The following is a 144,179-nucleotide window of genomic DNA, read 5'->3' as shown; positions in this document are numbered from 1 at the left end:
GCAGCTAGTAAATTTTACTTACAGTTTTTCTCAGTCGCTTTAGTACAATTCTCAGATCAGTATGAAATTCCCAAAACTATTTGTTCAATCCTCACATCATGATGTGACTTGTGCACATCAAATAAGCAGTTTCTCACTTCTTTGAACAAGTTGCAATTGCTTTGGTACATCCATGCAAATGATTATGTACAATTCTCTGCTCTTTGCTACATTATCAATTGTTTATGCCATGTTGATCAAAATGTATTATATAGTTCACTGTGCAATAGTCTTACTTCTCAAAACACCTAGTCATTAGTTCATCGTATAAGTCATTAACTGCAAAATGGTTGACCAAGTTGTCATAATGTGCCAAAGATATTTCGCTGCATTGCAAGAGAGGATATTCGGTGTGATGTGGATGAGAATTTGTGGCCTAACATACAGGAACGACAAGAGGTGTAGGAGGACCACACCAATTCCTACTGCACTGCCTGTACTGTTGGACAGAATATTGTCCTATCTTTTTTTTTCCCTTTGTGTTACTGTTTGCAGTGGGTTTTTTCTATGTTGGTATGACATGGTCTGTCAACAAATTACAATATGAACAATAAAAGTGTAAATGTGAATCTTGTCCAGTCTCTTGCAATCAAACAAAAAAGGTGTAACTTACATTTTACAGTAATTGTCATCAAAACTTTAGCCATAGTTTACATCAGAACCTCCCTCTAAAGTACACAGTTATATTGACAACATGACTAAGTAATTTGACTGTCTTGTTCGTAGACAATGACACAAGGACTTGACATTCTGATGGCACTGACATGTTCAATGACATAAAGACTTAGATTTGAGAGATGAACTTAAGATTTTGAGCAAGTTAAAGGCTTTTGCAAGAAATCCATAGTGTTTTGCCGTTTGTACAAATTGTTTTGAGAAATGCACACATTTATTTGCAAACTTCAATTCTGATCTAAGAATTGTACTAAAGCGACTTAGAAAAACTGTAACAAGATGTCTTGATTTAGGAAAACAAAAATCTAACCCTTAGTAAATAGGTTAAATCTTGAAATTAGGCAAAAACACTTATTTTGAGCTGTAATTTAAGACAAAAAAAACTAAAAACTAGGATATAGGAGCTTCATTCAGATTTCTTGTATACTAAAATTCAGAAAATAAACCTTGGAAGAAGCTGTTGTAAGAGTTTTTTTTCTCATTTCAATACTAAAAAGAATGAACACAAATTCACTTGTCAATTCTTTTAGTAAACTTACAAATTGAGATTTATGTTACAAATTTACCGAAAGGCACTTGGAATGCAACTGTTTCTTCAACAACAAAAGTAGAATATTCATCAAAACAACAGACATACACATCAAACTACAAGAGCACTTTTTTCCAAACAATTCTTTACTTTAATGCTCTTTTATGTGGTGGTGGTGTCCCGCTCGTGAATTGTATCCTGAAGGAATCCGTGTGGTCAGTGCTTTTTTTTTGTGGAAGAACGGAGCTGGAAGAAGCCAGGGTTATGAGAAGGCTAACACAGGCTAACAACATTAGCCTTGTTTGATGAACACAAAATCCAAGCGGGAAATGCCGCAACCTGCAATGCGGGAATAACATCAGCCTTTATTTAGTCAGGACATGACTAGAAACACAAATCCACGTGATTGTTTGAACAGTTTCTAGGACTGAGCGGCATTCCTGCTTTGAAAAGCTCACACACCGCCCCAAAGCCGCTGTGTGAGCTGGAAGTCCGAGCTCTGCTCAGACACACGGTTCTCCAGAGTCCGGCAGCCGCTAACCCAGAGTGGCGGGACGGGTCGCAGTCCGAAATCTCCACACATAACAAAACAACATAACGCACATGTAACAAAGCATCCTCCCCTCCCCTCAAACACAAAGTTATAAATCCGGCTGCTCTGCTCAGAGACACAGTTCGCTCGGTCCACGGGCACCCGAGCCCGGACCGCGCAGGGTCCAGACGTCACGGGGCACAAAGCGCTCCTCCCCCGCACCCGCCTCGTGAGGGGCGTAAGAGAGGGGAGAGGCGAAGAGCCCGCGGGGCGAGGGCTGAGTGGCGCTTCGCACTGGTCGTCTACAGAGAAGCCGGTCGGTCCTGTTTGAGCTCCAAAGCTTTCTCTGGAGATAAAACACCGTCCATGCATGACGTTAAACCAGAGCAGTAGTGACACACGATCGTAATGAACCGTTTACATGAACAATGATCGGATCAACATTCGACATTACCCACTTATCTCGATCGGAAATAAATTTTGATTCGAACGAGGCTGATCGGGGCAGAGTATTCCGAACGGCGTGTTTACATGATACATTTTTCTTACGGTCAGGCGTTCTTTCCGATTACTTTTGTCCATGTTAAAGCAACTAGTGATCATGTGATTTTGACTCTTAAGCCCAGCAGACACTAAGGTTCTTCATTGGGATGTGTTTCTGATCTCACAAATTTAACTGAAAGTCACATCTCCATGTGACAACTTTATTTGAAAATCAACAGGAGTTCCTGTAGGAACCTATTTCTTTTTGCCTTTTTCCTCCCTGCTCTGTCCCATCAATCTGAAATGACATGACTCAGCATCATGCCTGACTTTTGTGCTGCAACTGAGAATTACTTCTCAACTGACTGACATGGTGGATCAAGTTTACTTAATAAGGAGAGATATTAAGGGTGTGGGAATGGATTTTTTTTGTGATACAGAAAAATGTGGATGAAATAAGTCCATATTTTTTGGCGGTTAGGCTCTGGGCCGATAATGTCTTGCATGCAGGGGGATAAACTTATACCATGGACAAACAAGCCCCAGAACCTAAAGCAGGGGTGGGCAAACTAAAGTCATGTCCAAAGCATCGCTCCTAGTGGAGAACCGGGTGGAGGAGACCTAGCAAAACCACCTAGGATGCAGAGAGAGGTAACCATCCATGAATGTACATGCAAATATGTGATTGTGAATGAATGAGAAGACAGGCAGGCTAGTTAGTATTTGGTTCACCTTCACCTTTAATGGTGACTGGGATAGCCCTTAACAACCCCATAAACTTGAAAGGGCAAATTCTGAGGATGAATGGATGGATGGATGGATGGATGGATGGATGGATGGATGGATGGATGGATGGATGGATGGATGGAATGATGATGGATGGATGGATGGATGGATGGGCATACAAAGAAAAAACCTTCAGCAACCACCTATGTTGCTACCTTAAGTTTCCTCGGGTTTTATGAGGAAATCGTGCTATTTTATAAGCATAAACTTCTTCACTGTTGAAGAAACAACAACAACAAAACTTTGATTTTTCTTTCTATCTTCCTATGTTCTTTGAGTTTTGGTTCCTTTTTTGTTTGCAATTACTTTGTAAAAATCACAACATTTTAATCAGGCTGCACAACAACCACAATTGTTGTCATATACAGGTGTTAATAGCAGGGTTTTTAACTCAAGTTTCTTGTTTAATTCCAACATTTTGGTCATTACCTGAAGTCACGTCACTGTTCATATCCGCATCTTCCAGGACAGTTTGGTTAAAAATGTCAATTTTCAAATGATGTTCTCTTCAGTTGACAAGAATGACTCAATTTTACCATGGTCTGTGCAGGATCTCTGTCAGACGTAGGAGCTCTGTCTCCCCCTCTGGTCAGCGGCAGGGACTGTCTCCAGAGTTCTAACCACACTACAGCTCCCAGCCCCCCCAGCACACACTTCCTAGATGCTGCACACCTGACTCTCATTCATTCATCAACCACAGTCTACTGAAGCACTGCACTGAGTTAAGCTCAGTGTGAAGTATTGTTTGTGCCACTCTGCCTTCCTTAATGAGCATTATAGTTGGAGCTGAGTTTCTGTCTCCTGACCGTGTTTCTGGCTCTGTTTGCCTGTCGCCTGCACCGGCTCTCTTCTGGATCCTGACTGCCCTGACTCTTCTCTGATGATCTTATGCCTGTTATTGTCCCCTGCTTGCCTGACCCTGATTTAGCTTTGTGGACTTTTAGTTGTGCTAATAAACCTGCTGCATTTGGATGCAGCCATCTGCATTCATGTGACAACCTCCGTTAAACACCCCCATCTGGGGTTAAAGACAGAGCAGGTGAATGACGTCCACAGCAGCCATACAAGTCACTTTAAATAAAGACTTCTATCAGATTGATGATTGATCAATAGAATTATTTAAGAGTCTGATCTGACAAACATATAAATGTTTGTGTTAAAATTATTATTTTCTTCCACTTATTTATCCAACAACAACAAAAATAGATGTTTCTTGCAGGGGAAGTCTATTATCTGGTCTTGGCTGACAGCAAAGAAGGTACCAGCTCATTCAGCAGAATTTTACATTGTGTCTGTAATTTATTCAGAGAAAATCAAGCCAATGCCAAGTAGCATTCCATGTAATGAGCTGGGTCAGCTTCCAACCTTTGATGGATGATTCAGAAAAAGATTTATCACAAAGGATGCACACAAACTGCTACTGATCAGTCTGCTGCATTTGTGTGAGAACATTTCTTCAGTCTTTCAGGTTTCAAAAAAATAGCCAATGTTATTTTTGATCATATGATACTTTTACAGGTGTAAACGTGCAGTTAAAGAGTCAAGTGTTTTTGATAACAAGGTTTAATTCATTTGTAGTATGAATATTTAGTTAAAATAAAGTAAAGATACTTTTACCAACCTTACAATTAAAAGCCAGAAAACAAACTAAGACCTTGATCCTTCACCAGATCCAATTATGTTCTATTGGCAGCACTATCTTCTTCAACCACAACATTTCACTCTCATTATCATTTACCCTGGTTAGGACTTAGATTACTGGCTCACATTTAAAGCTCTTATCCCACACCTCAGTTTCTGTTTTTACAAACATTTTCAGACCTAAAGACCCACTCCAAATGAAAATTGTGTTTTTGGTGTTTTTAACTTGATGTAGGACAAATATAAAGGGAGTTAAGATTAAAACTGCATTTCTATTCAAATCATTGTGAATCAGGAGCAGACGAAAAAGGCCTTTTGAAAAAGCTTGTAGCTTATACGAAGAAACTACAAACAGAGGGCCATAAACTCCCTGCTCTGCCCCATCCTGATGCATCCAGTTATAGAAGACTAGATCCATGTACATCTTCGTTTTCCTCATCTAAACTGACATCTGACTAAAAGTGTACGACTGGATGGTGCAAATATTGCTCGCCATCCAATGTTAGGCTGCCATTTTGAGGGCCTGTAAGCTAGCGGGAGTGTCTGTAGACAAAAGGATGACTGGGAATTGGGACCGAGCTTAATTTGCGGCAATTCAGACAATTCAGAGGCGAATTTCTGACACTGCTCTGCAGAATCTATGTCCTAAAACAAACAACACTGTATTTGTTTGGTGTTTTGGCTAAAAATGGCATAACCATAATCAAAAGACCACTGTGAATGTTTTCCAATAGATCAAAAGATGACCGGGATGGGATTTTAAGCCTACCCTAAGCTGAAAAGCTGGTCCTCTTTTTTTGTCTCCTCCAGACTGGGGTACTGCTATGCCCTCTACATAAACATTCCAGACAACAACCTCCAGAGATGACATAAATTTTATGCAATGCTTTAGCACCTACATGAGGAGCAGCAGCCATGGTTCCATCATGTTACTGACTTTTTGTTTCTGCTGCCCAAATGAATACAAGGTTTTCTTCCCCAGTAACTATAGTATTTATGGAAAAAGGTTCCACATACTTCAAAAAACTCCTCATCTGAGAAACCACTCTGTGATCACATCACTCTATAGCTACCCATATTTACCCCACAACTAAACTCCCAAGGGTGATGACACCTTTCATTCAATAGCTTTTTGTTTTTGGCACCAGATTACACGAGAAAACCACAGCCCACCACAAAGTTCAAATACTTTTTAATTATTACTCTAAATTGACCAGATGTTTTTACTTCTCTTATTTATATAAAGATGCTGTACATTTGATGGTAATTTTTTTTTTTTTTTGCCTTATATATACTTTGATCTGCAGCACTTTAGGATGAATTTAAAAGAAAATTACAATGAAAGTAAAATCTAACATTGTTTTCATAAACAGCTTTCATCTCAATAGTGTTGATGTGCAAGAACATGTTTATAGAAGATCATACACAAAAACCACCACACAATCTCTGGTCAAAAACAAAGATACAAGAATTAAAGTCATCACAGAGAGAGTCATTCACAGCAACTGGAAGCTGCACACGCTTGTTTAGAGCAAATCCAAACACAAACATGATAAACAAAAGAGAGAAGCAGCAACATCCAATTGCACCAACCATCTACACCCTTAAGGCATGAGCCACTATGAGTAAAAGACAAACTACATCTTCCAGCTGCAGATATCCTGCTGAAAAGCTGAGGGCGACACAGACAGCTGGACATGAGCTTAGGTGGAGACATGACAAAGAGCTTTCCTCGGAGAGAGACAAACACATAAAAACTCTAAGACACAAACAGAACCACACAGATAGACAGACACACACACAAAGAACCACACACATAATATTAGATAGAACCACACAATATTACACACTCAGACACACACAAATTTTTACACACAAACTTGCATATAAACACACAGACAAACGCATATACATGCAAAAACACACACAGAAGCACACAAAGACAGACACAGATTGAAACATACACAGACACACATGCACACATACACAGACACACATATACAAAGACGCACATACACTAGCATAGCTACACAAACAGACATGCAGAAACACACATTCATAAACAATCACACATATATTCACAACACACACACACAAATACACAAACAAACTTACCCAGGCACACATATTTTTGTACACACCCACTCACTCAGATACAAAAACAAATACACTCACACACATATACACAAGACAAGAAGACAAAGATGAGATGAGATGAGATGAGATGCGATAAGATAAGATAAGATGAGATGAGATGAGATAAGATAAGATAAGATAAGATAAGATAAGATAAGATAAGATAAGATAAGATAAGATAAGATAAGATAAGATAAGATAAGATAAGATAAGATAAGATAAGATAAGATAAGATAAGATAAACTTTATTTGTCCATTTTTAAAAATGTCCAATGCTTCTTTGGTATTCAGTAGGATGCGATTTTTAAACCCTGCAAAGTTAGATATCCATAACCATCAAAGTAAAACAGAGTGAGTTAGAAAAAAGCGTTATCTTCCATTGAGATGACAATAGATGCTGAGCATTATTATATTTCTGCCAACTCCAGAAAATGGTGTGCAAGTCTGACAGAGTTTTTGTTTTCAACATGCATGTGTGCATGCACACTCCTTCAAAGTGCAACAGCGTAAGCCCTGCATTAAGCCACTTGAAAAACACTGAACCCACTCATGGCTAAAAGCAGCTGGGTCTCCATCCATCCTACCACCAAATTTACAGATATACCTTTGGAGTAAAGTCCCCTGTGTCCCCCTCACAACCTCATCTGTGTAAAAAACACCCTCTTCTATCCTTCTCTCTAGTTCCCCCTTAAAGGTTGCAGGTAAGTGGGGTAATCTCCTGCCCCATCGTCCCCTTTCCCTGGATGGATGAAACTTTAGCCCCCACCCTCCATCGTAACATTTAGACCCCCACTCAGTCCTCCACCAACAAGGCCCACCTACCCCCCCCCCCCCCCACCCTCCTATCTAATCTCAGTCCATTAGCTGCCCCATTAAAATTCTTTTGTCCAATTTGGGAGGAATGCTCCCCTCATGGAAAAACAGAATGAAGCCACAATAGACCCTTTTGAAAACTGCGCTCGACTTTTATTACTGAAAGTCACTGAGGAGTGCCATCCGCCTCCCAGCAGCACTGCCTCCTTCTGTCAGCTCAATATCTGCTGTGTGTGACTGTGTCTATACAGGTTAACACATGCAAGTTCCTGTAGAATGAGTCTGTACATTAATTCACAAGGGATAGAATTATATTTTTTACATAGCACATGGTAATTTGTGAGCATAAAATGCATAACTTTCATATATGTAACTTTATAAAAAATTGAATGCTCTGTTGTTTATATTGAAAAAAAAACAGATCTACACTATTCTTTACATTTTCAGTGCTCTAACTTTTCTTCATCTTTTAATAAAAGCTGTTCTGTAAAATTTAATTTTTTTCTGGTTATGGGTCTTTATTATTAAAAAATATAAAAAGAATTTTCAATAGAACTAAAAAGTGTTTGACTGTATTCCCTACAGCAGTTTAAAAAAAATGATATCTAACAAGATAGATAGATAGATAGATAGATAGATAGATAGATAGATAGATAGATAGATAGATAGATAGATAGATAGATAGATAGATAGATAGATAGATAGATAGATAGATAGATAGATAGATAGATAGATAGATAGATAGATAGATAGATAGATAGATAGATAGATAGATGGATGGATGGATGGATGGATGGATGGATGGATGGATGGATGGATGGATGGATGGATGGATGGATGGATGGATGGATGGATGGATGGATGGATGGATGGATGGATGGATGGATGGATGGATGGATGGATGGATGGATGGATGGATAGATAGATAGATAGATAGATAGATAGATAGATAGATAGATAGATAGATAGATAGATAGATAGATAGATAGATAGATAGATAGATAGATAGATAGATAGATAGATAGATAGATAGATAGATAGATAGATAGATAGATAGATAGATAGATAGATAGATAGATTTTTTAGGAGAATTCTATATTCGAAATGCTGTATATTCAAATTAGCAGCTTGAATCACATCTGGGCGACATCAGAAACAATATGAAATGGAAAAAGACAGACATGAGTTTTGATTAGCCAGATCACATCATAGCCCTGCTTAGATGCTCTGAAATCAAATCATTTGCCGTCAAAAAACAAAAATGCAGTGATCTCTTCGTCAAAGAAGACAAAGTGACAACTTCTAGTTATTGTCTTCTTAATAAAAAGAAAAATGCTGTAATTCTGGTGTGACAAGATAGAATGAAAGAACATCAAATTTACATGGTACATCCTTGTTTCCAGAACCTCTTTATTAACAATAAACAGGGAATAGAAATGTAGTTTGTGACAATAAATTCCACAGAGAAGAATATTCTACAAGTTTGCTTTTCAAAATCGGCATCCAAAAGTTTATTAAGCAGAAATCCAATCAGATCAATCCACTAAAGTCTAATAGAAGTAACTGCCTGAGTTAATCTACCTTATTTCATGCTTGGCTGTGCCATCAAACACTGATTCAAACTGAAGTCTTTTGCAGCTTCCATGGGTTATCTTCCAGTAGGTCTTGTTAAAAAGTATTTGGCCATCCTTGTAACCATGTGACATCAACAAAGGTCTTGTCATCTTGACTTTGCAGTGCAGTCATCCAGATTAGAAATTGTAGGACCAAAATTAACCCAGGAGTACATGGGAACTCCTGGGTAGTGGATGATTGCAAGAAGTGCACATACTAGACGCTTTACTGATTTGTCCCTTTCCAGTGAACTCCTGCATATATCCACATATCGGTGGAATGCTGGGACACAGGCTGCAGATGACAGGCAGCTATGACAGGTCAAGACATGGTGAAAACAGATAGGACTATCCGTGTGGCAGATGTGAGTGTATGTGTCTGTTATTGACTGAATAGCTTTAACAAAAATCGCAGGAAAGAAAGTTAACGGTGCTACTTTCAGCACCAGGGGAATATTGTGTCTAAATGTGCTTGTATACACGAGAGCTGCTTGATTGTGTCTGTGTGTGTGTCTGGATCCATGTTATTGTAAGTAGCTCGAGGGGTTAGGCTACCATTACACCTTCCACTCAGTAATTACTAAAATGAGGCCAGCACATAGCAGGAGCTTTCCATCAGAGTGTGTGCAAGTGAGTGTGTGTTTGGGTGTGTTTCTGTGTGACCATGGTGTGTTTTAAGTTGCTAATGCTCTGTGCTTAGAGCTTAGGCGGTTGTCCATTAACAACACTTACAAACAGATAAGAGCAAGTACATATTAAGTGGAGTATGAAATAGCTTAGGTGTCATTGTGCATCTGTGTGCATGCATGTGGGCATAATGCATTGGTTTCAATAACCCCTTTGTGAACAAGAGTGGGTGGGAAAGGTGAAAACACTGGAGGAAGTCTTGACATTTAAATGTGTATAAGGCTTCTATGTACTTAAGTCTTGATGTAATCCAGAGCAGGAAGCAACACAGAGAGTTACAGTAGGTGTTAAGGCTCCACTGCTTCTATGAAATAGGACTGTTGAATGTTTCTCTCCCTGCTTGATAGTTGAAGCCACTATTGGTTTTCAGAGTCTGGCCGTCAGAGCATTTCCAATCTCTAAAATAACCAACTCAAACACAGACTCAAGGTTGCTCTACTGAGCTGCCATCCATCCATGGATCTATTTTATTCTGCTTGTACGAAGGCAAGTCATGAAGGGCACCATTCTAAGCAAAGATGACATGCATTCCTCTCCCCTGGCACTTGCTCCAGGTCCTCTGAGAGAATCCCAAGGAGTTCCCGGGCCAGCCAAGAGTTGGCATTGTCTTACCTGGTGATGTATACAGTACCTGGAACACTTCTTCAGGGAGGAATCCAGGAGCTGCCTCAGCTTGTTTCTCTCACTGTGGAGAAGCAGCGGCTATATTCCAAGCTCCTCAACCCATTCTAAGGAAACATGTAGCCACTTCCTGCAAAAGAAAACAAATGTTGGCCATTTGTATCAAAGACCATGCTCTTTCTGTCATGACCCAGCAAAGATCTATCGATAAATTGAGAGGTGTGCTTTCTGACTGAGCTTCCTTCTCACTTCAAAGGCACAGTACGACAGTTAGATGCTGCACCAATACATCTGTGGATCTCTTGCTCCAATCTTCCCTCACTTCTGAACATACCCCAATATATTTAACCCTCTAACACAGTGTTTTTCAACCAGTGTGCCGCGGCACACTAGTGTGCCGTGGGATATGGTCAAGTGTGCCGTGGAAAATTGCCCTCATTAACTGATCTAAAAACATTAACCATCTCCAGGAAATCAGCTCTTTGTTCATCCAAACAGGTCCTGATAAAACACTGAGTAGTTAGGAATATAAACGATCATAAAATACTTTTTTCGTTGTGTTTATTTGATTCTATTAAAGACATTTTGATAAGAATGACGGTAACGCGAAATAGCTGCAGCTATAACTGTGTAAGGAAAAGTCCCGCAGCTTTTACTGTCTCCACGACTCCACCAATCACTCTTGAAGGCTTAATCACATGTCATCAGTCTGACCAATCAGAAGTGGTTAAAGTCTCCACTTCCTTGTTCCAATTTAGCTCATAACTCAGTCAGTTCCGACAAAAACACCAGCTAAAGCTCGTCTTTAGCGGTGTAACTTTCCACAGAATCCGGTATCAGACCGTGGAACAAGTGAACAAAACCATGAAGCTCAGAGACGCGAGTCTTTCTGCCGTTTTCTCGCAGTTTTCACACTACATCTCCCATGATGCATTGGCTTAAAGGGACAGCGTCTTGAAAACACAACGAACATACAGTTTGTATGTTACTTAACTTTTATTACATCTTTTAGAAAAACATCTGCAACTTCCTGCTTTTTCTGCCACAATTATCACAAAAATGCACGTCAGATTGCCGGGGGGGGGGGGGGGGGGCTGTAGATCAAAACAGACTATGAGTTTCTGCTTTTTTTTTTTTTTTTTTGGGATGCTGGTGTGCCGCGGGATTTTTGTCAAGGTTAAAGTGTGCCGTGGCTCAAAAAAGGTTGAAAAACACTGCTCTAACACCTGAGATGTCATATTAGTTGACTCCTTAATAACACAGGCACTTTGACATATCGTAACTCCCTGACGTTTTACATGATCAACGTGTATCAGCTGATCTGACGTGGAGAAAAGTGTTATTGTTCTGAAAGTGTTGCATATCAGTGCAAAGCTGCAACTAAATAGACTGTGTAAGTGGATGAAGAGTTACGGTAGTCGAAAGAATGTAAAAAGTGTTAAGGGGTTTAACTCCTCCAATCTAAGGCAGGAGCTTTTCACCCACCCAGAGGGTCCAGGACAATGGCATCAGACTTGGGTGTCCTAATTCTTATCCCAGCCTGTTCACAATCAGCTGTTAACCACAATGGAAGCTGAGTCTCCTCAATGAAGCCAGCAGGACAACATCATCTGTATAAAGCAGAGGTGAAATCCTGGATGCTGCAAGAGCTTCTTGCATAAAAATGAACAGAACTGGTGATAGAGGGCAGCCCTGCTGACGTCCAATGTGCACCGGGAACAGGTACGACTTGCTGCCTGCTGTGCAAAACAATCTCCTGCCCCAGTTATACATGGACTGGTTAACCCTCAGTACGGCTCCCTGTGCCCCATAAACACAGAGCACCCTCCACAGATCAGCATGAGGGATGCAGACCAACACGTTTCCCAAATCCATAGCAGAGATATATCCCATGAGCAAACTTAAGTGTCGAGCTGGTCCACTGTTCCAAAACTAGGACTGAATCACACTGTTGTGGCTGAATCTGAGGATCAACTATCAGTCAAACGTTTATCTCCAGTCCTCTGGAATAAATCATTGTTTTGCTCACAGTCACTGTCAATATTCAGTGTTCCCATTGTTGCAGAAACTTCAGATTTAACAAAAAATCTTAAACTTGTGAAGTAGATCAACTTCCAACTGATTTTGTTACATAAACTGCCTCCTCCTGGGCTCCTAATTATTCGTTTAAATCACTCTTCCCTTACTACTGCTGCATCCCTCTACCTCCTCCTTCATCCACATCTTGGATTCACAAGATATATTAGTTTATTTCTCACACTGGGAGCTGAAACCCAGTTGTCCCTTCAAAGAGCGAGATACGTCAACACCACTTCACTGCCAGTCCCACCACAAGCAGACTGGGCCATTGGGCTACAACCTGTCAACATGATGTCAGAAGTTTATCACCCTCTCCTCCTTTTCCCAGACCACCCCCTCTTCGTTTGCAGATAACATATTTGTGTTGTTGAACAGAGGAGACTCCAAATTTACAAACTCATCTCTGACATTATTGCCTTGACTGCAGCCATTTGGTGACTGGATCTTGTGGACATTTAATTTAATCAAATTTGTAGATTACCTGAAATGTTTCAGTGCCCTCATTAAGTTTAAACAAGTCTTCAAGGAATGTCAATTTTTCTAATGTTTAATATAATGTAACATGTCAGCCCTTATATTTTCTCAAATAGTTCTATCAGTTGAGTCAATACACTTTTTGCATTTTTTTTCTTGCTTCATGTTTTTAGCGTATGTAGTTCCTGCATGGTTTATTTTAATATGAATGCAGTTCTCAGAAAGTCTGACCAGCCCTCAACAGTTCTACATTCATCCTGTATCATACTTTCTCTTTCTAAAATTAAAATAGCCTATCTGAAATCCTAAATTGGATAAACATGCCAATGCCTGACTTAGTTTAAGTTTTTAAATCAAACTGCCAAAGTCTTGCTTTGAGTCAGACCACCAGTAGCTGTCAGAAGGGTGTTTATTGGAGAATGAATGGAGCCCTAGAAGAGTCACAGGATTCAATTAGGACTAACAGCTTGATAACGAGCTGCAAACTCCGAATTGGAAAAAGTGTGAAAGTAGAAAGGGGGGGTCATAGTGTTTCTTGGGACACTAAAAGAACAGACTACTGATGGGGTGAAGGTCACCTGCTGTGAGCCTCTTCCTGCCTGGGAAATCCTATGGTCAACCAGAGACAATACTACGGTTGGAATCAACACTCATATCTTCTTTCTCTTTTGGCTTTTCCCATCAGGGGTCGCCACAGCGAAACAACCTCTCTTTCGAGGATGAGTTGCATGGTTAACTTGGCAATGTTTTACGCCAGATGCCCTTCCTAACGCAACCCTCTCAATGTAGCCGGTTGATTTTCAAGATGTTAAAGAGAAATGCATCTCATCTATTTTGAATAGATTTAAGAACTTCAGAAAATACATCAGCCTGGATTAGGAAGAAGACAAGCCATTGACCTGCTCTCTAGATAAAGTTGCACTTTATCTAGATATCATCTAATCAAAATATCTAGTGTAAACAAAAGCCTTTGATGACACTTTTTTCTTACACCTTTGTCTTTCATTGCCCCACTCTTTACCCCTGTCTGTCAGTTTGCAGCTGAGTTTGAAAATTGCTCTCATGTTAGTGTTGATACAGCCAACTAAATGGGAGATGGCAGGAGGAGGTCCATCACGTACAAACACTAAAATACACAAACAGGCGTGTGGTTGCCTGGAAATCTCTGTCCCTTGTCATCCTCATTTGACTGTCTGGCCTCAAGTAAAAGCCTATGCAAATGCTAAAGATATGCATGAAACATGAGCTCTCTTTGTTTGGTTTGTGCCTGAACATGACACATAGCTTTAAATATGCAGAAACCTACTGCACTAAAAAAAAAGACAAAACCATAGGGCTGCTGCTGCTTTACCTAAAATGTCATATTTAAAGTCAAATTGAAGCAACTTCAGAAGTTTATTCAGAAAATAATTTCAAGTTTTCATTCATTTTTTTTTTAGTTTTACAAAACTGAAAGATACTCGTGAGATTCTAATGCAGCTAAAAGGCATCAGGTCACAAACCTAACCAAGAAATACACAATCAACACAACTATGTTACTTCTCTGTAATATCTCTCAGACAATTTCTTTCCTCAGAGAAAATGTTAATAATTAAAGCTGAGCAGATCTTCTGGAATGGAAAGAACTAGCTAGTTATAATCAATGAAGATCCTGACAGGGACAAAGAGATTAAAGGTAGAAAGAGATTTATTTCCAGAAGCAACAATTGCAGACATTCCGGTCAGTTACAAGTACCATGGTATACCACAGGTGTAGGTGCCAAAATGAATACAACTGATTTCTTGTTTACACTGGTGTGGTGTAAACAGTAGATAGCAGTGATTATAAATGGTAAATGGTGTATCCTTGTATAGTGCTTTTATACCTTCCTTGAAGGCCCAAAGCGCTTTACAGTCACAGTCCCATTCGCCCATTCACGCACTGCTGGCAGCTCCACTCCCGAACACTGGCACCAACCTTCCACTAGAAGCAAGGTAGGGTTTGTTGTCTTGCCCAAGGACACTCTGACACATGGACGGGCAAGGCAGGAATTGAACCTGCAATTTTTCAATCAGAGTTCGACCGCCCTACCACTGCACTATGGCAGCCCGATTATAAGTGGAATTCACCCGTCTTGTAGTCGGCGCTATATCAGGCAAATAAATGGCTACCTATACAGGCAACAAGGAAAGCAGTGACGGCAAGTACCTACAACAAGTAAGATAAGTAAGAAAAATAACTGAAAACATATACAAAGGTAAATTTTAATCCAAGTATTTTCTTTTTTTAATCTAAAACGATGAGACAGAGTTGGCCTGCACAGGCAGACTTCCTCAGTCTTGAGCTGCCTTACCCCAACAATCCTGCCCACTTTGAGACTGGATTCCTTGGTAATTAAATTCTAACCCTAGCCAAGGCATTTCCAGCAATCAGCGGTGTGCATTGACACCAAATAATAGAATGACACTCATTGTGTTTGTAGAATTTCTCAGTTAACTGGTGTTAGTAATAGGACCTCACTCCTTTGTTTCTGACAGTTTGAAAATTTGGGGGTAAAATTCAAAGAAGAAACTTTATCCATGAATCACAAGTGTCAATGCAGTTTAATTTATCCCAAACTTTTAATCATAATTGATAGATATCTCAGTTCATTTTGTTCTCAGTGAAAATAGTTTCTAAAATGCGTATTTTCATGGATTTACATTACTCCCCCTTTTTTCAGGCTGTTTCAGCTGAAAAGGACATAAACATAGTTGTCACCTTTATAAAAACAGTCCATCACTTGTTTAAGTAACACTTTTCCTGCTTGCATGCAGGCAGGATGTACTGAGAATTTGCATTATTTCATTTATGATGGGGCAGTGACAAAGGGTGACTCTTCATTTTTCTGTCTTTTGTTTTATTTTAGTATGTTCCTTGAATATACTGTTGTACAGCAATAAAAACATGAAGGAATCAGGAGTCTCACTGTTCAAACTTTAAAAGCAGCTGCCAAAACAGTCTCACCTCTACCATCAGTTTGGTAGTTTCTTACAGATTATTTTTGGTCAACATAAATGCTGAAAAATGTGCCAAAATTTTGAAAACAATCTAATATGCAGAAACCATTTACTTTGAAAAAATAATACTTTTTAATTTGAACAGGCCAGAATTTCTGTCATTTGGGTGCAAGGATGTTTTATGGTTTTTCACTAAGACCTGCTACACAAATCTTTTTAACAAATAAACCCTCCAAAATGAAGTGAAGCAAGGATTATTTTCTCTGTGTAGCAACGAGAATGTTTAATTTCCTCATATTTATATGGTGTGTGTTTACGTTCTCAGCCAGGCACTAGAGGCATTTCCAAGGCATGGCTTTCTGGCACATCGGGCTACATATGAGCCATGAACCATGGCCTCAGGCAGCGGATTTTCAAATCAGCCTTTGTTATTGCAAGAGGCCAGGAAGGAGAGCAGATGCTTCGCTCATTCAATCATGCATGTCACGCGCTGCACCGCTCTGCGGCTACAGGGCTCAGCCGCACTATTGCCACAACTTCAGGACATGCTCGCTCTTCCGCCGTCTGTGTTGATCTTTCCTCAATGTGTGTGTGTGTCCAGAAAAGATACCTCAGTGCTAATTTAAGCCAGGTGGTGTCATGGATGTGACAACAAACTGCCGGCAGCCTCACACCTCACAGTGACCCCACAATGAGGAGGAAGTGCATGTGTTTATCCTGTTGGTATGCCGAGAAAACCAGAGCTTTGGTCCATTTTCATTTGACTGAGTGTCTCAAAACGAGAAACTTAAAGCAGCAAAGCAATGTAGTGAGCTGTTGTCAGTGTTGACCCTCTTTCAGTGGATAGGATATTTAAGTGGAAATCTGTGATTCCCATTTCCACAGAAGCCCACCCATAACTCTGCACACTGGGGGAGATGTTGCTTGGGTGTCAGGGGATTGTTTACCTACCATGATGGATAGGAGCGGGGTCATTGGCGAGCCAAGTGTTTCATCCAACGCCACCTTTGACTTGTAGAACACAAAGTACAATAAACACAGTAACACTCAGACTGTAGCGTCTCCTCAGGGTTTCCACTAACTGAAAACAAGCTCAGTTTATTTCATCTCACTGCCATAATTCTTCTTTTCTGACTTTATAAGCACATAATAAAATCATATGGAGGTTAAACAGGACAAGCCAAACAGTGGAACAGGACTACATGGAAGCTGGCACACAAAAGAATGTGAGACAGGATTTTGTTTGTTTTTTTACATTCACAATGTATATACTAAAGAAGGCAGTTAGCAACTAAATTTGATGGAAACAACAGCAATGGCTTTTGGGTGGAAAAAAATTAATTAATTACAATTCAATTTTATTCAGTTTTATTTATTTAGCGCATTAAGTATAATAGGTAATTGCTAAACTAAACTAAACAGACTTATCTAAACTGGGCATCCCTGCTCTTAGACCCTCCTCCTCAGGGCTAAGGGTCTGATTTTTATGTGATTTCATCTAAAACACAATGTTATTCATTCATGTCATTCAACAATGAGTACTGTACCAGTTGTTGGGCCATAATTGGATTTGCCTCTAAAAACCTTGAAATATTTTGTTAATTTAAATTTAGTTTTTGTGTTTGTTCCTCATCCCTATGATCACTATCAATCCTTTGTTAATATTGATTGCAAGAAATGACCTAACAGACCTGCAACCTGAGGCTCTGGAGCCACATGTGGCTCTTTTCTTCCTCCATTGTGGCCCTTTGGCGTTGTAGAAAATGTTAATGATTTGAATAAATAGCAGGTTTGTAAGTTGTTTTGTCATTTAGCTTTAGAGGCATTGTGAGCTTTACCACTCCACCGAAATGCTCACGTCAGATGACTAAACAAAATGATGATAAAAGCTTGATTTGAAATTTGATTTGAAATGGTTGATTTCAAGCAATCAAAGCAAGAATAATGCACAAAACAAAACAATCAGCAGTTATACATTCGTCCAGTGGCGTATCAAACTTAGGATAATTAGACATTAAATCAAAGATTGCTCAAAAGGGAGTGCAAGTCATGCGCTTATATAATTCCACCCCTGTTCTACCGTATCACTTTCAGTACAAGGTTTATCATTATTCGGTTCATAACTTTTAGCAGACAGAATTAAGAATCTTTGGGTATCAATAAGTCACACGACAAAGATGAATTATTTAAGGAGGAGTTGCATGGGTAACTTGGCAATGTTTTACGCCGGATGCCCTTCCTGACGAGATGAATTACTTAATCATTATGTAAAAATAGACATTACTATTTTAGAAATCAACGTAGCACATGCTGATCAGTTATCTAAAATATGTGCAAATGATTTCATTAGAAAAATCCTGACTATGATTAAAAATAACACTATATCAGAAAAATAGACATAACACTGTTTCAGCAATCTTAATAGCATATGGACATCAAGTATCAAAAATATGTGCAGATTATTATTTTATTAGAACAGTCTTGAATATAATTAGATATAACACTATTTCTAAAATCATCGTAGCATATGCAGATCAAGTATCAAAAGTTACAAATATGTGCAGATTAATTTTCATTAGAAAAATCATGGCAAGTGAAGTGAAATAATTAGAGATCAATCTTCAATAACTGATCAAGCTATTTTATTATTACAATTATAAGGTAATACTGTAAAATAGAATGTTTGGTTTATTATCAGAGTGTTTTATTATTAAAATAAGTTAAACTCTTTTTTTAATTTAATGTTGTGTTGTATGTGTTGCTGTTCAGAGGCAAAGTTTTTAAAGTGTAACTGCAAATCTAATGCAGCGAGATCTTAATTGACACAGGATGTATTTTATTTTGAAAGAACCTTGTATGTGCTGCTTTCAAAAGTAATATAAAAAATAAAGCAATGTTATTATTAAATTGTTGTAAACATTTAAAAGCTGAACTTTATGAATAAATGGTTTGATGGCCACAAAAGCATAAATAGTTTTGTTTTTTTCCAAAATGTTTTATTTGATTTGATCTAAATATCAAAGTGGAACAGCTCTAGTAGGGTTTTAGTCTGAAAGAAATTGGACCAAATGGTCCTCTTTGAGTCTCTAAACAGCCTGCCAAAAGGATTTTTTATGATTAACTTTAGCTCACGTCTGTGAAAACAGCAAACTCCCTGTCTAATATGTTTGTGTCCGTTTTCATTATACCGTATATTTGCGATGACTACAGCCACATCTTTTCCACGTATGTGATTTTAGCATGGTTTTTTATCCTCAATTTGCTACAACATGATGATGATGCTGAAGGTGTCCAGAAGAAAACCTACAGGAGTATGATCCAGACTTTCAACATGCACAAACGATAAATATGTAAATATTAGCTGATTACTCTAAATGGCCGATTATGTCCTACAGTTTTACACCTGAAGTGAATCATGGTGTAATACAGATAAAAAATAAAGCTGTTTGGCAACCTGGACAAACGATTGTTTGGGTCCCTTTACCCAGTCCCATTTACCCAGTCCCTGATCAGCATGCTGCTGAGGATTAACTCACATGCTGTCAGACTAATTTAGCCCAGGCCTTTTCTGCTCACCTTCTCAGCTGGATTCTGGGGGGGCTGAAGCTCAGAGGTGAAAGGCTCCCTGAGCATCTGGACTTTGAGACAATGGAGTAATTAAAAAAGATGAGAAGAAAGACTGACCTTTGACCCGATCATCTGCAGACGCCCACATTTACCATCACCTCACAGAAGAGCAGCCTTCAGTGAATTACATTTTTGAAGACATGAAATAAAACTCGCCATGTTGTTTCCTTTCTTTGAAGTTACAAAGCTGTTGAATGTCAGGGCTATTTACTAGTAGCTATAAGGACTTGTTTTTTAGCAATAAAAATAAATCGTATGAGTGTCCTCAGGCTCAGAAGCATTAAATGAAGAGTTTGTGGCTAATTAGTTAGATATCTCCATGGATACTGTATAATGCATTAAACCTTTAACCACTTCATTGACCACTAAAGTGCTCAAGAGGAGCTTCAGCCTGCAGAGTTTTTTCTAGCATAAAAAGAAGGTCATTCCAAACAACGCTGCTGAGTTTTTGCTTTAGGAATCTGCAGTATGAGCACATCTTCAGGGTAATGTTCTGTGAGCAACAACACTGTTGTGTTCAGGCCTTAAAGGGAAACATGAAGGGAAAACAATTCATAACTTTCTGCAGCTGCCTGCCTGCTTATCTTTTAGGAAGTAGTGAATGAATGAAATGGAGATTGAATATTGCATAAGTCAACGGCCCTTATCCTGTTTCATTTCCAGCCGAAGAAAAAAAAAAGGTTTCGCTGGCTTATCACCGTCAAATGTGGGGGTTCCTCTACCCCGCCGTCAGCAATGGTTTCCAAGTAAAACTTGTGAAGGTCATTTCAGTACAGTTCCTCAGTTCCTCTGGCATGGGGGGCAGTGAAAGCAAAGAAAGTTCAAAAAATGGTTCTTCCTGCTGATATTCTCATAGTACAAATACTCATTGCTGTTTTGACTAGCAGAAATATCACGTGGGTAGAAAATGTTTTCACATTTGTTGCATTTATATAATAAAAAAAGAATATGGCTGTTTTGGGGGTCATTGGGTGTTTATCACCAACTCTTATTCATGACAGCAAACTAATATGACTTGGGTCTCCTTGTTCTGTGTGGATTTGTTTTCTCTAAAGCACAAATAGCAGCCTCACACTAGCATTGTTTAGTCATTGAATATTGTGGGACTGTTCAGAGAAAAGAACACCATTTTATTAAAAAAAAAAAAAAAGCCACAATGTTTGTTACTTTTTTGCGATAAATGTTTGAGAATCTGTAAAGTTTACAAAAGAATGTTGTTTAAAAAGTAGCCAAAGCTTTGCCAATCCATCGTAGAATGAGGAAAATCTGCGAGTGTAGGCAGGAGGCAGAGAAAGTTCAAATGGAAACTGTGGTGCAGCAGCCAGAACAGCTGAGAAGACTAAAATGAAATGTTAAAAATCCATATTTTGGGGTGTTACTGAGTTGAAGAGTTAATTGCACAATTTTTACCAGCTGCAGTGTGACTCTAGCAGGTTGCAGCACTGTGGCCACAACCAACAGTTTGTGTTTGCATTTCCTCTGACTAGAAGCCACTGATAACAGGAGCAGCTGCTAATCAATAACCTCAATGCAATCTCACGTAAATACTTTTGAGATATTTTTATCAACCATGTAAGTGCAAAAACACATAAAAATGGCAGACACGGAGAAACAAAGGTTATCTCTAGATAATCCTTATCAGAAGGAATCCATCACTTTATGTGCGGTGGAACCATCAACCCCCATCTGCTAATAAGAGCCCAACAGAAATGACAGCCTCTTTGTGTCTCTGAACGGCCTCCCAAACAAATACCACCAACTCCCCATCAAATCCCTTCATGCAACTAATAATGTAATTGTGTCGTATGACATGTATGAAATCAGCAACAATGCAGCGCTTCCTCCGCCTATTCACAAAGTAAAAAACTGACTTGCTGATGGAGGAAGCAGACAGACAGATGGGAGTGAATGGACAGAAAAGGAGGACGGTGGAGATCTGGGTGGAAAATAGGTAGGATGGATGGAAGATGGAAGGGAAGGGTACTAATGCCTCTTTGGTCCAGCACATTAATATTAATATGTTTACTAAAAGAAAATGTCAAAAAAATAGTCCCAAATATGATGAAAATGGACATTTAGGCCTGCAAATACATGTGAAAGGATGCCAGTTTTTATATGCAGCTGTGTATCTGTGGGGCTTTTTATTTTTGAACCAATTATCATTATAGATTGCTAAACAAATAAACAGATATCCGGTTTGAACTTTTTACCATTTTGCTTGATGAGGGTGGAGTTAGGCTTCTGTAAAAATCTTCGGACCCTGATCCTGTTAAAGCTCTGACAAAAAAACGTAAACTGAAATTCTAGTTTGTGCTTTTAATTGATCCATTCTATTACTTTAGACCCTAATCTTGCTCATTACTGCAGAAATTGAACTGTCAAACAATTTCTCAGCTCTTTGCCCTCTCCATATTGTTAGACTGACAACTCAGTCTTAGTGAAAGTTCTTCTCAACTTATGAAAGTGATCTTGCACACCTGCAATCTTCTGCAAGGTAATATCATGTTTCTCACATATTTGTTTCAAATATTATCACATTCAGGGCTAGTCTGGCTGTAATTATGTGTTTCTTGACAAAGTCTATTCAGGATATTGACAAAACCATCACGTCCATATCAGTATCAGGAAAAATGTTTGTCGTGTTCAGGAAATTTTAGAAAAATGGAGCCTGACAGAAAAAAAGATGACTTTGTTTTTATTTAAAAGTTGTCCCATGGTGTTGTCCCTGCAGGTCCTACTGCTGTTTTTGCACTGCTGAGTCCATGTGTCTTGTGCTGTAGAAGGGGTGGGTGAGTCAACAAGGAGGGTCCAATGAGGAGCGCATAGGATTTCCACCTTTCTCTTATTTGTGAAAGTCAAAGTGTAACCAGAACAAACTGCAGCTTTGCTTAATCATAAAAAAAATTAAAACCAAATGCAATTGCATTTAGAACAAGACCTGTGAGATTTAGAACAGATCTCAAAAATAATTCTTATCATCACATATATATTTTAATAGTTTTCTCAAGGAGTGGGAGGCTTTTTTGTATAAAATCGTGTAAAAATGTTTTTTGTGTCTTCACAGACAATCATTTTACACACAGGAAGTTTTGAGGACAGAAAAGACCCCAAGCAAGCAGCTGGTTACCAAACCTAGCATCTCTGGAAAGACTCAAGGTCAAAACTCAGGCTCTCACGTCCTTGTCACACTGAGTTGCAGGTTGGAGCTCTGAAGACAGTGAAACAGTGCTGTGCCGCCGTTAATGATGGTCCAACCCCTTCCCAGGGTCAGAGTCATTTACCAAACCTGTCTTGTTCCTCTGAAACAAAGCATGCCCTCCAACCTTGAATGGCACCAAACCCAGTCTTGTAGTGACAGATCCCATTCATCTTACAAAGCTGAAGCTTAGGCTGCACAGAACAGTCAGGGTCCTCTCTGGAAGTCACCTGACATGTTCAGGGGACACAAATCAAACACTAATCCCTCAATTTTCTTTGTTTGTTATTCCAGAAGCATAAAGGACTGGGCTTGTGTGATTTAGAATGGAAGATTGTTTTGTTGCAGGTTTTTGATTTTGCACAGCTCTAAATGTAGATCATATAATCACATGACCTCCCTTTTTATCAGGAAAGTTTGTGTAATGTGTCACTTGTAGATTATTTTTCATTTGTTGTGTTACAGAGTCAGAGATAAGCGCATTTGCATCCAGAACAGGATATACTGAACCCCGATAGGGACAATGACAGGAAGATGGAGGGAAGCGGTTATCGTAACTGGCAAGAGTCTGCAAACTCTGTTTCATTAATCACTTTGATAATAGCACTGCCCACACAATGTTTGAGCGGCTAAAATAAAACTTGTCAGCATTATCACAGTTTTATTTTTCTAATAATCTGCAACCATTCCTTCATACTGAGTAACAGTCATTCAACAAATTCTAATCAAAACCAACATATACATATACTCAATACTCTATCATACATTTTTGCATTTTTCAAAAAGTGCAGCTATCCTTAACCCTTTTACACCAGAAATGTCGCTGGCAACACACCTTAGTGACAACTGCCCTACTGGTGACTGTCTGTGGGTGCCAAATCGTCAAATCTGTATGGGGCCCGCAGGTGGTCCACAGGAAATTTGAAGATTGTAGACAACCCAATGAGCCCATAAGGCAAAAACGTCCATGCAAATTATTTTCTACGGGGATGCTGCAGGCAACAGGTGATAGTGAACACTTATACAACACGTAAGAGTACGGGTGAAGTAAGTGGAACGAGCGTGTTGTACAGGTTTTTCATTTTTTCAATACCCCCAAATCCAGCGGACTGAGCTAGGAGCTTGTTAGTGCTGTTCTCGTAATAAGTGCGCGCTCCTTGTATGCAGTTTGACTGTTGAAAATGAAGAAAATAAACAATCTAGTTTGTGTGGACATCCTCCAGGCTTCCTACAGGCACTCACTTGTTACATGCACGGAGAGTGCATGAAGCATTCACATCTGGTCAGTAAGGAGCCAGTATTTCCACTTTACTAACGATTAGAGTGTAATGTAAGGGCACCGTACAACAGCATCACCGTACATCAAACTTACCATTCTCTCATCACACCATTCGTTTAACCCTTGTGCTATTCTAGGCACTTTAACGTTGGGAGTTGGGTCATCTAGACCCACTAGACAGTGCGCTGAACCTTTTTTCTTCAATGATTTGTGAACCTCACTGGTGTCCATGGATTACATGAAATCTTTCCACCTTTATCCACCTTTGTCATGGTAGGGAGAACACGTCAATGTAAGGGTGGGGTCATCTAAGATAGCACAAGGGTTAAGCAGAAACTGCAACAGTCCTTAATTGACTGCTGTACTTGTTGATCCTTGCTTCTCTTACGAGACATGGACAACCCAAAAACCCTGCAGGACCCATACGTTTATGCAAATAACGTAAATCAGCTGATTCTGATGCATAGAAAAGCAATAGAATCAATACTCTTGTTCTCAGCATCAACTAAAATAAGGTCTTTTAAAACCTTAAACTGTTTTCAATTCTGGTGAATAGGTACTACATTTTTTTCACACCTAGAGACAAATGCATACTTGTAAATTCACACTTTTATGTAAGCATGCGCACGCATGCACCAACACAAACACACACCCACACTAATACACAAACACACGGAACACACAGACATACAAACACACACTAAGATGGAATCCCGCACACATTTGATTTGATTAATTTTTATTTCATGCACTAATTGTTGTCAATACAATAAAATAAATCACACAGATTTGTCAAGCTCATGACTGAATTGATGAAATGCAAAGGTAAACAAACAAACAAACAAACAAAAACAAGGCCACGCTTCAGTCAGTATCATCCCACCCCGACTGACTTAATTCATTTTATGGTTTTGCATAGTTTTTGTAATACGGTTCTGATCAGATAGATTCTTTTCAAGTTACTAAATCAAGTGCTTCACAGACAAACATTCAAATGCACACACATGCACCCCATTTAACACATTAATACACAAACACATACACTGTATCTCCAGTTTGCGTCACTCTCCTCCCATGAGGACCATACCTGTGTATACAGTATGTCAGAGTAAATTGCTGCCATATGGTAAATCTCATAGAGAGGTTGGAGCTGTCAATTCAAAAGCTGCCTTGTGTGGGTGGGTGGGGTAGACAGGCCACTTCTGGATGACAAACTATTGAAAACTGGTTGATGAAACCACATGCATGGAGACAGATGAGTCACTGTAACTTTCTCCTGAACGTGTAGGGGAACAAATCCTTTTCTGTGATCTTTAAGGAGACATCCCCCCCCTCCCCCAATGTTTGTTTACACTGAAATAAGTAAAGATTTTTCTGGATCCTCTCTTCAAGTGTTTGACAAAGCAGCATGAGTGCATCTGGGCAGTGAAAGCTCCAAGTGGGCTAGCCTGAGGACATCAGAGGAACAAAAGAGGCCAAATTTTTCTTATTGATGTCTTCGGCATCTTACTCCCACCGCTACCCTTCAACCCCCCCCCCCACACACACACACACACACACACACCCCGAACTGCGTCCCCCAGCCATTTTAACATCAGAAAAGACCCGGCGTCCTCAGCGCGTACTTTCTTGACAAGTCCCTCTCACAGTCACTCACCAAATGCTTAATCACGTTTTGGGATGTCAGTCCTCTCCACCCATTTACTAATCCTCTCTGAGCCCCACAGCTTTTGTGTTCAGACTTTAAGGGTTTTCCTGAGAGACAGAGGTCTGGCTGTCACGGTGACCCCCGACAAGGAGCGGTTTTAGCAGACTCCCAATTATTGCTACACCTTTTGGTGAAGCATAGAACTGCCTTTATTTAGGCCAGAGCCCAGCAGTGAGCATGTGAGTGCTGTGCATAAATATTCACGTATCAGAGCAAAGCTCTAAAATACAGAGCATGAGTAGTGCAACTGGAGCTGTGAGCAGCTCCTAACGCCACGTAAAAGCTAATCAGCCTTAATTGGTTTGGTCTGATTATTATTTATTATTGCTTCCTCCAAAGCCTTTCTTCATCGAGCCTCTGCATACTCACTCAGGAAGCAGATCCTAATTACTAATGGATGATGATTAAACACTGTGGGTCAGCCGGGGTGTGTGGGTGAATGTTTAAGGATGTGAGGGAATGTTCCAAGTTTGATCGTTTTTCTTTATTTCTACTGTTTTTTGTTTTATACATAACAATCAAAAAAAAATTACATTTGAAGATTTTCAGACCGCGTCAAAGAAAATGAAACTGAATAAATGTGTTTTACTTATTTCATTGAAACAAAGAAATAAAGAGGAATTCTGATAACTTTTTGAGAAAGACAACAGCTGCAAACAGCAACACTTAGGTTCAAAATGTCAAACCAACAAAAGAAAAACCTTAAGGAAACTGTTTCCATGTTTTGTATGTTGTCAAACATTTTTAAATGTATTCAATAATATTCATTCTGGCTTCACAGTGGTGTAGTGTTTAACGCTCTCGCCTTACAGTGAGAAGGTCCTTGATTCCCAGCTGGGTTCTTTCTTATTAGAGTTTGCATGTTCTCCTCAATCATATTTGGGCTTTTTCTCATAGTCTAAATACATGCTTCATTGATTAAATGGGATCTCTAAAATTGCCCCTAGGTGTAAAATTGTGTATTTGTGCAACTGTGTAGTCTTGCAACAGACAGGTGACTTGGCCAAACCTCACCTTCACTGTGAGTAATAGTAACGAAAGGGAAAGGGATTCAATGGGTTCTGAAGATGGATGGACGGACGGACGGACGGACGGACGGACGGGCGGGCGGGCGGGCGGACGGACAGACGGAGGGACGGCTGGATGGATGGATGGATGGATGGATGGATGGATGGATGGATGGATGGATGGATGGATGGATGGATGACTGGGTGGACGGACGAACGGAGGGACGGCTGGATGGATGGATGGATGGATGGATGGATGGATGGATGGATGGATGGATGGATGGATGGATGACTGGATGGATGGATGGATGGATGGATGGATGGATGGATGGATGGATGGATGGATGGATGGATGGATGGATGACTGGATGGATGGATGGATGGATGACTGGACGGATGACTGGACGGATGGATGGATGGATGGATGGATGGATGGATGGATGGATGGATGGATGGATGGATGGATGGATGGATGGATGGATGGATGACTGGACGGATGGATGGATGGATGGATGGATGGATGGATGGATGGATGGATGGATGACTGGATGGATGGATGGATGACTGGACGGATGGATGGATGGATGGATGGATGGATGGATGGATGGATGGATGGATGGATGGATGACTGGACGGATGGATGGATGGATGGATGGATGGATGGATGGATGGATGGATGGATGGATGGATGGATGACTGGATGGATGGATGGATGACTGGACGGATGGATGGATGGATGGATGGATGGATGGATGGATGGATGGATGGATGACTGGACGGATGGATGGATGGATGGATGGATGGATGGATGGATGGATGGATGGATGGATGGATGGATGGATGGATGGATGGATGAATGGATGGATGGATGGATGGATGGATGGATGGATGGATGGACGGACGGATGGATGGAAAACCTGTTCTTCGGGAGTGTTAATACTGGTGTCATACCAACAGAGCAACTGTTCTGACCTACTACTTTATGTAAAACAAAATAAAAGTGTTTTAGACATAAACAATTCCAAAAAAAAAGCTGGAAAAAAGGATTCTGCAAATGATAAAGCATTTTTTGGATGTTGCTGTTTAGACTGATGAAAATGTGTCACACTTTAAAAAAAAAAAAAATTAAAAAAGGCCAAAGGGAAGGCATTTTCTGTAATAAAATCTTTATTATAAAGAACAAAATGAAGCTTGTGCAAACTGTGTAAAAAACATCACATACAACAGAGAAACTTCCTTATAGAGGAGAGCTGTACAGCACAGTTGGTCTACCCTAAAGCAGTAATCACAAGGTTTTTAGAAAAGAAAAAAACAAAAGTTTAATTTCTTCAAAAGTTAAAAGTATTTTCTTTTCACTCCTTGTGGATTATTCTTGTTATTCAATGTCAGGCTTCATATTCAACCTACCAGCAGGTGTGGTTTGAAAATGTTGACGTGAAAAAACACTAGTTTAAATTAACTATATTTGTCTAAAACAAAGCAACATTTTCTCCCTTGTCTACATCAAAATCCCTGCTAACCATCCACGTTTCTGAGGCTCCCTGGCTTGATCATGCTTTGTCCAGGCTTTGTCCAGGCTTTGTCCAGGCGTGGTTCAGGAACACCCTGCTGCTTGGAATTGGAACCCCCCACCACCACCACCAAATGCATTCACTCTTCACACTGATAAGGAGGATCCGTGCAGTTGGATGGACAAAGCTGCAGGGCTCAGAAGCTGTAGGAGGACGGGGAACTTTGATTGAAGACGTGCGTGGGTGTCTCTTCCCGCATGCCCCCCACCACCCACCCACCCCCACAGCTATAGAAGCCACAGGAGGCACCCACCAGTATACAAAGAACAAAAGCTAACACATGTGCTGCTGATTCACCCTGCAGATTCCCTTCAAACCATTGGAGCATTAAACAGCTCTTCGGTTTGCTTTTGTGTGTCTTCTTTGTCTCGCTCATGAAGTTTCAGTGGTCCAGCTCATGTTCCTAGAGGATTCTGTTCTGGTTGCAGTTCTTCGGCGAAGATGCAGCGAAACACCTTAGATAGACGTCCAGATGCCCTGGAGAACGGAACCCTATGATAATGCACATCTTTATTCAGCTGCTGATGTGTGTTTGTGTGAAGTCATTTCACTGAAACAGTAAAGAGTGATCAGTTGTTTTTTCCTCACAGACCAAACTGAAAATCCATCATCCATTTGCAGATTCTTTCTCTTCATCTTTTGTGTCCTAACTCCAGAGCACAAAGCCATAAGTGTAAAGTAAATCAGGTTTTTCTTCAGTCTCATTTGTTGCCTTTGTTTCTTTACCAATAAACACTACATTACAACCACCTTGATCCTTTGCCCTTGAATCAACATAATTTATCAAGGCAGCCTGATGTTTGCACCTCTAATTCAAACAGGAAAGTCCTACCAGTTGAAAAATAGCATTCCTCAAAGGGAAAAAAGTGTGTGTGTTGTGTGTGTGTGTGTGCGTGTGTGTGCGCGTGTGCGCTCATATGCACAACACTGCAAAAGGAGGTAGCCTAAAAATGGGATAAGAATCTCTAGAAAGCGTCAAATTATCTGTCCATTGAGGGAATAATTTAAAAACGTATAACAGTTTATCAAAATCTAGAAACAAGGAGTTCCACACATGCATTCAAAGTTTACTGTTAGATGAAATTACTTCATATTAAATGTTTTACAGCCCAATAATAAGCCATTTTAAGCTAGTTCTAAGCAATTCGTTTGTCTTCTTTAATTTTTTATGAACCTAATTGTTGCTCATTTTAATTACAGTGGGGGGAAAAAGGTGTAATAAGTAGAAACTACTCATTTTGGAACAAAATGGGAACAAAATGAGAATCTTATTACAAGTTGGACCATCTTAACAAATCCTTATAAAATCTAAACACTTATTATTAGAACAGAAATCTACATTTTCGTTTCCAAAATAGTGATAAGGAATGGCAGTCAAATATGTATTGAACTTTAAAGTAGCATCCTTAAAATTAAACCAAAAATCACAGTGCTATTACCTTAAGCCAGGGGTCGGGAACCTTTTTGGCCAAGAGAGCCATAAATGCCACATATTTTGAAATGTAATTTCGAAAGAGCCATACAATAATGTAGTGTCCCTTCCCCACACTGAGGCACGGAGACTTAACCTCTTTTAAAGTTCTTTATTCTGGTTACTGCAGACCGCAACAAACGCCGTTCAATTAATTCAGCAACTCCTGAATCTCTCCCGCTGACACGAGAGCGCTTCTCCCAACTTTATATTCACCTGCTCCCGCTCCAGCCCCTCCCATTTCCCTTATTCGGCCCATAGCTGAACCCCATTGGTCCAAACTACCTAACAACAGGCTGAGCGACAGAACTGAGAGCCAATCAGATCTCTGCTTGACGCGTTCAATGAACTCCAGAACTTTTAACGCGGCCCAACAGCCATCCAACTCAGTCCGCGACAATTTGTTTAAAACTAAATATACAAATGAATGTGTGCATTTGATTTAATTTCAACATTTTTAAAGTACAATAAGTCTGTGGATTCTTTTTAATAACATTGTTATTCTGTTGCTAATAAATGATGAGTATTTCTCGTGGTAGTTTTGCTGATGGTCTAGTCTGGTTGATACGTGGTGAGTTTCTGCTTCATGCAGGCGTTGAGACTTTAAACGTGATCATAGGTCTGAATGTTCTGTAGATGTGACAAAGACTGCTCACATGTAGACGGGGAGACAAACACACACTCACACGCTGCAGTGAGTGACGGGCAGCGGGTTTTACGTTTTTACAATCCCTGCGCGATTCACCTGCTGCCTGTCCCCACAACACCTCAGCCCCACCCTCTGCTTTCTCCCTCACACATCCCGTCCCCGCATCTGCGCGCTCTTTCTCAGAGACGGGAGCGCGTAGTTTTAGGCACGTCAATTCACAGGTTTCCAGCTGGTACAAACTCTGTGAAATAATAGATAATAGTAACTGATAGCGCTGGCGCAGATTTCTCTCTCTAAGCACTGCTACTACTGCGCGCCTCTGGCATCGCATCGCGCCCGAGAAGGACTGGTCTAATGAAAAAAAAAATATCTATAATTAAAGATTTGTCTGCGAGCCACATGTGATCATTAAAAGAGCCATATATGGCTCGCGAGCCATAGGTTCCCGACCCCTGCCTTAAGCATTTGTTTTTTTTTAAGTCTTAGTTTACGGAACAAAAGGATTTTGACTTACTTTAATAATAATGTCATTATTTCTAGATCTGAGCTCTTAGACAAAAAATCTGGGCGGTGATGATTTTGATAAAAAGCTTGAAAGAGTGTAGTGCAAAGAGAAAGTAAATCGCCTTCAAACCTGGTAAAATGTTTTAAATGTCTAAAAACAAGGTTTGAAATCTTTAGAAGTATCAAGTTGTTTGTCGTGTGTGGATGTATACAGTTTCTTCCAGGGTGACCTGTAACCAATCAGAAGCAGTCAGGGTGGGTGTCACAGCTGGGCACACATTATAAGGACTCTAAAACATCTTTCTGAACAGAACTCCAGCATTTTTACTCACACACATACACACACACACACACACATAAGCACATGAACACACATCCAAGTGCAGCGACTCCAACTGATAAAGACTCTGCAGGTCAGAGTGAAGATAGCCTCGCTGGCTCAGTGAAACAGCTGTGAGTGAACATGGGAAGTAACCCAGCTGTACATCTAAACATTTACACTTTGACTGCACAGGCCAGATTGATCACTGTTTTTCTACAAGCATTCTGTGCTTCTTATCAGAGACAGGTAATTAGACCATGAAAGGTCAAATGTGAAAGGTGACATTGAAAAGCAACCTAAAATAAATCAACATAATGGTTCTGAAATGCAATGAGCTGCACTTATAGTCAATCAATTAAGCAGCACCAACAAAGATATAAAGTTGCACCCCACCATCTACTACAGTGGGACAGTTTTTGCCCCACTGACATCCTGAAGAAATGGATGGATAGAGGGAAGAAACAAAGGGTGGGTAGATATGTAGATACAGGTGGGCAGAGGTATGGATGGACGGACGGACGGATGGATGGATGGATGAATTGAGCAGATTTGTTTAAACTGTGATGGAATCCCCTCAACTTCCTCTTCAGGACGTTTTTGAAGAAAGTAGAGATTTCACCCACTAATCTGATTTACGAACTTTTCTCCTTGACTTGGGGATTACTTTGGTCTGATTTGTGTAAGTAAACTCTCACATCCATCAGTAGTTTAGAACATTGCTCCATTAAAATCCAACCTGACAGCCTGAAGGTGTCTCATGGTGTTTTATGCCTGCTGGTTTGGCTGGAGAAGGTGAGAAGGAAGCCTAGCTCTGGTTAGGTATATTTTTCCCACAGCTTTATGGGCCCTACAACGGACCAGCAACCTGTCCAGGGTGTACCCCACCTCCCCCCAAAAAGAGCTGAGATAGGCTCCAGCAAACCTATGGCCATAAAAGGGATACAGCAAGTTTAGATGATTGGTGGATAGACAGCTTTATCATCTCTCTCTGCCTTGGGGTTTCAAAGAGGAAATGTCAGACAAAGCTGCCAAGTGAAACATGATTTCCTGATTTCTTACCTGACACTGAGCCTGGACTAATGTTGGAGAGAGGAACCAACTGGTTTGACTGCATGTTTGGTCTCTGCATTAAGGATGTCTTCACTAGTGGAGCTAAAACAACATAAAGGCTTTCTGTAAATGACTGCAAAATAATGAAAACCTTTCCTAAATATATCATGTGTCAAAGTTTGAGCTTTGGAAATATCAAAGCCACAAGTATTCACCTTCAAAAAGCTGGAGCAGAAGTTGAAGAAAAAGCACAAAAATCGGATCCTGCCTTATGCTACTGCTGATTTCAGTGCTTTGCTCCCAGCCCTCCCCTGCCAAGCTGCACCTGTGGTCCTGCTGCGTCCGTACTGATGAACTGACTGATAAGTAAATCTTTCTGCATCTTACCCCCCCCCCCCTCCATCGTGGTCTCTTATTCCAGCAAAGTCAGTCACTGAGCCTTCAGGGCACTAAAATCCCTGACTCCGTCACCCTTTCACCTCTGGGTCCCTTGGGACCTGCACATTCAGCTGGACAGCCTGAGTCAGAGGCAAAGATGGCATTCAACTGACTCTCTTTGCTTTGGCCATCAATGATTAGGGAGGCCTCCTTATTCTCAGGGAAAGTCATCATTTGAGCCCAGAGCCAAGTCTTATTCCGCTTGGATTGACTGATGAATAACAGATCAATGGAAACAGTTTGATCAATCCTGGCTGAAGCAGCAGCAGCAGCAGGTCACATTTATTTCACAATTCTCCCTGATATCATAATAAATCAAACTTTTTACCATCTGGATGATTTTTTACCTCCATTCTTGGAGAAACTCCATATCAGCTGCTGTAAAGGGAAGTCTGTAGATGACGGTTTGAGCTGCAGTTTTGACAAATAAATAATTATCACAGTAAGGAGGACTGGGGGACTGTAAAATTTATGGGGGCTGGTAAAAAGGTGTGAAATATCACTGTGGCCACACGTCAGCAGCCTGTTCATTTGGTTAAGTGAGCAGTTGACGGTAAGTTAGAGGGGGGTGAGTTTTGCCCGTTTACCCATCTTTTGCATATTTCTCTGATTAAGTTGTCCCATCCTGCCACACAGAGCTCACAAACTCCAAGAGCATTAATACTCTTCCTGTACTACAGGAAAAGGCCTGATAGAATTTGTATTGCTTCTGTGAGTTCATATTTAGGTCTTGATGCAGTGAGACAGCTTGGTTGGGGATGTTGCTATCTTCACATCCTCTCCTCTGCAGGCAGACTCCATGCACTAGCATGTAAATGCAATTTTCCAAATAACTGAGGTAACCTTTAACACTGACATAATCATGTTCCGCCTGTCGCATTTGTACAATTTGCTGCCGGTAATTGCATATTTAAATTCTGCATACGTCCAAATTCATAAACCTCAGATCCAGAGATGTTTAATGCAAGCTCATGTTTCAGGAGGAATAAAGAGATACAGCGATCTGAAGAATTTTTCTCTCGGAAGGATAAACACACCAATCCTCTCTCCTGTGGGTTTCTTCCAAAGAGAATAACTTCAATCTTTTATTCATGCTGTCTAATGTATCCTTTTAATCTGGTTGGGAACCCAGGGGGGTACTAATCCAAGAGTGCCAGCCGCCTGGTGTGCGCTGTACACCAGTCTGAGTACATGAGCCTTCATTGTGGTCCCAATCAATCACACACTCATTACACCAGCACTAAAAAGGCCAAGGCATGCCAGCAATCATGCCCAGGGCCCCAGCTGGCAGCTGTCATAGATATGGTTTCTACCCGGAGAACTGGAATGTGGGCTTGAAAACCACTTTGCCAACAAGGCTATCGCCTGTGTGTCAGTATGTCTGAGCCTGCCAATGCTGTATTGTCAGACTGAAGCGCTGCAGCGGGATGATGCTGAACAGAGCTTTCCGGCTGGAAGAGCCCTTTGGGAAAACCAGAGGTGGCTCCAGACATTCGTTACTCATTCTCCTGTTCCAGCAGTGCTCATGCATGAAAGGGAGAAATGTACAATGGAATAACAAGCAACGTTTGGTGGATACTGAGTTTTTAACACCAAGGTGATGACTTTTTTATATCCACAAGTTTGAATTTACATGAACATGACTACGAGGCTCCTTGTAGAGTCCAAAGGATTTCGGGGGGTTAAAAACAGGAAAAATCTGTACAACACGCCTGTGTCTCACCTACTTCACCCTTAACCATGTGGACACCCCAGAGGTTTTTTTCTCCTTTTTTCTGGAATTCATTTTTTTAGGAGTTTTTTCTTTCCGCGAAGGAGGGTCTAAGGGCAGGGATGCCCAGTTTATTTTAGTCTGTTTAGTCAAGTCACTTTAGAATTTTCCTACTGACCTTTATGTATTCATGATCCTTGTGATTTTACGTTTACTTCACAATTACCAGTACAAAGCCCATTGAGACGACTGTTTTTGTTATTTTGGGCTATATAAATAAGATTTAATTTAATTTAATTGTATCACTTACCTTTGCGTGTCATTTAAGTGTTCACTGCAACCTATTGCTTGCAGCATGCACATAGAAAAAAATATGCCTGATCGTTCTATTTAGGTTCGCTGAGTGTTGCATGACCTGTAAGGCCAGTTGGGACTAAGGCTTAAAGCTTAAACATGAAATGATGAGTACCATGTTCATCCAGGACCAGTGTTGCTTGGAGATCCTATTGATGAGGATGATGGATCATGGAGGGGATGCTGACACTCAACAGGTTCAATTCCACTCAGATGGGTCGTGTCTGAATGAGTCAAACCATGATCCTTATCAGAAAGTTTCAATTTTTTCTGCTTCTGATTCGAGACAAAGTAATTTTTAAGTTTTCCAAGAGAGGATTGTTCCAGTGAAGCTGAATGAGTCTTTATGTTCTACTAAACACTGTGTGTGCAACATGTTTTTTTTACATAAATATAGTTGACACAAAGGTGGAAAATGTAATAAATCAGAAAAAAATGTTCATTTAAATTAGGATTTGCGTCTTGGTGGCTTTTATTGCTGTGGGCTAAGTGGCAAATTGTGATGATAGTGGTTTAAAGAAACCAGGAAAGAATCCAACAGAGCATTTAGGAGGTTAAGATCAATGCACAACACCAAGCAGGACTGACAAAATTTCACTTTAAAACCATAACAGCTTGAATCAATACATGAAATCCATTAAGACGATTACTTTTAATGCTTTTCGTGATTAGACAGTTGAACTTCTTCCCCTTCAAGCTTCCAATCATAGAAAATGAGTTCATTTTGAATCAAACTTGCAGCTTATTGCTCACTTGGTTCTCTTCTCTGGTGGCTTGTCACCACCTGGAGGCTCTCACGGTCATCTCAGCCACAGATGAGACCTTCGCACAAAAGGGACAAGAGGATTCCTGTAACTCTGTGTTTTAACTCTTACTTTTTCTGTTGCTGAAGATCATGAGGGTGGAGTAATGATGTCATTCTTTCTTTAAATATTGCATCAAAGCAATGAAATCAGGAATCTCTTTCTCATCATTTTTTTTCTGACGAAAGTTGGGTCATTGAAGTACAGCTCTTTCTCTACTGCTCCTCATCCTCTGTTTCAGAAGCTCCTTCCGTTTTTCTCTTGGCTCTGGCGCTGAGGGTAACAAATGGCAGTCAGCCCCTTTTCCCAGTGTTTGTGTTTCTGTGGCGAGCTACCTCATCCGGTAAAAATGGGAAGGTGATGCATCTGGAGGGATGAAACATTTATCGGCAGGCGATTTTTCATTACAGCAACAGGAGGGTTTCCATCAATATTTCAGCAGGTCTGCCTGCCAACAGTGAGTTAGTGTGAGAAGCGGCGCTACAATTCCTGCACATTTCCATAGAACTGTTTTACAAACACAATTCCTAGTGTTTTACATAATGATAACAGCTGTATATTATATGTTAAGATTTTGCTGACTGCATGACTTTAGTCTATATCTTAAATCAAACTGACTATGACAAGCGTGCATTTTAGAATTTCATTAGCCTGGTGGTTTGCTTCTCAAATATGTCCGTTTTGCTTGTGGACGTCAGCCGTTAGCTCCTCGCCTCGCAGCTTCTTCAGCCGTCACACTTCTTCTGAGTTGGCAGCGCTGGTTTTAGTCTTTCACATCAAATATTTATGGAGAGTGGGAGAAGAGAGGCAGGTTGTCTTCGTGCTTTTCTCTCCACCAACCATCTGACTTCCATCCCTTCATCTCCAGATGCCCCTTTAATCTCCTGCTCCTCTCCTCCTCATGTCACCTTCTTTTGTGGTCTTCAGCTGGATGTGACCCTCCGTCCTTTTACTGTTGCTAAAGCTTAATGTTTCCTCAAGTTTTAAACTGGGGAACGTCTTATTACTAAATCCTATCATTTACTTTCAGCCAGCTCTGAAAAGTTGGTGTGAATAAATGTTAAACTTTGTTAAAAGTGAAGATGGATCAAAACCATTTCACGTTAAAGCTTCTTGTGAACACACAGGAAACTCAAGGAAGATCTTTAGGACATACAGCAAGAAAATAAAAGTCTAAATGAGTCAAAGACAAACTTGACTTTAACTACTATATTATTAATACATTTCACTTAATGTATGATCTTAAACTTAATATGTAAGGTCTTGAACTGAACCATGATTATAAACGCATCTAAAAGCAGAACATTTGTGTGAGGTGAGTGGAAACATGAAACTTAACATAAACAATGTTTTTGTGGAAAATCTGCAGAAAAACATAAAAATACAGCAGGTTTTCCCACAGCAGATCTGAGTTATTTGAGATCAAACAGTGTAACCAGACTCAGACCTTTATTTAAGTCACCCCTGAGGATGAAGATGAGGCATGCAGATCTTCTCAAAAACAGCAGAGCTTTAACATGAACACCACGAAGTGTGGCGAGGTTCATCCTGTGACTGAGGAGAAATGAATGGCAGACCTTCAGGAAAGTCTTCTTTTGCCACTTCCTCACTTGACTCTGCTGAAATATTCTACAGAATCAGTGCTGTGCGTTTCCCTCCCACCTGTTGTGTTACCTGCATGTTGAGCGAGGCCCATACGTGGCACACATATGCTCCCCCAGCTTTAGAGAACATGCTAACATATGGACCCGGGGAGCTGAGGCACAGTGCCGTGGAGCAGCAGAGGCTGAAGAAGTGACAGAAAATGACGAGGTGTGAGGGGGAAACACACTGAAAGGGGGGGGGGGGGGGAGTAAGTACATACAGAGGTGATGAGGGGGGCATATGAATATTTGAACTTGTTTGGGGGGCCAGTCTCAGAAGATCTTCTGACAAGTGCTGCTGTAAAAACATTGACTTTCGAAATGATGTGATGTCAGGAAAAAGGTAAAGAAGGAAAAGAGAAAACAGGATTCTCCTGCCTCCTCATCCTCCCGTCACATAAAGTGGGTCAGCATCACAGCGACGCGCTGGAGGGAAGACTGAGCAGCAGAGAGGAGGATGCAGCAGAGGAGAGAAAAAAGGAGCAACTGTTTCAAAGAAACACGTCACATCTGGAAGAGCAAAGGAGGAATTATGGAGAAGCGGAGTGATCTCGCTGCTCATTTTGATTCTCCAGAGTTCTTTTTATAAAGTGTTTGAAATGATGAAGAGGCTGTGATGAGGCACTGAGGAAGAGTAAGAGAGAAGGAGCCATACGAAACCAGCCACAGAAGTTCTGTTTTTATTTGATGACTTAATATTCATTTGGGCTTAATTCATCTAGAAAATTTAGGATGCTAATGTGTCTGTTGAAAATGTTTGACGGAATCGGCAGAAGGCGAATCCACAGATAAGTCAGACAAACATCTGAATGTTTGTGTCAGTTTGCTCCGTATTGATTTTCCATATCAAACACTGATGTGGATTTTAGCAGAGCCGGCTTCTGCCCCTGGAAGATGTTCTGCTGCCTTCCTCTCTGTTTGCCACCAACCCCCTCACCCGTTCCCTGTTCTGATCGTGTTTGCTGAAACAAATCAGGTCCATGTCAGACTGTGTGTGTGTGTGTGTGTTGGTGGGGGGGGCTCATGCCTTCCCAATTCACCTCAGTGTGAAAGAGTCTGGACTTTTCCTTCTTTCCACTTTACCTGCTGCTTTGTAGTTTGTGGTTCTTGCTTTGACGTCCTCGCCAGCGTCTCCAGAGCTCCTCCTCAACATCAAACGGCTGGCAGAGGCTTTAGCAGCCAGCTGGGGCAGATGGCTGCCCTCAGACGGGCCATTCTAATGAGGAGCAGATAGGGCATTAGGAGTCTGGGCAGGGCAGCAGCACCCAGGGGACTTCAGATGAACACCCAGCTCTACCTGACAGCAAGAGGAGCGGAGGTGTGAATCATGCATGCAGCAAGGAAAGACAGGAGAGTAGGAAAACCATTTTTCAGGTCTTTCCATCCTGGACTTCTCGCAGGTCCAGACATTCACATTCAAGCTTCAGCTGAAAAAAGCATCAAACTGCCCCATTTTCATGTTGCAGTGCTGGGAAAAAAGAGGATTCTCTCACTCTTGGGGGCGAGGGGTGTGTGGAACGGGGGTTAATGGGTTCACAAACCCAAAACATCCACAGACTTACACTGCCATCTAGTGGATCATCAAGAAAGAGCATGTCTGTTCTGTGAACATGTGTACAGTGAAAGCAGGGAAACATCACTGATATAAACTTTTAGTACATGACCAGCAAAAAATAAATAAATAAATAAATAAACAGCACAAAAATATAGTAAAAATAGTCTTTTAACACAAATTTGAATAAAAATGGAATTCAGATGAATTAGCTAATTTAATTACCCAAATCTGATTTAAATTATCACAGCTGTCCCTTTATTATTGCAGGTGGATGGCTCAGTTGACTGCATCACAGGCACATGGGAAAACGACTCATTTCCCATGAGATTGATCCAGTGTGGGTCCTTAGGAAAGACACTTCACGCTACTGCCTACCTATGGGTAGTCTGGGTCTCCCCGACACAGCCCAGATAAAATACAGGGTTGTGTCAGGAAGGGCATCTGGTGTAAAAACCTCTGCCAAATCCCCTGTGGGAATAACTAACAAACGTGGGAAAACACGGTTCTTTGAGAGGCTACAAGCATAAATGTATTCACAGTAAATGGTTTTTATAAACTTCAAAACCTTCATTTTTCCTTTACTTTATTCTGTAAAATGCTCACTGATCTGCAGCTGTCCCAAAACTCAGTGATGATAGTCTGGACTGCCTGTCTGGATCTAATCACCAAACACTTGATCCTTCATAACCAAGGATTCTTGGAGGTTCTTTGTGTCCTTTAAAGTCAAACTTTGTAAGGGATCTTGATCCACTTTTTATCTCTGGTCAGAATCACTCAGGGCACTAGGTGGCGCTATTATACTTAGCAAATCTACCTTCACCCTTAGCCACACACAAGTGGTTGTTTCCAACTCTAGTCTCAAGAGTGTTCACAGAGTGAGTGAAATACCTCTATAAATCAACAGTTTCCTCATTTTTGTCTTTGTTCCCTGTTGGATTGAATAATAACTACATATTTAATGTAGTTATTATTTACATGAGCTTGATGTCTATATGTTTTTTTTAATCGCATAAACTATTGAAAAGAGATGTTACATAGCAGTTAATAGTTGACTGTAAAATCTTTACTCAGTTACTGAATTTCAGTTTATGGTTCTGCCTGAAGCGTCTTTTCCAAAACCCAGACGAGTCTCTGGTTTGTTTTCTGCACTTCACAGAGTTCATCGAAGAACAATGACGTTGATAGATAACAGAAAAGGGGAAAAAACATGCTAAATGCTGCTGGATATGTCAAAACAATGTTACGAGCTGCTGAAGAGAGTCCTAATGGAGCTGAAAGTAGTCCATTTATTTAAAGATGGTCCGTTCAAGTCAAATATTTCCTGTTTACTCATCAGTTGAAATCTTTTTCTGCTCAGAATTCCCTGAAGGACAACAGTCAGACTGGACTTTACCATTTCACTGCCGTGTCAGAAACAGACAGGATCTTAAAATACTGATTTCAGAACGTGGTGTTTTACACAAATCTGAGTCAAGTGTTGCTTAAATATTTAAAACAAACCAAAAAATTATTGAAGTTTTAATTTTGTATTAATGTTCATTAAATCCCAGAACAGCAGTCAGTCTGGATCAATCTAAAGATGGAGAAAGGAAAATGTTGAAGAGAGATAGAAAGGGAGAAAATGTGATTCAAAAATGTTTTGTAGTTTTGGAGTTGTTGTTTTTTTAATTAACAGTAATTGTAATCATTTAAATTATATATTTTTTTCTTTCTGACTTTTCCTTTATGTTTCTCTTGAAATTACATCCTTTTAAGATCCTTTTATTCTGTTGATTTCCATTCTTTGTCATCCACTTCATGAACTTACAGGCTGAGTGTCTGTGCAGCACAGCTCACAGTATCAATGTCTGTGTATCACATTGATATGTCTTTTATGTCCTGTCATACTCGCTGTAACAGATGTTCTGGGACCATAGTTACAAATTTCGTTTCATCTCTGTGGTGAAATGACAACAAAAGATCCCTGAATCCTTAAACTTCTGTCTTTAAAGAAACTTTAGAAAAGTAGACTTTACATTTTATTAGGAAGGATTTGACTGATTTATTTGTGTCGACACAAATAGATGTGAAAGAGTCTCATTGTCATCTAATGCTGTCTGTAACTAAAGACAAGACGTCTAAATGAAGTAAGCCGATGGTGAAAAAAAGTTTATTTAGTCGATCCTGAGTGTTGCAGAAGTGGTTTTTACACAAACTTAAGTTCAGTTTTTATGCAAAATATACCCAGATAATGCAATTATAATGAAACACATCTGATATGAAATACAGTAACTAGTCCTTCTAAACGAATGAGAAAGTTTGTTTTTACTGATGGAAGAGTTCAGCAACATTTATGAATAAACAACAATTTAACATTTTTCATTTATTTATTTTTTAAGTTTCAGTTGGTGGCAAACCACTAAAGTTCTCCGATTCCATGAGCAACGCACTTTCCACTCAATTCAAGTCATTTTTGGCCCAAAGTTGTGTTTGTTCTGGCTTCACTATGAGCTGAAATCAGTCCCCGTCTGTCCGTTGGGTCGGCCGTACAGAGGAGATGGTCTGGAAGGAACCAGGAAGTTCACGCTCATTTCTGAGGCCTCACTGGAGCTACAGGCCTCATTTGGCCCTTTTTACAGCTCAACGTTTCAGTCTGTTAGTCCTCAGTTGGGGGATTTTATCTGGCATTTATTATGAGCAACCAACCTCTATAATGTTACATGCATGGCAGGTAAATCATAGAAAAGGTACGGTTAGAGTAACTTAAAAGTCACATTAGGTTTAATAAACCTATTAAACCTTTGAAAAAGAATTAATCCGCCATTATTTGCTGCTGTTTAGTAAAAGTTCCTGTAGAATAATGTCCAAAAAGTTTATTCATGGATGGCATCGCTTTTATTTTTAAACAACAGTTTCTAAAAACCAAAACAAATGAAGGGTTCACATTTTTTCCAGGTTTTTTAGATCCTTATCATCCGTCGGAGCTGACGTTAAAACATTTCACTTCTTCCCCTGTTTTGAATTTCATCAAGTGGAAAAAGTCACATTTGTTTGAGACAAAGCTTTTATCAAGAGTCATTACAGGTCAACCCGCACTGTCCACAGAAAGAATGCTAAGGGAGGCTTTTATTTTGAAGGAAATCATTGTTTTACCTATGACGGCAAATGTAAGAGTTGTTTTCCATTTGAGATCAAAATATTTTCTGTAAATTCTTAGGCTTTTTCCCCCATTTCACACTGATGGAAACATTTTATTTATCAAGATGTTGATTTGTTGATTTTGAAAATTAAAAAATATTAAGAATTTAACATGTTTTTGTTTGGACTGATTTAATCAATTATGTTTTTGATACAGTCGATTTTTTTATTTGTCACTTTTGAGGCTGAACTTTGCTGTAAATCTTCTCCTGCAACCCTTCTCATGTTTTCACTGAGTCAAATGTGGAAAAAGAAGTTCGAATTTGCCAATTTTCCCTTAGTGGATATAGGAGCTGGTTGTTTTCCTCCTGTCTGTGGATGTGTGTGGAGCCAAGGGCCCATCTGGCTCCTGTGAGGGCCGCAGCTTCACGGTGCCTCAGCCTGATTCATGAGCGATGGACAGCTTCAGCTGCTATCCCGTTTCTGCAGCAGAAAAACACGGCATACCTCCCAACTCTCCGCTCTCCCACAGCCTGCTAAGCTTTGCAGAGACACAATATTTCACTGTGAAGGTATAGACCTCGGTGAAACATTTCCATCTGTCTCTGTCCATCTGTGCTGCTTGTCCTTTCTCCGTGTTGATCTTTGTGTTCTTTCTTTAGGGGAAATATTCACTTTAATCCTCTGCGTCGTCATTAAATGATGTGTGCACGGACTCCACAGGCTGCTTGTTTTCGTCTTTCTCCTTTATTTAACTGCCACCCGTTTTCCACGGCTCCGTTTGCTTTCCTTGTCTTTTCTGCTTTCACACTCGTCAGTTCATCAACCGCAGAGCTGCCGGTTTGTCCCGAGACTGCAGGCCAAACCGCACGGCCTGACTCTGAAAAAATGTGCAGTGTGGACCTGCATGCAGCAGTCTCAGGTATGAGCTTGCAGGAGCTCCACCTGTCAATCAAAAACCCATTACACACAGCCGAGTGAAAGCATGAATTATGAAATGATATTGATGGTTGCTTTTCCTCCTTTCAAGGAACTACGGTCACCTTTGACCTTCAGCATGGTCTGCAGAAAGCAGCATTACCTCAGCCCCCCATGTAAATGCACACACAGCAAATGTGTCCAGTTTTTGTAATTGAAACTGTTGCACCCAGTTTGAATAATTTATTATTTAACAAGTAGGGGAACAAATAATAAAATAAGAGTTTAGAGGTTTTAAATGTAAAAGTGGCAATAAGCAAATGAACCTGTTTAGTTTAGGAATTTCAGAGTTCACGTAATGTTTGTGATCCTGTAGCTGCTTTTCTGCCTCGTAAAATCTCATCAGGTTAAATTAAATAAACTGTACTTTTATTAAGAAGCTATGTAATTGAATCAGTCATCAACGTCATGTCATTTGAATGACTGGCTGAAGCCACAAGATCGGCTTTGTTACTAACGAACCGACCTGGTGCCAAACTAATTGTTCCTGGGTTCGCTCCACTAATGCCCATAATGCATTGCCTGTGAGGTGGAGTTGTACAGAAAGCTATTTTGGCGTTGAGCAAATTTACATAATTGGGGCCGTGCGTCACGTTGGAGTTGTCTAATACAATTACAGTGATCCGAGTGTAGCAGCTCCACTTCAAATGAACCGAACCTATGAACGCCACGCTGGATTTTTCTGAAGACACAGAGGTTTGGCGTCAGGCCAAAAACATGCCATCAACTTCCTGTTTCCTGGTATTTAAAAGAGAAATGCTTTAATGTGATGAGAATAGTGGTTTGGAACACTATTCTGCTTAACTGTGTAAACTAGAACAGTCAAAACATATGGAAAATGTTCTAAAGTTAAACTTTAATCTGAAACTGATACATTTTAGGTTTTGAAAAAGCTTATGAATGAGCTTCTCTGATTCCGTCCTTTTGACCACATCGGCTAATACTCAACTTAATGCACAGGTGAGGCGACACCAAGTAAGATGGACCAAATCACACACCGAGTGCATTTTTATAAACGGATCAGAACCGGATTACAAAAACTATGTAAAACTCTAAAATGAATTAACTCCATAGGGGTGGGATTACATAAACTAGCTTCTTTCCACTCCTTTTCAAGCAATAAATCAAGCTCTACTTGACTTTCGGTAATGATCACTGTAGTTAATTAAGCAAATGTGACTCAAGTGCTTTTTTTTGTTTTATTTTCTGTTTTTTTTATCAATGCGTTTCATCATTTCTGTAATGAGTTTGATAAATCTGTGTACATTGTTTATTACTTTGACTACAATGCTTGAAAAAAAATCAATAAATCAAATCAAGTCAAATAAAAACTATGTACTTAGAACTGCGGCAACAGTCTGGATTAGGAGGAGCAACAAGAATCTTCTTCAGCTTCTTTTATCAAAGCCACTAATCTCAAAACACAACAGCTTCTGTCATTTCAAACACTGTTGGTTCGTTTTCATAGATAGTGGTCAATGCAGATCCACGTGGGAACTCTCACTCTCAAAATCTCTCTAAAAACTCTCCAAGTACAAACATTTTCTCTTGCACCAGCAGAAAAAAAAGAAGAAGAAAAAGGAAGGCGGAGTTGCAGACATGCACTGGAGAAAATGGGGATTCCCGAAAAAATGAATGGAAGCCAGTTCCCTCACATGACTTTATGAAACATTCAATTATATGGCGGGAGGTACCTACAATGATGCTGCTGTGTGAGAGAGACATGCATTACAAAAGAAAAGGAAGAATTAATTCTGGGTGAAGCCATGAATCTATGGGTTAAAACTTTTTTTTAATTTTTCCGATCAGCTGGTCTGTTTTACCAAAGACAAGTTCACAAAGTACATTTGATTTTTTTTAACTACTGTTTTTGCTTGCTTGTTTTGTTACCTTAGATTGCAGTGAGATGCTTATAGGACAAGGGGTCTGTAACCTTCAACATTTAAGGAGTCATTTGGCCTAACTTCTCACTCACTACCCACTAGGAGCTGCAAGGTCTCATTCCCCCTTTAAGAAAAATGAAACACTGTTTTGCATGTAATAAAGGTGAATAAGATAATGTTTCCAGCATGAATAAAAAATAAACATAAAGAGATTTTTTTTTTCTTTGAAACTTTTGAAAGAGATTCATATGACATCCTTTCAAAATGAAAAGACACTGTATAACATGGAGTTTGCCTTCGAATCTGGTGCGCCTTAATTCTGGTTGCGCTTACTGACCTCAAATTGATTTTCCGTCGTACATGGCACTGAAAATCTGTCAAAATGTTCAACTTTGGCAAACTACAAGGTCGCTCTGCTTGATAGCTTGTTGGAACATTATGGGTACTGTAGATAGAAGACTGGTGGACTGACCCTTACTGCACTTCAACTGTTTGAAAAAGTTTGAATAATAAAGTAGCAGCAAGAACTGAATTTTTTGACTGCAAGTTTTGTCTTCTTGTTCAAGTGTTCAGTTTGTGCTGTTCTCCTTAAGTCTTGGCATTTTAAAAAAAAGGGGACGTTTTCTTAACCCTTGTGCTATCTTGTGGGCTCCAGATGACCCCACTCCCAACGTTAACGTGCCTTGGATAACACAAGAGTAAAAGATACCTCCTTGTAAAGAGGTCATGACTCGAATGGGGGTTTTCTCATTTACCCGCTTGTCCCATGTTTGACTGCAGCATGCAGTATCGCAGAATTGAACTTATTATATATATTGTAGATATATAGATATAGAAGTCTCAAAACGGATTGAGATCCACAGCAAGTTCTGTTCTTTAACTCAAAAGAGTGTCCATCAGGAAAGCCTCCTGGAGCAGCTCTGTTTGTGTTCACATGCAGGCGTTTCAGAAGATCACTTTTCCACCAGTGTCTGATCCGACTGCATCGCTGCTCTGCAGCAACACAAATGTCTTCTTTCTGTGAGGAGAAGCATGTGCAGGAATCCTCACAGCTTCTATACACTCTGACATACACACAAACACACTCAAACCCCTGCTGTGCAGTCCCCTGTTCTCCTTCACCACTTTGCTCACATCATGTGAGTCCATAAAACATGAAATGATGTGAGTCACACAAACTCATTCAGGTCAATTTTTATCAGCTGCTGCTTCAATAATGAATTTGTTTCACCCTTTGAATTTATAATCAGCTTAAATTTCATGATAAGTGATTTTAAATACTAATATTGAAAGTGAAATGAAAAACATCACAAAACAGCAAAGAAAAATAACCTACGTCTTTCTGACATGGATTTTCCATTTTAAACGTTTTCCTCTCACTGATTGTGCTGGTGTTCAGTGCATTTCAGTTCTTCTGTAATGACGGGGATAATGCTGGTACTCTGTGAGAATATTTGTCTCATTTCAGTTTAACTTTGTTTCATTCATAATTTAAAAGAAAAAGGACAGAAAAGTGATCTGACCCTACATTAAAAACAAGAATAAATCTTCTAACATCTGTCTTCTTTCCAACACAAAAACCTGGAGCTCTGTCATCTGAACAGTTCAGTCTGAATTAACAGCATCAACTCACAGTTACAGTAACACAATCTTTACAAGTGAATTCATTACAAGAATAGTCACTTAGATCATTAGTTTCATCACAAGTTTGTGTTTTTGATTTGATTGATGTTTTTAAATACAGTTATTGTTTTGGATTCTTTAATCTAATTTTCAACACTTTTCCAAAAAAACCTCTTCTTTCACTGGAAACTCTGTTCCATCATATTTGTTATAATGTCTTTAAAATGCCTTTCAGACTACACTAACTCAGTCTTTCTTGAACTTTTGCTCAATATTTATTTCTGAAATATTGTTGTTTGATTTATAGATTATTTCTAGTGGATAAAAAATGAGATTTTAAATCCCCTAAACCTAATAAATAATGAGTTTAAATGATTTCTGTTTTCATAATTCTCAGAAATGTTTCTCTAAATATTGTAAGTTTTATGTTGACACTTAATTGACTCCACGGTAAAAAAATAAAAAATAAAACAATTATCAAGTTGTTTTTATCGTCAAAAATGCTCAGTTGTTTATAAAATATTTAACTTTTTGTAACCCACCAATGGCTTTAGCTGGTTTTCCTTTAGTGTTTATCGTGTGTGACTTCCAGCTCTTCATCAGTCATGAACTGAAACATTTATTCAGTTCACTCAAGAAACTTGACTTCCTTCCTTATCTCCTTCAATATTCCACATCTGGAATATGTTTCCAGAATAAAACAGAGTGATGTCATCAGAAAAACAAAATACCATCAAGCAGTTCAGATACAAAATCATTCTTATATGAAATGAATCATTTTTGCCCAAGATCTAAGCCATGCCAAAAGTACACATCAGGTGACCCTAAAAACCCAACAGCCCTGCTAAAAATGTATAGACCAAGTCATTAAACAAACACTTCTACATTAATTATACAATTTGATTGAAAGCAGTTATAATCTTAGTTATCATCTACTTCTTTGGGCTTAATTTAGTGGAATATTCACTCAGTGATTTGACTTTTTCTTGAACCTTAGTAGATCAAGTTGTTGGCATAAATGGAAAAATACATTTTAATTTTAACACAAAAAGATCAGTTTGTGCTATTCTAAGGATTTTTCTATGAGTTTGGAGGCATGACTGACCAAAATACTCTGAGGTGGATTCATTTTCAGCAAAAATTCCTCCTGTCTCTTCCCTTCTTCTCCTCCTCCTCAGATGCTGGCCTGCTCCTCTGTCAGAGTGTTTTTCTGTCATGAGGTCCAGAGGTTAAGTTGTCCCCAGCATGTGTTGGTGCTCAGGTCAACAGCAGCCGAGACCTGTGATGACAGAGTGTGTGAACACTGGGGAGTGTCAGGGGTTAAGTGTGTGTTCAGAGGCTGCATGGCAAGAAGTCCTGAAAGACTTCCTTCCACCTGGCACGCACAGTGGCCAAGGCAGGTACAGAGAAAAAAAGTTGTTTTTTTTTTCATCGGGGTAAACATCCCAACCCCGACAGGATGGGAAACAGGAGCTTCAAAATGGTTCAGATTTTTGTTTCTTTATTTCATGTGTTAGATCTTGAACATTTAGATGCATCACTTGTTTGTTAGAACAGATGTTGCAGAATTTTTTTAAGCAGATTTGATCATATGTTGAATTTCAGTGTGGTGGATCTGCAGTTTGAAGGTGACTTAAACATCTGGGCTGAACTATCGCCAAACTGAGCTGCTCGTTTCTCTGTTCCATTTTCTAAACATGCACTGAAAATGTATGAACCAGAACAAACAGCAGGGAAGGGGGCACACATCTAACTGTGAGAATGACAGAGACAGCTGCTGCCCTGATGGGGAGGTCATGTTCGATCACAGTGGAGAGGAAAGTATGCTTTAACCCAGGGGGTTGTTGGAGATGTGAGTTCCTGGATCACATGCTGGTTACAAGGCTGTGAGTGTTTCCCTCCAAGTTTTCCTGGGAACAGGAAAATAATTCCACTTTGTGTGTAACTCTTTACTAAACTCTTATTTCCATCCAACATGAAAAATGGAAAGTCAGATGAACTTTGTTTAAAGTTAACGGAGCAAATTTCAGGTTCTGCTCTCACTTTATGTGACTATCAATTGAAACAGAAATGCTGTTATACTGACCCAAATTAACAATTGGTTCACTTTCTGTTTGGAAAAGCTGAAGTGAGGTAATAGAGAAACAACAATGTTTCTTTTTTATATCAAGGGAACTCAGTTTATTTTATGTGGATCTCTTGAAGCAGAAAAAGTTCCTTTTAAAAATGTTGTGATTATGCAGCAGTATGAAAATGTCATTAAAATAGTTCCTGGGACAACACTCCAGGGCATATTGAAGCAATAATGGTCTTTTCATTGCTGCAGAGAGATCATTAATAAAAGTAATGTCCTCATCCTGGAACTCTGCAGGTGTGATTTGTCTTCATCTTTTAATGGTATGGACTGATTAGAAAAGCAAACAGTCTGTGTGTATGTGTGAGAGAGTGTGTAACAGTGTGTATGTATCTGTGTTTAAAAGTGTGTGAAGTGGCATGTTTGTGTTTGTGTCTAAGTGTGTGTGTGTTTGACTGTAAATTTGTAAATATGTGTGTGAATGTGTGGGTGGGTGTTAAGGTGTAAAAAGTATGTGTGCTTGAGTCCAAATGCTTACCGTAATTGTGTGTGTATTTGAATGGGTGTGTGTCTTTTTAATGTAAACTTGTGAGAGAGTATATGTGTATAAATGTTTATGCACGCACTTATGTCTAAGCATAAATGTATACTGTAAATGTGTGTGTGTGTTTGTGGGATGTAGTGTAAATGTTTGCGTGACTGTATAAGCGTGTGGGTATGTCTAAATATCAACATTTGTGTGTTTGAATGTAAATGTGTAAAGACGCATGTGTCTCTCTCTGTTGTAATGTAAAATGTATGTGTTTGAATCTAAATGTGTACATTTTTGTGTTTGTGTCATATTGTAAATATATGTGTGTACAAGTGTACATCTAAAAACATCCGTGTGTCTGTCTGTGTTGTGGTGTTAAAAGTTTTTGTTTGAGTACAAATGTGCAAACGTGTGTGTCTGTAGTGTAGTGTAACAGTATGTACCTGTATTTGAGTTTAAATGTTTCAATGTGTGTGTGTTTTGTAGTGTAAAAAGCATGTGTCTTTGAGCGTAAAGGTGTAACAGTGTGTGTGTTTGTGTTGTGTTGTAATCCAAGAAGTCTGTTTGTTTGAGTGCTAAAGTGTAAAGGTGTATGTGTGTAAAATGTGTCTGAGTGTAAAATGTGTAAACGTCTGTGTTTGGGTGTGTGTTTAGGTGTAACTCGGTAAAGGCGGATGTGAATGAATGAATGTGGGTTTCTTTGTGTCTTACTGACAATGTGTGTGTCTGTCAATGTTTGTGTCAATGTTTGTGTGTGGGTTTATGTGTAAATGTAAAGATGTGTGTGTTATGCTGCTCATGCATTTGTGCATTCTTATATCTGTGTGTGTTGTTTTGGCTGTAAAACTGTGTTTGTGTGTAAATATGTGAGTAAATATGTGTGTGCATGTTAATGTAGGTGTGTGTGCATTGTGGTGCAAACGTGTGTAAATCTGTGGATGTGTGTGTGTCTTGTTCTCATTGGCGGACTGACTTTAGCACTGGTTCAGCAAAAGGAGCAGAGGAGACCCTGAGTGATCCTGAACGTTGTTATTGACTAAAGCTTTATTTATAGAGTGTGTGGTCCGGCTGCATGAGCAACACCCCCCGCCCCCCCAGGCCGGCGAGCAGACTCGATTAATCAGAAGAATGTTATAATTAGGCAGAATAGCCCGAGGCTGCATGAACACATACAGAATCAACAGTTGAAGTCTGCATGCATGTGCAGCACAAACACAGAGGGGGCTGTGTGTCAGCGGGTGGACGGCGTGCGCAGGCCTTTGGGAGGGGCTGTTTGTGCAAAACGCTGTAAGGCGCGCTCTCTTCATAGGAGAAACAAAAGTCAGTTTGTTGCAGCAATGGGGGGCCGGCGGGGGTTTTAATACACACCAATGCCGATGTCTGAGCATCTACAGGCGTCTGTGAGGAAGACTGTTGTGTTCGCCGCCAAATCCAATGTCTGCTGATCCCTGTTTGGTCAGGCCTATTTTGGTTGGAGGGTTCACATGAGCCCCTTCAAAAGTACACATTTGTCTCCAAGTGCACTTCATTCTCCTGCTAAGTGGATCACAGACGCTCTGCGCTCGACTTCTGCACTAGGGACAAAAATAATCACAAAGACTCGATTTTTCTAATCACCCCTGGATGAGGAGGGAAAGAAGAGACTAAAACAAAAACGTTTTAAGAGCTTTTATTAGATCATAAATAGCAATGATAATGCGCGTATACACATGACGTTACGTCACGTCGCTTCTTCAAAGAATACAAAAAATATATCAGGGAAATGGAGGGAGGAGACCAACCCCTGGCTGATGGGTGAATTCTTTCTGCATGCTGTCGCCCAGCTGTAAAAAAGTGTCACAGTAGGGACACTCCTAACAAAATTGGTTAGATAAATCCCCATAGATGCAATGGACACCCTCATAAATTTGGTGTAGCAGGAGGAACACCCCCAATGACGCAGTGTAATGGTAAGAACACAGACACAATGTAATGTAGGAGCACCCAAACAGATGCAGTCAACTGGTAGGAAACCCCCAAAGACCCGGTGTAACAATTGGAACACCCCCACAAACACAATTTCGTGGTACGAACAACCCCACAGATGCGTGAAACAATAGAAACGCTCCCATAGACTTGGTGTAATGGTAGGAACAACCCCACAGACACACTGTAACGGGAGGAACACCCCTTTACATGTGGTGTTATGAAAAAAACACCCCTACAAATTCGTTTAACAATGGGACTACCCTTACAGATGCGGTGCAATGGTAGAAACACCCCTACAGATGCAGTGTAACGGTGGGAACACCCCTGTAGATGCAGTGTTATGGCAGAAACACCCCTACAGATGCGTGTAACAATAGAAACACCCCCACAGACGCAGTGTAACAGTTAGGAACAGCCCCACAGATGCAACATAACATCAGTAAAACCTGCACAGATGTAATCTAACTGTAGGAACTCTCCCACAGATGCAATCTAACAGCAGGAACACCCCCACAGATGAAGTGTAATTGTAAGAACACCCATACAGACATGGTGTGACGGCACACATGAATACAACAGAACCCCCGCACCCCCACCCCCACAGATCTCCTGTAAATAAAAAGTCCCAAAAAGAGGACAAAGTCAGAATTGGATTTATTATTCTGTCTTTGTATTCTGTTCTCCTGGTGGAGGTTTCCTGGCTTCTACTTTCTCATGGGATGTGAAGGTTGTTGTTTTTCCTCTTTTGTAAATATTCAGAGGAATGTTTGTTTTAATTTCTTTTTCTGAGGATTTCTTTTGTTGACGGTGATATTGCACTTCTGCTCAGGTGGGCAACTGGGCAGTCTTTGACCTCCTCTTGGATCTCAAGTGTCTCTCAGTCGTGACTTGTGACCCGTTGGCTTCTTCTAGCCGAGAAGACCTTTAAAGACTTTTTTTCATGTTGTGATTAATCTTGCTTGTCCCCCCCTCTTCCTCGCCGCCCTCCACTGCTGTTCTCTCATCTGTCACTCTCCCTAAAGGCAGCCTTTGACCTCCTCTGAGCTGCCCGAAGAGCCACAAAAGGCTGGGATCTTTGCCTCACCGTCCGGGACATGAATGAGCCAAAAGGGCCGAGAGGCTGGAGCATAGCCTGAAGGGGGAAGAATGTTTGGATGATCCCTCTCTACAGAACAGCTGGGGTGTACATTAGACACAATAAAAGCTGCAGACTCATCAGCTTACGTTTGTTTTCCTTCTTTCTGGAATTTCTCCTCATGTGTGGAACGTTGGAGTCTTAAATAAAAGTCATGAAGCAACAAAAAGCCCTTTTTTTGTTTGTCTTCAGTCTGGAATGATGCTGAAGTTATCCGGAATTTACTGTGGTGTTTCCACATGTAAACACATCACTGTCGGCTCTCCTATGGGGCGACAGGTTTGGGTTTATTGTCTTTGCAAAGCAGAGCCGCTTTGGGGTCACTGGGGAAAGTGCCTCTTTGTGGCACAGTAGATGGTCACGCCCCAAAGATGAGCTCAGTAAGCGCTGGAATCTCATTTACAAAACTAACAGCAACATTCACAGTCAATTTGTAGTTCTTGCTCCTCTTTTTCCTTCTTGTGATCCCTTGTATTTTTTTTTATCCTGCGGCAGAGGTTGTGTGCTGATCCACCACGCCGAAATTTGGTCCAGACATGATGGCTTTTTACGTCAGCATGCAAACACACGTCCCTTTGTGAAGAGCGGAGCTGCTGGTCAGGTGATTTCAGGCCTCAGATAAGGAAGGGCACCTGCAAGAAACACACTGATCAACTGGAGTTAAGATCATCAAGGAGAAAGGAAATTTGTGGGCAGATCAGCTGTTGGTTTGCAGAAGGAGACTAAACAGACACAGAAAACAATGAGAATTCTCCTAAATGTGCTAAAGAAATGCTTTTCTTATTCTGATTAGAGCTGAGATTTTAAGTTTTAACATCAGCAAATAGAGAAAATTTAGATACTTGTAAAAATAATAATAATAAAGAAAATCCTCTTTAATGTGTCGCTATTTGACCATAACATGAACTTTCAGTTTAAAAAAGTATGGTTTAATACTGATTTATGGATCTTAAATGCAGCACCATAGGAGAACAGAGATCATCTGAAGATTGTAAACCTCAAGAATCAACAAAACCAACCAGTCTAGATTCTAATGAATTTACAAGAAATGCCTAAAGTTTAACAGATAAAATTGATAGATTGTTAAGAGTCCCACCAACAACAAAGATGGAAAAATTCAAACTAAGATGAGCAGTTTTGGGGGGAATGGTTCAGTTATCAATATGTTTGTCCTTTGCAGTTTGTTTCATGACCAAATACAAAAAAGATGAGGATAAATGTTTCTTGTTTGGATAATCCCAAAATCTTATACATTTCAGGGATTTGTTTGATGCAACCACTGACTGTCTATGAGAACTGGACTAAGTGACCTCTACCCCCTGGCATTCCAAACAGGAAGTAACGGCTATAAGAAGCCAAAATCCCATAAACTTCTATAGAGAAATTAACAGCTATTACTCATTCATTCTATGTCAGAATAACCATTCTTGATCTGCTATTTTTTCTTAACTATTTTCTTAATAGTTTTTTTTTTCATTACAATTTTTCTGTGGTGTAAACTATTCAAGTTATAAACTGACCAAGCTCACTCCTTGGTGAGAGTTGTGGCCATGGAAAAACAATGACTTAGACTTACTCGGACCAATCACTGCTTACTGACAACATCTGGCTCCTACGTGGTGGCATCTGTATTGTTAAAAAATGGCGACTGAATCAACTTCATTTGGTTGGAGGCCAAAGTAAGCCATTTTGTATGGATGTCAGGTCAAGAGTAACAAGTTCTCAGATACAGTCAATGGATGCAACTGAATAGATAAAGAAAATCCCCCAACTAGGTGAAACCAGGTAACCCTCGAAGCTAGCCCTACCTACAACAGAATCTGCTGAACATCAGAGTTGTCATCTAAAGTGGTGTTTGTCCCCCCCCCCCCCCCCCCCCCGCACACCATCGTTTCCAGTGAAAGCTGCATGTCATCAGACAAAGCAGTTTCCACTCAGCACTGCCTCCCCAGCTGACCTCAGCCAGGCACCTGTTTCTAATAGCCGCCCTGCCAGAGGCTATTAAGATCCATCCACCGCCCCCAGAAAGGACCTTTCCTCTGCAGCTCCAAACCCACCAACTCTCCAGTCGGGTTGATTAATCACATCAAGATGGAGCATTCAGCCTCAGATTGGGCGCCGTGTCCACGTGTGTTCGCAGCAGGGCATGACCTTTGCTTTGTCCACTAAAAAAACTTTTCATTGGATATTTGCAGCTCTTTGACATTAATGTAGATGTATGTTTCCACGTGCTGGTCTGCAGAGACGGCTAAAGTTGGACTTATCAGAGAACTTTTCGCTCTGGATTGTCTAGAGGTCATGATAAGGTCAGTGGGTGAACCTGATTGGGGAACCCCCTGTGGACCAAAGTTGAAAAAGCCGCGCTGTAATCACGGTGTGACGGGGGACGCCGCTGCTCCTCGAAGTTGGACATAGATTTGTTTGAAGTAGCTCTTAATTCATAGCGTAACAGTAATGTGAAATGAAAAGTGCCTCCTGCAGCGGGTATTCCCTGAAGGCAAAGACACAGAAGAGAACCGGCACACAGTGTGGTGGGAGCCGGTTCTGCTGCGCGGTTCAAGTCCAGGCCAATCACTTTGTAAACAGAATCAGACCCATACAATTAACGCCAACACTCCGGAGAGCATGCAGCACAGAAAACGAGTAAACTGCTGCAGTTTTTCTGCTGAAGGAGAAAAGTGGAGTTTATCCTCACAGATCTTAGATTAGTGGACCAGAATCGGTTCAATATTGACACTTTCTGTCCCTGAAAACAAACAGGAAAAAACCTGAGCTAAAGAAGGATTAAGGTCAAGGAAAAATGATCAGAGGAGTCTGGATTTTATTTTCACATCAGTAAAAACCTTGATCATTTTCTCCACATGATAAACATAATGTCACATCAGAATTGAACCTCGTCTTTGATCCTCCTAAAGATTTAGAGGTTGGGTCTTGTGGAAACCTGCAGGTCAGGTTTCTCTTACTGGAGATCTCGAATGTTCTCTGAAACAACAGTTGGTTAGAATTCATTGTCTTTTACCTGTTTAAATGATTAAAAGTTAAATTTGAGATCAATTAAATATTAAACCCCTGCAAATAATGTTATTTATATTATTTATTATTATTATTTATTATTATTTATTACAGAAAAATATTTAGCCTACAATTAAGATTTTCTATTTATTAAATAATTACAAGAAATTATCCAATGTTGTACTATTGATTTTAATTGATTAATTTATCATTTTATTAAATAAAATGTTCCTTAAAAATTTAGTCTCTCTGGACTGCAAAGTGAATGTGTTACAAAGATTTTTTTTAAATAATAATAATAACTTTACTTACTTTAATTACTTAACCAAGACAAACTCAGTAAAAGAGCTTTTTCTATTGCTCATTACTTTGAGGGGATGGGGGTAAAACACACAATCAGTGCTTTAAAAATTTGTTTTCAAAATATGCTCAACCATTTGGTTAAGCAGGCAGTTAAAATGTTAAAAAACAAACCTTGACATCCTCCTGCTAACAGCAAGCTGGGACAAACAGAAAAGGGTAAATTTATATTTATATATTTTATTTCACGAGAATGTTTGCATTTGTTTTTGTTAACATATAGAGTCATGAGTGCAGCAAACAGAGCTCGGCTTCTTTAACTGGTTTTTGTTTGCCCCCCAACAAACAGAAAATTTGTGAAAGCATGAAAAGTTTCATCAAGCTCAGACAGGATAGCTTTTTTCATTTTTATAAAAGGACTACTAGGAAATAACCAATGAACTTATTCAAAGTTGTCCAAATTTTCAGTTTTGGTTCTGTTCGTGTGACTGAGATGAAGCTGTAAAAGCTTCATGGTCCTACAGTCCCTTCTGTCAAAGAAGAGGTGGTGACTGAAGACTTTTGATTGACTAGTGAAAGCAAAAAAAAAGCTGAAGACTATTGACCTTACTTTGTGCGTACTGGCTGTACTGGTAGGACGCCACATGGTCTACGGTGTAGCCCTGCGAGCCGTACGACGGGGGGCAGTAAGACTGCGAGCTGGGCAGGGAGGGTAGAGCCGACATGGACGGTACACTGGTGAGACCCTCCAAGCCCTTGATGTGGTCCATACGCTGACTGCAGCTGGCAGCCATGCCAGCGGGGGGTTCCAGGCCGCCCGTCAGGGGGGAGATGGCGTAATCGCTTTGGGGTTGATGTGGAACCCCACCGTGGTTCAGGAGACCCATCACCTGATTGGGAAAAAAACAGTCTTTGATTTATGTGAGTCAGTCTCCATCTGTGAGCAGCATCCATGCACCGAGGGGGGGTTCAGAAAGTACTACGCAAACACAGGGACAAACATCTACTTGGATTCTGAGGAAATCCCCCGTCGCTGACATCAGAAGGCTTACAGCGAGTCTTTTCAAGATGAAGATAACAGCGTAACGGAGGAATTAAGCAATTTGTCGCAGATCCATAGCTCCACTTATTCAGAGATCCATCTCTACAAAGTCCTGGTAGAAGATAACGGCTTATCGTAACGTGCACATGAGAGGGGCCCGTGCCCAAACCGTTTGGGAAATCTTCCTGGTCTTCATTAGCAGACACATAATCGAATTTGGGGAACTGTTTTTGGCCTGGAAGGAACGGAAAGCAGCCCTGGGTCAGTGTTCTTCAAAACAAACCAACAACCTCCATATAGCCTCTGAATTCACCTGTCGTCATAGAGGAGGTGGACCAACTGTTCAAAAGATGAGACTAACTCTATCAAGCACAAAGTTAGTGCATCTGTTACCTCCAAATGTATCTTATTCCACCTTCTCCAGAACGGAGAAGAGGCCTGAAGGTTCTTGTAGTTCTAATAAGAAGCAGGTACGCTGCCCTCTGCGTCCTCTAAGTGACATATAATTCCACATCCCCACACACATGGTCCTGCTTAAGTCATTTCCCAAGCAGTAAAGGTGAGTGGAGGAGTCCATGATGACTTCAAGAGGGGAGCCGTGCCTCTCCCCACCTTTGTTTATGAAAGGATCGCATCAAACCTCCTTCTGGATTGGGTGAAGCTAGCAGCAGCTACAACACGCGTTATCGGAAATCCTGAACCCTGATGGCAAATGTTCAACTGGAACAGTGTGCCCTGATCCAAAGCCAAACTCTACCGTCATTCCTGACAGCCTCCATCGGAGCGTCTCAGTCTGAGATGGGAGGAAAATCTGAGATTGCCCACTCCGGCACTATGAAATACATAGAAATAATTGAAAGCTTCACTTTCACGTGGAAGAACGTGGGGGGGGTACTTTTTAAGAATGCAATCGTGGAAAGCTACCCTCCACTCCCGTTGGAAAGCCAACGCTTGAGCGCAAACGGGCATGTGATCGGGCTCTAACCGGTTGTGTCTTAACAACATTGTTGCCGTGGCATTAAACATGTTCTGCCCCATGCACGGAGAATTGTCTGAAGACGGCCTCTGCTTGCGAGTTTCCTTAAAGCAGCAAAAGCAGAGGATGAAAATATTAGCGATGGAACGCTACAGTGAAAACAGCTGATCTTCTGGATGTTTGTGTGGAATGTTTGTTCTTGAATCTGAGACAGTTTGGACTCTTCAGCAAATCTACCACTTTGTCTCCTTGAAATCAAATTTTCTGCCTGTTTCTCTCATAAGTCCTTCTTCTCCTGCTGATCCTTTCACTTCAGTGCAGAGACTTCGGTACTTCATGCCAGGATAATGGACATTAATTGTCTTTTGGCTTCTCGTTTGTCACACAGTAAGACATCTTCTGTGCTCAATTGTGGGGACATGAGTCTTCTTCCAAACCTTATATTTAGTGAACTCTAACTGTCTTCTTTTCACTCTTTATCCCAAATGTTTACAAGTAAACACCAGCTGGTTTGTGTTACACAGAAAGCTGCTCTAATACAAACGTTTGAAGTCCTTGTGTCTCACCTGTGGAGAAAGTCCATTTCCTATAGCAGGGTTGATGGGATTGGTTGGTCCTCCAGGGCTCACAAAGCTGTCTGAATAACCTGAGAAGGAGTGGCGTCCAGAAGAGAGGCAGTAAGCAGAGGCTCCTTCTCCCTGACCTCCACCAGCAGAGGCCTGGTGGCTGGAGGAGGGGGGCAGAGGTTGGGGACGGTGCACTGTGCTGGGTGGCTCCGACACTGTTCCAAAGAGAAGACGGATGTAATCATCCCGCAGCCAGACGGGTTAAACCTGTGAGCCTGTAGGGCAACATCTAAAAAGACGAACGTCAGACTCAAACCAGCAGCATTGCTGACATTACTGAGGTGCACATTTGGGCCCAAAGGATATTAAAGAAAAAAAAGACAGAGACCAGCCTCAGCCTGTTTACTCCACTGGTAGGCTGCAGACACTGGAGTCAGCTGCTGCACCAGCGGCTTTTCACATTTGTTTTTGTGGGAGACTTGGCACATCCATAACTTTGGCTCCTTTTTGCCCAGGGGATATTTTTTACTCACAAATAAACATTTGATTTAACATTTTGAAAAGTTTTAAGCTTCATTATTTTTTTTATTTTTTTGGACAAGTTTCTAAAAAAAAAAAAGTCAAAGACTTTTATTACAAACTGGAAGCTACCAAACAGGAAATCATATACATTTTTTTCTTAGATTTTCTTAAACTTCTTCGCAACTTAGTTGCAACAAGTTAATCATCTTTAAAAGCCAACTTCACATTTTTCAACAGTTCAAACTACTTAAGAGATGATTATTATGTAATTTGTCAACAAGAATTACAAGATTTAAAAGAAGGTCTTTGTTTTTGAGCTTGATTTATTGCTTGAAAAGGAGTGTGAAGAAGTGAGCTTCTTTAATCCCACCCCTACTGATTTAATTCATTTTTAGTTTTGCATAGTTTATGTAATCGGGTTCTGATCTGATACAATCTTTTCAAGTAACAAAATCCAGTGCCTAGTAATGATTGATTATTACGGTCGGCCGTGGTGCAGCGGTAGGGCGGTCGACTCATGATCGTAAGACTGCAGGTTCGATTCCCGCCTTGCATGCCCATGTGCCGAAGTGTCCTTGGGCAAGACACTGAACCCCACCTTGCCTCTGGTGGGAGGTTGGCGCCAGTGTTTGGCAGCGGAGCCGCCATCAGTGTGTGAATGTGTGTGTGCATGGGTGAATGGGACTGTGACTGTAAAGCGCTTTGGGCCTTCGTAAGAAGGTAGAAAGTGCTATATAAGTATACGCCATTTACCATTATCTTCAGAAAAAATTAATTCGTGATTTCAGTAAACAGTAACGGTAACCGTTAACCAACATGTCTTTGCATTTCTCATCTCAGTGGATCATTCAGAAATGTGGACCCACCTTGTGCAATGGATGAGGTTGAGTAGGTGCTGTCAGAGAGCTGGTAGGGTGGGATGCTGGACATGGCTGAGGCTGGGAAACCTCCTGGGATCAGGTGGTTGAATGCCATCATTTGATTGGCTCCTGCTTGCTTCCTCCATCTCGCTCTTCTGTTGCTAAACCAAACCTGGAAAAAAGATCACATAGAACAAAACCCCGTAAACAGGTCAGCTTAGAACGCTTTTGAAAAATGCTGGAGTACGAACGCTGGACACCTGTGTCAGGCTGTGTGTGTATTGTGGGGCTTACATTTCACAAATATATGGAGACATCAGAATATGCACTGAACTCCACAACACAACAAGGACAGTCCAGGACGGACTTCTGGGATCAGCAGGCAGCCTTTAAAGACCGAGAGCTTCACTCTGGGACAGAAGGCATGTTTCCTGACTGAAAAGGTGTGGCTTTTTCCCTAAGTCACACGTGTCAAACTCAAGGCCCGGGGGCCAAATGTGGCCCGCCATGTCATTTTATGTGGCCCGCGAGAGCATAAAAGTTTTTAATTTCTTAGAATAAAAAGTAAAAATTGGTGTTTATTTATTCATATCTAGGGGGAATTGGACTTGAAATATTGTATTGTGCAACTATACATTAGGACTTAAACACTGTCTATATAACCTAACCTGACAGAATCAAATGTAAAAGGATTTATGCTATAGTAACAACAAACATATGTTTTCTATGCAACAGTAATTGTCACTTTGAAAAGTTATAATAAATAAATAAATGAGTTATTTAACATTAAGGAGTAGTTACATTTATTTTTCATTACATTTAGTTCCATGTATACGTTATATCTGGCTCTTTCAGGACAACCGCTAAGCTGATGTGGCCATCGGTGAAAATGAGTTTGACACCCCTGTCCTAAGTCATCGCTTTTGTGTCAATTATATAACTTTGACATCTTTTCAATCATTTACACGTGTCAGTGTGTCCATATTCATAGATCCTCAGTCTGCTTTTTTACCTGCACCCTGGCTTCAGTGAGCTTGGCCCTCTGAGCCAGCTCCTCCCTGGTGTAGATGTCAGGATAGTGTGTCCTCTCAAAGGCCCTCTCCAGCTCGTCCAGCTGCTCCGCCGTAAAGGTGGTCCGACTGCGCCGCTGCTTTCTCTTCAGGGGCAGATCTGGTTCTGACTCCACATCCGAACCATCATCTGAATGGCTGGCTGTTAAAGACAAAAAAAGAATTTCCTAATATGCTCCACAAATGCTGAATAATTTCTCTGAAATGTTTTTCTCAACCAATGCTCAATTGAAGCTTTTTTATTACTATGCTCCTCAGGATCTGGACCTGACAAACGTAAACTGAAAGTCCAATTCGGTCCCTTTGACCTTTTCTGAGTGTGAAGAGTAAACTGCTCTGAAGCAAATGACCAGAACCTGGAAGCTAACAGGGAATTAAAGGCTGTTAAACTAGTTCACTTGACTAAAAAATTTTTTTTAATGTATGAATTTGCCAAATTTTTTCACTTGCATTGGTCTTGCACCAATGAGGAGTGAACTCTTGGTAAATATTTCCTGTCAACTAAAAACAAAAATCTAGAACAAGTTGAAAACTCTTGAAAATGAAGAAACTCATCACAGATTTTCAGGATTTGTCTCCAAACTTCCAGAATTCTTTGTGTGGCGTAGATAGGTTTGTGAAAAAATACCAACTCCTTTCTCTGAGTTTTTTGTAAACTGAGATGCCAAAAACTGACAGAAAACAACTTTACTTTTTTAATAAACAATTGTCAAACACATAAATCCTTTCTGTTTGGTTTCAAGTGAAAAATGAAGCAAGTCTTTATTTTGTGTCCAACTTCTTTCAACCTGTTACAGTCCATTAACAATAGGTCGCTCATTTGCAACATACCATTAAATCCAGGACTTAAATTAGTTTAGTATCACCCTGAACAGAAAGAACACTGAGGAAAATTTGTTTCTATAAATCAAAATAAAGACAGAAATGAAGGACTTAAAAGTTTGCAAAAGGCCATCTTCTGGCTCTATTGAAGTTTTAGAACACTTCAAACCTTAAAGTTATTTTTACAGTTCGAGGTGATAAAGTCCACTAAACAACTTGAAATGGCACGAAAGTAAAGTGTGAACTGAAACTAAAAAACTGCACATTTCGGCCTCTTTCAATGGAACCCAAACCAAACAAAAACCAATAAAAGTGAAACTGTGCAGCAGAGGACTAAGCCTTCAAATGTGTTCCTACAGGGGCTCCAGCTTAATGACTTCCAACGTTCTCCTTCTGCAAAAAAAGCAGAGCTGAAACTAAATCCTCCTGAGTCAATTACAAACTTTTCTTAAAAAAAATTATTTGCAGCAGCTGAATGACAATTCAAAGTAGCTTTTGATCTGATTCTAAAGAATTTAAAATCAGTTTGGCTGTCTAATCTGGAAAGATTTTGCTGCCGGCTGACTGAGCCTCTGACACCACGTGTCTTGAAAAAGTTATTTAAAAAAAATAATGATAATATTTATATATATATATATATATATATATATATATATATATATATATATATATATATATATATATATATATATATATATATATATATATATATATATATTTTTATATATATATATATATATATATATATATATATATATATATATATATATATATATATATATATATTTTTATATATTTATATATTTAAATATATACTTTTTTTTTTATTGCATCTCTGTCAGATTAATTATAATGTCTTAGTGATGACCACTCTATGTTACGGCTGCCTGGATTTCATTTGAACCTGCAGCATTTCAAACACTCCACTGGTTCGCTTCTGGGTTCACCAATGGCCAAAGCACCCACTTTTTGTGTTGCACCTAATTAATTCCCCCTCAACATTTGGAAAGTTTCATGTGCAACACTGTATTAGTCCCCCCCCCCTCAGAAGCAACAATAAAATACAAGAGAACCCAAATAGCTCAGGGCCCCTCATGTGAAACTGATCCTTTCTCCCCCGTTGGCGATTTTCTCCTCACAGCACCAATAGCAGTGGGAGTCAACTTAACATGCATTAGGAGCAAATTGGTAAAGAAACATTCAAGCATGAGGGAGCCAATAGCTGAAATATTTTCAAAAGGGGGGAGAGCGAGAAATTGAGACATTGCCTTGAGCTTTTCACAGAATATTTGTGTCGTCTTTGCTCTCCGGAGAAGCTTCTCAAACTGGAGCAGAGAGAAGAACAGAGCCACTGCTGTTAGGCTTTAAAATCAGCTGTTTTTTATTTCTTTCTGATGAGATCAGCGCTAAAATGTCCACCGAGCTGAAGATGGGGCAGGAGGAATTCAGGGTGTGCAGCGAGGGGCTTTAGAGGGTTGAAAAAGATGAGATGAGGCCTTTTGTAGTCTCCCCCACCAGTTTCTGGAAAGAAGGCCATGAGGAATGTCTCCCCCTTTCTAACCCCCCATCCCCAGCATGCACGTTCCTCAGCATTTCACAGGGATTGGGGCCTTGGGAAAGCTGAATGAGGAAAATCTTTAATCACTTTGGAATTACCTATCAGTTCTGCCTGCAACCAGGGTTTCTCCCGCTTCTCAAAGGAAGCGAAAGAGTGGCCCCTCTCAAGCATCCTTGATTAGAGTCATGTAACTTCATTGGAGTCCAATGTCAGCAAATTGTGAGAAGATCTGCAGATCTGAGCTGAAATGATTGTGATTTCTGAGAGGAAAAGTATCACAGACGAAATCTGCACATTGCCACCTTCTCCTGGTTTTGGCACTCAACTCTCCTTAAACAAGCGCTACTTTCTCCTCTCTTTTCTCCCTCCTCTCTCAGCCTCCCGCTTTCCTACCCTCTCTTTGTCCTCCGTCCCCCCATCGCTCTCATTTCCACTCATATTTCTCTCTGCGACTCTCAGGCTCTTTGTTGCTCCACAGAGCTGAGGTCTTTGCCGGCGATTTCCACGCTCCATCTGTGGAATCCGTCATGGCTCCCTCAGCCCTTCACAGAGGAGGCCTGTCACCTGCCCCATGGGGGAGCTTGGGAGGCCTTGAGAGGGGGGTGCATAAAGCCGCTCTGCAAAAAGCTTGGGGATGGGTGGGGTAGATGAGGCATAGCCTCAGGCATTGTGCCCCCCTCCTTAAGTCTTACTGTTAAATAAAAATAAAAAAAACGCCTCTGTTTCCAGAAGGAACTGTAGGAGCACCTGAGGCGGTCGGTGGAGAAGTGGGGGCAACAGGGGCTGTTGTGGTTGTAAATGCACCCATGGGGATCTCTCCTCATAACTTGAGGCTTATGGAGGCGAAAAAACATGAAGCTAGTTTTCTTCTACAAGCATTTAAAGCTGTGTCACTTGTTTTCCGTTTCTGTTCAAAGCCAAACCCAAACAGAAAATATGCGATCTTTTGGAAATATGGAGACATAAAATGCCAAACCAACTTTAGTGCATACTGTACATTAGCTCTACTGCGGTTTCTGAGTGCTCTGTTTGCCTTGTTATCCCTAAGATCTGATTTTATCTTTTTGGCACTGACTATAGCCTGGGTTAATCAAATTATCCTTTTCTGAGGCTTGCTGTACATTGCTGGACGTTTATACAAGCTACACCTTAACATGCTGCCCCTGTAAACACCTGACTTCACTGCTTATCCTTCACCTCAGTCTATGGGAGCACAGAGTAACAGAAGTGAGGCCCGCTATTGTCAGTTCAGCAAAACAGAAACATTAACCTGAGAGCGCAAAAAGGCCTTCAAGAGGCAGCCCGCCCGGGAGATGGAGAACTTTAAGAACAGCAGTGAAAAGGGGGGAGTGGGGGTTAAAAGAAGAAAAGAAAACTGTTTAAATTAACCAAACTGAAGCCTTAAGAGGCATGGCACACAGTGCAGGGGGGCTCCGAGCCAAAACAACCACTCCAGGGCCAAGAAAACACAAAATGGCTCCCACCATGCTTACCATCCCAGACGAAGGGAGAAGCCAGCAGAAAGAGGAGGAGAAGACTTCACTGAAACAGTCTATTGGAAAGACTTCAGCATAGCTGCAGGGGGGGCGCAGTCTGCTGGGGACACAAAGGCTTCAACACGTCCGCTGAGACAGTACAAGCCGAGCAGGAGCACGCAGAGAAGGAGCAAAGGCGTCCAACCTGGATTTGGGGGCTGTGGGGAATTAACTGACCATATGTGGGTTATTTACATCCCTCGTCGGACATCCCAATAACTCTTCTGGGGCTGGGGTTAATAGCGAGGGGTAAATCGTGGCTCTGACATGTTGCGCCCCCTCCCCTCCACCTACCCCACTCAAAAAAAACACAAAACAAAAGGCAGAGGAGACAAACGCAGCGTTTATTTGGGCGGGCAGACCACGCCGCTCCTATTCAGGAGCTGTGGGACTGAGTGACTGGCCAACTGCATTAAACAGTATATAGAAGTCAAAGCAGGCAGATGCCGGCTCAGATAATGGCTTTACTGACAGCTTATGGACCCATCTGCGGCTCTTTCTGCTGGGGTGGGAGAAACATGGTGTCTGACTGTTGTGGGAGGGGGTGGGGGTGGGGGGGGGGGTGTAAACTCACTTGACTTGCTAAAGAGCTACAACCCTCTCAGCTGCCTGTGCCAAAGCTACACATGTGAGTAAAATAGAGAAAAAGAAGCAAACCCTCATCAATCAAAGTCTTGTTGTGGACAAAAAAGCGGAGCAGGAGGGGGGGTGAGGAAGTGCTTACCTGTCACCTGTAGCTAAACGTGTATCTAACCCTGTTTCCTGTTGCTCCGGGGAGGACTGACCCCCTGTGGCCCGTTGACCCTCCAGGCTTTTTCTGTCCTTCAAACCTGCAGTCTTCTTCAGCTCTGAACTTACTGATATTTTCAGATTTTTGGTCCATTTTTTAGAGCTTTATGTTTTAGGAAATGCAGCAGATTGATGGATGACGTTTAGATGACTCATCACAGGAAGTCGTATTGCTCAGAAACGCGAAAAAATGTTTATCTTGATATCTATATTTTGTTTTTCTTCTGCTTCATGTCAGTGACATAGGAATTTCTGTCACCCATTTCTGTCACCCATCTGTACATGCTCACCAACTAGCTTACAGCCCCTCACACCTCCAGCATAACCTTACTAGTGTAATAAAAATGGTGAGCAATATTGGAGCTATCCCACCATACAGTTCTGAACCAGATACCAGCTCAGACGAGGAAAACAAAGACGTACTGCAAATAGATGCAACAGAATGCAATGTATTTTTTACGTCACAAATACGATGCTTTTCAAACTGCATTTATTTGTCTGCGCCTGATTCACCAAGATTTGACCAAAGAAATACTTAGAAGGGCAATTTTTAAATTAATTTTCTTTATATATGTCCTCCATCATTAGAAAAATGCTGGAACATGTTAAAAAAAAAAAAAAGCTGCATTTTCATCAGACTGAGTTTTTAATGAAAAAGTATAAGAGCAAATTGTAAAGTACAAAAAAACGTCCAAAATACTCCGGATTACTGGTGATTAATGCAAAGTCTTTCTCAAAGTAAAATGCTACGTCTAACTCGGATCATTCAAAGGCGGGATTTGCCATCGGAGTGGTCAAGTGGCATAATTAACATCAGACAGCCTATCAGACTTTCATTTAATGGTTTAAAGTTGAACTTTCTTCTCCAGACTGAAAAAACATCATTTTTTTCCGTGGACACATGATTTTTCACCTGCTTGAACTGCAGCCATTGTATAAGCTATTTAAAGGGCCTACGTATATATCATGCTATTCTTAGGCCTTTTATTGAAAACAATATAATAATAAATTACCTTTGGCACACAAAAGAACGATTTTTTCATAAAATATTAGTTATTTTCTGGATTTCTTTCAACTTGGAAGTAAAACGACTCGATCTCTGAGGCACTGCCTTTCGCTCTTAGTGGGTGCCGCCCATTTCCTGATATCAACCTAGAGTTATCTCGCCCACAAAAACAAACAACATGCGAACTTTTGCAAAGATGAATGTGCATATTTTGCATATAAAATGATAGCGTTTAGCTGATCACCGCTTGTTCTACAGAGAAAGTGGGTGCTGGCAGCACAGACTCGTCTTCCTGGATGGGGCTGTTCCTCACTTGTCTATGTCACAATGTGAGAATCCGCTCGTTTTTTGGGGTTGGAAGGGGCTGGTGCTCAGATCGCAGGTTTTAAAAGAATGCTCAGAAATGTATGAACAGATCAAAATACCGTGTTAGGGGTCTCTTTTACATCCATTATAATACACTTAAAATCTCAAAAATGGGATTTAGCATTACGTTTTTTTTTATTATCAGCTTGTTTTTGGAGCTATGGTAACAAATCAATTTCCCCATCAATTAAAGTTCTATCTATCTATCTATCTATCTATCTATCTATCTATCTATCTATCTATCTATCTATCTATCTATCTATCTATCTATCTATCTATCTATCTATCTATCTATCTATCTATCTATCTATCTATCTAGCTATCTAGCTATCTAGCTATCTAGCTATCTCTAATCATTGGGCACTTTGCTCATTTTCAATTGTTCTTTCAGCTGCATTATCAGCTGAACAAGCAAATGAATATGGGAAAATAGAAACCTGAGGAAAAACTTCAGAAAACCTGAAATAGAACTGCCAAAGAACACTCAAAGTGAGAACATCCTGGACAAAAGATTTGGTGAATGAGAACAACATCTTGTAGCTGAAGATACAAAAACACAATCAAAATAATTTCAAATCTTGATGCTTGAAATCTGAAGCAGAGACGTCAAAAAAAGGTTCCCTGGTGAAACAGAATAAATCCTTTCTTTAAGCCTGTGTGCAGACGCCGCACTGCAAAGTCTTTGGGTTAATTAGTTAACTAAACTCTAAAGAAAGTCAGGCTTCATAAGTCGGGTGATTGACAGCTGCCTGTCCTCCCATCAGTCGCAAAGGCCCTGCATTTACTGGCCTCTAGCTAACCTCTACAAACTCTGACACTCAACCCTGACCCTGCTGTGCACACACACACACATGCACAAACACACATGTGCACAAGCTAAAACAGGGATGCAGAGAAAGAGCCTGACAGATATATTGGAAAACTCGTGCGCGAACATTCCTCTTTACTTTCTCAGAAAAGCACAAAAACACACTCATACACTTTAAAAAACAACCTCTTTCCCCATTACCCCCCCGTCCCCCCCAGCTGTTGTGCCTATAGTGCGTACTTGCAGCAGATAAAGAGAGGCCTTATTCTAAGGCGAGCCATTCTACTTGACCTTCGCTGAGCCTTTTCACTCTTTCTCTGCCTTCAAACCGTCTTTGGGCTTCTCTCAGCTCAATGCGGCTGCTCCATCACAGCTGAAGGCTGAGCTGCCACGGCAAGTCCTGAAGGCTGGGGGGGGGGGGGGGGGGGGGCACTCCTGCATGCACACACATGTGCACGGACTCACAGAGATCACTCTGACTTCAAAGTTAGTGTGCATTCATTAATTGTCCTTTGAATTGATATCAGAGGGTCACAATAAGAGTGTGAGGCTTTAATGAAGCATAGAGCAGCCATTCATCTGCAGATAACTATGTTTTCATGCTTGGATAGTCATCATGCATGGGCTTATCAGAAATAAACCCCACCACAGAGGGTGGAGTGTGAGCTGAGGAGGGAGCGACAGCAGAGCCCCAGGGTAGAGGAGAGTGATTTGGTGCTCGCCACTTGTCCCTAATGCCCCCCTTTGCCCTCGTGCCCATGGACTGACTGAGTGACACATTCATTCTTACAAAGAACACACAGAGACTCTTCACAAGACACTTGGCTCAGGCCGGGGACAGTCAAAGGCTATTATCGGATCCAAGAACCGCGTTTTGGTCCTGTCTTTGTCAGATGTGATGAGACAAAAAAAGCAACTTTTCACACAAGGTCCATCATCCCCCCCCCCCCCCTCCCCCCCCCGTCATGTTCTGCTCACTCTGGTATTTGGAGTCTGAGGTGCTGAAAACACAGTTTTAAGGTTACAAAGGTTGCAGTGATGTCTGGTTTGTTATGGTGTAAAACAACTAATTAAAATCAATTTTGTTTAAAAAAGAAGGAAAATCCTCCCTCAGAGAATTTTAGGACTCCTGGCAGATTCACACTGGAACTAGAAAATGTCATCTTCACAGATTTTTTCCTGTTATGTCATTCACTGAATAAACCAGCAAGAAAGTTGAAACACACGTGTTGTTAGTGTCTGAGGAAATGCTGCTCCATCTTTGTCACAAACCCTCTCTCTGGGATTCAAACCCACAGCTTTTTCCTTCACACCCCCCCCCCCCCCCCCCCGCGAGTGCCGCCATAACATTTGGGCCAAAGCAGCAGTAGAAGCTCATTGACTCACATTATTTACACAAACAAAGTTCTGCTCTGTTTCTTTGACAAAACCTTGGTGGCTCTTTCATGTATTGTCTGGTGGCAGCCCCCCTTTGTCCCCCAGCCGCCGGCTCCGGCGCTGGCCCTCAATGAGCCCCAGCAGAATGCAGGCAGATTGAAGGAATGCACCTCAATAAACCTAATTATGACATGATGACTGCACTCACCATGGAAGGGCTTTTTCAAAGATCTCGAGCTTATTCAATTAGCCCTTTCCAAGATCCTCTTTCACTAAAATAAAGTGACCCTTCGACTGTTTGCACTGCAGAGTGCAGCGTGTGAGCGTGCGCACATGGTTGTGTATGCATGACAGCTACCCTAAATGGAAAAGGATTGGCTCTCAACAAGGCTCCACTGTATTATGTTGATAATTTCACCTTCATTCAGCTCAGAAAGATGCACTTTGAAAATCTGTGAGTGGGGGTGGGGGGGTCTGTTTTCATCATTTGTCTGCGGGTTAATTACTATGACATGAGGGGAAAGCCCAGCAACAGGCCTTAAGGAGCAACCCCGCAGCCAAACCAACATTTATCTGATGGAAAAGAAGCTAAATTCTTCTGTTTAAAACAGTCTGGAGGAAAGAACCCGTTGGTTTCATTATAACTGATAAATGTTATTTTTTTATTTAGGAAATTTAGTTTTTGGAACATATATTTTTGAACAGATGAGAAATGGTTTTGTTCTGCTGTTAAGCGTCTTGGTCTCCTCGCGCTCTGGAGGATGTGGTCTGAAATGAGCCCGCAGGTTGCGCGGAACGGAGAGGAAGAGTCGAACCAGAGGCCGAGGGGCGGTGTCGCTCTGCAGATGAAAGTGGGATGAAATAAAAGAGTCGATTTAATCTCTTTGGGGAGATTTGCGGAACGAGCGGGGTGGTGCGTGGAAGGGGTTTGATGCAGCTGCGCTCTCCAATCCGCGCGCAGCGGCGGGACGGGTGGCCGGGGCCCCCATTGTGAAAATGCGCTCCGGGCCAGACTGAGGTTCTGCAAGGAGAACATTGGTCCTCATTCACCCAAAACACTCTTTAATATACTCCCTCTGTCGTTAACGGAGGCATAGCACAATATCGACATCATTTGGAGGACATTATTAATGTTGGGGAGGGCAAGGCCGGGGCTCATCAAAGACTCAAACACGCGGGACGAGTTTCGGCTGGAGCCGACTCACAGCTGCCTCTGTTCGGAAGGGGGGGGGGGGGTTGTGACCGGTTGAGTCACAAGAATCGACACAAAGAAAGTCGCGTCAACATCATTTTTAGTGACGCATTTTGGGAAAGACTGTCCAACTTAGTATGACATTTTCTCTCCTATCGTTGTGCGTGCGAGTTTAGCTGACGAGCGCGCGTCCTCGTCTCTGCGTGAGCTGACTCTAAAATATTTTAGTCCTCTTAAGGACTGGCAGTTGCTGCCTTTGACTCAATCTGTAGGTGAGAATGGTCGGTGACCAGTCCCCACAGGACCGCAGGCCGCGCAGGAGCGCCGCCTGAATAATTCATCCCTCCATGCGACTTCATATGCGCCGCGCGGCTTTTTTTTCTCCTAAAGTGCACCTCTCCTTTCCTGCATTTCTCGGGCTGAATTTTAAGCAGGTCGCCGTCTTTTTGTCGGGGCAGCCAAAGCTGTTTCCAAGCTGGCCTTTTGTCCGCGCGCAGCCCAAGCATGAGCCTCAAATGGACTCTTGCTCCTTTGTCTCCCAAGTTCATCCCTGAGCTTCCCGTTGTGCGCGCGAGGCGTGTCTTTGTGAGGAGATTGAAACCGTTGAACAAATGTTTGATCAACTCATCTGGGGGACAGTTTGTCTCTTCAAACTGGACTCCTTCATCTCTTCTCCCCACTGACCGGGCGCGGGAAAAGGTGGATTAAATGTTTGCTTTGGGCAGCTTGAACTGCGCCGAAAAGTTTGACAGTGTTTTGTTTAGGAAATGTTTAAACCTGATGTGAAAACATTGAACCGAGCTTGAGATTAAAAACTGTTACACTTTTTCCTCACTTAAGTTTTCCATGGTTTTGTTCGAGTCCATGAGCTGCTTAGAAACTTCTAAAACGAAAAAGAACAAAAATTTAAAAGAATCTATTTTTCAACCAATGATAAACTTTCTAACGAAGCAGCCACGTGTTGAACGAAAACTGCGCAACACGGGGAGCTGGCACGCGGATGTGAGTGAAAAATGAAGGGATGAGATCCCGATGAGGTCAAAATGAGGTTAATGTTTTAATGCAATGATCAGAGACGGTTCCATCACTTTTCTCCATGTGGGTCCCTGTTTGAGGGACAACAGGAAACGCGTAAAGCCGCGCAATTCTTTGGAATTTTTTAAACAATACATGAAAACCTTTTCTCTGTTGACTTTCTGTTCATAATTCAGAATACGTCTGCGCGCATAGAAACTTTTTAAAATGATCAATCACACTAAGAGGAACAGGGGCGCGTGGAGTGTTGGTAAAGCTGCAGATTTCCTGCGCATACTCACTGTAAAATTTCCGTTTATCCATATGCTTTTAACCCACGTGCACACACACTTCAACATTTCCTTTTTCCCGCACAAAGCCATCACCTGCTGCTTGATTTATGGGACGACCTCATGGGAAAAGCAGTAGCCACGGAGATACAGCCGATAAAAAAAATCATAAGACAAGAAGCCAAGAACCTATATTCAGCAGCTCCACGGCGCACCGAAGAGAACCAAGAAGGAGATCCATCTAAAATTCTCCATGTTTCAGAGACTCAACAGAAACGTCACCATGTGACCTAACAGACATCGGCCTGAAGCTCTCACAGCAACAGCTGGAGGGGGTGACTCACATCTGTCTCCTAGGATCCCTTCGATGCTGTGTTTGGTCCTCCGCTCGCTGTCCTCCTGCTCTTTCTTCTCCATCTCCTCTTCATCTTCCTCATCATCGCCTTTCCCCCCAAACTTACTCCGCATCATGCGACTGATGGAGCTCACTGTGACGTTGATTCAGAGAAAAGGGAAACATAAATCTTCAAGTCACAGAGAATGGAAAAATTATATATATTTGCAATTTATGATTATGTAATTTTATTTTGCTGTTTTTAAATGTTTTCGAGTTTTTTTTATTTTGCTTTAAATATTTCAAAGTAAACAAAATAAAGATTTTTTTGTCTGTTTTTTTGTTTAAATCAAATGTGTTTTTAGCAGCTTTTAAAGCTCAAAACACAACAAAAAAGATCCGTGTTCTTTTGGTCCCGTTTGTACCTGAAGGAACGTTGTTGCGGTCACACATCCCATCCTTCAGTAATTTATCCCGAATCTCCCAGCTAAACATACCCGGGTGTTCCTGCTTGTACTCTTCTATTCTCCGCTCCACGTCCGGTGGGGTTCCCTGCTTAAAGCACACAGAGTTCGGGTTAGTTTGGTGCTGTTGGCACCATAGCCTTCACTCCACAGGTTGGTGTTGCGCATCACCAGAACTGGCATGGCCGTCTTTGTTATGGTGCTGGGGATTACATCTACCACCTCTCTGCTCCATGTACCTTGGGTTTGCTGCCTCCGATGGCTCCGGGTCGGATAGAACCCGTCTCCTGGTACCGGCACAGGATTTTGGACACGCAACCATGGGAAACCCGGAGCTGTCGGGAAATGACGCACGGCCGGATCCCGTGGTGGGCCATCTCCACAATTTTGTGTCGGATATGGTTAGGCAAAGGTCTGCCGTTGATGAAAACTCCTCCGAGCTGGTTGACTCGGCCTTGACCCAGCGGGGTGGACACTGCGTTCAATCACAGCATCCAAAAACACGTCAACTCTTTAAGAGCAGACCAACTTCATGAGGGGGGGGGGGGGGGGTGATGTAAACACAACAACAGCTGAAGAAGGTCTTGTAAAATAACACAAATATGTCAGTCTGAAAAGAGGTAAGGCAACTCAAAGGCAACCAAACAGCCAACAAGGGTTTTCTCAGTTCATTTTGTTGGCACCTTCTGTTTATTTATTTTTTTCATTTCATTTTGTTATATTTTATTTTATTGTATTTTGAAAGAGAAGAAGTTGAAAAAGTTAGTTTTTACCTTCCAGGGGGAAGCCGCTGCGGGGGTAGTTCTGGGCCAGCGTGGGTCGCATCATCCTGGGTACTGACCCCGCTAAGGCAGTCATCCCGCCTCCGCCCCGCCGCCGCCGCCGCGCGCACAGCCCGCTCCAGCAGCACCGACCTGCAGCGCCAGGAGAAACAGCTCTCTGGAAGTTACCCTCGGGTAGCCAGGCTAGACAGCAGTGTCCCGGGACAGCCGGGTCCCTCTGCGGAGTCCAGTTTCACCTTTTAAGGTGAGGAGCTGCGGTTCGGGTGGGTCGTTAAAGAAGCCTCTTCCGGTAGCTTTGGTCCGGTTCTCCAGCGCTGCCGCGTTCGACTGCCAGTTTGGAGTAAATGATGCTGCTGTTTGTTGACACTCGGTTGAAAGTGAGAAGACACCGTGAAGAGGAGCGGAGCCTTCCTCGGCCCCGGCAGCGCTCCGGGATCTGATTGGTCGAGAGGATGCAGACGGTTCGCAGTGGGGCGCGCTGATTGGACGAGGTCGGGAACTTTGATCCAATCACGAATGCAGTCGCAGTTGCTTCTGCTGTCGAACAGAGCAGCATTCTTAAAGATCAGAACTGCGACCGTCCGAACCGTCAAAAAACAGAAATTTAAAAAAACATCAAAATGTGCAAATAAGAGAATTAAAAAGTTTGTTTGTTTAAATTCTTCTTTTTTATTCCTTTTGATCGTTGGATCATTGCAACAGTTTAGTTGGTCTGCAGACTAATTAGAAGTCAGAACATCTATACTTTTGAAGTTTTCCATCAATTTGCCTAACTTTCGATCAATTTCATTACTTTTAGGTTTACAAATATTCCCTTTTTTAAGAGCACCGTCGCAGACTTCACAAAGTTGGCTTTTTATTTTCACTATTTGGACTTTGTTTATTCTTGTTTTTAATTATTTTTATTTTTCATCCTACGTTTGTTGTTTGGGGGAATTTATTCAAATTTAATTAGGTGAAAAAACAATAATGATAAAAAGTTGACAACAAAGTCATTTGGACATTTGAAATATTTACTGTTTAAGTCATTAAAATCTGTGTTTTGTATCTTGAACTAAACGGAACCACTTTCCTAGAACTATCAGAACTTGAATTTGCTCCTGTGTGGATTTATCAGACAGCATCACATTGAGTTCCTTTGAATTTAGTATTTAGGCTGAAAAGATCAAAACCTGGTAAAAGTTGAATAAATAACTTTTTAATTTGTAGATATGACAGAAAACATCCCTCTCCTGGGTCCATTATTATTCGTAACGCACCGATGGTGCAGACATTTACGCACAACTTCTAATTTGTTGCCACCACATGTATCTGTCACACAAAAGGTGCTGAAGAAGCTGCGCAACAAGGAATTTATTGTGGTCTTCAGATGGCGAACTGACTAGTGAAGAGTGTCCCGGGGGGGGGGGGGGGGGGGGGGGGGCGTGCGACACAGCAGGATACGACGCCAGAGCGGCCGTAAAGCTCGTCTAGCTCGCTACCCCTGATGAGGAGCTACCGCACTAACGCCTCCACATGTCTAATAATCAATATCTTCACTGAAGACCAAATGACTCGTTTATGTTAAAGCTCGTGGAGGATGGCAGATGTGTCGCGGGTCACAGCATCCTTAGGTTCACAATCAGACAGTCAAGACCAGATTTCTTGCAATTTTAATTAATTAAATATCTTAATCTTTTGAGAATTTAGAGGCAGATTTAAAGAGACAAATCTGTGATGTTGAAGAAAATACATATCAAAGAGCCTATATGTTCAGGTGAAAGAATTTAATTGATGAGTAAGTGTGCAATTTCCACACCAACAATCGAGCTAAAACTGAGTTGTTATAGTTCTCCCTGAACATCTCTGTCAAGAACACACTCCTTTTTCTATTGCAATAATTTAAAAACAAAACATTTCCAAAATTTCGTTATTTGCTGCCCTAGAAGCGCGCAGTACGATGGCTGAGATCAGCAGGAGCACCTCAGATCTTCACTTGTTAAGTTCGGGTTCTCCTTCAGATGGAATTATGAAATAAAAGAACCCTTCAGGTTTTCTATAAAAGCATAAAAGAGCAAACATTTGGAGAAAAACAGAAATTCTTTTATTAATGAGATGGTGCAGCACACCGCCGGTTTGGCGCATCAGTGGAGAACTTTTAAGGTCTGAGAACGCGCGTCCTTTAGACACAGAGCGACTTGACGAACGTGACAATTTGAGAGTGATCTTTTTGAAACTAGATATTACAGAGTAAAAGAAAATGGAGGGGGCAAATGGGAAACAGAGACAGGCACCGCGCATACCTCGGAGCTTTCTTTTAAAGCGACATTGAATCTCCGTGTCCAATCCATTACCGGGGACGAAATTCAAAGTCAGAAATGTCTCCTGATGAGAAATAAATGAGTTACATTGAATGCTTTCTGTGGACGGCTTTCAAAAACACGTCGTTTTAAGATCACTTCATCTTATCAAAGGTAATATTAATTCAAATGTAAACGAATGGATTTGATGGGATGGAAACATTTCAACGGAAAATCTTCTAAAACCCTGTTTTTCTCCGGCCTCCTCTCAACAACACAGAGGTGTGCCTTTACATCTAAAGGTTAGAACATCCCATAATTTCACTGCACAGTGTCTAATTTATTTAAGAAATACACACACCGAACCTTCCTCAGGAGGAAGTAGATATAGCAAATCCAAATAATAATGTCTACATTAGAAGTTGTCCATACTTAAAATAGAAGTGTTCCTATTAAAAATAGTTTTCAATAAATAAAATTTAATCAGTAACTCTAGAACAAGAATAATGAAGAACCTGCAGGTTTGCTACGCATTTAATGTAATTTTCTGCTTGAAAAGTGGATCTATTTGTTTCCATCCACTATTGGTTGGTGTTTTCTGCCTAAGGTCGAAAAGCTTTAAGATCTGATGCTTCATCCTGTTTACATTTACAAGCTGTATGAGGCGCCGAAAGTAAAGATTTTTCTCATTGAACTGACAATTTGATCATATTTAAACATTTACCGCTATTTGTGCTCTCACATTTTAAATAAGGGTTACATGTGACTTGAAGGTATGCGGGCTGCTGAATTTAAAATGTATTTTAAATATTTAAATTTCTAATGTTTAAATGTATATTTCATATTTAAAAAAATCTAAAAATATATCTTCAAGTCACTGGCACTTTTTCATTTATAAATATTGACAACATGTGACAAATGCAGAACATGTGAAAAGAAATGTCCGACTGTGGTCAAATTTTCACGTAATTTAATGGATTTGAGTGTTTTGAACAGTTAGTTAGATCCAAACAAAAATGTTTGAATGTCTGATCAGTAGCTTCAGATCTGTTCCATCAAAGGGAGCAGTTTCCTTGAGGCACACAGATGCTTAATAATATTAATCAGAAACAGTTTATCCTTGATTGTCTTTCAGCACGAGAGTAGCAGGTGAAAAGAAAAACTTTTGACATGAAATAAAAAAACACTTGATTTTATGAGACTGCCTTCTTTTTCAATTACTTCAAAATTTTCAACCTGACCTTAAAGCGGGTTCCAGTCAGCACCTCAGTCTGTTCCGGCCACTTTTACAGTTTAAAATTCAGACTTAGGTTCTGAGAGTTTATGGAGAAAGTGTCCAAAGCTGAAGCTGCACAGTCAGATGTGTGTCACAGAATGGTAGGCTTTTGCTATCATCTCTTCAAATGTTCATTTAAGGGGGAAAAAATCTTGTTTCTGAATGGTTTCATTTATATCAAACTAAAAAGAAGATGTCTGACCAATCCTGGTTTGTCATGTGAAGGTGGTTAGCATCCTGCCTGCGCTAAAAAAAAACTGTTTGCTTTTAATCAGGCTGAGGCCTCCAAAAGTTTGCTTAAGAACTTCAGCAGAAATGCAAATGTGAGGAAAATGACAGATTGCTCTTTTTAGGATGTAATGCCCAACGTCTTCCAGTAGGGGGCACATTTGATGCACAGCAGGGACCTGCAAGTGTCAAATTGGATCAGACTCCGTTTGTTAGGGGGTCATTATATAAGAGCAATCCGATCAGAGCTCCAACATCAGCTGCTGGTTCAAATGATGGACACCAGCGGGAATCACGTTTGCTTTATTCCTGAAATGTGTCTATATGTAAAACAGCACATTTGCAATATTTTTCTGTGCAAATACATTTGGTACTTCAACTACAACAGGAAAAAAAAACATTGTCTTGGTCCTCTGAATAAATAAATACACTGACACGGATCAAAGGTTAACACCCGTACCAACAAAGAAAGTGAAAGTGCATCATATTCAACCTGGTTAAGGTTGATGATTGAAGCAGTTCAGGCGAGACAGTTTAAGAAGCATTTTCTGTTGCAAGTGCACAGGGGAAGCAGGTACAAAAAACAACCAAAACTTTGGTATTTTCAAAACAAACCACTTGGAAATCTGACAGTCAACTGAGAGGAAATAAGTTGGTTTGCCACCATTACAAAAGTTTTCATTACACTTTAGTCTGGATGCTGATCTACTTGTTTCTGCTCAGCAAATGTTTCAGAGTGAAAGGTCAGCAAAGATGCAGAGATGTTGTCCCCCACGTCAAGCTGTTCAGCATCTTCTTTCTGAGCCACACAGGTATTGAGATTCGCAGGAGAAAGGGCAGTTTCAGAGTGAACTCCTGATGGTACTGAGACATGTGATGCACATATTCATTCAAAGGAAGACAAGCAACAGACTGAAGCAGCAGAAGTTGAAATCCTTCCAGGTAGTCCAATGGGGAAAAAAAGATGTTTTAGGTGTGAGAAGATGCTCGCTGTTTGTAACCCTGCTTTTTTTTTTTTTTTTTACATCTTTAACATGGTGTCAAAATAAAAGGACAAGAAATTAGATGAATGGCAGCTGACAGAACCCATTGTGGCAATCGGCCTGTGCAGGACTTCCGTGGTGACAGCAGCTTCACTTCATTAGGAGACAGGTAGAGGCACAACAAGGACACAGGGCGTCCCATCTGTGAAAAAAATAGGACCTTTCAGAAGCCAGATGTGCTCAAAAGTAGCAAAACAATCCAAAGGCTACTTCCTGTTTCGTCTTTGCTTGAAAAAGTGAAGCTTTCAGTTGCGATGATAACAGTCCCACCCAAAGGGATGAAGTTAAAGCACAGGAATCAGGAAGTGCTCACATCAGAAAACACGTCAGTTAAACCAATTCTACTATTTACACATTTCCATTGTAATGTAATTGAAACCCCTCCCATCCAGAAACGCAAAGGTAAAGATGTTCTGTTGTTCTGTACATTAGTGCTTATAGAGGGGCTATGAGTGAACCATCATGGACAGATACAGTGAGAAGCAGAGTGAGGAGGAATGCATATTAGTTTTGGGGGGTGCCCCCCCCCCCCCCGGACTGAGCACTTCACATTCAGTCATCAAAACAAACCAGCTGACCAGCAACAGGAGGTCACAGCCTGAACTTCAAGGTGCAGATCTCTTCAAGTCAAGTGCATAAGTTCAGGAAATGATTATCAAGGATCTTCGGCCTGTTGCTCCAAACCAGGTGAAGGCCTTCAGGTGTTTGCTTTACAGGTAAAAGGCCATTTTATAGGCGAGATTCATCCCTGGAAAAGTAAAGGGATCCCGAATGTCCATCATCGGAGCGCAGCATCAGCAGCCGGCCCGTCAGGCGTTTCTCCGGGAGTTACCGGTGGAGGATGCGCGGCCCGTCTCGTGATCCGGTCTGTATTTGAGCCAACAGATGAGCCACGTGACGACCACCGAGAACATGGCCAAGATGCTGGCGACCGACAAGCAGATGGGCCCCGCCGGTGACGGAGGGATGCTGTGGCTGTGCACGAAGATCAGGCCCATGAAGAGCAGCACCAGCATGGACAGGAAGGAGAAGATTACGCACACGCAGCCGGTGGTCAGCGCAACTCTCTTGCAGCTCTGACAGCTGTCGTAGCGGACCGAGTCCTGGGAGAGGGTCGTGGCCGTGGACACGGTGGTGGATGGGGTCGCCTGGCTGACGCTGGACGCCCCCGAAGCCTCCTCGCGGCGGAGAGCGACGAGGGCTGGGTGCAGCGGGGGAGGGAAAGGCGGCAGAGCGTCCTGCGGGAGGGGGTCCGAGTCAATATAGAGCGGAAAATCCTCCGTCACCTTGGTGTTGTTGGGCAGGTTCTGTATCCGGTAATCCGGCACGGGGGTCCGGTGGCGGCAGACGGGGCAGCTGATGCGCCATGGCCGCTCCTCCCGGAGGTGCAGCGTGTTCAGGCACTCCTCGCAGAAGGTGTGCAGGCACTCCAGGATCTTCGGAGCCCGCCGGTCAAGGTCGAAGTAATTGTAGCAGATTTTGCATTCGTACTCCTCATACGGAAACGCAGAGGAGGCCTCGCCGGGGGGTTCCGCTCCGGTGGATGGCAACTCTACCTCTGCCATGTCATCTTTCGCCATTCACATTCTCCGGTGAACACAAAGGGAGCAGGCAGATGCTGATGACGGAGCACGTCTCCCCTCCCACCGCCTCACCGAAGCGCCATCTCTCCCGCAGACGCAGTCGCTCCTTTAGCGCTCCTAAGGAGCACCGATCTTACTGCTCCTCTGAGGCTCGGCTGAGTGGAAAAGAATGATGTAATTGTGATTCCGCTGCCCGAGCATCCCACGGTCACGCACTGATGACGAGCCGCCTCTGAAAGTCCCGAGAAAGAAAGATGGAGCTTGTTGTTTCTTCCAGAGAGACGCTGCAAGCAGGAGAATGCGCTCATGCGGTCAGCTGGGGGCAGCGGGTCCCTGATTCCTTCCACAAAGAGCAAGAAAAATCTCAGACTGTAACTACAAAACATGGAATGAACACACAACTCATGACTGCAGCACATTCAGGTTTCATTCACAGCCTGAACCAAAACAGGGGGAGCAGGAACGACGGGGGAAATCAGTGCTGCAGAAAACCGAAGTACTAATCTGCTGTGGCACTTCAGGAGCAAACTGACTTAAACACATCACGGCCCTTCAAGTGGCTGCTGAGGTTACAGACAGATCCTGGATGAGGACAGGGTGTTGCTGATTCTCAATGTCAGGTATCATCATGTTTACAGCAATCACTTAGGTGTCAGGCGAGCAACAACCTTTTCAGCAACTTTGTTGTTTGTTCTGGGATTTCTTCATAAAAAATATCCGGAAATCCACATGAATTTACTGAGTTTAATAATTTCAAAGATGTCTGACCTTCTTTAGGTTTTTCCCCCATTCCCCTTTTGGATTCAATTACCTCTTCAACTAATTACCTATACCACTCAAGCTACCCACTGAACTGCATTGTGGAACTGTGGAAGTAAAATCCACCACAGAACTCAGGAAACAGGAAAAACCTCGCGTCATTCATGGAACTTGAACCTACCACTGAACTCATCAACACGGTATTTGTCTTTTGTGTCTGTGCAATTTTTATTTTATTTTTTCAAGACAATCACTTTTATCATTTTAATGTCGGGCTGTGTGTTCAGTCACACATTTCAGACTCTTGAGATGAATACTTAAACCGCCTTAGTTAGCATTACAAGAGCCAGAATGGTTGTTTGATATAACCTGCTCTGCTGTAACATTTCCTGTGAAAAACGTCCATGCATCCATTCTCCAAACCTGCAGATTCTTTTTTGGAGTCACAGGGCTAGAGCCTATCTCAGCTAAAGTTGAGCAAAGACGGGGTCACCCCAATGGCAGACTTTCACAACTACTTTCTTTCAATTAGATTACAATATATATTACATTTGTTTAAAAAATAACCCAGAAATGTATTCATGGGTGAATGTAAAGCTGTCTGTATGTTCAATCCAACCTGTCAGATCTCAAATTTTCTGTTGTGTCCATTTACGTACACCTGCTGTATGGGTTGAATAAAGTAACTTAACTGATATGTTATTTTCAATAATATCAAACAGTAGGGTGCACCTGTGGGTCCTGTTGGGTCTGGTGGGTCCATCAACTCACTGACTTGAGCTCCCACTGAGGCTCACAAAAGTGTCTTAGGGCTGTTGGGCATGTTAGATTGCCTAATATCTTGGGACTTGGTGCTTCAATGAATATATGTGTCAGTGACTTTATATATTTTATCTAAAGTTGTCTGTGTGACTTTACTTCCAGAGACCGACAGACATGGTAGTGTTGGAACAGAGGAAAGGTGTTGTGGTGGATGTGGTGAAGGAAACATTAGAAAGAAAGACAATGAGAAACTGGAGAAATACCAGAGACTCAGAGAAGAACTGTAGAAGGCTGAAAGTGAAGGAGACAGTGGTGACCATGGTGATCCAAACATTTAGGGCATTACAGTTTTTCTCCATTGGTTTGACTCATTCCTTGAAACAGAAATGACATTCTCGAAACAACATGGACAAACTTCCAAACCACTTGGCAATTGTTCACAACAGAATGGCATTTCTCATTAGTTTCATGAAATTGCAAATGTCTTAGTACATGTCTCAATGTCTCAGTACATCTTTGCAAGTGATTACTGTAAGTTCAGGTAGCCTTCACTTAGCACAATTTCCAAGTGAATAGATCTTGTTGATCTAAACTGATTGTTGATTCTCAGTCTAATGGTTGTTCGCTCCAAAATGAGTCAGCATCATTTCATTGTGTAAGTCATTACATGCACAATAGTCTGTTCAATTGTCAAAATTAGTCAAGAACATACCATGAATACGATATATGAATCTCTTGGAACATTTGATAAATTTATTACAGCAATTGACAGTCAGGTGAAACTAGAACTTGACTAACGAAGGGGGATGTCCCAGGCCAGGGAGGGGGCAATATAACTATGTGTGCTGCAATATCTGATAATGGTGTGGCCACTCACATCCCCAATCTTGCCCCATACAATACACAGAAGCTCCTCATCTTCTTGGACCGCCTTCATTTTGATTTGATCCCTAAAACTGAGAGAGGTCTCGTAGGGCCTCACCTAACACTATATGTTATTGTATGGGACAATGTGAATTTCCACCGTGGCCCGCTCATCAGGGCCTGGTTCACTACTCATCCAAGGATGTTCACAGTGTTCCTATCACCTTACTCTCCTTTTCTCAATCCTATTGAAGAGTTTTTCTCTGCTTGGCGGTGGAGAGTGTATGAACATGGGCTCAAGATCAGAGGTCCCTACTCCATGCAATGGATGCGGCGTGTGAGGATATTACAGGAGATCAGTGTAGGGCATGGTTGCGACATGCACGCCGTTTTTTCCCTCGTAGCATCGCAAGGGAGAATATACGCTGTGGTGTAGACGAGAATCTGTGGCCAGACAGACAGCAGCTTGAGGATGGCCAGCAGGGTGAGGACGATGGCCAGGAGAGGGAGGGTGAGGACAGCGACCAGTAAAGAAGTGTTAGTTGTGAAACTCAAGCATTATTTACAGCACTGTAGGCTGCATACCATTGTCATTGTTTTTTTTGTGTTTAAGTTATATAGTCTACTATGCTGTATATATTTTTTTTACTCTGATGTATGAAAGTTACTTTATGTGTGTGAATGATAATGGTTAGAATTTCCTTGGCAGTATGAGTGTAATGTGTGCTGTTACTGTAAACCCAAGAGGCTGCTCTTACCCTAAAATCCTTTTTTTCTTCTTCCAGTTTTATACAATATTATATTCTGTTAGCTACCCAAACAGTACAGTAACCATTGTCAATAAAGGACTGAGCTAAGACTGAAAGGTGGACATGAGGGATATTTCAGTGGTGCTCTGCTATAGTGACAAAATATCTAATCATTGTGACTTTGTGTTTGCCGACACAATGCAAAAGGGACAAAGGATTTTTTTTTGGGGGGGGGGGGATTTTTGGGGGCACTGACTGTTTAAATGAGAAGGAAATTTAGTTTTGACACATGAATGAATTGTTTTTGGAGAGATATGAACTTTTGCAGGTGAAACATGGCATTGTGCCGAACCATCCACATTATTTTGACAAAAGCACCAGGAGTGTTGAGAACGTCCGGTCTGATCAAGAAATGAGCAAAAAGCAATTGAGAAGGATCTTTGCCATTTTGGTGGCACTGACTCTACATGGGAAAGGAAATTAGTTTTGAAACAATGGAGAAAAACTGTAACCCAAAAGGGAGGATAATTTAATATATATTTGGGGCAGATTATGACTTCATGAGACGGAAACAGTCACACGAATGATGACGCAGAGGTGCAGTGATGGAAGATTACAGGTTCGATTCCCACCTTGCCATGTGTCGATGTCTCATATGTTGAAGGGTCTTTGGGCAAGACACTGAATCCCACCATGCCTCTAGTGGAAGGTTGGCGCTAGTCTTTGGTGATGGCCAGATGGCTACTTGCCATCACTGTATAAATGTGTGTATGGGACTGTGACTGTAGAGCGCTTTGGGCCTTCGAGGAAGGTAGAAAAGCGCTATACAAGTATACGCCATTTACCATTAACCGCCAAACTGAAGGAGGGCAACAGCAGATCCCTCGAAACACCCATTAAGGATATTTGAGACCTGGACTGAGTGACCCCTCCCTCCTGGCGTTCCAAACATGAAGTACCCACTGGCTCCAAGAATCCAAAATCCCATAGAGTTCTACAGAGCAATAAAAAGCTATTACTCTGTCATTCTGTTTGTCTGAATAACCATTCTTGCTCTGATACATTTTTTTAAATATATTCTAAATGTTCTTTAATTTGTAGTTCAAGTTATTTAAGTTATAAACTAATCAAATCAGATGCCTTAATAAAAAAGGAGGAGCCTGTTCGGCCCCTCATTCAACTTTCTGAATGTCTGATTGACATATTTAGTATAGCTCGCTTTCAAGTAGTAGGGGTGTGACCTTCTAACAAGCTCACGCCTCAATGGTGAGAGTGGTTGTCATAAAAACAATGGCTCAGACAGACTCGCACCAATCACTGCTTACTGACGATGTCTGGCTCCAACAACACAGTGTTCATATTGCGAAAAAATGGTGAGTGTATTTACTTCATTTGGTTGGAGCCAAATAAACCATTTTCGATGGATGACGTCACACTCAGTTAGTGCAGTTCTCACCAACAAACAATTGAAAACCCGCAAACGTCTCAGTCCAGAAAAGTGCAGCACTGTGAACAGCAAAGATCCTGCGCAGGATCCTCAAGCTCCCAGGCCTCTGGCAGAAGACCAAAGAATAGAAGCAGTGGATGGATCTTTGATGAGTGCAGAAACACCTGAGGACTCAGTCAGTGGTGTTGTGTTTGATGAAATCTGGACAAAAGAAAAGCAGGTTCAAACTCTGAAGACTTAAGATCACCTGGAAGACCCAATAAAACCTGGACTGAAATAATTGAAAACAAAAATAAACGTGTTAAGGAACCCAGATGATCTAAAAGTTCTTCCAGATTCCACAATTTAGATTCAAGCTAGCAAACAAAAACATGAACGTCTTTCAGCTGCACTTGCTAAGAACAATATGAGTTATAAACACATGTTGGTCACGCTTCCTGATAAGAGCCTTCACTTTCGGAGGGTTAAAGTTTTGTGCTGATAAAACGTGTAATGAGCACATGTCACTGTTCCTGTAGCCAGAAATAGTCACAGAATATATAGTGGCCATATATAGAGGCTGCATGGATGGTCCTTATGGGAAAAAAATAACAATGTCTCATGAAAGTCATGCTTATTTCATTTTGTGTTTGTGCTTTTGTGTTTGTTTGAAGTCTGGGATAAGAACAAAAATATATTTTTGTTTCTCAAATGATTTCATCAAACATCACACATGTTCTGGATCAGTTTAGTGTTTATTATTGACCTTTGGGAGCAGACAGTGTTGTTTACTCCACCAAACATCTGACATTTGTGAACATTTATAAAATCAAACTGTCAATAACTATTTCAAACGTTTTATGGCGTTATGCAGCACAGTCTGATTTAGGTCCCTCACCTGAGGAGCTTCAATCCAGGTGAGATAAATGTCAAATGGGATAGAAGTGTTCTGCAGTTCAGACACACAGAAGCTCCTGGTGAAGGATGAATGTGGGGTGAAGGTTTCTTCTCCGATTTGATGGAAACAAAACATGAATAAAATAAAGCAACCTGAATTGTGGATTGTGTTGTGAAACTTCTGAGTCAGCGATGGTCAAACATTTATTTATCTTTAAAAAGAAAAAAAGAAATGCTCAGATAATCAAGCAGTTTTGCGTTAGAATCTGTGAAGCAGGACAGTTTATCTGATCCCCTCCCAGTGTAAAGGTTGCATAAACATACTACAATCCGTGACTACCTGTTCAGGTTTTCCTTAGCCCCGCCCCTCTGCACTAACCTGTGACACGCAGCAGCCGCACCTGCTGGACGTAGGAGGATGCGTCTAGTCCTACTACCACCTCAGAGCATTACCTGATCTGGAGACCGGAGCGGTCTGCCCCCCTCCTCCCCGCTCGACGCCGTTTTCAGCCGGTTCAGCTGAGATGCGGGGGCTCTGGGATTTCCTCCAGGACCCGGAGCTCGTGGCCCGGTTTCAGAGACGCTGCGGGCTCTTCCTTGTTGTCGGAGCCCCGCATGCTCCCGGAAAAGAGAAGGGAACAGCTGTACCGAACGGAACCCGCATTAACGGAGAGACGACGCGAGGCCACCTGAAGGCAAGGTTGAACCATCAGGACCGGAACTGCAACTATAAACACACCGGGAACGGAGGAGCGGCCGTAAGTCCTCTGAGTGATCTGTGACCGACAAGGGAAGAACCGATTTCAACTGAAGTGGAAGTTTGGGTTTCAGTAGACTTGACAGAGAATGACAGGCTTTTCCCGTTTGTCTGGGTCCACCTGCCGGGTTTCCTCTGCAGCGTGACGAGTTCAGTGAGAGACTTCTGCTCCCTGAGGCTGATCAGCTTTTTATTTTTATTTTCTATTAGAAACAAACTGACTTAACTAATGACTGACTTAAATAATTTCTATATTTACATATACAGTACTATAGCCTATTAGTGAAGGATGAAAGCGACTTAAAATATTCCCAACATGTTTATGGAAATCCTATTGAGATTAAGGACAGAGAACTCCTGAATGTTGAAGAAATTAGCTGGAGATTCCAAAAATGTATCTTTGAAAGGAGATTTACCATGACAGTTTATTAATATTCAGTGTGTAAAGTGTGAATGTCTGCCCAGGGTTGCATTGAGAAACTATAAAACATCTAGATTCTATATATTATCTCACAGTTAGAAGTTCTTGTCAGTCCTCAGTTTTCTCCAATTAGGTTTCAGATCATTTTTGGCATCTTTTGCATTTTTTTGTCAGATGTTACATATAAATGCTCATTTGAATGTCACCATGCCCTGTGTCTGTTTTGCATATGCGTTTCTTCCGTGCAGGACCGCAGCAGGCCTCAGTATGAGGTGAGGAACTGGCTGCTGCACTTTCTCTTCCTGTTGTCAGCTGGTTTAGGTCATGAGATCTTTTACATCACCTGTCTGCCCTGCATCCACTGGAACCTGGACCCTTTCCTCTGCCGTCGCCTCATCAACATGTGGACTGTAAGTCCAGAGGGAGAACAGGGTCTTTGTGTCGGTCCACCTCAGCACGCTCACGTGCTAATCCTCGCCTGATGTCCATCTTCCTGACAATGCCACCCCTCTTCTCTCCTCTGCTCTGTCTCCTCTCTGTCACCTTTCAACCTCCTTTCATCCTCTCACACTTCCAGTGACCTTTCCCTGACAACATGCTCCATATATCCCAGAGCCTAGGGGGACACAGGGGCCAGCTTGACCTGGGCCTTTGACATAGCAAGAGGACACAGACGCAGACTCATGATTGGTAAAAGCCATCTCAGTTTTAGATGTTTATTCTGACCGACACCGGCGCAGAGTGAGCAAAAACATGTCAGAAAGATCTCAGAAGGAGTCACTTACAGGGACACTGCTACAGCTGTGCATTCTCAGTGTGTAATGGTGGGGGTGTTTTTGTGCCCCCGTGTCCTCGCCCTCTGTGCCTGGTGGCTGCCCTGTGTCTGAACCCCTTGTCTGTCCCCCCAGGGAAGGAGATAGCATTCTTCTGGAATCCATGCCCCCATGTGAATTCCTTTCAGATGCTCACATAAACGCCAACACACACATGCTCATGCTCTCCATGTCGCCTTGCAAACACTCCCAGTCCCTCCTTCTAGTTAGACATTACCAGCTTTACTCCGCCCTTCTCCCCCTGTCTCCCCACATGGGTGTTTTATTGACCGTTTGGACAGAGCCTTTGGTCTGTCTCCTTCTGCCTGTATTTGTGCTGTCTGATCCGACACGCAAATATCTCAGAATGATTCCACTTGACATGAACTACATAAACCATGAAGACCTGGTTTATTGTGTTGCAAGATATCATTCTATAAAAGTTTTAAATTATGATTTTACGGCATAACTGTCATATTTAGATCAATAGCTACCATTAGAAAATGCTTATTTGTTTGAGAAGGGGTCTGCAACCTGAGGCTCCTTAGCCACATATGGCTCATTTAGCCCTTCATTGTGGCTCTTCGGTTTTGAAGACAAATATCAACACGTTAAATGAAGACACATTAAATTTTAAGTCGTTTATGTTTTGACTTTTCGTATAATTGAATGATGGCAAAAGGTCTTAACTGCTGTCACAGTGGTTTATTATTAGAACAAACTTAAAGCCAATATTCTTATCTGCTGCTGCACAACATTGCTGTTCAGAGACACAGTTCTTAAAGTGTGTAACTGCATTTAACCCTTGTGCTATCTTAGATGACCCCACCCTTACATTGACGTGTTCTCCCTACCATGACAAAGGTGGATAAAGGTGGAAAGATTTCATGTAATCCATGGACACCAGTGAAGATCACAAATCATTGAAGAAAAAAGGTTCAGTGCACTGTCTAGTGGGTCTAGATGACCCAACTCCCAATGTTAAAGTGCCTAGGATAGCACAAGGGTTAAGAGTTCAGTGTTATCCTTTATATATTAAATAGTAAAAGGATAAAAAAGGATGAAAGTGCATCAAAAGTCATTATGATAGAAAATGTCATGTTTGATTTTCCTGCATCTTTAATTCAAGTAATTCTGCTGCAGCAAGGGGATTTTCTTTTGACACAGGGTAGATTTTACTTTAAAAAGAAAAAAATGTTTAAACACAGCATATAACACTGTTATAATTTAACTATTCCAAATATTTAAAAACTACATTTAATAAATAAATGGCCACAAAAATAAAATGTATTTTTCTAAAATGTTAATAGGTTCTTTGCTGTTCTGTTCCTGTCCGTTAGAAACTGGACCAAATGCTTAAAGACTAAAAACCCCTGATTTAGACAGACATCACATGGTAACTACAGTTGTTTACTTTACAAACCGAAGAGTCACCCCATCAAACATTATGAATAAATGTCCTTTTGCCACAGACTAAAAGGTAAAAAAACATATTTTCAAAGGGTTTTATTCTTTTTTTCTAGACATCAAACTCAAATGTAGCACAATTTAATGCAACAGAGTCTTGCTTTCATTCTAGTCTGACAGCAGACTGCAGCATAAACAAGCCACTCTATGTTTGTCAAAATGTCTGAGTCCGGTCCTTCTAATGTTAAAACCTCCGGGTCTGTCCTGGGAGCTGGGATGCTCTCAGCCTCACTTCTGTTGAACACCGTTTGCCTTTTTTAAGAGATACAGCAACAGTGAAAAACTTTTGAAGCTCATAGTAGACGATGACCATCAAATCCCAGAGCAAAGGTCTGCCCCGGGTCCTACTGCTGTAAAAACAAGCCCAGATCATCACCACTCCAACACTGTGCCTGACAGTTGTGACTTGTATTGATTAGTTTTTCACTAATTGTTCTTTTTTTCCATTTGCATATATGATTTCTGATTGTAGACTAACAGCCAGAATTTGGCTTGAAACTGGCATGTGGTTCCATGTAGTGATGAGGCTAAAAATTTTAGGCGGTAGCTCCTCCCACACGTCTGAAGAGTCCAGCAGCAAAATTGACACGGGTCGAAAGAGAGGTATCTGAGGCAAATTTGACGCATGACTCGAGTTGAGTGTGAAGACAGAATGCCACAATAAGGCCAGAAGTAGACTAGTATTTTCCCGCCCACCTCACTTTTGGGAAACTTCTATTGGGCGCGATAAAGTAAAGTTTTGCGCTAGGGCGGTCTTCACAGATGCCAATCAAGAGATAAAATGGCCCAACCCAAAGTCTCAGCTGTAAAAAATTTACAGCAAATAGGAAAAAAAAGTATGATTATTAATCAAAACGAATTTAATCCACACTGTAAATATTTTTTTTCTTCTGATTTCTTTTTCTATTGGACTTGATGGGAAATTTCTCATTGATGTCCAACCAGGTAACTCCTAGACTTGTTTGTGTTACTTTGGTGTGTTACTTCTATGACTTTAGTTTTTTTCTTTTTTCAAACTTTTTTTTTTATAATCACATTGGTTATTTCTAAAAGGAAACACAAGACGCCTCTTTTTTCAGTCATCATCTCAGTGAGAAAAGTGAAAGCTCACTGTCACACTTAAACATTTCTACTGGGGTCATCAGTTTACATTACTCTCACAGGTGTATCCAGAACTCCTAATGTCTGTAGGTTTGTCTGTTATACTCTGTCAGTAAAGCTAAAATATACATTAATTTATGTAAGATACTAATTTTTCAGCTTTGTTTTATACTTAATGTGTTTCCATCAACATAACTTTACTGTATGTAGCTTTAGGGTGAAAACAATTAAGATATTGATTTTACAAAAGATCTCTGGACGTCCCCATCTCTTGATATATTCATACTCGATAACACTCAGTTTGGTCTAGATATTGACAGGGCAACATCTAGAGCTTCTTTGGCCTTGATCAATATAGTTTTTCACAAGGTCAGACGGTCTTTAACTCTTCCATTAATGTGTCCAGACTGTCCCTGGGTCAGCCGCTTTGATGTGAGGATCACAAAGGCACCAATAATCCAGTGGAGCATTGGCCTCCCTGGAGGCGGCTGAATGTGATTTTTGTGTGGATGCTGAGAGCAGCTTAAGACGGGGCGTAGAGGGTGTTCACTTTATGGCCTCTTTCTGAACTCACAGTTAGTGTGGATTCCAGTTCAGCTACTAGCTTACAACTGTCAAAGCTTGTAAACAATGACCTTCTGCCATCCATGACAGGTCTGTAAACTAATGAGCTGCTGGGCTGGATTCCTGCAAAAGAATTGTCACCATTTGTGTCAGTTTTATTATATGTGCTCTTTATAACACATATGTAGGTTTATTCATTTGTTGAAAATATTCTTGGTGATATAAGGAGCCGGTAGGCAAAAGGCACATGCCTTTTTACTGCTTGCATTTTTAAAGAACAGGAGTTACAAGTTAATGGTTGACTGGATCGCTCAGGCTATAAATTAGTCTGTGGTTGTAGTAGCCCTCGACTTAACTGGAGACTCTGTAATAAAAGCAGTTTAATGTTTAATAGTCATGTATGATCAGGTCTTTAAGATAAAGACCAACGTGAGTTAATGAGTTCATCCCCAAACTTAGTGGATGTGAAAAACCTGATGTCAGTATTTATAGTCACATCACAATTAAGGGGCAGCATTTATGAAATAGATTTTGTGAAAAGGCTGAAATGAACCGAATGATTTCTGGCCTAATTGATGTTTATGTTGGATTTCTGATCTGTTCAGTTTGCAATTTGTTTGATTTCAGATCTAATTTAGTTTTTATATTTAATTTCTGATCTGATAATTTTTTACATATTATTTCTGATCTGATGGATTTTCATTTCTGATTTCTGAACTGGTGAATTTCTAATCTTATTGATTATTTGATGTTTGATTTTAGATCTGTTAACACTGTTGCCAAACAGGAACTGTAAACAGGGAAACACTTCTTTTTGTGCTTCTGCTTCAGTTCAGTTTAATATGTGGTTTCTTTTACCTTTACATTTATTTACATTTATTTTACAGCTGGTCATTACTTTGTTAGAAAGCTGTTTTGTGTTTTCAGAAAACACGTGTTTAAGTTTTGACACTCAGAGAATGAGAATTAGCAGTGTCAGATGGAGAAAATTGTTCTTTAGCCTCTTCTTGATAAAGTATTATAAAAATTCAAAAAGAAATAACATAAACAACAAAAAAGACAAGTTTCGAATCATAGACTCGCTTTCCTGTTCTGGTGTCCACAGATCTAACTTCCTTTTTAAAAGGATAGCAAAATGATCTGCCAAAAATTTGTTCTAAAAAAAGATTTTCAGAAATAACTTCCTAAAACATATAAAGTTGTTGGGAACAGATAACAGGAAATATCTTTGGTCATTAAGCTCAGACAGAACTCCACAGAAGCTAATGTTAGCACGACATGTTTGATAAGTTAAACAAAAATCAGCATTTGTTATAAAGTGTCGTTTGATCTACAGGGTTCGGTCAGGAACACACGTCTATGTTTATGTTATCAGCTGTCAGGTCATGTGGTGGGAGGATAGCGATTTATGCATACAAAAGGATCAAATTAAAGTATGCGGCAGCTTCCTTTGGATTCATGAACAATAACCGCAACTGGAGAATTATTAACAAACTCATACTACTAAAATCAATATTCAAAAAATATCTGATGACCTTCACACAGCAAAGCGTACAACACGTGGAAGGAGGTTCCATGATGTTCATCAACATGTTTTTAAGACAATCTCAGTAGAAATGATCTGGACTGAACTGACTCCTACGGATGATCAAAGTTCTGCTGGATGTTTTTTTTTTTTGGTTCTTTGTTTATGCTTTGAAAAGAGCCTCAGTTTTGAACTGTTTCTTTAAAGTTATACAGAATTAAATTATCCACATTTTGGGGTAAAGATTGTTTTATTTTTACGTGTCATGTTGAGACATCAATATTGCCAGACCTATGAGTCCAAAACCTAATAAACTGCTTTAAGAATTTGTTGGTAGCTGTTTATTTTAAAGAAAATACCTAAATCATGTAATTTAACTAATATTTAATTAATTTGGAGTATAAATTATGATTCAAAAAGATTTTAATAAGATGCTCCAGTTGATAATAATTTAATATAATTTTGAAAATCAATTTTCAAGTTTAGCAAATAGAGGTCTGCTGGTTTGGTGGTGAAAGTCACTGATGTGGAGGTCTCTGCCCTCCACTGTGAGGGCAGATCTGTGTGTCTCTCATACAGTAACAATAGATGCTTTTTAAAATCTCAATCGTCATGGTAACGAGCTCTTCCTGATTACAGCGTCCACAGAGAGGGTAATAACAGCCTGGCCGTTTTACCTCTTAAACACACACATTAGTGTCCCTCTCCATCCGACTGCACTGCCTCCCTGTTCCTCACCAACACAGCCTTTCATTAAATATACAAAGCAGAGCTTTAAATAAACTGGAGCTGCAGCAGGCTGCCCTCCAGGGGCCATCACAGATTTTGTGACAGAGACTAGGCAGCAGATTTGGCTGGACACACAGACAAATACAGACTTTCCCCCTGAGCTGGGTGTTAAAAAACATGTGTCCTCCAGCCTCAGACAGGCGGTCAGCTGAGTTATTTTCTTTGTCCTGAGTAGCATGAAATGCAGATCCACCGTTCTCCTCAGAACATTGATTTATTATCACGGATCTAACCTTTTTTCCTGTTTTATGCTTCTTATTCTAAATGATGACAGGAGAGAAAAGAGATCAATGACAGGAAAACAGTGATCTCATAATCTACATACACATGTATGTTTTCACTGTTTATAGTTATTTTTTGCAAAATATTTTAGTGGCAAATATTAATATTTAGAACATCAGATATGGTGTTGTATAAACATTTATGACCCCCCCTTTTTCACGAATCCTGTGCTGCATTCATTTTGCATCACTTAAGACCTGTCGTTTTTGCCCCATTGGGGGCAAATCTGAACGGACCACAGAGAAAGCTAGGACTACATTTTGTTAGGAAGACGTGATGTGATGATACCTGTTCTTGTTCCCTTAGCTGGTGATGTACATTGGCCAGGTGATGAAGGATCTGCTGAAGCTGCCTCGTCCTGTCTCACCGCCCGTGGTGAAGCTGGAGACCCGTGTGGACGCGGAGTATGGACTTCCCTCCACCCATGCCATGGCAGCAACTGCCATCTTTTTCACCCTTCTCCTTAGCGCCCCAGCAAGAGTACAGGTGAGTCCTAAATGTCTCCAAACGGTTCTGTTAAGGCTTTAGTATAAACTGTAATTCCAAAACCCTTGATACTGTGGTGATGATAAGTGATGGGCACGTTCAGTTATTTCCTGTCGTTGTGTCTGCATAGAGTTGATGCACAGTTTTAATTCTTTTTGGTAAAACTATGATCATTGTTTTATGTTTGGGTGAAATAAGAAAAAAATCAAACTTAGATAATCTGATTCCACCTGAAGTTCCATGTTTAAGATGCCTTCAGACCAGGTTAGTAAGTTTAGCGGACGGAAGTTATTCTTGAAAAATATCCTTTCATTTGGTTTGACCTGCTTCAACTCAACACTCTAAGGACAGCCAACCCTTCACAACATCACACAGGTTCAACAACTTTTTGTTTGGAGCAGTATTGCGCAAAATGAAAAGTATTCTGCGGATTGCTGAATTAATAAGTGCAGCTTTGAAAAAATCTGATGTTTAACAACCACAGAGGGACTTTAACTCTGAAAAGTAATGGAGGCAGTGCATAATCCTGACGATCTTATTTGGGCCCGCTCTCTCTCATTACTCTATGTTTTTCCTTTGCTGTGGACCTTTAAGCTAAACTAAGGTAATTTAATGTAGAATGTCTTTATAAAAAGTAAAATCTTTTTAGCTGAACAATGACAAATTCTTCTGCGGCTCCTAAATCACCCAAATTGGATAAAACAGAAACACATTTTTTCTACACAGTAAAATATGTAGTTGAAGTTTCTCCCTGTTAAACAATATTTATGATAGTGAAACAAGGAAACAAAAATGATTTTCAGAATTTGGACTTTAAAAGTAAAAGTGTCTGCTTTCCTTTGGCCTCCAGTTTGTGGGGTTTCAACACAAAGTGGTCATCATGACACTGTAGAAACAGGAACATCAGCATGTGGTGGTTTATGGCCCGGCAGAATATACGTTTACTGTTCTTTCAGAGATTGCATTTAAAATTGGATCTGTTTTTGTTTTATTCATGGTTGGTGTTCACATAAGCAGTTGGACAAAGAGATCACAGACTTCACAGGTTGAAAGCATTGTGTTTGCTTCAAAATCCAGCAAAGGTTTGGAAATCATCTTGTTTGGTTCATGAAACTCTTACTTTTACACAGAAGAACTCAAATCATTTCATGTATGTATTTTGTAGTCATGTGAATGTCCAGCAGCAAAATCTTCTCACTATAAGCAACTATCAAATTTTGTTGGAAAAAAAAACGATAATTTAAAGGTTATATTATTAAAAGTGTTAGATTGCAGTGATGGTTCAACCTCCCCTGCTAAATGCAGCTTATCAAGATCATCAACTGAAGGAAACAAAACCTGAGTGGATTAAAGTCATCCTGACTTCAATGCAAAAGTCAGATGGTTGTGCATTGATCTGGTCTCATCTCCTATCAAACCAGTGAACTGTGGGAGCCTGAACGGAGATCCTCTGCTGGTCCTCAGACTCCTGCTGTGTGAGGGGCAGAGGACCCCATCAGTCACCATCAACCCCACCCACCCTGTGACTGCTTCACCCTCTAAGTCAATGACTGACACTTCACTTGTCCACCTCCAGCCTCTTCTTCCTCCTGACTCTTCCTCCCTTTGTCCCTCCCACTTTGTCACCAAGTCCATAAAGCTCTGAAAGGCTCAGTCACAAGCACTTTTTTTCAGACAAAATGTCTCTGATGTTTACTGACGGTTTCTGCAGCTGCAGGGCCTTTTTTAGCCCTATAGTTTTATTTTGGAGGATAGTTTTGAAGGTCAGAGACAAGGTCAACATCCAAGACGGTCACTAGAAGGGAGGACAAACATGGGCCTTAAATTTCTTCAAAAACAGAAAGAGAAGAGCATACACATCCACAGATGAGGAAGGCTTTCACAAAGGCTTTTAAAGAGCTGCAAGTCCTTCAGGCAACATGACCCACTCCTAAAGCGGGTCAAAGGTCACCACAGTCCATCACACCCTGACCCCCTCCTGTCCTTCCTTTGTCACCATTCATGAAAAACCCCTCTCTTCATGAAGTCCCACTAAAGAGGTTTCCAGCTCCTAAAGAGGAGCAGAGGGAGAAGGGCAGGGAGGAGGAGGAGGGTGGAGGAGATGAAGAACCCTCAAAGCCTCACTTTTTTTCAAATGGAGGGGGCAATGGAACCTGCTGCCATAGGTAAAGAGGGAGGAGAGAGGGCAGGAACAGAGGAGCAGTTAGGGGATGAAAGGCAGGATGTCGGCCAATCAGATTGGATCGTCGACACAGAGAGGCAGGAATGATGAGGAATGTCAAAGGAGGAAGACTGACAAGACCAAAACCAAAGAAGGTCCCTCAGATATCAAGAACCTTGAGCGTATCAGTGATTGTAGTAAAATGTTCTTCTCCGTGTCTCAGTTCCCGTTCGAGGTGGGTCTGCTGATCGCAACAACACTGTCAACTTTAGTCTGTCTAAGTCGACTCTACACTGGAATGCACTCAGTTCTGGTAAGTCGACAACGTCAATCACAACACACAGACAGACACGGATACACAAACAGAGACACACAAACACCTACACACACAAACTAACACAGATACACAAACAGGGTCACAGATACACAGTGGCCATTAAGTGCAAATTACATTTTTTTTAAAATCACACAACGCAAAAACATTTTTAAGATCACAGCAAAAGCAAAACGAATATTTTTAAAAATATATTACATTTTAGAAAACAAAGCAAAATTCCAGAAAGCAAAATGTAAAAAATAAAAACATTTTGGAAAACAAGTGTATTTTCCAGAAAACAAATGGAAATGTTAGAAAAATAAAAGATAAGAGAAACCTGTAAATGTAGGTACTATGGAACATCACTGATTGGATGATGAAATCCAGCATCGCTTGATGTCTGATAACTTTCAGCTAAATTATGGCCAAACGTCATCATTCAATCAATGATGTCCCATAGTACCCACCTTTTCCGATTTCTCATTGTTCTTCGTTTTTTAGGATTTCATTTTGTTTTCTGGAAAACAATTTTGGTTTCTAAAGAAAATCTTTTATTTAATTTTTTGGTTTCTGGACATTTTTTTGTATGTTTTCTAATGTGGAATATTGTTTTTTTAATTTTCGTTTTGCTTTTTTTTTTGTCATTGTGATCTTTAAAATGTTTTTTGCATCGAGTGATTTGTTGATGTAATTTGCCCCTCCGGGGCACCGTACAGGGACACAGACACACACACACACACACTCTTTTATACACGTAAACACACACAGAGATACACACCATCAAACATTACATTCTAATTAAACTTCAGGCTGAAGCTTCATTCTATAAGCAAAATTCAGTCTTTTGAACATCACACAGGAAGACCTGATGAAAAAATAAAATTATTTGCTAACATCAACTGTGTTGTTTCTTCTGATTCCAGGATGTAGTTTGTGGCGTTTTGATCTCTGCTGTCCTCATCCTTGTGACATTCCCGTACTGGGAGGCCTTCGACCGCTTCCAGCTGACCAGCCGGATCTCCCCCTTCGTGGCGCTATCGCTGCTCCTCTTCCTCAGCTATACATACCCAGAATTGGACCATTACAGCACCACAAGGGGGGATACGACCACCATTCTGGGAGTATGTGCCGGCTGCTCAGTGGGATACTGGGTGAACGAGCAGCTCGGACGGACATTTGAGCCAGAAGGGACGCTACCTGTACCCGTACCACCAATGACCGCACCAGCAGTGGGGCGAGGGGCTTGCAGATTTCTACTGGGGGTTGTGGCGCTGGTGGGAACTCGGCAGATCATGAAAAGGTTGAGTCTGCAAATACTGTATTTGTGGTACAAGGTACCAAAAAGTGATGACAACGCCAGGAGGAGAAAAGAGATTGAGGTCCCATCTAAGTTTACCACATACACAGTTGTTGGACTTGTCAATTCAATATTGGTCAACAGAGCCTTTTTCCTGCTTGGGTTGCTTTGACCCTACAGGGAGGGGTCGTCCTTTGTATGATGGGACCTTCAGTATTTATTTCACTGGATATGAAATGATTTGAAGTGGAACTCCTCAGTTGGAATGATTCACAATGGTGACTGACCTATGACTGAGATGAAGAAGTTTTGCATATAAACATGTTTGATGGCTGAGTTTGATCATCGTTGTAGATTTTTGAAGGCTGGATATGTTTCGCAATAAAGATTAGAAGATATTTGAGTGTCCTTTTCTCTTTCACCAGAACCCCACCCTAAAGATGACACGTTAATCCCAAAATAAGGACTAAAACCAGTTTATATAAACCTCAATGAATCCTGCCTTAATCCTGACAGTTTCATCACCTTGCAGGTCTGTTGCTCCACATGGACCAGGTGAGTTCATGATCGCAAAAATATTAAGGAGCACTCATATCTGGGCATTTCATTGTGGTCATATCTCCTTTCTGAGAGATGCCCACTTACTGCAGAGATGTGCTTTTAAATGACTTTTTTCCTTCCAGTCCAAAAAGAAATGTAAATAAATACAATGAATATAAAGTTTAGCCTAAAATTCAAAAGGGGTTTATACAAATATACACCTTATGTGTTCAAAGATTCATAAGCTCTAATGTGACAGTAACATCTGTCCAACATACTGTAAGTGGCCTTCAGCTCTCATGTGTTTGCACAGCTGCTGAAAAGGACAATTTGAAAAAAAGTAAAGATCATTAAAATTTTATCTAAACAAAAATATAAGGATAGATCAGGAGGGGTCAACCCTGGCCCTCAAGAGCCTCAACCCTGCCTGATGTCCAGCCCTCCCTGGATTGCTTGATGCTGACTACCTAAACCAGGTGTTCAGTCGATTAGGATTTGGAATCACTTGAGTCAGGCAATCAGCAGAAAGATGGTCAAGGAGAGCTAGAAACCAGGCAGGATTGTTGCTCTAGAGGACCAGGATCGGCAGCCCTGCAATGGATTAACCCTTGTGCTGTCTTAGATGACCCCACCCTTTCATTGACGTGTTATTCCTACCATGACAAAGGTGGATAAAGGTGGAAAGATTTCATGTAATCCATGGACACCAGTGAAGATCACAAATCATTGAAGAAAAAAGGTTCAGCGCACTGTTTAGTGCACGTGTCAAACTCAAAGCCCGGGGGCCCAATGTGGCCCTCCATGTCATTTTACGTGGCCCGCGAAAGCATAAAATGTTTTCATTTTTTATAATAAAAATAAAAATTGATGTGTATTTTTTTAATTCTACGGGGAAATCAGACTTGAAATATCGGATTAGGCAAATATACATCAGAACTTAAACACTGTCCATATAACCTAACCTGTCAGAATCAAATTTAAAAGTATTTATGCTAGAGGAACAAGCAAAATGTTTCCTATGCAACTGTAATTATCACTTTAAAAAGATTTAGTGAATAAATAATGAGTTATTTAACATTAAGGAGCAGTTACATTTATAAATGGGCTTCACTCATTTGTCTGCAAATGGATGCACCAAAATGGAGCGGAGCAGGGAGTATTTTCTACAACACAAAGGCTTTTTAAAAATTCAATTTTTTCGTCTACTCCTGATTCACGATGGTTCAAACAAAGAAAAAGTCTAAAACTGCCATTTTAAGGTAAATTTTCTTAACACATGTCCTCCATCAGAAAAATGCCACAAGAACATGTTAAAAACACCAAACACAAAAATTTTCATTGGAGTGGGTCATTGAGGGGGGGAAAAAAAACAACCTTTTAAAATGCTCTTGCCAAAACTTTATTAGAAATCTGAGGGAAGTCACGTTTGTCCTAAAGGGAACCTTAAATCAAACCCCTGTGTTTCAAACATGGAGAGAAAAACATTTTATCAGAAGCTTTCAGACATCGTTTGACTTCCAACGTCAGCTGGTGTCATTCAGTTTTCCTCAGATCTTGTTGAAAGCAGCCACGTCCACAGATTGAACATATTCCTCAAAGGCGGTGATGGCCTCCTCCAGCACATCCGTGCCCACTTTATCGTCCTCCACCACGCAGGCGATCTGGAGCTTCTTGATACCGTAGCCCACTGGCAGCAGCTTGGACTGCCCCCACAGCAGGCCGTCCATCCTGACACTTCGAACGCACTCCTCCAGCTTGGACATGTCCGTCTCATCATCCCAAGGCTTGACATCCAGCAGGATGGAAGACTTGGCGATGAGGGCTGGCTTCTTGGATTTTTTGGCTGCATACTCAGCGAGGCGCTGCTCCTTGATCCTGGCCGTCTCGGCGCTCTCAGCCTCGTCTTCAGAACCAAAGAGGTCTATGTCTTCATCGCTGGTGTGCTCTGAGGAGGGGCAGGCATTTAAGAGTACAAACTGAGTTTTGGTAGCCGGGAGGCGGACCCTCTCTGTCTGGAAAGACTTGATGTGGTTGTACCAGCGCCAGAGGTGCTGAAGAGTCTGAGTGGGAGTAGAGGGGATGGCATCGAACACAGCGGCATCTGCCTGGGAAGCTTCAAAGCCCTCCATGTAGCTTTTGTCTGCCAGGAAATCATTAAGCGCTTTGAGGCCTTCTTGAGACTTCAAGTCACCAAAAACAGTTTTAGTGGAGGCTGGGGGGGCAGGCAGAGGCTGCTGGGAGTCACCTTGCCTGGGGAGGCTGTGCTTGATGCTTTCCCGCATGGGGACATCGTGTGTGAGGAGGGCTTCAGCAGTGTGGCCACTGAAAGAACCAGAGCAACACGTCATCAGTCACCCAGACAGACGCTGTGCACCAACAATAACAGAGGAGCAGGCATGCATGCACACCCCCCACATTATGATTGGTCCTTCAGTTCCCAACTAACCATCCCATTTCCCTTTGAACCAGGCATCTGCTGCATTTTCAATTAAAAAGTTTAAAAACTTTATTTCAAAGGGTTTGTGAGGAGACTACAGAAGGAACTTTATTGAGAGAATTAGAAAAGATGGAGTCACAGGAAAGGCTCGATGTCCATCTCCAGGGCGGAGCAGGGCATGGACAGTTCAAAGCGGCTGATGACATCTGGGTGAAGAACACCTAGTCGGCCGACACTCTTCCCGTGGACAAAGATCTCAGCGCAGCGACCAGGGAAGAAGGTGGAATCTGGAAGATAAGAGAAACTGGTTTGATGCGAGGACACCAGGTGGACCTCTATCTGACCATGAGGGGCCTTAAGTCCACGTTCTCCTGTTGTTTAGATTGTTTATTTCAAGGCTTCTAACTACATTTTCTTTTTAAAAGGGATCAAACCCACCCCAAACCACCACCACTTCCAACACATGAGCCCTCAAATGAGTTCCACTTAAAAACCTGCACAGATATCGAGCGCTCCACCTTCCTGCAGAAAGTTGCTTCTTTCCAACTCAGCGAGTTCATCCTGGAAATCATGAGGCAGACCTCTGAAGAGAATGTGCTACACCTCTGTCATCATGACCCCACCCGTGCCCCATGACACAGATCACATCTCCTGGTTTAAAACTGTTAAAAAACACCTCCAGCTTTCTGTAGACACTTCTACGCAGGAACTAAGACCTAGTGGTAAGGAGGAAACCACTGCAGCAAGAAGGCAAGTTAATATTTGACCCTGAAGAGTGATCAACAGAAAGATCAGCGGAACTGGATTGACATCCAGAAGGAGGAAGGAAAAAGAGTTTAGTCGAGATAAGGGCCAAACCCTTTAATCCATGCTAAACACACGGAATGGTGAAATGCAAAAAGATACAGGGGTTGCTATGACAACACCCACCCCCCTTCACACAAACATGGCATTCTCCCTTTATACACTAGGACTTCCCACGCTGCCTTGCTAATGGGTTCCAGAGCCCACTGCTTCTCTCTAGATGAACATCAGACACGTGAGGAATCAGAACCGCTTCTGGTTCTCCAGCTGCTCAGTTCTGCTAGGAGAACACACTGATGGAATGTGTTCTTGTCAGATCAAGAGTCATCCATCTGTATTCCAACCAGGATGTCATGGCAACTATATAAATAACCCAATATATTTTAAATATTCAGTCACTGAAAATCCTCCTTCCACTCTGCAAGGTCCTCAGAGGATCTGGTTTTTATGGTTTCTCGTGGTTTTGAAACAGAAATAAAGATCATTTAATGAAGAAACAATTGAAAGAATTTCAGCGTTCCTTCATTTCCTAAGTAGTTTTTTAAGACAAAAAAACTTGTTCAAACCAGTGAAAATATGCAAATGTTTCAAACAGGAACCTTCATTAGCTTTTCTTACTGGGGAAGAAGTGTTTTCATGTTTTAATCTGCTCTATAGGAGATGCCTTCAGGAAACTATGAGACCAGAGACCGAGACCTAACAAAGGTATGAACCCTGACACAAACCCCTTTCTGACACAGGGAGGTCCGGTGTCTGTCATGGTCTAACATCAGAACCTCTTCTGGACAATGGACGAGGAGTTGAAAGCTAGTAAAGCACATCTTCAGCTCAGGTGAATCTACATCAGATTAAAATCCAGTTTTCATTCGTGGCGTCGTTCTCCTGGAGCTAATGGTTTTCTGATGAGGACCGCCTTGTTTTCTAAACTTTTGGGACTGTCCTCTTCTGTTTAAGATCTCTTTAAGGTCTGAGATGCTGTTCCTTAGAGAAACACCTCCGCATCTCAATGGGAAAACATTCTTCATGGAGAAGTTGCTGGATCCTGTCACAAATCCAACCATTGACTTGATGTTATCTCCATGTGGCTCGCAGAGAAGCTAAGGCCTCAAAGCGGACTTTCAAAGTGACTTCAGCTTCCTGTTAACGAGTCCTTCATGTTTCCCCTGGTCTCAGCAGAACGGCGGGAGGTAAGAAGTACTGAGTCCAAATTTCATACCAGTTTTCTTCTCTTTGGAGACTGTTGGAGAGTTGGGACAAAAAGATGGACATGATCTGAGGTCTCCTGACATTTCCAGGAATGCACTGGGCTGCTGTCGCCTGGCAACGACACAACTGACATCACATGATGTCCCAACAGCAGACGGAAGAATGTCAAACAAAACACGCAAACTCTCCAAATATGGACGACATTAACAGTTCAGACTGCAGACCTGCTCTTTCACAATAAAAGCAGCCTGGTCAACAGACATTTGTGTAGATGTTGATGCAGACCAAACAGCTTGGTGTGAAAGCAGCATTATTACCCAGAGATCTTGATGATGATGAAGGGAAGAAACTGCAGAAAGTCTGATTTTTCTTCCTGCTCAGCATTAACTTTTGTCTACTTTGATGAGCTCAGTTTGTACAGTAAAAACTACTTTTTTTTAAGTATCTTGTAACCCTCACATTTCAAAGGTTTTGTTTGATATTGAAAAGTTGAAACCCTTAAAGCTGCAGTTTCCTGAAATCTGTGCAGATAAACTGATCTGTTGAAGTGAATGGGCCAGGAGCTTCAATTGGACACAGTTGATAAGTGACACTCAGACATCTGTTTGTAAAGCGGTTCTTCTTCCACTCCTGATCCTCCGACTCATCAGTTTGGGGAAGGCCTGAGCCGATAAGTACTCCCCAGGAGCGACTGAACTGCAGCTGGACACATCCTGAGGAAGTGTCAGGTGAGCTCTTAGACCGGGTCATAGCCTTGTAATGGGGTTAAGACACGCTGACATCTGTGGAGGGTAAAAGGCTAATGGTGCAGAGAAGACAGAGGAATGGATGATATGAGAAAATGCCCTTTCCTGCTTTTATGTGTGCATGTGTGGCTGTCAGATGGTCAGCTGGTGGATGACTGAGGGCTACATGTCTGTCTTACTGCTTGGTTCTACAGAGTGTGATGCGACTAACACCACAGATTTTCAGTCTTCAGTCTTTGCTCTGCCCACGTCTTTGCTTTTTCTGCCATTTCTGAGCTCCCAGCCATCCCCCCCATCTCCGCCAACACCGAACCCACTGGTTTGCAGAAGTGAATGGGTTTCTGACTGTGGAGCACGTAGACGAGGAGAGGCGAGGAAACAAAGAAACAGAGCAGGAAAAACACCACGAGAGAATAGGTGTGAGGAGTGAGAGACATTTGTGATGTGGGAGTGTTTCTGTGGGCGAATGGAAGCTGCTGAGCCGTCATGTCAAATGCTTCAGACACAGAAGTCGCCCCGCTCTCACAGAGTAGTCGACAAGCCGCTGCTCTCGCAATAAATACATTCCTACCTCGTACCTTATGTCATTTGTATTCCTAAACCCAGTATTCCCACTATCAAAGTTCAGTGCCCTAGCTAAGACTAAATACAGCTACACACTCTTGTAATTCTCCTTTCCAAGAATAACAATCTCATTTTATAAGCATCCATATTTGCAAATGCCACTGTTTTGTTGTGTCTATGCATATATTTATCAAAAATCATATTTTTGTATTTATACTTAAACTTATGTGTGGACGTTGTTTCAAGCACTTACTGGTTCTGTTCCTCAGTTTCACACCACATATTGAAACAAACCCTTTTTTGTTTGCATCCCCTTCAATTGTAGTTTTCCTCTCTTAATAAATAACCTTTGGATATTCATCGGTAATAAATTGTTTCCTGTTTTTCCTGCTGCACGATGGAGCAGTGGTTAGCGCTTTTGCCTCACAGCAAGAAGGTCCCTGGTTTAAGTCGCGGCTGGGTGATCTGAAACAGAACATCAATGGGGGACCTTTCTGTGTGGAGTTTGCATGTTCTCCCCGTGCATGTGTGGGTTTTCTCCGGGGACTCTGGCTTCCTCCCACCATCCAAAAACATGCTTCATAGGTCAATTGGTTACTCTAAATAGGTGTGAATGTGAGAGTGCATGGGAGTGTGATTGTGGCCCTGTGACAGACTGGCAGACCTGTCCAGGATGTCCCCAGCCTGCGCTCACTAGTGGCTGGGATAGGCTCCAGCACCCCTGTGACCCCGAAAGGGGACAAACGGTTCAGAAGGTGATGAATGAATAAACCGTTTTCTGCCTTGAATATTATTTGAGCTGTACAAAACTCTACTAGATTGTTAAATTTAAGTAATTTTGATTGCATCAATTATTTGTTCATGTCCTCCAGGTAACTGAGTGTGTGATTCGTATTGCTTGCATGTTGGAGATAGAAGTCACATTATAATACATGAAACCTGATGACTTAGACTTCACTTTTCAATGATCAGAGATTCAGCTCTCACCATCTGCAGCCTGGATGTGGTATCCCTGTTCCCTGGCTGCCTTCACCTCCAGCAGCTGCATGGTTCGGTCCAGTAGCCCGTGGATCACCTCAAAGCCAGGGCTCTTGTTGTAGTAAATGGCGCAAAAGCGGCGGCTGTTTCTCGCCCCCACATCTGGGTGAAGGGAAAGCGAGGAACTTAAAGCAGGATTACATCCATGGCATCACAGCAATCAACCATCTTAACCTTGTGAGAATCTATATAAAACACAGACATTCATTGGTACATTGATTTACACTTACATTCACCAGCAGAAACAAAGAAAGCTCATATTAAACACGAAATTACACATTTTTGGAAACAATGAATTCAAACATTTAGGATTTTCAGCAAAGCAACATAAAATGTTTTGCATTTGGCACATTCTTTCTCAACCAAACCAAACAGACAAGCAATCCCCACAATGCAACAGCTGCAGGGTTTTTTAACTTCTTTATGTGCGAACCTTTGGTCTCATCCTTTAGGACCACATCAGAGATCTCAAAAAGCTTGAGGGGAAGGGGCATCTTCCTGTTTGCAGCCACCGTTTTCAGCAAGCCTGGCAGCAGTGAGGTGCGCGCCACCTGGTGGGGAAAAGCCATAGGTATCATGACTGTTTAGCGGGGGGCGCCCTCCAGTGGACCAACACAACATGAGAGTGAGACGTCTGCAATCTTCTAAAATAAAAAAGTTCAATAAAAGATGCTCATGATGTGAAGGCAATGCAGTAACTACATCCTTTAAGTGACTTAGTTGATGCATGAAGCTGCAAGAAGAAGAGAAAGTGCTGTGGGAGTTCTGCAGCCCCATGTCTCTCCTTCACTGACCCAAAGGCTTTTGGTGACACATCATACATCTCATTATTTGATGAATCTCCACAGAAAGGTTAGTAGTTTTTCATTAAACTGTGCTTCACCTGAAACTCTGCCGTCTTTGGGTTGGAGATGTGAACAGCTCTCGTGTCAGAGATCTTTTTACCAAGTTTGTCTGCGATGTCTTCCTGAGAGCACTGCAAGAAGGTCACAAAAATGTTTCGGTTGTTAGAAAAAATAAATATTTGAAAATGCTGATGCTTCAATGGATTTTCCTTTTTCCTCACCAGGGCAAAGTTGAGAGCTTCTGTAAACCCTGCAGCTGCCAGGTCTTGTCTCAGCAGCTCGGTCAGTTTATTGATTGGGAACTGGGGAGGAAAACGATCCATTTCTGTTACATGTAACTGGATTTGGTCACAATATTCCAGCCCGCTCAGAGAAGCAGGCAGCGTACCTGGTTGGCTACAGTGTAGGTCCGTGGCGTGGTACGGGTGATGTTGTTGAACCCGTAGGCGATTGCGGCGTCCTCCATGATGTCACAAGCATGGATGACATCCGGACGAGTGGGTGGGATCTCTACCTCAATCTCATCACCGGCTCCGGTGGGCTGAGAAAGCAGACACATCCTGGTGAGCAGCTGGGCGATCTTTTCTGTAGGTTCACTGGAAAAACAAAAAAACAAGTTTGTTCTTTAAGCGCGTCTCTGTGGACACAACAAAAAACCCAACATGTACATAGCTCTATGTTAGGTGTTCCCTATACCAACTCAATGGCCTAGTGTAGAGCGTCCCAACAGGACTGGAAAGTCACAGGTTTAAATCCAGTCAAGTCAAACCAAAAACTCTAAAAAAAAATTGGACACAGTGCCTTCCTATACGACACTCAGCATTAATTGCAGTTAAAAATGTTTTTAACCGTTAAAAGATCGGATTAGAACTGAACTGTGTACATGCTCCCAGAAAAACGTTTCTGATTAAAACAAATATTTACGTACGCCACACTTCCGGTCGGAATAAATCATTTGAACATGCCAGAACTCTCTCAAATACTGGAAACGGGCGTAGAAGAAGAAACATTGTCTCTGTCTGAATTACCACCCTAACTACTAAAAACTATATTGCGCGGCGCAATGTAGTATGGAAGCGATTGTGTAGCATAAATAAAAAGAAAAGTCAAAACCAGAAATGCTTTTCATTTTCAAAATGAAGCTGCATTTTTTGACCCAGAATAAAAATGAAAAAGCAATCCGCCAAAATGCTTTTTCATTTCCTTCCTTAATACAGCTTATTCTGTCACTTAATTAAAATGATAAAGAAAATGGTATTTGACATTTCATTTTAAAAATTTTCTCTGGTAAATGTGTAGCATAGTTCATTTAGAAAGGTCTAATTTGACAATTAAAATGGATTAATAGAAATGCTTTTTACTTTTCAAAATGAAGCTGCATGAAATGACTCAAAATTAAAAAGAAAAAGCAATACTTAAAAATGCTTTTTCATTTTATACTGAAATCCGCTTATTCTGTGTCATAATTAAAACAAAAATGCAAAGAGGGGATTGCATTTGCATTTTCACACCCACCCTGCAAAATTTGTAGCAAAATTCATTAACATTGAGCATTGGCAGAGGAGAGGCGGGGCGATTTGGTGCATTTGGTGGTCAAGACGACCACCAAATGGTTCCTGAGCACAGATGTGTTTGCAGCTCACTGCTTCCCCAGAGGAGGGGCCAGATGTGGAGAACAACTTTCTCGCACCCAAATGTGATACAATTACCGTAATAAGACTTTAACTACATATTAGGGCACTGCTTCGGTTTGTGCGATGAAAGACTGGACAAAAAAAAATGCAGACAACAACAGTTTGTGACTGATTGCGCAGAGAAACGGCCAAGAAAAGACCAACAACAGCCAGTTTCAGACTATTTTCATTTCTTAAATGTTCTTTTTCATTTCTCTGGTCTGGATCACCATCATCTGATCTGTCTAGTTTTACTGCAGAAAATCATTCACTTTTAAAGTCCACAGTTAAAGACACACACCAATTATCCTTTGATATAGTTTCAAAGCATTCCCAGTGGTCTTTATATTATGATTATGATGTTTTTTAGGCAAAAAAAAAACAAAAACAAAACAATCTGTGTCGTTTTATAAGGCAGTTTATACAGAGCAACAATTTTAATAAATAAATACACGGAAATTAATTTTTATCTTGATTTACTTTATATATGTTCTACGTCGTGTGAAAAATGCTACAAGAATACGTTAAAAACACCAAAACACCGTTTTCATTTGAGTATTAAAAGAACATATTTAGACTTTTGAATTTCTTGCCCACTCCATCAATATCCTGGAGATTAATAGATATAATGAAAGGTTCACTTTAGTGCATTTCTTTTCCAGATAAATCTTATTTAAGAGGAATAAGAACGAGCAAACAGAAAAGAAAAAGAAACAAAAAAAAACAAAAAACTTACGAAATTCCAACTTTTCGGTTGATGAACTCGCTTGTCAACTTCTCCTTTCTGTAAGCCAACTCCTGGGAAACAAGCCCGAAAGGAAGGATCAGAAACGACAGCAGGAATAAATATAAACAATAGAAGATGATGCAATACTTACAGGGTATATGCAGGTCTTCCCATCAGGATACACCACCTCAGCCTCCTCCACCCTGATGGAGAGAAGACAGAACAGAGTCGCCATCAAAGACCTCATCCTGCAGATCTTTAACATGTCGAATTAAAGGAAATACTTATTTCAAAAAGAGTCAAATTTAACCTCATTGTAGAAACTATTTAAAACAAAAAGCATTAAGCTCCTTCATAATCATCTGTTTCGCTAGTCTGCATGATTTCATTTGGCACTAAACTTGAAACCCAAACTCCTGTATGAGGTGAAGATCCTTTATGGAGGCTGGAAACCTCTGAGCTGCATGCAGAGTTTCTGTCACACGATGGAGCCGAAGCTTACGTGAAAGGCCGTGAACAGTACTGGCTGAACATGGTCACCATGACGTCCAACACAATCTTGGCCTGCAGAAAACACAGCAGGTCACTCTCTGGTGTCAGAGGACATCTCATTGTCCTCCTCAGTCCGTACCTTCGTCAGGTCTGTGGCAGTACACTCTATGAAGACGTTTTTTGTTGTTAAGCTGATTTTTGAGTGGTCTCCTGGGACAGAAAGGAACATTTTCTTTCAGGAAGTTATCTTAAAGGTTGATGTTCTAAATTATAAGATAGATTGAGCATTTATTCGTGTTTTAGAGGAGCCAGTAAAGGTTCTCATTCATTCAGGTGACGTCTTCGAGTTGAGTCTGAAAGACCATCTTGTTCAATTTTCTTGAAGATTGTAAGAAGAAAACAAAACCAGAATCTAGGCTCACCGTTAATAATAGGAGGCATTGACAAGACCACGCCGTTGCTGTCATAGATGACTGGATACACCGGCTTGTCTTCAATGATGTGAAGATAATGCCTCAGGTGGCTGTCTGTCTACAAAAACCAAACAGTGTTGCTGATTCAGTGAAGGAGAAGAAAGTGGAGGTGCTTGGAGGACCTCCTCCATCTGCTCAGCAGCTTACCTTGTAGAGGCTCATGAGCTGACTTGCGGTGTACTCTTTGTTCTGGTTGAGGGGCTTGAAGCTGATGTCTCCTGGGGGTTTGGCCGTATAGGTGAAGGGGCCAGAGATGGTGTCCAGGTCGTGTGTGCCAATGGCCACCAGGCTCCTTTTCCTGCACAGACAAACAATGTTTCAATGGTTCTTCCAATGGGATCATGTTTGTATCGATCTTCTATCGACCTGCAAACATTCTGATGCAGCTTCTCCTGGAGCTCTATGAAGCTGTCATAGCGCTCCTTGGTGAAGGTGATGTTCCTCAGCACAGCCGCCACAGCGTGGGGCCTCACTGCTGCAGTCTGCAACAAACAGGACCAATCAGCATCTAAAACGCTTGAACATTTGAAAAGAGGAAAATACAGGCCCACCTCCTTGGTGATGATTAGTCTCTGAACTTCTCCGGTGGTGGGGCTCACGCGGCTGTAGCGGGGCGCCTCCAGCCTAAAACATAAACATGTAGGTGTGTCCTTACAGCTCTACGGAGGACAAACCGCTTACATTTCAGGCCATCTGGACTTCTCTTTAAAAGAAGCACAATGGATTCTTGTTAAAACATGACTTACTTGTTCTTGAAGACCTGCAGTCCACGGACAAGCCCCTCCAGACATAGCAGGTCATAGCGGTTTGCAGGCACATCGATCTTGTATAAAATGACATCTGATGCTCCCGAGGCCTTGGAGTCACCTTGCTCCCTGCTGATTATCTCCTTCTCAGAGGTCTGTCCAGGAGAAGTTTTCATGAAATTCAGCTTTGTCCACACAGAACTTTGTCAGAGGTTTGGTCACATGACACAGAGCAGTGAAATCTGAGCTCTCTCATGTAGCATTGGTTTCCTGTGCTTTCAGAAAACCTTACCAAAGTTTGAATTTGCCTTTTTCAAAAGAATAAATAAATAATAAGACTGGTTTTTAAACTTGACGGATTTCACAACAGTCTTTTTGTGAAAAGACCTTGAATGAAACTCCTTAAAGCACAAAGGCAAGACGTCATGTTTACATGTTTGAAAAGATGCCTTTGACTGGATTTGTTCATGTAAAGCAAAATAAGTTTCAGTTAAGAGCCCAGAATCCTATTTCATCTGTTTCTGTAGGTGCAGCTGCAAAAAATAACAAATTCTGAATTTGAAAGACAAACATTTATTTTAATTATTGACATGATCAGGAAAAATGAATCTATGAAAAAACTCAAATATGTAGAACAAACTTAGTTTGTTTTTTACTGATTGTGTCCCAAAAAGACATGTAAAGGCTAATGCACTATAAAGATAAAGTCCCACTATCTGTCACACACCTAGGTGTGCGAAATTTGTTCTCCGCATTTGACCTTCCCCTGGGGGAGCAGTGAGCTGAAGACGAGCCACGCTCGGTAACCATTGGTGGTTCAACCCCCCAAGCCAACCCCTTAATGCTGAGTGTCAAGCAGGGAGGCATGACATAACATTTTTAATTGCACACATATTTTAATTATATTAACACAATTTTCAACTGTTTTTGGAAATCTGACAAAGAAAAGCTAATAATATATATCGATTGTTATGTGAACTAATTTATAAGCAGTATATTAGAAATCTAAAGTATTTGCTGCTCTTGTGTCACAAAAACACGTTTGCAGAAAAGTCAAAGCTAAATTAAACACACCGTTCACGGTGACGCAGGTTTACATCTGTGGAACCTGAGCCATGTTTCTCGAGTTTACTCACAATTTCGTCCAGTTCCAGTCCAAATTCAAAGCAGAGCTCATCGAACTCCTCGTCGGCTGAAACACATGAAGTCACAGGGTTATCAATAAGCTTAACGCGAACCCTCCGGCTTCCGTAGGTCCGCTCTTCCAGCAGAAAAACGAGAGAAGCCGGAGAATCTGATGCAACTTCTGACAGGACAACAGAGATGGCTCCCCGTTGCTTCCATGACACACATTAGTAGGTCTGGTGTACTATGATGAATGTCAGGCAAGAGCGATGTCGAATTAGCCTGTCACTTAGACTAGTGAGAAAGAAAAAGTTAAAAGTAAAAACTGACGCTACGGACTAACTAAGGAGTGGACTCTCTCTGCACGAAGCAGCTAGATCTCCAAGTTTTTGGACCTTTCACTTCAAAACCCAAATAACACATTGAGACATTATCTCGTCTTTTTCATTAGCCATCACTTACTGTAAGATCTGCCCAGCGCGCTGAACAGAATATCTCTTTTAACCCCGACGGTCGGCATGCTGGCTATAGCTAATCTTTCACGGCTCGACCAAAAGGACCCCAGCAGCCGGCCGTAGCTGTCTACAGCAGTGCCTGAAAAAAAACAACAACAAGGGAGCCCTATTAAACGCCTGCAGACTGCACAATTTAAAAAAAAAAGGTACAAACAAATAAGTATTTGATATAGAGTAATTAAAAATACTTAAAAATCCAAAAATGTATTTTGAAAAAATACATCTGCCAATTACTAAATACTTATATTTGTTGATCTTCAGATTTCGAGCAGGTCAACCTCATTCTTTCAACTAAATAATTATTTTTTTAGATGGTTCAAGGAGGAGAGGTCAGCATTTTATTTTATTTTTTCTTTCAGATCTTTCTTTCAATGGATTTTTCACACAAAAAGCTTAACACATTCTATACTGAACTGAGTTTATATATATATATATATATATATATATATATATATATATATATATATATATATATATATATATATATATATATATATATATATATATATATATATATATATATATATATATATATATATATATATATATATATATGACAAAAGAACAGATTAACTCTTGAAGCACAGGATCAGTCAAAACGGGGCCATAGTGGAATAAGTCACAGCAGCCAGCTGATATTCATCGTCTATCCCGTTTGGGGGTAAAACAAATGCACTACTTTCTTTAGAAATGCATTTGTAGTTCACTCTCTGTGTTAATACAAAAGGATTGAGATACTTGCTGTCACGTTTGAAAATTTATCAATAGCGCTATTGAAGCAGGAAGTCCGAACTTGTGAAGATCTTTCTAACTTTACCAAGTTCTCTGAGTCCAGCATTCTGATTGGTTGACTCCCCCCTCCTCCAACCCTCCCTCACCCCCTTGGTCCACTTATGGACACAGATCGGTTTTGACACAAGTTTCTCGCACTTCTGTGTCAGAAGTCCGAGCGCAGTTGTACCGCACCTGTGATTTGGGCCAGCAGATTCGAGCACACGCAGAAGCAAGTTTGAGCAGTTAATCACAGATTTGAGGTTTTAACTCTAAATGAACACATGCAAATGGGAATTTGTCAGCTGTCATTTTGTTTGTCAAACTTTACAGCAGGAGATTTTTTACACACAGATGCAGATTTTTGGTGCACAAGTTTTTAAATTCTATTTTAAAAGTTCTCACATCAAATCTACAAGCTTGTCCATTTTGGAACATTATTACCTTCATAGTCATATGTCCTAAACTTGTCACCTGAGGTCCTCCGTACTTTCTTGGTCCACCAGATGGCGTCATCTTCAACCAATAAAAATACTTTCAGGAAACTGGATGTTTCTTATACAGTCAATGATGTTGTCCTGAGACTGTTTCTAACTTTTACACTTTGAGAATACACCAACAGTCTTGCTCCAAAAACCTGCTACTAACTTGCTTCTTTTTCTCGTTTATTGATCTGAAACATAAACAACTTCTCTATAACTTCAGTTCTTTTTGTTAAATTGTTCAAAAATGAAAGCTGCAGAACTTTTCCTATAAAAACGGCCATTAAAAAAGAAAAACAGCAGCATTTCCACATAGACCTCAGCCTTACCTCACTATCAATGGACCGTCACTTTGTCTGACGTCATGAAACATGCCCTCACCTGTTGGAGCTCAGGTAACACTGTGGCATTTCTTCTCAGTCTTGTTCATGTTTTCTTGTTGCAGTAAACATTTTGGACTTGGATACATTTCCTGAATTTAGGGATCTAGTTTTCCAGCAGAACTAGTAGAACTCAGCCCAGTTAATTAGAGAACACCACACCCAAACTGTCAAAGGGAATCTCACCTGTGAAAAGTTTATGATGGAAATCTGCTTTAATATAGATTGTTCAAGATCTGATCAATATTATTTAATGCAGACAAAATAATCCCAAAACAAAAGGAAAAATATAGTCCTGGATTTACTGTCAGGCCATCATGACTGTAATGATCTCAGGAGAAGATCTGCAATCATCTGTTTCAGAAGAACAGGAGCCCCGCTGACCGTAGTCACTACATCCACCTCTGAGCAAAGCTTCTTCCTCGTTTGTGACAGCACCAACTGGAAGATGAGACATCAAGGTCGTTCTCCAGCATCATTCACAGATTCCTCATTTGCTTTAGAGCTTCATAGTTTTTTTTAGGTAAATAACAACATTCAATCATATTTATATTGACTTTACTTGACCCACTAAACTCAGGAGGTTGGAGTCCATGCACTCTTTACAGATCATCTACTGGAAACAGCCATGAGACTGGTCTTCACAAGTCTTCACATAACAGCTCTTTGATCAATCTGGACTTGATGAGATAAACATCATGTAAAGATGTTTGCCAGGGAGAGCAGGTTCACCAGATGTCAAAAGCACAGGATGAGCATCAAACCTTCCCTCAGAATCACAGCCTTCATTTCTCTCTTTGTCAAATTGCAGAACAATTTATCAATCATGTCATTTCTCCTCTGGCTTTACTGCTTCCGTTTTTTGTGGAAACCACTGTCACCTTTCACAGCTGCTCTGCATGTTAGTCTAATTCTAAACTTTGAATTCAAGATAATTTCATCTACAGCTCCTCCACAGTTTTTTTAATCATCGTGTTCTCTCTGTGATGAAGCACTGATGTTCCTAACATCACTCCCTGCATAAACTTTTAGTATTTCTCTTTTCAAAGTGATCACTTTGGATTTCAGACGATTTTAACAAGAATGCTTCACGCAAAAGCAGTCTCTTTTTTTAATCTGAAAAGTTATGCAAGTTGTTTTTAACACAACGGCCAACAGAAAGCTTAGAAGTGAGGAAAAACTTGATTAGCCAGAGTTTCCTGTTCACAACAGTTCCATTATATTTGGCGTCAGAAACACGTTTCACATGACAGATGCAAATAAATGCATTCTGTATATTTTCAAATGTAATATTTTTCTCCTAAATCTTAAAGGTGAAGAGCTTATTACCTCAACATAGCTCCTTTGCAGTTTTCTTTGATCCAGATGCAAAAATGCAATGAAGACGCCTTAAACTTCAGGGTAAACATGCAAGCACACAGTGCATTCCCCTTTTTTCTACTCTTCCTTTTTCAGGCCAAGAGATTTTCTGCAAGAGGCAAATCATGCCAAGTGAACATATTGGGTTTGCTCCCAGAAACTCTGAAACTTTCTCATAGTGAGAGTCAGTTCAGGCCCTCTGTTACCTGCCGGACTGGAAAAGTGAGACCGTTAAACAAATCCCACACTTGACAGGAATGACAATAATTTTAACTGCTAACTGAAAAAATGACAGTTGTACTTTCTCTTTCTAAATTTAATACCAATAAAATATGACCTACATTGGGGGAAAAAAGTATTTAGTCAGCCATCAATTGTGCAAGTTTTCCCCCTCAAAAAGATGAGAGAGGCCTGTAATTTTTAATCATAGGGTGCTCCTCAACTATGAAATCCAGAAAATCACTTAGTATTATTTTTAATGAACTTATTTGCAAATTATGGTGGAAATTAAGCATTTGGTCACCTATAAACAAGCAATATTTCTAGCTGTCACAGACCTGTAACTTCTTCTGAAAGAGGATCCTCTGTCCTCCACTCGTTACCTGTATTAATGCCACCTGTTTGAACTTGTTATGAATTTATAAGACACCTGTCCACAACCTCAGACACACTCAAACTCCACTATGGCCAAGACCAAAGAGCTGTCTAAGGACACCAGAAACCAAATTATTGACCTGCACCAGGCTGGGAAGACTGAATCTGCAATAGGTAAACAGCTTGGTGTGAAGAAATCTACTGTGGGAGCAATTATTAGGAAATGGAAGACATACAAGACCACTGATAATCTCTCTCCATCTGGGGCTCCCTGCAAGATCTCACCCCATGGGTTCAGGATGATCACAAGAACGGTGAGCAAATATCCCAGAACCATATGGGGGGATCTAGTGAATGACTTGCAGAGAGCTGGGACCAACGTAACACACCACGCCAGACGTGTCCCCCTGCTAAATCCAGTATATGTGCAGGCCCGTCTAAAGTTTGCTAAAGAGCAGTTGGATGATCCAGAAGAGGTTTGGGAGAAAGTCCTATGATCAGATAAAACCAAAATAGAACTTTTTGGTAAGAACTCAACTTGTTGTGTTTGGAGGAGAAAGAATGCTGAGTTGCATCCAAAGAAAACCATACCTACTGTAAAGCATGGGGGTGAAAACATCATGCTGTATAGGAGACCAAATAATTAATTTCCACCATAATTTACAAATAAAGTTTTTAAAAATCAGACAATGTGATTTTCTGGACCCCCCCATTTTGTTTTTCATAGTTGAGGATTACCTATGATGAAAATTACAGGCCTCTCTCCTATTTTTAAATGGGAGAACTTGCTCAATTGGTGGCTGACTGCACCACTGTTTTTCCTCAACTTTTGGATGTTCTTGATCCTATAGTGTTATAATTATTAGAAATTAAAACAAAACAACTAAATTTTCCTTTTTTCATTTATGTCTAATATACATTCCACCCAAATACTGGAGATGTTATTCGAAAAGCTAGAAAACTTTTATTATTATTTATATTTACATTAAATCAGATAAAGCAAAATGGTCCATTGCTTTCTGTCAGTCTTCTGTTTCTTCCTGTTTTTTTAATTTTTATTTTATTTCTAAGTAAGATAAAGAAAGACAACAAAAAGATAAAATGTTAAAATCCATAACACGCCTTTCAAATTAAATGCCTGAAATATAATAAAGGCAAAGCCCTCAACATTACGCAAAAGGCGAAAAGAAGAATTCATCAAAAAACAGAGGAAGTATATGAATCATCCTTTTTCCTCATGGAAGAACTGAAGGCAGATCCCCTCCAGTGCTGAAATGCAAAACTAAAAATATTCTCCTCTTTATCATTTGAGAATAGAGATGTATGACTAAGTAATGAATTAAACACACTCCGTCTACTTTATATAAGAAGATGAAGTGGAGGGAATAAAATAATGCACAGCAGACAGAGAGGGAAGGGTGACACAGCTCTAGTTTGAACTAAAACAAATCTGTCAGTTTTTCTGGCACATGACTCTCTTTGGAACATCATGGTGCAGTTCTGTTCTGTTCTTCTATAGCCTCAATAAAACCCCATGAGATCCTGACAAATGTGTGAGGTTTCTGCTTTATTTGGGATGATGATCGATTCTTGTTTTCTCTGCGGTGAGACATAAAACATGTCGTTCCTGTTGTAATCTGAGGTCAGATATGGCAACTGATTTGGAGCTCAAAGGGTTCATAATTACATAACCATTACAGAAAATGTGACCAAAAGCACTTTCACACAGAAAAGGTAAAAGTATTGTCATCCCTCTGTTTTAGACTTTCCAGGAGCCAGATACTCTAATCCACCATGATTCCAAACATTTTTCAAGCTTTTTATTAGTCATTTTGAAATTTTCTTTTCATATTTTTTTTATTTGACATTTTGTTAGGTGAAATCTTTGTGACATGGAGATATAGTGGTTTTAAAAAAAATATTTTTTCATAATGCAGACTTCTAGATATACCACTGCTTATCTTTCTTTATTTTATTTTCAGGACAAATAAGAAGCTGGTGACAACAATGTTGCGTTTCCATTTGCTGTCAAGGTAAATGTGAGAAAAGAACACTTTTGGTATTATTAAAGGAGCTCTTAAGATAAATACTTATCTTAATATATAATATAATATAATACAATATTTTCAAATGCATACAATTCTTAGATGTGTTCATAAACAGCTGTGGCAGCAGAATAAGGAAGAAATGAAAGTTTACCACAACACTGATCTTTCTGCTCTGACGTCTGTTTCGACAATCCTCTTACGTTCTTACTGAATAATGCTTAGCAAACATGTAATCAGACTGGTACGTACATTTTTCTTTAATGTGTTTAAAACTCAGAATGTTCAGAAGATCAAGGTCTATGAAAAACATCAAGTTATCTTGAAGCAGCAGCTCTTGCATCTTTAGCAGGAAACTGCTTCCAAACCAGTCCTGGATCTCCAATTATTAGCTCTAAATTTATGCTTAAATATACAATATTGTTCAATAAATGATGCACGCATGACCCACTCCAATAAAAGTCTTAATTTTGGTGTTTTAACGTGTTCTTGTAGCATTTTTCTCATGATGGAGGACAAGGACATAGATAAAAGAATTCAAGATTAAAATTGCGTTTCTGAGTATTTCTTTATTCAAATCTTGGTGGGTCAGGAGCAGATAATGTCTATGCTCACAACTCAGAGGAGAGTTTGTGATGAGCTCCTGCCAAGCTGCACAAACGTTCAAGAAAACGACACAGTTGTTTTTAGTTTTTTTTTATTTAGGCTAAAATTGGCATAATCTTAATTCAAAGGCCACTGGAAACACTTTTACAATAGATCAAAATATGATTGGAGTGGGACTCTAAGGCAATTTTTATTACAATTCTTAAAATTCAAATCACTACATCAGTGCAGGACTTGGCAAGATTCCACAAAAATATGAACAGTTTATGCTTAATAGAATATTTGTAAATGGTTTATTATATTTCTTATATTTTGTGATGCATAAAGTCATGGAATAAATGAAGCTTTTACCAAAAAAAATGTGTTAAAAGGACTCCATTCAATATCCTACCATGCATTTATATTAATTCTATGTTTCTAAACGTTCATTAAGACACTTTTGCACGTGACTGTGTCAGACAGGCACGCGCCACCTTCAGGGGTCCAATCAGGGCGCGGGGCCACTCCCTCCTCCCGGCGCATGTGGTGCTTCCGGCCTCCCGTCTGGAAAGAGATCCAGAGCCGGTGTGTGGAGGAGTAAAACTAAAAGAAACTCCCCGCGAGGTTCGGACGGCCGCACGCGCACGCTCAGCATCCCCAGCAGGGCTTCTGGGTAAAGTGACCGCAGGGAGGCGGGTTTTGGTGAGATTTCTTTTCCTTTAGGGGCGGTTTTGATGCGGGGGTTTTGGTAAAGTGGCTCCATAAAGAACCACATCTGTTTGAGGAAAACCTTGTATATCCGGAAGGATTGCTCTTCTGCCGTGTAATTTCGATGAAAAAAAAGAATGATTTCATATGATTGTAAATGATTTAAGTGCCCCAGAAAAACCTTCATATTTTAGCTGAGCAAGAGCAACAGTCAACGGTATTTAACGAAAACAGATTTAAATTTCAGCTTATTATTTGAGTCAAAGTTTAAAAAAAAAGTGTGTGGCACCTAAGAAAGTAATTTTATTTTTGTAAACTTTTAAACCGGAAGTTGTGCTGCCGCGTGCTTTACGCGCTTTGGTGCTGCAGCTGTAGTATCTGTGGCTCCCTGCTGGGCCCCCAGTGGAACAGTTATCACCCTGGGTTAGATTTTCCCCGTGTCACTGAAATCTACCTAAAAGCCACCCCTCAGGTTTACCCTGTAAGTCTGCTGCTGAAATGAAGCCATCCATACTTTTTGTAACTTCATGGTTCAAGTCAAGTGGAACTGATGTGTCCTGGGACATGATACCTACCTGCATCTTATCGTAGCTCCTTCAGGAAAAAAAAAAACTGATTTGCAGCTTTCACATTTTGTCTGAACAGCTGAGGTCAACAATCTGCTGGAGGACATGATCAGACGATGGAAACGGTTGTCCTACAGGGAAGATCTGATCTGATCAGGAAGAAAACAGAAACGTGTTCCTCCTTCTCACCTGGAGTAAGAAGGACAAACATCATTACTCTAAAGGTGTTTTCATTTTTCACCAGAGAAAAATTAAAAATTCAATTTTCAACATAAAATTTTCTGGTATCAAAGTAAATAAACCCGATGTGTATCAAGTTTGAAGCTTTAGCTTACATGAGAGAATAACACGCATTGTAATTCTGCAGGATTATCCACATAATCCATGCAACTGGGCTTTCTTTCTAGATGAAGGTCCAGTTACAACATTTCCTTGTTTTTCTAAGCTTTGATTATGTCATTATTTCATGCAGGTTGTTTGGCTCTGCAGTTATATACTGTACACACATGCCAACACGTGTGTCCTTTAGCACACACTTCTTCACGTCAGTGTAAACGCAGACGTCTGACCTCTGGGACAGAGTCGCGTGTTGCAGCCTCATTTTTGTCACAATGGCCATGTTGAAGCGAAGCTCCAGCGCGCTCAGCTGAGGGGGTGTCAGCGCGACGACATCTGCGCACAAAAGAGCCCATTCACTCCCCTTCTTCAGGAAGCAAAGATGCTATATTATGCATCGACTTGTGCTGCTCGCAGACCCATCCTAAAGCCCAACCAGTGAATCCAGGGGCAAAAGAAAACCCCCTGCTGTTTATGATCAACAGCTAAATGCTGTTTTGGTTCTTTCTTTTATTCTTCTTTGAAATCAAACCATTAGGACATCACCCCACTGAGTTGGAAAGAGCATTAACTCGTGCAGGAGGGCTTGGGCGGGGACCTCATGGAAGTCCCAGGACCTGCTGGAGAGACTACTCATCTCAGCAGGACAGAGAACGCCTTGGGGTCCCCCAGAGGAGCAGGGGAGGGAAGTCTGGGCATCTTAGCTTAGACTGCTGCCCCTGCAACCTGGTCCCGGATGAGCGGAAGAAAATGGATGGATTGTACAGGAGGCTCAGGAGTACTGGCAACAGATAGTCAGACTTGTCTCCATGCACGGTTTGTGCTCTGAAACTCAACTCATCAAGAGGGGTTGGACTCTCCTCGACTATGGAGTTGCCCCTGGTGAGAGGCGATGAGCTGCTAGGGGTTTACTTAGAGCCCCCCTGCTGAGTCCTCATATGTGGAGGTACATCCCATGAACGAGAAGGCTGGATCCCTCCACCATCGTGTCAGGCAGGGAAAAGGTCTCTTAGTGCAGTGCAGAAACTTAACCTTCTGGAAGTCTCCTGGAGGGGTAATAGAAATTCTGACTTGAACCAGATGGATGGTTTGTTAATGGACTCAGTGACAGTCCCAGTTTGCTCATTACAAACTCTATGATTGAGCAGCATGGTGCCCATCAGAGCCCAACACTCTAAAATGCAATAAGTCAAAAGCAGATCCAAAAAACAGAAGAAGAAAAAAAAAGAGTGATGGAATTAAAAATGTTTTCCGGTGTCATCCAGGTGTCTGAACCCATCTACCACTGTTCATGATGACATGAACCACTAAGAGAGAAACCAGAACATTACCAAAAAGGTCTTTGAAGGTTTATGTTGGCCCCACAGTTTCCCCCTCAAAGACCTTGAAATTTTAAACATTTAAAAACATCTCGTATCCCTTGTACTATCCTAGGCACTTTAACGTTGGGAGTTGGGTCATCTAGACCCACTAGACAGTGCTCTGAACCTTTTTTCTTCAATGATTTGTGATCTTCACTGGTGTCCATGGATTACATGAAATCTTTCCACCTTTATCCACCTTTGTCATGGTAGGGAGAACACGTCAAAGTAAGGGTGGGGTCATCTAAGATAGCACAAGGGTTAAAATAATCCAGTTTATCTAAAAAACAATGCGAGTTCTGATTGAGTCAAGATTAAAGGGAAGAAAAACAAGAACACAGAAAAAAAAGGCCAATAAACAAATACCTGTTAAAGGACCAAAATGAACTGAATGTAAAACTGAAACTTTTAATTTATTTGAGATTAAAAGCTTTAGATTCATGGTTTCTTCCTCTGCAGAACTTCTGTCAAAGCTCCAAGATCAGGCAAAATATCTTTATAAACATTTTCATTACAGATCTATATTTGTACTAATACACTTTATTATAAAGACTCAATATATTTTGTTTAAGTTTAAGTGAATGATCTTGGTTGAATATTTTTATTATGAGGTTGTTAGAATTAACCTTTACTGATTTGCACAGGTGCTGTGGCACAGAATTTTATGTCGGATGCCCTTCCAGACAGTACCCTGTATTTTCACCGGGCTGGGGACCGGCACAGGGAGACCCAGACTTGGGCCCCCTTAAGGCTACATAGTTAGGCAGTATCTCAAAGGGTCTTGCACAAGGACCCACAAATTTTAAAATTTCATTACAAGTTCTGTCTTATTGGAAAGAGAACAGAGAGCTTTAATGAGTTCAATGATGCCAGAAATCATCCAGGAGTTCACATGTCCTCTTCTTTCTGCTGATCCAGCAGTGGAAGTCATTCAGGTTTCTCTGTTTTCCTTTGTTAGCTTGTTTAATGTGAAGAATCGAACGCTAAATAGGGTCTGGATGGAAGAATGAGGCTCAGCAGGGATGGAACGCTGGAACATGCAGACGTTTGTGCAGTGTGACTAAACACCAGCTGAAACAACAGCACTGAGCAGAAAGAGTCCACGTCCCACAGGGAGCAGATGCTAGTCTCTGCTGGGGAAGTCTGATTAATTTATGAGTGGCAAAGGGACACTTGAGAGAGGCAGGGCCAGCACCAATGGGATCTTAATTCAGTGTTGGAGGTTAAAGGGAGACATGTGCTGAGCCTTTTGGTTCAATTATTAAAGTTCATGTATGGACGCTGACGCCACCTGAACAGATGATGACCTTGTTTGGACATCTTCAACCTATACAGTAAAACAACAAAGTACCAAACATGTATACCCCACCAATAACCCTATGCAGAAGTTCAGGGCATTAAAAGCAAAAAGACAACAACAACATGTTTGTGGATTTTAAGTGTTGAAACATTTTTTTATCTTTTGTTGAGTCACAAAAATCTCAAAAAGAAACTCACTTTAAATTTCAGTCATAGCTATGGTAAGTCACCAGATAAACTGTGTTTTTATCAGAGAGAAGCTTGATGGTCACATGACCAGTTCCGTCCACTTGAAACCTGAAGCTGTTTGCCTGTTAGAGACAGAATTAGCAGCAGATGCATGTCATCTTACGAAAATCGAATGAACACAGACATTCTGTTGAAAAAAAGAAAAATCTGTATATGTGATGTATAAGTGTTCACTACGACCTGATACCCACAAATGTGCATAAACATCACTGGGCAGTCTACAACCTCTCGTGTGGTCATCTGCGTTTTCTTTAACCTAAATGGTGTGGTGACCGCATGCATCCTTTTGAAACGAGTTGTTCTGCATGTTTCAGGAGAGCTGCAGACATTTTACTAGAAGAGAAGTGGTCCCCACTCTAATAGCAGAATTTAGAGGAGCCTCTGAAGAGCAGCGGGACCTTCCTCAGCACCATCATCATCATCACCACCCCTGCTTTATCTAGGCTCTTCAAGATGAAGCGAAAGGAGGACCTGAACCCCATGCTGCTGCTGCTCTTTCATCTCGTGGTCTTCATCTACACCTCCATCACATTCCTGCCTTCATACCTCCTCAGCTGGGGTTCAAGAGCTCATCAAGGCTGTTATGGTTCAGAGGAAGACAGAGCCAAGATAAAGAAGTCTCGCTCCATCCTGGGATGTCCAGAGGGACCCTACAGAGCAGTCTGCGCCTCAAAGAGCCTGGTGGCAGTAATGCGTCCTGGAGTGGATACTTTAGATAAGATCTTTGCCTATGCCGCCACACAGTTCCCACACAGAGACTGCCTCGGGACCAGGGAGGTGATCTGTGAGGAGGATGAGCGACAGAGCAATGGGAAGGTGTTCAAAAAGGTAAAGAGTCGCTCTTTAAAGCCTGTCTTTGAAAACATTTGACGGGTTAATCCAATCAGTCATGAAGACAGTGATTAGACTTCAATATCCACTGTTTGATCAGGCTGTTCCCCTCAATTTGGATGACTTGGCTCACATTTCTGCTACAAACTCTGTTCTTCTGTCAACACTTCACACCAAAAATGCTAACCTACAGGAATGTAGATGAAAAAATGAGGGAAAACACTGGAGACATGCTCAATCATTTTGAATTTTATGGACTCTTGAGCGACTCAATTTGTAGCTTGTTGGAAAAAATCGTTTGTTTTAAACGCTGGAACAGTTCTGTGTTTTCACATAGCCTACACGGCCAGTAAACAATCAGGAGAATTTAGTTGGTATGGCAACCAATTCATTTTGGTTCATTTATATTTGCACAAAAAGACAGTTTAATGTTTTCTATAAAGTACCGGTAGATGAATGCAGCCATCAGAAAAACTCTGAGACAAACTCTGGACTTTTATTTATTCAGATTAAAACAAAGGCTGGATTTTTCCCCAGACTCTGAGATAAAGATAAAAACAATCATTTTTTAGCATATCTAAGACAAAAACACTGAGCAGATGCATCTGTCCATCCAGCTATCCATCCATTGATTTTCCAAAGCCGCTAAATCCCTTGCAAGGTTACAGGGTTGCTGGAGCCAATCCCAGCAGCTATTGGTGCTAAGGCGGGGTTCACCTTGTACAGCTCCCCATTCCACCGCAGGGCGGGACAGATTCAGTGTTGAGATAATTCTGTTCAAGCCGAAGTCAGGCAGCGTTGTGATACATTTACTGGTATTTGCAAAATAGTTCAAATAGATGTCAAGAAAAGACCCACCTACCGTCTATTCTTCAGCTCGTGTTTTAGGAACCCTAGAGATATTTAGAAAGATTTCCAGTTGCAAAGATTTGGTTCCAAACCTGAAGCCAAGGTCAGGATGTGCGTCAGAAGAAAGAAAAGAGTGGGTGATAGACCATTGTTTTTTCATGGTCGGCGCTCACTCTTCAGTTCATATGGGAATTAGAATCTGCAGTGTGTTGACTGTAATTGTATTTTTGGGTCTATCTGGAATTTTCTGAAGACCTTCCAATCATCTGAGCTTTTTTATTGCGATAAATCTGTGGCAGGTATAGAGTTTAAAGGTATGTCCAACAACGCCATGTGTTTACAAACATTTACAGTTTGCAGAGAAGGAGCAGTAGAACTTTGTGATTCCTGTTTTCTTGATAAGAAACCACCAGAACAAGGACTTCTACTATAAGATTTACCTTTTCTTTCTCCTAATACGCCTTAAAAAGAGTGAAAGCCGTTGTCAAACAACACTGAATAAAGACAGAGTAGAGTGGGACAAAGGGACAGAAAGTAAACGACTGGTGACTGAATTGAGACAACAGCAGGCAGTCCAGCATCAAGCACATTGTAAAAGCATGACAGTGTATGAAGTCCAGCAGGGAAGCTTATTTTGTTGACTTTCAAGGCTTTCAAGGCTCTTATCCAGTCACTATCGCTTTTTCTGTTAAATCTGAAATGTTTCATATTCAGGTTCTTTTTTTTTTTGTAATTTTACACCTTAATAATTGTTACATAAACTCGTAAAACCTCTATATTCAGTTTGTCATAAGCTTAGAAAATTGTGAAAACGTGATATGTGGTTTGTGTGACCAGATTATTGACTCAGAACCCTGCAAAGGTTTCCTGTGTCTTTAAATCATCTGTCATTGGGATGACAGCAGGCCTGGTAACTGCACTGCAGGTCTTCCTACAGATGGAGGGAAAGGCACAAAAGGCCGTTGCTGAAAGTAGGAAGTAACAGAGATATCTACTACCTGTAGTCTGCACCTTCTGAGCTACCATGCACAGATGTCACCACAACATAGACTTCAAGCCAGGCATTGATGCTGTTGAGCCTGAGTTGTTCCACAAAAGACTGTTGTGTGGTCTGAAGTACTCCTTTCAGTCAATACTTAGACATTTCAAGGTTCTACTGTCTGGAGAAACAAAGAACAGCCACAGATTTCATGTTGATGAGGTCCAGGAAACAGTTTCTACAGCTAGTGGTGGTTTGAGGAGCTGTGTCATTTGCTGAAGAAAGAAAATGAAATCCAGGAGGCTTAAAGGGAAGTTCATTCCTGCTTCTGTTGAGCAGCTTTACTGAGATGCTGCTTCGTCTCACCTGCATACACTATGAAAATATCAGAATACGGGATCATGTGTCTTTGACCGGTCAACTAACCTAAAGAACATCCACAATGTGGAAAATATTGAGAAGAATAAAACATAAAGATCCAAAACTCCAGTTCAAGCAACCCAGAGGAGTCTCCATAATCCCTCTGCAGAGCCACAGACTGGATCTCCATCATGTTCCATCAGACCTCTGCAAGAGTCCAAACCAAGCAATAGTCCTGCAGATGTTCATCATTTCCACCTTCATTGCTGAGATCCAGAATTCTGTATTTTTATCATCAAAAAAGTAGTAAAATGACACAGAACAGATGTTTATCAGTTTGTATTAATCAATCCTGCTCTGTAAATTACTGTTTCTAGCTACTGCTGCCTTTAGCTGCAAACTGGTACTGTTGTTAGAACTGTGACTAACGGCTAAGACTAAACGCGTGGAAGACTTACAGCATTTTCTGTTTAGCAGTATGCTCAGCATGTGGACTTTCAGGAGTTTACTAACTTTCTTTACCCTTAAATTTCTCCTTAAACCCTCTAAGCCTGATTATACTGATCTGTCTAAACCTGCTGTGGAAACACTTGTTGCTGCAACATAAAGTAGCTTAGCAGTTATGTTTGGCTCCCACTTAGCATTTCCCAACAAAGGAAAAACAGATCGGTACTCATTTCTAGAAGTGTGATCTTTTTGCACAAACCCTGAAGGGCCACTAGGGGTCATTGTGGCGTCACCAAAGATAGAACAAGAGGCATTTTGTATTGAGAAAGTGAAGGAAGCCCATCTCATTTCCCACTGAAATAGAAGGAGAAGAAGTCTGTTTGTTTCTATGGTTACACTGATTTCTAAAAACAGAGGCAGGACATTTAAACATCTTAAAACACCAACATATACCGTAACATGGAATTAAATTTTTGCGTTTCAGCAGACATGAGGTACAAGCACAGTTCATACATCTTAAACCAACATGTCGTAGAAACACGGTGCCAGAAACTTCTGTGTGGAGTAGAGTGAGGTCTTCTGCATTTTCTTTACGTTTTCACACTTTTAGAACTCAAAACTTTTTCAATAAAGTTTTTAGAACACAGATTTAAATACTTTATTGTGTCACAAACTTGAGGACATTTAATTTGAGATTCTGTTTGAGCCTTATCAAGTCGGTTCACTTTCATTAGAAGACAAACTTTGAATGGCTCAACCAGAAGACAATATAGGAAAAAGTATTTCATTCTTTAAATAAACTACAAGAATGTTTATATTTTAGACAAAATGTAACTAAAACAAAAGCTTTAAAATAAGTAGACTTTCAGATTTTTGTTTTACTCATACCTGCAGTATTTCAGGAAAGTATATTTTTACAGGTCATTTGTGATTTCTTTTCTCAGCTTTCCAGGCTCTTTTAGGGCTTTTAACAGAAGGCTTTTGTATCAGTGAAGTATTCTTTAGTGTACAGATGAATGTCCTCTTTAAGTAGATCTTTGTGCAGAATTTTTTTTTAATGTGGATTCACAACCAAAACAAAGAGAAAAATATATTTGATCCAATCATCAGACATAATTATGCATTATATGAGGGCAATGCAGTTTAAAAGAGCTGTAAGACGAGTAACAAGTAAACAGTGGGTCGACTAGGTTGGCATGAATCAAACAGATGGTTAAAATGCTGCAAACTGCACCCTGTTAAAACACAACAGGAGATGAGGATTATGGTCTGATCAGGGAATGGAGCAGAGAGTAAAACAACCTTTTTTAGGCAAAGAAAAAGCTGCAGTAAAGGTCAGGAATGTTGAAACCAGCATTGTATGAGTGTGATCATTGTAGCTTCTGTCTGTCTTCTTCGGCTCCACCACTGAGGACTCATGATTTCCCTTTTGTTACTTCTCCTTTTGCAGGTAGTTCTGGGTGGGTACCGATGGCTGTCTTACCAGGAGGCAATCAACGCAGCAACTCAGTTGGGCGGTGGCTTGGCACAGTTGGGACAGCGGCCAAAAACCAACATCGCCATCTTCTGTGAGACCAGAGCAGAGTGGCTCATCGCTGCCCAAGCCTGCTTCGCATACAATTTCCCACGTAAGTCCAGGATGTCTCCAGATGTTTAGCGCATGAGAGCAGTGACGATCAGGGATTCAGGTAACGGTCAAATCTGGACTTCACACAGACTCACTCGTGATTGGACAGGACATGATATTGGTGCCTTTCAAAGAGTAAACAGAAGCCAACTCTTCTCCATTCAGAACAAACAGGAAGGAGGAAGGAGCCATGTTTTAGAAATCCAGAGGTAAATGAATCAGCATCAGATTCTCCTTCCTTAGAAAGAGATTAGCATATTGATCCCTGAAGAGTTTTTCTTGTGGAACTCCAGTAGAACAGGTCATAGCTGTCATAGTTTTGGTTTTAAACTGTGCAGCCGCTCACATACCAACACTGGTAACATTTCAGCTGACAGTGCACCCTTCTGTCACGTTAAGGGTATTACAGATATTTGCTTAGTTTAATTAAAAGGCCTTCTGAGACAGAAGAATGTCAGCTTGTTCTGTTTGCTCTGGTCTCACATAAGTGTCCCATTTTTCTGCTGCTGTTATGCTTCACTTCCTTCAACGTCTTGTTGTTTTGAGATAGACATGTACTGATATTCTCAGAGGAGTCAGATTTATTGTGCCAATGTTCTGTGGGACAAATCGGATAGATCTGGTTACACAGTTTGAAAAAAAGGCTATTTCACTTTGAAAGTGCAACTCAACAGATTAATATTGATTTAACAGTTTCTCTGCTAAAGAGATAAGAAGCCCTTTAGTTTATTACAAGAAACCACTAGCAGCTATTAAAAGGTTTTACAGTCCAGCAGGGTTCTTTGATGTTGTCTATGTGCTGGTTTAGGCTCCATTAAGCTGTCATCTTTTTAAAATATTGTGTTGGGACAGGCCAACGAAACATCTTTGTCCCTTGCAAACACAAACACTGGCAGGAGGGGAAAAGCCGGGGACAGTGGATAAACCCCCACAGAGGCTAAAGAGGAGCGGACGTTTGGAAAAAGCAACAGAGGACAGAGGGGAAGGCGAGTGGAGGGCGATGGCGTCAGAGAAGGAGTGAAGGAGTCTACGTGAGGAGCTCATGTTGATAAAAGCATTAGAGAGTCAGCCAAAGGCCCCCAGTGAACTCATGCTGTGTGCCGCATGTCTGCATGTTTGTGTACTTGTGAGTGTGTGCATATACGTTTGTGTCAGTGGATGCGCATTTAGTAAATGGTAAATACTTGGCTCTTTTCTACTCTTATTTATACATTTATTTACAAGCAGGAGTTACATTCAGCCGTGCACACACACACCCATTCACACACCATGTGCATCAGGAGCAGTGGGGGGGGTTCTCTGGGTTGCTGCTTAGACATATAAGGGGGTGCTTGAGACTGTCTGATCAGAAAGTTGGCCCCTCTACCTCAGTTGCACTGTATATATGTGTGTGTGTGTATAATGTGTGTATCTGCGCGTTTATCTATGTCTGCATGTTTAAGTGTATATCTTCATCTTTGTGTATCTGTGTGAGCATGGACATATGTGTGTGTGTGTGTGTGTGTGTGTGTGTGTGTGTGGGTGTGTGTGTGTGTGTGTGTGCATCCATGCATGTGTGTAATTGTCAATGTGTGTATATATGCATCTGTGTGTGTGTGTTTCCGGATTTTTGTATTTGAAAATTCTCCTGTGATGTTCTGTCAGAGTTTCAGTCGAGTGTTTTCATTGGTGGCTTCCTTCCCTAAAGGGACTTTTGTTGTGAAGTGACTGTGAGTTGAAGTCCTGCCACACACACACACACACACACAGACACTGAGGAGCAGCACAGGAAGTGTTTGAGCTCCATGACGCAGGAGTGTAGCGTCCCACAGCCTGTGTCAGTGTGCTGTCAGGGTCACAGTGTGGTCTCTCCATCTTTTTCCACAGCTATTTGTTTCTATCACATTTCTTTCCTTCCTTTCTCTTTCCCCTCCTCTGTCCTCTTTACCTCAGATGCTGTGACCCACGTCATCGTGCTCTTGGCGGGATCTTTCAGACCGCATTTCTCTGCCTCCCCATAGGTTTAGTCTGTAGCTTGTACTTTTTATCCTGGTATTTATATCGATGAGCAGATACTTAAAAATACCTACTTTTACCATTTATGCACAGGCATGTTTACTCTCTTCTAAGATCCGCTATTTACTGAGATGAATTGGAGACTTGAAGGTATTTAAACATTAGCCCCTTTGGCATTTCAGATCGTCTATTGTCAGCAGAAAATCATCAGACTTTTATAAGCAAAACTTCAGCAAAGGAACAACATTATTCTGATAAAAATGTCATTTGTGAGCTTGATAAATTGAAGCTTTCAAAAACAAATCTCACTTTCCTACTGAAACAGTCTGCAAACCTAAAATCCATGGAGGATTCAGCCTCGATGAATCCGTTTAGTAGCAGCTTCTCCGACGGCACAGTCAGTTCATGCTCTAATAAAAGAACCAAAAAAAGGGAATAAAGTCAATGAGACAGTGAAGCTCTGCAGTGACCTTTGTTGTGATGCTGCTGGGGGAGTGTCTGTCTGATCCTGTTTTATGTAAAACAAAAATAATTTTGATTTTAATTGAAGCAGTTTGTGTCAGAGCGGTTTTGTTCAACCGACCACAGATTTGTTTCAGGATATTAAAAAACAAACACAGCTCAGTGCTGTTTTCCTCTAAAGGAAGTGAAAGAAGCTCCTTAAAACTGGGTCTCTGAAGACTCCACATTTAACAACAACTTCTTAGAATTTGTAGAGTTGTGTGGTAAAGTGCAGAAAACGTATTTTAGATGACAAAGCCTAACAACTAAAAGGGAATGATTTGGAAGATGAACCCCTTTAAGGACTCTGGGAAGTAAGACGAGGACCTTCTGTCATCACAAAGACTGAAATCTCTTCAATAAACCCACATCACACACACAAAAGTACAGTAACTGTAAGGGGCCGAGCAGCCAAATCAGAACAGCAGGAAAAGGATCAGAAATAGGGATTTCCTTTTTCTGCAGAAATAAATGAACAAATTGGACCTTTTAAGAGAGATCAACAGAAACAGAATGAACTCTGGAAATAACCGACTTTAACTGTAACTTCCTGCGGCTGAGTGGGCTCCTAGTATTAAATGATTCCCTATTCCTCAGCAGATTCATTCGCTTCATTTATAATTACAGTCTTGACTTAATGCTCGTATTCATTGTGTGTGGCATCATGGGGTATATGTGTCAACAGAGGGGAGGGGGCGGAGCAAAAGACTGGATTGGTTTTTATTGGATTTTTTGTGCCACGCTTGCTTTTATTGTAAAGTGTCATGAGTGGTTTAAAGCAGTTTTCTTTGATTTTAAATGGGTGTTGCAGAGTGTGCAGCAGTAATAATAGCTGACTGAATGTAATTACACAACCCCACACACACACACACACACACATACAAACATGCATATATAGACCTCATCTGATTTGTTGAACATGGATGGATCTCAAAAACCAAACCTTAACATTAAAGGGTTCAAACACATTATTTATTACAGAAATAGATCCGTCTAAGGACTCCCCTGTAAATGTTAACATTTGCAAACCTTGAATTAATGACAAAAAAGTCTTATATTTTCAGGACATTTTGCTAAATGGTGATCACTGCCTGTTTCAGTGGTGACTCTTTACTCCACGCTGGGAGGACCAGCCATTGCTCACGGGCTCAACGAGACTCAAGTTTCCCACATTATTACCAGTAAAGAGCTTCTGGAGACCAGACTGAAGGTTAGAACACACACTGATGCACAGAGTACCCAACCAAATGTGTTCATGTTCTTTGTGAATCAAACACAAACCATCCAAAGCAGTGGGGTTTCCTAAGCGTCATTTGGAGACCACCGATCAGATTTTCACCAGGACCTTCTGGCAGAATTTCCACATGTCTGCTGTGTCTCTCACAGGCCATCCTTCCTGAGGTCCCAAGACTGCAGCACATCATTGTAGTGGATAACACACCAACCACTTGGCCCGGCTATCCAGCTAACATAAGCATCCACAATATGGCTGCAGTTCAGAGGCTGGGGGCCATGCCGGAGAACAGTAAGTCAAAGCACTTCCTGCTGGAAGGACTTCAAGGAGAGAGTCTTCGTTTCTGAATCAGCATTATCAACAGCATAGTTTAGATTCCAGAGAAGTAAAGGCAGCAGTTGAGGGAAAATCTTAGACTCACATAGACGGGTCTGGCACAAATGTAAACACCCAGAACCCAGAGGTCTATGCTATGTCCCATCCAGACTGTAGACCTCATGTGCAGCAGCTCATTTTGGTCCAGTCATCAAGTCAGCTGAAGACGCCCCCAGCCCTACTAGAAAAGGAAAAACGTGCACAGATCAGACGCATGCAGCGGAAGTTCCCCCAACATCTCAAAGCTGCAGACACTCCCACACGGAGTGAAACTGTTGTAGGGGGGGTTGGTACAAGGCCTGTTAGGTCATGTGAATGAGGAAGTTTTAACATCTGTGTCAGATTAAGTTTGATACCAAGCATATTGTTGGTGGACAAATGAGTCCTCTTGCCCTACCACCCCATTCTGGACGGTTCACGAGGAACCCAGTGACCCCAAACATGAGCAGCTCACTGATACTAATGACACAGTTGGGATTAGGAGCATAGATCGTCACACGACTTCAGCATCTGTTCCTCAGGTCTTTCCTCCACCTTCCTCAGCTGCTTGGCGTCCCCTGCAGCAGAACGCTCTGTCCTCATTTTTATCCTGTTATAAACTAGCAGAGCATGTCATTAAAAGCTACCTCAAAAACAAATGAACACTGGGAGTTTTTTTCAGGCACCAGTTGCTGCTTACATGATTTTTTTTTTTACTTTTCAAAACATGTTATACTAAAATATTTAATTCTCCAATAATTTAAGTTGATTTTGTTTGTCAGGAAAGTGGAAAATCTTTCATCTTTGTTCAGTGTTCTTTGTGTATTTTCTGAGCATTTACCCCATGGGTGACGTTTGTTCTTTGATTCAAAGCCGTGTCTCCTGCTTTGACAGACATCCGTTCATGTATCGACAGGAGCATCTCTTTTTGGGGCTTCTTCATGCACTAATGAAGCTGTCTCTGGTGTTCACAGCAGCTTGTGAGCGAAAGCAGCCGCTGCCCTCAGACATCGCAGTGATCATGTACACCAGTGGATCCACAGGCGTTCCCAAAGGTGTCATGATCTCCCACAGCAATGTCATTGCCAGCATCACAGGGATCGCGGAGAAGATTCCCAACCTGAGGTAAGAGGAGCAGCCTCTGATACGAGCTGCATGCTGCTTGAACTATGAGCAGACTCTTTCTCATAATTGGTGTTACTGTAGTTAACTCACACAGTTGAAATATATGAGAACTCAATTTTCTGGTAACTGAGGGGAGTGAAAGGAAATGTACTTTGGTAGGGTAGGTTAAAATGAAATACAAGGTTTATAAACCTTGTTTTTATTAAAGATTTTTGCATTTTTTAGAGACAGTTTTTTAGATCAAGAAATTAAAGGAATACAAATCTCCCTAAATTTCATCTGGCTGACCTGTTGCCATAGTAACTCATTTTATTCAAGATGTTCAAGTATTTCCTTCGCGGAGGACTTTGTTTCAAAGCTTCAGATAACCTGTGTTCAGCTTTTTAAAATGCTCATGCTGTCCTCACAGTGTATGGAGAGAAAATGTGTCTCAGAAATGATCAAATATTTAATATTTTCTACACTGAATAAAATTTTAATTTAAGTTGTTGCATGTTTTAGCAATTTTTTAAAATTATTTTGTCAGAAGCTGGTGGTGTAGGACCCAATTTGCAGGAGATCAGGCTTAGTGGCAAAAAGTTAAACATTTAATAAACATATACATGACAATACTCCACGGAGAAACAAACAGATGACCATGACCCACTGAAATAGACTGAGTACGATCAACAGACATAAAAACAGCTGTGGATGATTATTAACATGAACCTGAAGTGACTGACTTGACAAATCAAAACAAAACATCAACAAAAATCACAAAAACACCAAGATAAACTGCAGAATCCTCACTTTTGTTGAACAAATTTATGTTGTGATACAGGAAGTGCAAGAATTGTTTTTATTTTTTCCACCTGAGGGTGTCAGCTAAAATCTCTCTTTTGTATTAAGTTAAGGTGTGTTTGTGTTCACAGCGAAGACGACACCTACATCGGGTACCTTCCTCTCGCTCATGTGTTGGAGTTGTGTGCAGAGCATGTATGCATCGCTCATGGCTGTAGAATTGGCTATTCTTCACCTCAAACTCTTGCTGATCAGGTGAAGTAACTCCCAATGAAACTGTCAGAGGCGCCTGTTCACTCACTGGTTACCGAGCAGTAAGCTAAATAAACCCAAGCTGAAGGCTAGGAAAACAATGCACCAATGGCTTTACTAAGTAAACTGGGATTCTGTGTGTCCCTCAAACGCAGAATCCCAGCAAAATTGACCCCATTAAAGAAAGGTCACGTTGAATGAACTTTATTGCTAGGCAGCATTATTAGAACATAGACGAAACTCATCAAAGTGAAACATCCTTTAAAGATATTCAAAGATCATTTAACATATAGAAACACAAATACAAGCACAAACACATAATGTTTAAAGAAACTAATGTAATATAAGTTTGGTCTGTAAAGATTTGTTGACCTTAACAGGAAACTTATGTCTATTGTGTTGCCTTACTTTATGACTCTTAAAAAATGATTGTTGTTATCTTAACTTTAAAGGGCCTATATCATACTTTTCTTAAACCTTTCAGAGTAAACTACCTCCATATATATGATAATACAGTACACTAAAGAACAATTTTTTAAAATGAAATATGATGTTAGGTTATTTTCGCAGCTACTTTTCTTACCTGGAAGTAAGATGACTCGATTTCTGAGGCACCGCCTTTCACTCTGTGTGGGTGCCGCCTATTTCATGACGTCAACCTAAGCTGGCCTCCAGCAGCCTGTCTGCGTTTCGCCCACGAAAACAAACATCATCCGAATTTTTGCAAAGATAGATGTGCATCCTGTCCATATAAAATGAAAGCGTTCTGCCGATCAAAAAGTTGACTTTGCATGCTATAGGTCCTTTAACATCAGGTTGTTATGACATTTTTATCCTAAGCAATTAAAAAGTGTAACTATAGTATTGGTCTGAATATTAGACCGTCATTCATTAAGTGGGTTTTTTGACCCATGACCTAATTCTCTCTTAACTCACAGTATTGCAAGAAGGGTTCGGTTACTTTTCTGCCAACGCTTTTTAATAGTAAAAAACATTATATGAGGAAAAAGTTCAGCAACTTCATTCAGTCCCTAATGAGAATGAGGATGCTGCTCACTGAATGTGGATTCTGGCTGAACAGAACTGTGAGAGCCTCTTTAAGGAGATTTATGGACAGCTAAGACAGCTATCAGAACAGCCTTTAGACAGAAACAAAGAGGCTTTTCTTGAAGTCATGGAAAGATTTTTCTCATGAATGATTATACTTTCAAAGCAGAACAACATCTGCCCTTTTCTGCATTTTTAAGATGAACTTTGAAAAAAGATTTGATAGACTTTTCTGAAGTGTTACAAAATAATCTGCTTTCTCTACAAATCACCAGGTTTGTTCCTGAGAAAAGCCATTTTTCCTCTTAAAAGGAATTCAGCTGGAAAAAAGAAATGTGCAAGGAAATAAATCCACAAACTGCTAATAATTTATGATTTATTGATCCAACGAAAACATCTTTTATTTATGGAAAATAAGTTAAGGAGGTCTTATATGAAGGTCTCAGATGAAGATAAAAATGTCACGTGAACAATCGTCATGGTAACCCAGCTTCTCTTCCCCCTCTGTAGTCAACTAAGATCAAGAAAGGAAGCAAAGGAGATGCGAGTATCCTGCAGCCCACCCTGATGGCAGCGGTCCCGGTATGTTATGAGAGCTTAATGTAGGCTGTGAACAGATAAACATTTCTGTTACGTCTCCCAGGGTCACTTTGACATCTGCCCACACAGCAGCAATTATTTAACATAGCGGAGATCAGTTGCTCTTAAAGTGTTGCAAGGATTCTTCAAACGTTTTGGACTTTTTCATTTCTGCATCAGTCATGGCTTCACATTTTTGACTCTCTTTGTTCAATAAACTTTACATGAAAAACCTAAAACCTGCAGCTCAGGTAATACCTCTCATAAAAATGTTAATATTTACACATCCTCACTCTTTCTGTGTTGGAGCTCTTCTCTGATGGAGCTCATGAACATCAGCAAAAATTGTCCTTCTTAACTCCTCCCATTTTAGATAACCCATAAATCGTATTTACAGCCTGATGGTAAAAATCTTCTGCTCTCTAACACTTTTCCAGCTTCACATTTGAGCACCAGAAGCAGATGTTCAATTACGTACTGAAATGAAGGTGTTTTCTTTAAAGTCTCACTCTTATCATCTTTTGATCTATTGTCAAAGAGTTTCCAGTAGTCTTTTAATTAGGATTTTGCAGTTTTTAGCCAAAATCCAAACTTCTGTGACATTTTATAGGACATAGTTTCTTCAAAGCGCCAGGAGCTCATTAAAAATTCCCTTCTGAGTTGTGGATGTGGAGCAGGGAGCTTTTAACCCACCCAGCATATTTTCTATGTCACAAATACAATCTTTTTCAAACAGCCCTTTTTTTTGTCTGCTACTGATTCACAACGATTTAACGAAATACATACTCAGAAATTCTATTTGGAAGCCTAATTTTATTTATTTATGTCGTCTACGATTAAAAAAATGCCAAGAACATGATAAAAACACCAAAAACTCAATTTTCATGGAAGTGGGTGTTCAAGAGCTGTTATAGAAGTTCAAGATACATGAAGGTGTTTAGGTAAATGGCAGCAGATGAACCGAAACATCAGTGAAATGAATCCAAACTGATTTTCTAAAGTCTGCTTAGCAACACATCAAAGCTTCCCAGTCTGAATTAAAAAAAAAAAAACTTTTCTTACTGGTTGGGTCTGACTGCATCGTCACGTCATGAGCTTAAACTACCCTCTCCCCCTCCCCCAATCTCCCAGTGGTGGTGGTGTAGAGGTCAGAGGGCCAAAGTCTCTGGAACAATTCACATCTGTAAACAGAACGTGAGAAAGCCTCACTCCACTATCCCCACGACACACTCACACACACAGACATACAGAGACAGCGTTTGCTGTGATGTGACATGGCCGATGCTTGGACTTCCTCTCAGCTTCACACACGTACACACCCTGCAGGACCAGCTGCTTTTTATTGTTTGTGTTTTTCTTTTGTGTGTCCTTTCCCCTACTTACCCAACTCCATCTTTGAACTTTTGAATCCGTTTCAGGGAAGAAATGTTTGTAATGGATGTTCTGTTTTCAGCACCTTCAATCTCAGTCTTTCCACCTTAAAATTTAAGGGAGACCCCTTACTCAAACTGCAGCAGGTATTGTGTTTAAATCACAGATAACTGTAGCCTAACACTGACACCTCTGTTTCTATTATCTCTGATTTACATCACTGTTAGAGTCAGATTCTTTTACACTTTTCTGATTAAATGAAGCTTACTTTTCACCACAAACTGAAACTTTAAAATCGACACGAATAGAATTATGAAGGTTTTGCTTTTTGGGACTCTTATAAAGCTAATGTACATAAGAGTAGACTTGTACAAAAAGATCATCAGGAAACAGTTTTAAGATTAGAGCTGCATGAGATGAGTAAAACTTTCTATCAGTGATCAATATTGCTATGGCAAGATGACTTGCGATACACAACCAACTAGTACAACCAAAAAACAAGTAATACCTTGTTTCCATTTCACTGCATCAGTTTTATTTAACTGAAAGTCAACATAATTTGAATTATACCTCAAGAAACCCATGTCTACATAGGAGGCAGGCATCTAACATGAAAGGGCTCCATCTGATTGGTCAAATAATCTAATTGATTGGTAAAATTCTATCATGAGATTGTTTTAGCATGTGTGCTAAATACGTAGTATTACATATTTATCACAGCTGTGTTTTGCGATATCTCAGATGAAGCAATGATATCGCGATTTTTGATTAATTGTGCCGACTCCATGTAATTTTGCTTGGCGCCATCAAGCAAACATCACATGGAGTCGCTCACCTCCATGGCTACTGTCCTGCTTCTTTTTTAAATGCCCCCTTTTGCAGACCTGGTCAGGTCATTGGCTGTAATAGGTGAGCACATCCATCCCTTTTTAGGATTACATAAATAAATTATTTGATTGCTTAAAAAAAAACTGGACACACTGTGATCAAATGTTTTAAAATAACATTTTCATGAAATGCATCGCTGGGTCATTATTTCCAATGTCCAGTTGTTCAAGTGAGCCAATATGGTAATCATCTACCACCTTACACTGTCATGGATGAAATGCCTAGACCTCTATGTGTTAATAAGAAGTTTAAGAAACATGTCTTTGCTTCTTTCAGTGATTGCTGAGCAACTTTTTCTTCTTGTCAAAATAAAACAAATCGTATTAGGAATATAGAAATATCTGTCCATAATCCTCCATGACTCATTGAAAAAAAGATCCAGACATTTCAACATCCTGAAAACGTCTTGAAGGAACAATCTTCAAGTGTTGTTATGGTTCAGCTTTGCTGTAAAGCTCATTACTGCATTAGGAATGTTTCCATGGAAACAGGTTAAATAATGAAGCTCACAATATTTTCTGTAAAAAGTTGTTTTTGATTTTTAGTACAGTGGTCCCTGCTTTATCTCCAGTGTTACAATCTTGAAACAATGCGCAAGAGACAAAATCTTTAGTACTCATCTTCATTTTTTACAATAATTTTAAAATGTTAAAAGCTATAAAACCTCTCACTACACACTTTATCCACTTTTCTTAGACAGACATGAACATTTTCACATTTTTCTCTTTGTTTAAGCTGTGGAAGTTCAAACCTTCATAGAAAAAAAGCCTAGGATTATAGAATGAAAACAAAGATCTGATTACAATGAAGATTTATATAGATTTGGTACGCTGAAGTGTAATGGAGTCATGGCTAATTAAGGAGATTGATTGACAATGGTCTACAGCCAATCAGGGTGCAGAACGCAATCTTCTGTTAAAAAAAAGTACACACACCAAAAGAATCTGTGTAACAGCGAGGCTGCAAAAGGTAAACCATGTTAACACTGTACTGGTAATACTAAATGGATCCTTTCATATATAAGCATGCACCATTTACCAAATCTGTGAAGGGTCACCATCACAGGGGCGGCCGTGGTGCAGCGGTAGGGCGGTCAACCCATGATCATAAGATTGCAGGTTCAATTCCCGCCTTGCACGCCCATGAGTCGAAGTGTCCTTGGGCAAGACACTGAACCCCACCTTGCCTCTGGTGGAAGGCAGGCGCCTGTGTTTGGCAGCGGAGCCGCCATCAGTGTGTGAATGTGTGAGTGAATGTGTGTGACTGGGTGAATGGGTCTGTGACTGTAAAGCGCTTTGTCCTTGTAGGAAGAAAGGCGCTATACAAGTATACGCCATTTACCATTTACCATTTACTCTTTTACATGTATGTGGTCGGGGGATTCAGGCCACAGATCCCCTCCCTTTCCTTATAGCCTTCTCATCTCCAACAGACATTCACTCTTGTAATGAACTGAAACTGTTTGAAAGGAAGCCATAGTTACAAATGGCGTATACTTATATAGCGCTTTCTACCTTCTTACGAAGGCCCAAAGCGCTTTACAGTCACAGTCCCATTCACCCATGCACACACACATTCACACACTGGCGGTGGCTCCGCTGCCGAACACTGGCGCGAACCTCCCACCAGAGGCAAGGTGGGGTTCAGTGTCTTGTCCAAGGACACTTCGACACATGGGCGTGCAAGGCGGGAATCGAACCTGCAATCTAACGATCATGGGTCGACCGCCCTACCGCTGCACCACAGCCGCCCACAAAGGCAAATAAGGGTTGGGGGGGCTGGTGGGGTTACAATTATGCAACTAATAGCGCATATGTCCCACACTGGACTAGTTTGGTCTTTTCTACATGTTGATAAATGCACATATTTATAGTTGTTCTTTTCTTTTCACTTCTTTCCTACTTAGTGTTCTCACAGATGGAATAATTTCATCCATCTTTAACTTAGAAAAAAAAAGGAAAAACATGAACTTCTTATAAATATTTGCACATCTTTGTCACTCGTGTATTTTTAGCCACATGAAGGATTCACATCTTAAAATTGTGCTGTTCTTTCAGTCAGTTGAATTAGTGTTTTGTTAGAAAGCTGTAGAGCTGCACATGAACTGAACTTAACCAAAGCTTTCTTTCAGTCCTTTAAAGTCTCTTTCAGTACGTCAATTTGTTTCCAAGAACCAAAAAAATGATTCAAAAATCCTACATGTGAGAATTTTTTATGTGAAAAAAAATGTGATTGTTGTGTTTTCTGTCCTCATTCCTTATCCTCCTCCTGCCTCCAGGAAATTATGGACCGCATCTATAAGAATGTGATGGGTAAGGTGGAGGAGATGAACAGCATCCAGAGAACACTCTTCATCCTGGCGTACAACTACAAGCTGGATCAGCTCGCCAAAGGCCGCAGCACGCCGCTGTGTGACAGGTGTCCAACTGCTCTGTCAGAGCTTGTAATCTTCACCCAACATTTGAAGCTAAAGCAACATCTCTGATCCTTCTGGTAACAACGCAGGCTGGTGTTCAGGAAGGTGCGAGCGCTGCTGGGAGGACGGACGCGGGTTTTGTTGTCAGGAGGGGCGCCGCTCTCTGCAGCCACACAGCGCTTCATGAACGTGTGTTTATGCTGCCCGGTGGGGCAGGGCTACGGGCTGACGGAGACCTGCGGCGCCGGAACCATTTGTGAACGTAAGCAGGACACAGCGTGCATGGATATAGAGACATCGGAGCACAACGTGAATGTATTCAATCAGTGGATGCAGGTGTCGTGGCTACGCTGCAGACAGAAATGTTGTGCATTCATTCAAAAGTTTCCTTCCACCTAACGTAAGTTTCCTTAATATATTTGGAGTCTACAAATGCTGCTTAGATATTTTATACCTTGAAGTCCCACTTCCATCTCCTTCTGATCTATTGTAAAAGAGTTCCCAGTGTCTTTTGACAATGCCATTTTTAGCCTAAATCCAAAAACTAGGGTTGTAGAACATAGTTTCTGCAGAGCTGCAGTAGTTAATGGGAAATTCACCTCTGAGTTGTGGCCGGAGCTGTTGGTGCTGAGCAACCCGGCCCCCCAACCCATAATTCCTTTGTTTGCACTCTCTCCTGTTAGCTTACAGTCCTTCACAACTCAAACCTGATGTTAGTGGTTCAACAAAAATGGTGAGCAATATCAGAGCTATCCAGTCGTCCAGTTTGGAGCCAGATGCCAGCTCAGACGAGGAAAACAAAGACGTACATGGATCAAAGGGATGCATCAGATTGGAACGGAGCGTAGAGCTTGTGGCCCGCTCAGCGTATTTTCTACGTCACACATGCAATCGTTTTCAAACAGCATTTTTTCGTCTGCTCTTGATTCACCATGATTTGAATAACGAAATACAATTTTAAGCTTAATTATATTTGTATATGTCCTCCATCATAAGAAAAATGCTGTGAGAACATGTTAAAAACACAAAAAACACCATTTTCATTGGAGTTGGTCTTTTCTCAGACAGGCAGTTGCTTCTGTCACGTTTCCAGCTGCATAAAATCCTCCCAGAGCAGTTCTTACTGTTTGGAATTGAAAGCACATTTGCCCTGTTGGTGAGCAGAATAATCTTCATAGATTTTGCTCACTGACAGTAGTTACGTTGTGCTTTGGCGTGCAGCTGCTGGCAGCCCTGGGGCTCGTTGCTCTGGTTTGTGTGTAATAACTCATCCTGATCAGACAGCAGAGCATCTATAGTTTGGAACTAGAAAGAGATTAGGATCACTCCAGACTTTGCTTGATTGATTAACAGCAAAGTGTAGACAATAGTAAGCAATCCAAGAAGTTTATGAGACTATAACCTCCAAGCACAGAAGGAGTTTGTCACAGTTGGAGAGGGAGAATCCTTCCAGATCTTACTCTGCGTGGGAAGAACCAGGGACATGCTGGAGTTAAAGTCCTGATCCAAGGAATGTTTTGGGGAATGTTGTGCATTTCTTGAAGCTTTACAGATGTGGAGCGTATTAAACTTGTTTAAAGTAATCAACTATTTGGCGTCAGCAGAGCAGCCAAATGACAACCGTGGTCACTTCCGCCGAGAAATCAGTGGTGTGGTGGTTCTTTTTGGGATTTCCATGACGATAAGTCCTGTCTGGGGGGCTCCAGGGGGCTTCCCTTTCACACTTGCATGCATGTGGTCTGTTCCAGTGTGGGACTACAGCACTGGCAGAGTCGGGGGTCCACTGGTTTGCTGTGAGATCAAGCTGAAAGACTGGACAGAAGGTGAGTGAGGCCGCTCAGGTGGATTCTCTCCTCCAAAAACACTGATCAGGTCACTCGTCAGTCTGACTGGGTGCCATATTTCTGAAGGTAAAGACACAGTAGAGACTATAACCTTTTAAGGAGAGCAGCCGTCTCCCTGTTCTACTTTTTTAGCTCTGAATCATAACTCACTTTTATTGTACTCTTTTTAATCTTGACCTAGATTCAAGATTAAGTTTTTCTTTTTTTTTTAGGTGGTTACAGGAGCACCGACAAGCCTCACCCCAGAGGTGAGATTCTCATCGGGGGACCCAACGTCACCATGGGGTACTACAAGAGCAATGCAAAGCAACAAGAGGACTTCTTTGTGGATGAGAACGGCCAGCGGTGGTTCTGTACCGGAGACATTGGAGAAGTTCATGGCGACGGATGCCTGAAGATAATCGGTGAGGAAGAAAAGGGAGAGGCCACAGACCAGCAGATGCTCAGGGGCTTTTGAGGGTCTTGTAAGAACTTTCCAGCTTTCTTCCTGTTCATCCATCTGACAGCATCTCACATCAGTGAGGACGGATCCCATCATCCTGACTGTTTTATCTGTTCAGACTCACTGAGTCAGCTGCCCCCCTCCCCACACTCACACACACACATAGACACTTCCTCCCACCCTCTGGAGCAGTGTGCACATGCTCAGTCGTGCATGTGTTTGCAGATCGTAAGAAAGACTTGGTGAAGCTGCAGGCGGGGGAGTACGTGTCTCTGGGAAAGGTGGAGGCGGCGCTGAAGAACTGTCCTCTGGTTGACAACATTTGTGTTTATGCCAGCAGGTTTGTGCTGCCGTTACACAACACAAAACACACACACACACACTGTAAATCACTGTTTAATTTCGTTTATGATGGGTTTATACTTTTTTCAATGACAGATGCATCTTATAAAATATAAATATTGAGTAAAAGTGAAATATTTATACAGAATTTTTTTCCGCATTGGCTGATGTTGGTTTTTCTGTCATTTTGATGATTATGACCTTGAACATCATGAAGTTTTCATGAGTCTGAGGCTCCAATCTGTTTCAAACTAGCATGTCATCCATCTCCATGAAAGGACAGTCTCTGGGTTTGAGCTCCATCACCTTATTCGGTCCAGCGTTTTGGGCTCTCATAAACTGTTTCTGTTTCCTCCCCTTTGACTCCCTGACCCCTCCCCTGTTCTTGCCCCGCAGCGATGAGACGTACGTGATTGGCTTCATGGTACCCAATCAGAGGCAGCTACTGGCTCTGGCGGGTCAGTATGGTATCCGAGGCTCGCGGGAGGAGCTGTGCAACAGCAGGGCCATAGAGGAGCTGGTTCTGAAGGCCATCACTGAGGCAGCTCTGACAGGTGATGGCAGGTCGAAGGAGGGACGTAGGGGTCCCCCTTCTCCACCAAATAACATTTGTTCCCTTTTTTTCCACTGCAGCCCAGCTGGAGCGCTTTGAAATCCCTCGTAAGATCCGCCTGAGCTCAGACCCCTGGACCCCTGAGACGGGATTAGTGACCGACGCCTTCAAGCTGAAACGCAAGGAGCTGAAGACACATTATAAGGAGGATATTGAGAGAATGTATGGTGGAAAATAGGAGGCAGGTTCAGCCACACTAGAGATGGTGACTTGGACTTGAAGTACTTGTTTTGTAGGACTTGGTAAACACCGTTCGTCTGGTTTATTTTACTTTTACCTCTTGGACATCACTGTCAGATCTAACAAAAATGCTCTTTTTCTGGTTTTATCGTTATCGTGTTTCATCGCAAACACAGGAAATCATTGTGTTGTTGTTTCCTTACCTGTTCTTTGAATCTACCTTGATGACATTTTGAAACTTTAGAGCCTTCATGTAGACGATGAGATCAAGACTTCAGATCAAAAAGTCACTCTAAGCAACAGCAGATTCTGAAATGGTGCTCCATCCTTCCTTCTCTGATCAGCAGTCCTCCAAAAGCTGACCTCATCTTCTCAACCTCTTGGACAAAGAAGCAGCTTTTCCTAAACTCCTCCAAAAAAAAAAAAGAGAGAGAGAGACAACAGACGAAGGGTCGAAGTCCACCCTCCTGACCCTCCTGCCTTCAGGTCCAGGCATGTGACCCTTTTTGCAAAGACTTTGTTTTTCCAGATGGAAGTTATGAAACAGACCTGGCGTCTGTTAAACTTTTGTCTGAGAGCTTCAGCAGAAACTCAGGTCTCTTTGTCTTCATCTACATCTCCTCCGATTCAGGTTCTACGCTTCTGAGCTGCACATTTCTCCTTTAGCTTTTCCTGCAGGTCAGGAGAGGGTTCACTTACTTTGTTTTTCCTTCAGATTGTTTAGAATACCATTGACGGCTTATTTAGTCTCCCACCCACAGACGGACTGCGACTCCCACATTTGTGGATAATCTCACATCAGAGCTTCCTGGTGTCTGAAGCACAACGTCACGTTTGAACAAAGTTTATCCAAAAATGTACATTTGAATTCATTCTTTTGATCTTTAAGTTAATTAAAGAAAATGACATCAGGGCAGCGGCTGAACGTCTTCGACTTCTACTTTAATCTTTGCGAATTTAAGCTAAACTGAAGATGGGTAAATGAGTGTGCTCACTGCCACTTAATGGATAGAATAACTGTAAAAATCCTTGTTTTATTTGATAAATCAATGTGAGGAGATGGGTGGCCGTGCAAACATTTATTCTGCTTCAGGTTTGACCTCGGTTAACCCATGTGACTGAACCCGCCCTCTGTCTCCGGCATTGTGTAGTTTTTGTAATTCAGAAATGTGTGGTTATGATTCAGGAGTGATTTTTTTGGAGCTGCAGATGAAGTTCAGCCTGCAGTGCCCCCCCCCCCCCCCCGCACTGCAACATAAACTTTTCGTTATTTATTTGAATTCTGTCATTGGAATAAAAACTCAAATGAAATAAAGAAATGTGTGGCTCAGTTGATGTTTGGAGGCGTTTTCCTTTGTCCCTGTCAGACTTGATGGAAAAGAGGTTTCTGTGTCCAACACGAAGAAAAAAGATCACTTCATTTATTAATGAAAGAGTGAAAGCAACACCCACTGATTCAACAGTTCTAAATAGTTTGATATTTTTAAAGCAAAGCAGATTTGAGGTGAAAACATCTTTTTTTATAAGCTAAATTGACTGGAATTGGATATCATTTGATGGATCCATATTGAGGACATTCTTTCAAACATTCAGAAATTATATCTGAATATGAATTTTTCTGAGTTTTCAGAAAGTTCAGCCTC

The 144,179-nt window shown here is 41.1% G+C and overlaps 5 protein-coding genes and 1 long non-coding RNA gene across 22 annotated transcripts; 2 read left to right on the top strand and 4 right to left on the bottom strand.

Moving 5' to 3' along the window:
* Positions 1-35,607: 35,607 nt before the first annotated feature.
* On the bottom strand, positions 35,608-39,110 carry LOC110016227 (uncharacterized). Its single transcript, XR_002291538.2, has 3 exons — positions 38,718-39,110; positions 38,504-38,636; positions 35,608-35,796 (listed from the first exon to the last, which is right to left on the bottom strand). It is a non-coding gene; the product is annotated as an uncharacterized LOC110016227 (long non-coding RNA).
* Positions 39,111-50,835: 11,725 nt separating this feature from the next.
* Positions 50,836-73,351, bottom strand: pax3b (paired box 3b). 15 transcript variants are annotated; one of them, XM_078956581.1, is made up of 10 exons: positions 73,207-73,351; positions 72,962-73,102; positions 72,428-72,663; positions 72,222-72,276; positions 71,735-71,878; positions 60,576-60,775; positions 59,570-59,735; positions 58,182-58,396; positions 56,203-56,487; positions 50,836-52,917 (listed from the first exon to the last, which is right to left on the bottom strand). In XM_078956581.1, the coding sequence occupies exons 2-10, from the start codon at positions 73,044-73,046 to the stop codon at positions 52,900-52,902; spliced, it is 1,404 nt and encodes a 467-aa protein (XP_078812707.1). In that variant the 5' UTR covers positions 73,047-73,102; positions 73,207-73,351; the 3' UTR covers positions 50,836-52,899. The 15 variants fall into 15 exon arrangements, with proteins under 15 accessions (XP_078812707.1, XP_078812701.1, XP_011480951.1 ...); XM_078956575.1 differs by having other exon boundaries at positions 72,150-72,279; positions 73,207-73,343; XM_011482649.4 differs by having other exon boundaries at positions 56,208-56,487; positions 72,150-72,279; positions 73,207-73,343.
* Positions 73,352-77,040: 3,689 nt separating this feature from the next.
* rnf228 (ring finger protein 228) lies at positions 77,041-80,827 on the bottom strand. Its single transcript, XM_078956569.1, has one exon. The coding sequence runs from the start codon at positions 79,374-79,376 to the stop codon at positions 78,606-78,608; it is 771 nt and encodes a 256-aa protein (XP_078812695.1). The 5' UTR covers positions 79,377-80,827; the 3' UTR covers positions 77,041-78,605.
* A 4,374-nt stretch (positions 80,828-85,201) lies between these two features.
* Positions 85,202-97,212, top strand: sgpp2 (sphingosine-1-phosphate phosphatase 2). Of its 2 annotated transcripts, none has more exons than XM_004075466.5 (5): positions 85,202-85,594; positions 86,263-86,424; positions 92,861-93,040; positions 95,425-95,514; positions 96,441-97,212. In XM_004075466.5, exons 1-5 carry the CDS (start codon positions 85,361-85,363, stop codon positions 96,984-96,986), a joined length of 1,212 nt encoding a protein of 403 aa, XP_004075514.1. In that variant the 5' UTR covers positions 85,202-85,360; the 3' UTR covers positions 96,987-97,212. The 2 variants fall into 2 exon arrangements, with proteins under 2 accessions (XP_004075514.1, XP_020563983.1); XM_020708324.3 differs by having other exon boundaries at positions 85,217-85,594; positions 86,263-86,286; positions 92,882-93,040.
* A 1,517-nt stretch (positions 97,213-98,729) lies between these two features.
* Positions 98,730-112,066, bottom strand: farsb (phenylalanyl-tRNA synthetase subunit beta). The gene is made up of 19 exons (XM_004075467.4): positions 111,961-112,066; positions 110,693-110,824; positions 110,242-110,297; positions 109,106-109,260; positions 108,911-108,983; positions 108,726-108,841; positions 108,507-108,657; positions 108,309-108,417; positions 108,026-108,096; positions 107,897-107,958; positions 107,546-107,597; positions 107,404-107,465; positions 105,383-105,590; positions 105,216-105,296; positions 105,033-105,125; positions 104,583-104,700; positions 104,099-104,251; positions 99,931-100,078; positions 98,730-99,676 (listed from the first exon to the last, which is right to left on the bottom strand). The coding sequence occupies exons 2-19, from the start codon at positions 110,748-110,750 to the stop codon at positions 98,902-98,904; spliced, it is 2,541 nt and encodes an 846-aa protein (XP_004075515.1). The 5' UTR covers positions 110,751-110,824; positions 111,961-112,066; the 3' UTR covers positions 98,730-98,901.
* Positions 112,067-117,438: 5,372 nt separating this feature from the next.
* On the top strand, positions 117,439-143,866 carry acsl3a (acyl-CoA synthetase long chain family member 3a). 2 transcript variants are annotated; one of them, XM_004075468.5, is made up of 15 exons: positions 117,439-117,663; positions 121,795-122,308; positions 126,397-126,574; positions 130,170-130,279; positions 130,456-130,594; positions 131,632-131,782; positions 132,694-132,817; positions 134,372-134,443; positions 138,978-139,117; positions 139,205-139,377; positions 140,864-140,938; positions 141,172-141,363; positions 141,627-141,741; positions 142,140-142,297; positions 142,377-143,866. In XM_004075468.5, exons 2-15 carry the CDS (start codon positions 121,934-121,936, stop codon positions 142,532-142,534), a joined length of 2,160 nt encoding a protein of 719 aa, XP_004075516.1. In that variant the 5' UTR covers positions 117,439-117,663; positions 121,795-121,933; the 3' UTR covers positions 142,535-143,866. The 2 variants fall into 2 exon arrangements, with proteins under 2 accessions (XP_004075516.1, XP_011480959.1); XM_011482657.4 differs by having other exon boundaries at positions 117,495-117,663; positions 131,635-131,782.
* The last annotated feature ends 313 nt before the right edge of the window (positions 143,867-144,179 follow it).

The sequence above is a fragment of the Oryzias latipes genome, chromosome 13 (genome assembly GCF_053564925.1).
Source record: "Oryzias latipes strain Hd-rR chromosome 13, Olatipes_Hd-rR_3.1".
NCBI classification, from domain to species: Eukaryota; Metazoa; Chordata; class Actinopteri; order Beloniformes; family Adrianichthyidae; genus Oryzias; species Oryzias latipes.
The sequence above is the reverse complement of the archived record's forward strand: the minus strand, read 5'-3'. Positions and strand labels throughout refer to the sequence as shown.

Excerpts from the sequence above, each read along its gene's own strand:
- pax3b (XM_078956570.1), bottom strand. The coding sequence starts at position 73,046 with ATGACTGCCTTAGCGGGGTCAGTACCCAGGATGATGCGACCCACGCTG. Across the intron at positions 72,664-72,961 it reads CAGCGGCTTCCCCCTGGAAG|TGTCCACCCCGCTGGGTCAA; the intron begins GTAAAAACTAAC and ends GATTGAACGCAG. Across the intron at positions 60,776-71,734 it reads AGGGATCCTAGGAGACAGAT|CCAGCCATTCAGATGATGGT; the intron begins GTGAGTCACCCC and ends TGTCTTTAACAG.
- rnf228 (XM_078956569.1), bottom strand. The coding sequence starts at position 79,376 with ATGGCGAAAGATGACATGGCAGAGGTAGAGTTGCCATCCACCGGAGCG.
- sgpp2 (XM_004075466.5), top strand. The coding sequence starts at position 85,361 with ATGCGGGGGCTCTGGGATTTCCTCCAGGACCCGGAGCTCGTGGCCCGG. Across the intron at positions 86,425-92,860 it reads GCCTCATCAACATGTGGACT|CTGGTGATGTACATTGGCCA; the intron begins GTAAGTCCAGAG and ends TTGTTCCCTTAG. Across the intron at positions 93,041-95,424 it reads GCGCCCCAGCAAGAGTACAG|TTCCCGTTCGAGGTGGGTCT; the intron begins GTGAGTCCTAAA and ends TCCGTGTCTCAG.
- farsb (XM_004075467.4), bottom strand. The coding sequence starts at position 110,750 with ATGCCGACCGTCGGGGTTAAAAGAGATATTCTGTTCAGCGCGCTGGGC. Across the intron at positions 108,097-108,308 it reads AATGCCTCCTATTATTAACG|GAGACCACTCAAAAATCAGC; the intron begins GTGAGCCTAGAT and ends TTTCTGTCCCAG. Across the intron at positions 107,466-107,545 it reads GGAAGACCTGCATATACCCT|GAGTTGGCTTACAGAAAGGA; the intron begins GTAAGTATTGCA and ends CTTGTTTCCCAG.
- acsl3a (XM_004075468.5), top strand. The coding sequence starts at position 121,934 with ATGAAGCGAAAGGAGGACCTGAACCCCATGCTGCTGCTGCTCTTTCAT. Across the intron at positions 130,595-131,631 it reads GGGGGCCATGCCGGAGAACA|CAGCTTGTGAGCGAAAGCAG; the intron begins GTAAGTCAAAGC and ends TGGTGTTCACAG. Across the intron at positions 131,783-132,693 it reads GAGAAGATTCCCAACCTGAG|CGAAGACGACACCTACATCG; the intron begins GTAAGAGGAGCA and ends TTGTGTTCACAG.